Source organism: Saccostrea echinata, unplaced genomic scaffold (genome assembly GCF_033153115.1).
Source record: "Saccostrea echinata isolate AGI-Se365-2 ecotype Australia unplaced genomic scaffold, CSIRO_AGI_Sech_v1 ptg000029l, whole genome shotgun sequence".
NCBI classification, from domain to species: Eukaryota; Metazoa; Mollusca; class Bivalvia; order Ostreida; family Ostreidae; genus Saccostrea; species Saccostrea echinata.
In genome coordinates, this window is record NW_026889778.1 from 2,978,055 (window position 1) to 3,080,257 (window position 102,203).

At 34.1% G+C, this 102,203-nt stretch overlaps 2 protein-coding genes across 3 annotated transcripts; one reads left to right on the forward strand and one right to left on the reverse strand.

Annotated features, from left to right (window-relative positions):
• The first annotated feature begins 23,186 nt into the window (after positions 1-23,186).
• On the forward strand, positions 23,187-79,225 carry LOC133195479 (uncharacterized). 2 transcript variants are annotated; one of them, XM_061331332.1, is made up of 6 exons: positions 23,187-24,064; positions 32,278-32,490; positions 46,470-46,958; positions 65,530-65,627; positions 73,443-74,666; positions 76,682-79,225. In XM_061331332.1, the coding sequence occupies exons 1-6, from the start codon at positions 23,233-23,235 to the stop codon at positions 77,369-77,371; spliced, it is 3,546 nt and encodes a 1,181-aa protein (XP_061187316.1). In that variant the 5' UTR covers positions 23,187-23,232; the 3' UTR covers positions 77,372-79,225. The 2 variants fall into 2 exon arrangements, with proteins under 2 accessions (XP_061187316.1, XP_061187315.1); XM_061331331.1 differs by having other exon boundaries at positions 23,188-24,064; positions 32,257-32,490.
• Positions 79,226-84,703: 5,478 nt separating this feature from the next.
• Positions 84,704-85,681, reverse strand: LOC133194338 (uncharacterized). The gene has a single exon (XM_061330316.1). It carries the CDS (start codon positions 85,679-85,681, stop codon positions 84,704-84,706), a length of 978 nt encoding a protein of 325 aa, XP_061186300.1.
• Positions 85,682-102,203: the final 16,522 nt, after the last annotated feature.

Here is a 102,203-nt window from a genome sequence, read left to right on the forward strand (position 1 = left end):
AATTTCGGGGGTCCGTGTTTTATGTCTGTTCACAGATTAGTAATTTGTTTATAGATTTTTTGAGATCGATCACTGTTCGTTATCTTCTCCTTTTTTGTCTTGTCCAGAGATAAAATCTAAATCTATTCAATAACTTTTTTTCAAACTTTATTGAAAGAATATACTCTTTGTACTTGGCTTCTGTTTGTTTTCAAATTGATTTGTCAAAATAATAAGGAAACTTTCTTTTTTAAAGGTTTCATTGTACAGAACTTCTGTGAGAGTATCGGATTTTTTAGATGGAGAAATATTGAAAGCTTATACTTGTAAGCCAGTTCGATTGTTATTGGGCATATGTTATGACTGTTATTTAGAGTAATTTGGACAAGGACAAGGTCCTGATTAGACCTTTATGACATTAATGTAGAGAAACATTAGAGTATCATACAAAGCTTGTTTGTAATCTGAGGATAGGAGGCAACCTTACAGCATGGTTATTTTAAAAAAGAAATGGTCATTGATTTTGAAGCATGAAATTCTTGTTTATACTTAATTTAAAAATAAAAATAAATTTAGATCATATTTTGCTTGAGGGTTTATTATAGGTTATGTGCTAACCCCCGTGTCACCTCATAATGAATAGATTGTCCTATTTAGCTCCAAACAGTAGAAACAAAACAAAGTTAAGGGGGAAAATGCAAAAAGCATTTGATTTAAGAGTTATGAGTTTTAACAAATCAATACCACTGTCATTGAAATAAAAAAATATTGGCAATTATTATTATTATTAGAAACATTTCTGTAGCGCCTTACTTAAAATATATATTGTAAAGGGATAAACAGGTTTGTTTTTCAGGTTCCGTTTTAAAATAAACTGTAAATGTGGATGCTCCTTGCAGCAGTTACGTCAAACCTTCTCGTACTCTTTGCAATGTGAATGCTGCTAGTCAATTGTCTGAACGTGACAGAAATATAAGTGATCATGAAATGTGAACATAAACAGTAATCATGCTTAAAGGTGCTTGGACACAGATCTGAAGTTAATATTTTCTCAAATTTTCTGTATAATATCATGACTTATATATTTCAATAGCATTTCACACGAAAATATAATTAAAAACTTATTTTATCTGGAAATTATTTGAACTACGAATTCCTGGACGCGTTTGATTAACACATCCTTGCACTTTCACAAATTTTATCTTTATCCTTAATATTTAAGAAAAGAAGCGATTTTATTGTGTACTAATGAAAAACATTACATCTATAATCTAGAAAATTCAGAGTAGAAATGTGCGAAAGCAAACCCCCTCACTAATATCGTCAGCCCGTGCTCAGTGTTGAGTACAGAGTTTAACAAATTGAATACACCCGTGAAACGTAAACTGTTTTTGTAAACAGGGCACGAGCTCTGTTATTGTTAATGTTTTCAATTCACCGGGTGTGTTCAATTGTTAAAGTCTGCATACACCACTGAGCACGGACTGACAATACTGTGAGTGGGTTTTGCTTTCGAACATTTCTACTCTGAATTTTCTGGATTATAGTTTTAATATTTTTCATTAATACACAACAACATTGCCACTTTTCTTAAGTATTAAGAACAAAATTAAAATTTGTTAAAGTGCAAGGATGTGTCAATCAAACGCATCCAGAAATTTGAAGTTTCAATAACTTCGAGATGAAATAAGATTTTTATTATATTTTAGTATGAAATGCTATAGCAACATATAAGTCATGAAATCATACAGAAAATTTGAGAAAATATATTAACTTCAAATCTGTGTCCAAACACCTTTAAAAGTCCAATCAAACAATACAAATTATGAGCAGAGCAAACATGGACATCTGAAAATAGAGGGAAACAAGAGGTAAGAACTAAAATAAGAACTAAAAAAATAATATAAAAATAAGATTGGAAAAAACAAGAAATCAAAACATGGTATTGAAATCCCTCCATAGACACCAAGTTAAAACATCATTGCGACCATGTAATGTGTGTTGTTAACTATGCGAAATTACCTGCACACTAATTAATGTACTTGACTGATCTTTTGTGTGAAATTACCTGCACACCAATTAATGTACTTGACTGATCTTTTGTGTGAAATTACCTGCACACCAATTAATGTACTTGACTGATCTTTTGTAATGTGTTACTTACCATTTATTATATGCCTTTCACCCTATCACAAGGATTGGTGACCATTTAACATAGTAAATTGACCCTGTATTATAATGAACACACCATTTATTATGTACCTTTCACCCTATAACATTTTGAGGAGTGGTGACCATTTAACAGTGAACCGACCCTTTATTATATTGAACACACCACGTATATATTATAAAGTGATAACTTAGTTAACCAAATTTTATATTTTATCTAGATTTATCTCTCTTCTTTCTGATTGTCATTGCAAAATATGGTAGGAAGTTTTAGCAAAATTTCAGGAAATGAATTCAAAAACCAAATACTTGTACATTATGTACCTCAGATTTTATATGGAATGAAAACTCCCCTATCAAATTTCAACTGGCTCAAACCATGTTGATTTCTGGACATGTCTTCCAGAAACAAATATAAACGTGTCATGAAGACTTTGGGAGACAGCAATGATCCATGCGACAAGGTCGCTCGAGAAAAAGCTGTTCACGGACGTCTACTTTGGGTGCCTCACCAGGTAAAACCGTAAACTCGTCACGGAAACGCGAATCGAATGAACAAAAGAATATAGTGTAGCCGGATCAAAAAGGCAACACAGAAGAAAAGTGTCGATCATTAAAGTACAACGGAGATTCGGGCGTTGTAATTGTAGATGATAGAAAAAAATCTAATCAGAACCAAAACAAAGGAGACATATTTCTAGGAATGACATGTACATGTAAGAAAGCCGCACGGTTTTACTCTATCCGGAATTTTCACAAAATATCAACAAGTTTTAGTATTCCAAATTATATTTGACACAGTGGTGCAAAAGTATCTATTTTGTTCTGTTCTAACTTAAATAAAAAGGAAGGTTCCTCACAGCAAAACTTAAATATACCCAAACAATATGCAAAACTTATTGAAGACGTCGACTTCTGACCGTTGGGTGTAAGAGGTAAGCGTGGAAGAGCCAGCGTCAATAGGAAGAAAAATGCGTGTCTTCGTCAGCACCAGGAGTCTGGGAACAGGAAGTCTTCAATGGAGGGGACATATACTGACTCTAACCAAGTAAATAATATAAAAGGCCCATTGGCCTTCATGGTCATATGAGCTGATGAGGATTATACAACCTTCACAGTCATATAAGTATATACAACCCTGCAATGGACCAATGAAATGACAATTTTAGAATAAACAGGGATCAACTAAACAATCAATCTTGTAATCTGCAAACACTCATAAAGTTTGTGTTATTTACTTGTCTATTTATACATTTATCACCATCACCTAGCCAATAACTCATTATAGTTTTTGAGCATAATAAACAATTAAATAACCCTGCAAAAACAATGTGCTTATGGTCTTTTATTCTTTTTGAATAATATTAATGCACAAAATAAAGTATTTTTTTCTCATTTTTATTGTCTATTGTTTACAAGTCTAGCTGACCATTAAGAACTAAATAGGTGCTTTTTATATTATACATTAAATAATTAAGAATCTCGTATGATTTTTTCATTTTATTGACCTATCAAATATATTATTTACAGTGATTAAATATCATAAATGAGTTGAGAATAGGGAAAAACTTCTCTCAAATTCGAATACAGATTTTCATACATGATTAATAGAGACATACTTATGAGGGCCAGAATCCTTGAGATAGTGGTCAAGAATTTCATGAATATTCTAATACCTAGGTGTAGAGAAGAAAATTAATACATTTTCAGGATACATTCGATACAACCCTTTCCTTACACTAGAGCCCCCCGTCCCAGGGTCCTTGAATTTCACAAATTTGGAAGAAGCAAACCTTTTTTTATTATTACATGCACTTAGTTTATCTGGTACATAGCCCAGGACCAGAGAAAATATTCAAGGAATTAATGCATTTTCACAATACAATCATTAGAATACCCTCCCTAACACCGGAACCCCTGACACAAGGGCTTTCACGGTTTTGAAAGAGGCATCCTTGCTGATCAAAACCTTGCACTTAGTTCATCTGCTAAATTCCAATTAACAAAGATGATTATAAGTAATTAATGTATTTTCACTATATAATTAATAGATAGTCGCCATAGCAAGAGAACCCCTGATCCAAGGACTATGAATTATAATTTTGAAAGAAATGCCATTGCTCATCAGGATAATGCACTTAATTTATCTGCTTATAACATAGAAGCAGTCAATATTCACTTTATAATCTATATAGCCCCGCCCTAACACCAGAACCCCCGATCCAGGGGCCACGAAAGTCACGATTTTCAATAGAAGAAGCACTCTTACTCATCATATCCAGGAACATTTAGTTTGTTTGCAAAATATAGTGTGAGAGAAGTGGCTTTTTTAAGGACTTAGGCTCTTTCACTATATGATCAATAGAGCCTCATTCTTACTCCGTAACCCTCACCCTGAGACACGAATTTCACAATTTTGGTACAGCGCTTGCTTGATTTCCAGGAGTAAAGAAGAAGATTGTAAAGGTTTGCATTGATTTTGATGCCCCATCCCTCAGGCCCCAGGGGACAAGGGCCGTTAAATTTACAATTTTTATTCCATCTTTACTCATAGACGCTATATGCCAAAACTGGTTGATGATATTGGTTTAGCGGTTCCAGAGAAGAAGATGAAAATGTCCAAATGTTCAAGGACGACTGACGACGGACGACGCACGACGACGGACAAAACCAGATAGCAAAGGAAGTATTTTCCATTCACCGATAATGAGCGTAAAATCTCTTTTCAGTTGTATATTCCTAACAAACTATGGTATTCTAGCATGGCAGGCCCATAGCAATACTTTCAAAAATGGTGAGGGGCTACCAAAAAAAAAAAAAATAAATAAATAAAATTAATAACTGTCCAAATTCTAGAGATTGCTAGTGCTCGACCTAACCGAAACAAAAAGAAAGTCTGTATGCATGTGTGTGTGGGAGGAGGGGGGGGGGGCTTCTAACATCTAAACCAACGTCTAAGGGAAAATTTACTGTAGCAAAACACTGCTCAGAAAAAGTGGGGGACCAGGAACCCCCACCCCACCCCTGACACCCCTCTCCTGTGTTCTACGGGCCTGCATGGAATGTCAGAGATGCAATCTCATCAACCTTGTTTCTTGCATGTTAGACAATAAAAGCTGTGATTTTTTTGTAGTATCAGAACGTAGGTTTAAGAGTCAGCACTCATATTCAGGCGCGGATCCAGAATTTTTTCCGGGGGGGGGGGTCCACTCCAGTCAAAAAAACTTCCAACCCAGAAATTCCTTGACCAAAAAAAAAAAAAAAACAAAAAACAAAACAAAACAAAAAAAAAAAAAAAAAACGTGAAGAAAACCTATTTCGTGGTGGTGATGATGGGTTCCACGTTTTCTAAGGGGGGGGGGGGGGTCCAAAGTCATTTTTTATTTGCTTCAGTATATCTTTTAATAACTCTGCTAATTCCAGGGGGGTCTGAACCCCCCCCCCCCCTCTAGATCCGCGCATGCATATTCTACTTATTTAAACTCTTTTCATAAGACCTATGTTAGTATTGTCAAAGAAGGTGTCAATGTAGTGTATTCCGAACCTTTAAATATATCTAATCGGTAAAGGAGAATTAACATTACTAATTAACAAATATTTCAAATATACATGAAAAGGATGAAGATAACGAATAGTGATCGATCTAAAAAAAATTCTACAAAGTTAACAATGCAAATCTGTGAACAGAGCATAAAACACGGACCCCGGAAATTCTTCAGGTTGGATCAGGTGCCTTGGAGGAGTGATGAGTTCCATGTTGAGCGGTCACACTCGCCCTGAGTCCTAGGTATGTATCAGGTGATCCATAAAAATTCAAGTCTTCAATGTACATGTAATAAATTAAATTAGATGTTCAAGGATTAAACCAAAAATGTTACCTGTCCTGTAGATGACTGATGTCACTTCAGATTATTTTGCATAAGTATATGGATATTATTTTCACCTTATTTTCACCTTTTGACACAAAATGAGGATGGGACATATACTTTTTTCATTCCGTAATCTATGGGACCTAATATCTTTAAAAAACAACAACAACAACAACAACATTTTACTGCACCCCCTCCCAAGGTGATAAATGTTGCCTGGCCCCTTACGATAAAGGTTTAATTTATGTAAAACAATTCATTTTGAAATTTTATACAGTCTGTATATAAGTAATACTATCGTGCGTATATTTTATACTGCCATTTATAAAAGATATCCCCTGAATAACAATTAATTTTACAAGCTTTGATCAAAGAAGTAATGCTCAATAACTATCATACGTAACATCATGCGGCAGACACGTAGAATTTTGAGGGTTGCAAAGCATACAACACGGATTTGTTATTATTATTATTTTTTAAATCAAGGGAAAGATATTTTAGACTGTGTCAGAATTTGATTAAATTCTATTTTAAAGGCAACTTTGTCTTTTTAATAAAATAATGAAAGTTTATGGTTGAGTTTCCTGGTTATCTAAAGGAGTCTGTCAGGGTTACGATCATCAGTTTATGCTTTATAATAACAAAAAAAAAAAAAAAAAAAAAAAAAACAAAACAAAACAAAACAAAACAAAACAAAACAAATAAACAAACAAACAAAACAAAACAAAACAAAAACAAAAATCTTTAAAGTTGAGAAAAAATTAATTTATTTTTTTTTATATAACATCGTCTGTTTTGCAAAGCATTATATAGACATGTAATTAAGTCATGAATGTTATGTTACATAATTTAAATACATTTTTATCTCTTTCTGTCACGTGAACAGCATTTTAACCACAAATAAAATATCTATTTGTGACTTTATTATCTATTCAGACAGTTTTAATGTCAAAAATTGAAATATGCATGAAGAAATCAATGAAAAAAATTCCTTATGTGCACAAGGGCGAACCAAGTCAAATAAACATCGGGATCGAAATACAAAAAATATTTTCAGAACGACAACTCGGCAAGCACTACGAAGCAGAACCGACTGACGTTGAAGAGAGCGAAACGAGTATTTATAAGCTACAAAGTCATTGTAGAAAGTATTTATAAGCTTACAAAATCCCTGATGAAAGCAATAATTTAGGAGCTACAGGTATGGAGTTGTTAGTAATCAAAATAAGTTATTTTTTCCTCTTTCGTTTTCTATTGTTTACGATAACTTATGAACAAGGAAGTTATTTGATTTTTGTAAGCTTGGCAAGGTCATTTATTTTTTTGGGGGGGGGGGGGGGAGGGGGGATTAATTGAAAAGTGTTATACCTTTCATTAAAAAAAAGAAGTTTAATTTGTTAGACAATAAATGATTTGACCATAATCATGATAATTAATATTTTCACTGATTATATTGTCATGAAACTCTGAATCAAAGTCCTATATTTTATACACCATGCTGGCATACAATTAAGATACCAAACAGCAGAAAAGTAAATAATTGTAATAGCATACATGTTAACTCTACCGCTTTAGGCGGAAGTCTACCACTTTTTTACTTCATTTCCCGCCTACCGCTTTTATTCGTAAATCCATGGGTAGCCATTTTTGAAGCCACTCGTCATAAAATCTCGTTAGATATCGCGTGAATTGAACTGGGAGCATTCAAACGCCTTTTTTATCAGACGTTTACACAGATTTCAAGCACGTGTTCGACAACGACAGGTGCACAAATCTCCGTGATTACATTGGTTACGATAAATTTCGCCGACATCCCCGCCAAGAAAAAAGGGAGATATAGTATTCTGGAAGTGGATGAAAAACTTTTGACATCGTTCAGTAAAGTAAAAAAAGGGAATCAGCATTCATTTGTACTTTCGTTTTTGGTCATCGCGGGAAATCCAATTCTTTTAACGAAAGATAAGAACTAGTTTTAGATCTGAATTAGGCTGAATAATGTCATCATTCGCTGTATTTGACAACTGAATGAACATTCAGAATTATTGCTTCCAGGCTATATCAACAATTAAAGATCACTCTTTACAAGGCTAAATTAAGCAGCCATTCAAAGCCAAAGTAATGAGCATGAAACATATTTATATTTGTATATATAATTTATGTTAAAGGTGTTTTTATCTTCTTCGTTGCCGTTGATATTTGAGTTTTATAATTACTGCAGTGGTCAATTTAGGCAATATTTACATACTAGTATATATCTTTTTAAATCGATGCGTAAAACAACGCGCGCAATGCTACCTCTTTTGAGGTCTGAATCTCCCTCTTTTTCATCACAGTAGGTTAACATGTATGGTAATAGAGAATTCAGTAAAAAGCAGAAGTACAGGTCCAACATACTTCCCATGCTTATTGCACATTCACAGAGAAATATACAGTTTTATTTAATATTCAAATTTCAGTGATGTACCTAAAACAATGTAAACTCTGTAGGGCTGGGATTTATCAATACAATGCATGATTGTAATACATATCTTTCATGAGATTTTTGAAGTGTAAATATTTAATTTTAATGCCAAATTGAATTAATTGGAAAGTCTAAATTGTCTGTTATCATGGTTATTTAGGAATTTTTACCTTAATTTGAAGGGAAAAGATTCAATTAAGAAATAAATAACAAGTTTAAAAACTTCCCTGGGAAATGAAGTGGGTCGGTCACGTGATCAAATTCCTGTAAAGGCCGAAGGCCTTCTCAGAAGATTTGATCATGTACCGACCCACTTTATTTCCCAGTGAAGTTTTTAAACTTGTTATTTATTACTTATATATACATTTGAGATGAACAATCAAATATAAATATTGCACTAACTGTCTGTCGTAGATTTTGACAAAATTACGCAAGGTGTAAATCGGCTTGAAAAGCGGTAACACTGCGAATTCATCTGGCAAAGGATTCTGTTTTGAAGGGAATATTCTGTGAAAGGCTTCTTGTGATTAATTGTAGTGAGCATATTGTTGCCTTGGAATTTTTGTATTGGTGAGAACCGATATTCGATGTTGAAAAGGCACAAGAAACACGTCCGATGTTTGATTATAAAAAGTTGGAGGAATTTCGGTCGGAATGGAGACACTAGTCCGAGCCAGTTAACTTGAAATCAAGCTTAACTTTATAAAACATGACCAAAAACATTATATCTACAATTTCAGTAAGGCATATTTAGTATGATGTAGACACAGAGACACTGGCAACAGCTTACATTGTTAAGACAATGCTCTCGTGATGGATGTGTGCTTACTGAAATGTTTGTGGCATGTATTCATTGATATTTTCCAGCAGATTTGCAAATTTATCGTGAGTGAAGTTTATTGAAGAAAAAAATTATTGTACAGCATTCAGAGTTTATGATGAAGATGAAATTAAAGTACTACAGGAAAAATAAGGATAAACGATGAGACCGTGCAGGCTGACATTAAACCTATAATACGTAGTTTTAAATTCTCTTTGTAAAATTGCCAAAGAACTTGATAAAATACTTGTTAACATTTTAAATAAAACGATTATCATTTTACTTGCTATTTTGTACATTTTTTGTACAGAAAAAGCATGCTATAACTGCTAAGTAGAGCAAGTCATTTTATATTGATATTATTGCGCCATGTGATTAGGTCACGTAATGACCTATGACCTTTAAAAAACTTCATACAGGTATGAAGATATTTGTTCTCTGCATGTTTATATAATAGAGAGATACCACAAATGTATATATTTTCTATTGGGACTGGGCCTTTTAACTAGACCTGGGTGTGTTGGATATGAAGCCCTGAATATACTCCCAGCCCAAGGAACTGCAGTGATAAAACTAACGTTACCTGTCTTTGACATTTTTACTTTACACTGAAAAAAATGTCACATTCTGTATATTATACATGTTGTATCTTAGTAAACATTCAGTTTATTTTATTTTAGATGAAACACATCATAGATGCAGGGCTTGAAACAATTGATGGCCCACTGGTCTGGGGCCAGTGAATTTTGAATCTGGGCTAGTACATTGTAGAGGGTAAGTGCCCTTTTGGTCAGTGTTTTTTTATGCATGGCAAAATCCATTCAAGGTTGGGCAAGTTAACTTGACTGGGTTGTATGTCCAAGTTCTGTCATTTCTTGCTTTGTTAATTTGTACCATTAAATTTCACAATATAAACAAAATATTACTTTTTTAATAATTATGATTTTGGTCCAGTCTTTTAAAAATCTAGTGGCCCAATAGGACAGTGAAAGTGCTGAGTTGACCAGTAAAAATTTAATATGGTGATAGCCCGAGTGACCAGTAAATTTTTTTTATTAGCTCACCTGAGCCGAAGGCCCAAGTGAACTTTTCTGATCACATTTTGTTTGTCTGTCTGTCCGTCTCTAAACTTTTCACATTTTCAATTGCAACTTCTTCTCAAGAACAACTGGGCCAATTTCAACCAAACTTGCCACAAAGTATCACTGGGTAAAGGGAATTCAAGTTTGTTCAAATGAATGGCAATGCCCTCTTCCAATGGGAGATGATTAAAAATGAATGGAATCTCTAAAAAGTCTTAAGAACCACTGAGCCAGGAAATATGAAACTTAAGTGGAAATATCAAAGTAGTGTAGAATCAAGTTTGTTCAAATCATGACCCCTGGGGTAGGATGGGGCCACAATGGACAATCAAAGTTATACAAAGGAATACATAGGAAAACATTTTTTAAAAATCTTCTCAAGAACAGCAAAGCCATTACCGGGGTTATTTGTCATGTTTCTATGGAAGCATCCTCAGGTAGTGTAGATTCAGATTTGTACAAATCATAACCCCCGGGGATAGGGTGGGACCACAATGAAAGTTCAAACTTATAGGGGAAAAAAGCTACAGTTAGTCAAAGAAATATGTAAGCATCTTTAGTTAGTGTAGATTTAAGTTTGTTTAAATCATACCCCCTCCCCTTTAGGGGAAGGTAGGGAACACACTGAACTGCTTTTTTCCTACCCCCACTGAGTGATGTGGTCCTTGGGCCTCTTGTTATTTCTAGCATTGAGATGTTGTCAGGCGTTTGACTTTTAGCAATAAACTGAAGCATAAATAAAAATTGAGTCTAATGCTAGTATTACAAAATAAACAATAAACTGTCCAATATGATTCTGAGAAGCATACAATGTCAGTCTGGCATGATCATGAAATGTACCTAGAACTTTAACAGTGCATTGCATTTATAAGAAAATAGTTGTTTCATTTTTAATTTTTTTTTTTTGTGTTTATTTTGACAGCTTCTACAGGATGTAATGTACAACATGTGAAAGGATTACAAGGATAACTATCATCATACAGGTGTTCATTTTTACCTTTATATTTAACAGGTTTGTCTCTGCAGGTTGCACAACAGTATTAAATTTCGCTATATATTCTTACCAAAAATGCGCAACTTTGAGTAGGTGGTATTAATTGAAAACAAACTTTTGAGAAGTTTCCTTTTCAGATCTTGTAAAACAATTCTTTATAAAGATTTTAGTACCAAAAAATACATAGCCGTCCAGCAAGGCACGCAAGTTTGTTTCGGTCGAAGTCAAGCAGGTGCTTGAAAATCAAGTCCAGGGCCTAATCACTCCCCACTCAAATACAGTATATAGAAAAGTCAGCATGCCCTAAATTATAATGAATCTAGTCAATACAGGAAGTTTACATACTGTTTTTCATCTCATAAAAAAATTCAGCTCCAGTCTCGTGTTAAAATGCTCGAATCAGAAGGGAAGATTCAGGAATTATTTTGCGTCAGCCATGATTTGACGTGAACATCAAGTGAATTACTTTTATGACACCTGCATACATGTGATATAAGTAGAAAAGTAAACTGAGAAATGTATTATAGTTTTGAGAGTACATGTATCAGACTACTTTTATACATATGCATGAATAATCTAAAATATGCCATACAATAACATTATTTGTATCTTTAAGACATTGACGCTATCACTGTATATACATACATAAATATTAACTAATTGTACTGAGTTTATTTTGACAGATCTCCAAGGATGTGCTGTATAACTGTGTAAAGCTGAAGCAGATGAAGAAATCACTATTTTCCAGGTTTAACTTAATTTCCTTTTTGAATATTAAGGGTTTGTATTTTTAAAGAATTGACAAAATTCACGGTTTCAATTAAAGTATGTAAGTGTTTTAAAATTAGACAAAGAGTACGGCAGAGTATTCTAAGAATGAAAAGCTTTAAAGAAAATGCATTTTTTCTAGGTCACCTGAGTCACTCAGGTGACCAATTGCTATCCATTTTCGTCCGTCGTCGTACGTCGTGTTAAAATTTGAACATTTTCAGCTTCTTCTCTGAAACTGCTGAACCAGTTTCAACCAATTTTAGCATATGGCATCTATGGGTAAAGGGGAAAAAAATTACTGAATTTCATGATCCCCGCCCCCTGGGGCCTGAAGGGTGGGGCTAAAACTATTCAAATTGATGCAATCTTAAAAAATCTTCTTTACTCTTGGACACCAAACAGTTAATCTGTTGGCATAATTGTAATAAGCGTGGAGTCCATGACCACAATTGTGAAATTTTTGGCCCCGGGGTCAGGGCTTATGGAGTAAGAGTGGGGCTCTATTGATCATATAGTAAAAATGCATAATTTCTTTAAAAAATCCTCTTCTCTGTCCCAGAGTATTTAACAAGCAAAGTAAGATAAGGGCATGATTATTTGAGCAATGGTACATGTATTTAGGAGATAAACTAAGTGTATGGTTATGATAAGCAAGGATACTCCTTTCAAAATTGATAAATTCATAACCCAAGGGGTCAGGGGTTCTAGTGTTAGGAGAGGGCTGTATTGATTATATAGTAAAAAAGCAATAAATTCTTTAAAAATCTTCTTCTCTGCTCCTGGATATTAAGCAAGCAAAGTAAGTGCATAATGATGAGCAGTGATGCCTCTTCCAAAATCGTGAAAATCATGGCCCCTGGATCAGGGGTTCTGGTGTTAGGATGGGGCTCTATAAGGCCAAAAAAAATAATTAATAGTTTCTCAGGCCAAAAATTTCAAAATTCAATGTGGAAGGCAGTTTTTTTTTTTTTTGAAGCAGGTGTTATACCTTTTTCTTCATGTCAGTAGTTCAGCAATATGATGATATCAACTGATTCTTACTTTTTTGTTCTCTTACATTAATTATAATATGTATTCAACTTTAAATAATGTTATTCCAAACATTTATTTTTAAAAAAGTTAATTCATAAAATACCGTAAATTAACAAGAAATATATTGCTTATCTAATAAAAACATCTTTCTATTTGCATTTATGAAAAGGGGAATAACTTGATTTTCTTTTTCAACTTGGAAACATGGAAAATTGAGTTATTTCCCTTTTTCCCTTTTTCATATGTCAATGAAATTGATCAATGCGGCAGTTTTTGACTTAATGCTTTGGTGCCTGAGAAACTACTGATTAATTTTTTTTCACCTAATAAAGTGAAAATGCATAAATTCTTTGAAAATCTTAATTGTAATGAACAGGGGGGGGGGGTGTTACCATATATGTGAAAATCTTGACCACTGGATCAAGTATTCTGGTGCTGGACAAGGCTCTATTAATTTTGTAGTGAAATATGGATATAAACAGTAATCAAGTTCAAAAGTCCATTAAAAAATTACAAACAATACGAGCAGAGCAAACACGGACCTCTAAAAGCATGAGAGGTGGGATCAGGTGCCATGAGGGAGTAAGCATCTCCTCTCAACTTGTCACACCTGCTGTGTGCTCCTTGTCATGATCGGGCAAATGGAAAAATCTGTAGACAAATCAGTGTGTAAATAATGGTCTAACAATTAGTATAAAAAACATCAGTCAGTATTTGACTTAATGATAGGCTGTCTTTGCTAATAAGGTCATTGTATTGACCATAGAACTTGTGAAATGTTGACCAAACGAGACTGTTGATATCCTTGTTTTGTCAACTTGTTTGTCAATGGCTTGTCTCATTTTAGAAATTGTTCGTACATGGAGCATGCTCTTGCGCATTGAATTAACTGGAGACGTAAACTCTATAATTATGCGTGTACTCTACTGAGAAATAATTCCCCTTTGCTATTTACTTTTGATAATTAATTTCTGTAAATTATGTATTTGAAAGGTCAAATTGAATAAAGAATTAAACAAGAATTTTTAATGTATTATACAAAAAAGTACTTTCATAGTTTTTAAAGGTGCTTAGACACAGATTTGAAGTTAATATTTACTCAAATTTTCTGTATAATTTCATGACTTGTATGTTGCTATAGTGTTTCATATGAAAATTCGATAAAAATCTTATTTTATCTGGAAGTTATTGAAACTTCGATTTTCTGGACGTGTTTGATAGACACATCCTTGCTCTTTCACAAATTTTAACTTTATTACTTTAGAAAAGTAGCAATTTTATTGTTTATTAATGAAAAATATTAAAACTATAATGCAGAAATTTCAGAGAAGAAATGTAGAAATCAAAATCCTCTCAACAGTATTGTCAGTCCGTGCTCAGTGGTGTTTGCAGAGTTTAACAATTGAACACATACGGTGAAACGTAAACATCAACAACAACAGAGCTCGTGCCCTGTTTACAAAAACGGTTAACTTTTCACGGGTGTATTCAGTTTGTTAAACTCTGTACACAACTACACAACACTGAGCACGGGCTGACAATACTTAAGTGAGTAGGTTTTGCTTTCGCACATTTTTACTCTGAATTTTCTGGATTATAGATGTATTATTATTCATTAATACACAACAAAATTGCTACTTTTCTTAAGTATTTGGATAAAGTTAAAAATTGTGAAATTGCAAGGATGTGTTAATCAAATGCCTCCCGAAATTCATAGTTTCAATAATTCCCAGATTAAATAAGTTTTTAATTTCATTTTCGTGTGAAATTCTATAGCAACATATAAGTTTTGATATTATACAGAAAATTTGAGAAAATATAAACTTCAATATAAAAATCTGTGTTTATGCACCTTTAATGGTCATATAAACTTGTAAATAGCTATATAAACATGAGATAAAATTACATTATCTTCATACATTATTAGCTCACCTGAGCCAAAGGCTCAAGTGAGCTTTTCTGATCAAAATTTGTCCGTTGTCTGTCGTCGTTGTCGTTGTTGTTGTTGTTGTTGTTGTAAACTTTTCACATTTTCATCTTCTTCTCAAGAACCACTGGACCAATTTCAACCAAACTTGCCACAAAGTATCCTTGGGTGAAGGGAATTCAAGTTTGATCAAATGAAGGGCCACGCCCTCTTTCAAGGGGAGATAATTAAGAATTAGTGAAAAAATAAATGCATCATTTAAAAATCTTCTTCTCAAGAACCATAGGGCCAGGAAAGATGAAACTCATGTGGAAGCGTCTTTAGGTAGTGTACATTCAAGTTTGTTCAAATCATGACCCCCGGGGGTAGGGGGGGGGCACAATGGAGGATCAAAGTTTTACATAGAAATATATAGGAAAAATAAAAATCTTCTTCTCAAGAACAGCAAAGCCACGATGAGTCATATTTATATGGAAGCATCCTCAGGTAGTATAGATTCTATTTTGTTCAAACCATGACCCCCGGGGGTAGGGCATGGCCACAATGGAGGATCAAAATTTAACATAGAAATATATAGGAAAAATCTTTAAAAATCTTCTTCTCAAGCACAGCAAAGCCATGATGAGTCATATTTATATGGAAGCATCCTCAGGTAGTGTAGATTCAAGTTTGTTCAAACCATGACCCCCGGGGGTAGGGCGGGGCCACAATGGAGAATCAAAGTTTTACATAGAAATATATAGGAAAAATCTTCTTCTCAGGAACAGCAAAGCCCAGATTGTTCATACTTATATGGAAGCATCCTCAGGTAGGGTAGATTTAAATTTATTCAGATCATGACCCCCAGGGTAGGATGGGGCCACAATGGAGGATCAAAGTTTTACATAGAAATGTATAGGAAAAATTTTTAAAAATGTTCTTCTCAGGAACAGCAAAGCCCTGATTGATCATATTTATGTGGAAGCATCCTCAGGTAGTGTAGATTCTATTTTGTTCAAATCATGACCCCCGTGGGTAGGATGGGGCCACAATGGAGGATCAAAATTTTACATAGGAGTATATAGGAAATAAATAGAAATATATAGGAAAATATCTTCTTTTGAAGAACTGCAAACCATGATTAGTCATTTTGATATGGAAGCATCCTCAGGTAGTGTAGATAATTTTTTTTTTCAAATGATGACCCCCAGGGGTTGGGTGGGGCCCATTGGGGGATCAAAAGTTTTACATAAGAACATATAAAAAAAAATATTTCTTCTCAAGAACAGGAAAGCTATGTTTAGTCATATTGATATGGAAGCATCCTTAGGTAGTGTAGATTCAAATTCAAATGATGACTCCTGGGATAGGGAGGAATCACAATGGGGGATCAAATTTTTACAAAGGAATATATGGGAAAATTTTTTCAAAATCTTCTCAAGTACAACAAAGCCATATGTTATATTGACATGGAAGCATCATCAGGTAGTTTAAAATTCAAGCCCCCCCCCTCCCCTCTGGGTAATCTTTTCAATACTGAACTGATTTGTGCTTTTGCCTAGCCAATGTGCTCAGGTGAGCGATGTGGCCCATGGGCCTCTTGTTAATATATTCTCTTTAAAGAGCAAGGGAGACCAGTGTGTAATGGAATGATGTGTAGAGTTTGTTACATGTTCTCGAGCACTATTGAATTGTCTAGTCTACATGATAACAGTGACAGACGGGAGTGCATAAGTACTAGACAGTAAATAACTCTACTTTGTGTTTAATTACTGAGAACTAGACTACATTGTAACTATTTTGTTGAACTCTGATTACCCTATTTCTCTTGCTTTTGGGCAATATATTTATCTCTCAGTTTATTCATTTTCATACTTCAGTGGATTCTTTACAGTGTTGTGTTATACTCAGGTGATCTGTAATGTCCTTTGGCCTCTTGATTAATTTTAAATCACCCAAGTCATTCAAGAGCTGTACTGCCATCAATTTTCTTTCAGTGTTGTTTTATCCTTGGAAGTTTTGTCTTTCTATTATGTACCTTAGAAAATAAACTTCAAAGTTTAACACATGTCTTTGTATACCAGATTGATAAGTACATTAATTAAGTAATGCCTAATTATTTTTAATAGATTCCACATGCTTTAAAGAGAAGAAAACATACTGTAAAGAGAAGAGAATATCAACATTGTGGAGGTTTCTATAATCCCTTTATATGAGTTAAGATTTATTTATACCCCCTGCAAATGGAGTTTGTGGGGGTATCTTGGAATCACCTTGTCTGTCAATCTGTGGTAGCTTGTTAAGGCTATGACTTTGTCATGGAGAAAGACTAAAAGCTCTTACTTGGTACTGAGATTGCTTATGTCACGGTTTGTCTGAATTTGAGCCAAGGTCATTCTGGCTAGTTCAAGGTCACCAACAAAAAGCAATACAATTTTTGTCCAGGCTTTAACTTTGTACTGGGGATTAACTGGAAGCTCAAACTTGGTACAGGAATTTCTTATGACCCAAGGGTCAGTGTTTTTCCTAAGAACTGGCTGTCGTCAAATTGACCACCTCGTTTGATAGAAATGCCGCTTAGAAATCAAAAATTAAAAAAAAATAATTGTTGTTAAGGTCCATAGAGATTTTGTTCATAAACCTCAACCCCTAGCCTGTTACAATTGATCTCAACCTTTGAAATAAAGAGAAAATATGAGGGTGTGTTATGATCTTGATGCAAGGTCATTTTAGCAAGTTTAAGGTCACTGACACAAAAAGTATAAAATTCTTGTCTGCACTTTAATGTGACTTTGTAATGGAGAATCAATGGAAGCTTATACTTGGTACAGAGATTGATTTTGATCTGAAGGTGTGTCATGACCATGAGCCAAGGTCACTCCAGGAAGTTCAAAATAACTGTTTCAAAAAGGGTAAAATGCATAACAGCTCAATAATTTTCAGATAGAGAAACATTGCCTGTCCATAATTCTCTGAAATATTAGTAATGACAAGAGGATGTCATTTTTTTAACCAAGGTCTTAATGGCAAGTTCAAGGTCACATTTAAAAAATTGGAATGATCACTTTAAAAAAATTCAGTGGGGGTATTATTTAGTGAGCTTGCTCACAGTAAATCTAGTTAAGACAAATTTTATGCCATACTGTGAATATGTTATGCACTATTTTTCATAATAGTTTTTTAAACCCCCAGCATACTATGTTTGAGGGCGGGGTACACAGGAATCACCTTGTCCATCTGTCTGACTAGCTGTCTATCTATGCAATCATATCCAGGCTATAATTTGTAAGAGAGATTCATTGGAAGCTTATAATGGTACAAAGATTGTGACCTGAGGGTATGCCATGATCTTGACCAGAGGTCTGGCAAGTTCAAGGTCACTGGCAAAAAAAGTTTAATTTTTTTTATGTTCCAAAACTTTCTATTTGAAGAAATCTTGAAGTTCATTCTTACTTCGTTACTCTGTAATTGATAAGAATTCGAAGTTGAAACTTCAACACAGATTGTTTGTGAGCTGAAGGTCTGTAATAGTTTTGACCAAAGGTCATTGTGTCAAGTTCAAGGTCACTGGCAGAGAAAGTGTAAAATTCATGTCACGTCCATAATTTTCCAACAGAGAAACATTGGATGTCCATATTTGGTTAAGAGCAGAGAATGTATATTATTTTAAAAAGCAAGGTCATTTTGGCAAGTCCCTGATCACATTTAGAAAATTTTATATCGGCAATTTAAAAAATAGAATTTTGCAGAAGTGGGGATGCGGACTCTGTACTTCCTGTAATCTCTTTAAGAACCACACAGCCAATAGAAGATAAAATTTATATGAATACTTCCTGATGTAGTGCAGATTAAATTTTGTTCAAACCATGGCCCCTGGAAGCGGGGTGTTCCCAAAGTAGGAGATCAAAGATTCACATAGGAATATAAAACTCTTGTTTCATATTTCAATACATTTGTATTATTGGGTGAGGCATTCATGTTCTAGAGAAATATTTTCAGTTCAATTCAGAAGTTTATAAGACTACGATCTTGGTGATATTGTTTACATGGGAATATCACATGAACCTTGTGAAAGCATTAAGATACTTGTCTTGTAGATCAAAACATAACCAACAATAGCATTATATGTACACCTATATAGCTACAGTGTTTACAAGTTCAAACACATTATATACTTGTATACAGCTTAATGTTCTGAATTTGTTTTACAGATTTCTCAGAATGTGCTGAGCAGTTGCTAAGAGGACCAAAAATCACCACTCTGCAGGTTTACACATTTTCTTCACATGTAAAAGTTTTTAAGTTCTTAATCTATAAAGTAAATGAATTCAGTACATTTAGTTGTTTTTTTATACCCCCCGCAAACGAAGTTTAGGGGGTATATAGGAATCACCTTGTCCGTCCGTCTGTCCAGCTGTCTGTTTGTCTGTGCAAACGTGTCCGATCCATATCTTTCTTACGGAGGAACATTAGAATATTAATCTACTACTTCACACAAAGAATGTCCATGACCTAAGGGTGTGTCATGACCTTTACCCAAGGTCATTTGGGCAAGTTCAAGGTCACTGAAAGAAAAAGCTCATAATTCGTGTCTGGTCCACATCTCCCATTTTACACAAAGATTGCTTATGACCTGAGAGTGTGTCATGATCTTGACCCAAGGTCATTTGGGCAAGTTCAAGGTCACTGAAAGAAAAAGTTTATAATTTGTGTCCAGTCCATATCTTTCTTATTGTTTCCATTTTACACAAAGATTGCTTATGACCTGAGGGTGTGTCATGACTTTGACCCAAGGTCATTTTGGCAAGTTCAAGGTCACTGACAGAAAAAAGTTCATAATTCATGTCTGGTCTATATCTTTCTTTTGGAGAATAATGTTGGGATGTTGGACGTTTTCACTTCACAGAAAGATTTCTTATGACCTGATGGTGTGTCATGACCTTGACCCAAGGTCATTTGGGCAAGTTCAAGGTCACTGAAAGAAAAAGTTCATAATTTGTGTCCGGCCCATATCTTTCTTATTGATAAACTTGATGAGTTTCCATTTTACACAAAGATTGCTTATGACCTGAGGGTATGTCGTGACTTTGACCCAAGGTCATTTGGGCAAGTTCAAGGTCACTGACAGAAAAAGTTCATAATTCATGTCCGGTCTGTATCTTTCTAATGGAGAATAATGTTGGGATGTTGGGAGTTTCCACTTCACAGAAAGATTGCTTATGATCTGAGGGTGTGTCATAATCTTGACCTATAGTCACTGTAGAAAAAATGGATAAATAATGCATCCATACTTTCCAACAGAGAAATACTTGAAAATTGTTATTTATTTTTTCAATGTAATAAAAAAAAATTATTATAAGTATTGATGTTTTATTAGGCTGTGCCTTAGTTTCATTCATTAAAAAACTTAATGAGCAATTACCAGTAAATTTTCAATCTAAATGTTTGAACAAATTGTGAACACCTCTTAGATCCATCAAATACTACTATTAGTGACTTCTCTGAAAACCTGCGGGGGGGGGGGGGGGGGGGGGGGGGGGGACAGTTCTAGTTTAAGAATGACTAAAATTAATCAAGGTAAAGCAAACAATGGATCAAGATTAAAGCTATAAAGATTTAATAGTGATTCTCTGTAACCACTTAAATTTCTGCCACGCATGGTCACCGATTTTGATGAAACTTTGCCCATTATTACAACTTGACACCAGAAACATATATCAAATAAAATTTCGTTCCTATGTGTCTTGGTTGCCATGGTTACAGCCAGAAAAGTTGAAAAAATTGAGATTTTCAGCTACTTTAAATCTTTATTAAGCCTTAATAAAGACTAAGAAAAACAAACAAACTATTCTCCCAAAAACATGACACCTTGTTGCCACTTATGCTATAAAAAAACTATTTAGAATTTATCTCTAAGTAAGAGGTAACCATGGGTACATTTGGAATACATTTTAGATGCTGAAAAATGCTGAAAAACGCTCTATAGTCACAAATGATAGATGTTACATGATCAAACTCAATCAAAAATGTAAGAAAAACAATGAAAAATATTTGACCTCATGTAATTAGGTATTGGCAATATTATTCTAAAAATAACTTTCATGGTTGCCATGGTAACACAGTGTCACCATGCAAAATCTGTTGCTATGATTTGGTCAATGCTACTATCTAGAGAAAAAACAATAAAATTCTTGACTGGCACTTATGCATCCTTAGGACCTTGCAACACCGACAACATAAGAAAAATTGGGATTAATTGTTACTTTGCAGTGTAACCATGGAAACAACGTACTAGTTGTTTAAAGTGAGATTTTTTTTGCTGCTTTTGGAATTTACTAACTTTTAATCAAGAAAAATATTATTTTAATCACCTTGAATAGTACTTATCTCTTAGAACTAAAGTTGTTAGAACTAAAGTTGAATATCATATATTGATAAAGGTTGTTGAAAAATACAACATTGTTGCTATGGTTACCAAGAAGAGAAAATGTTCGATTTTGTTAATTTTTTGTCAATATTAGACCCTATGTGCCAGCTTTTTGCATCCAGCTAGAGACTGGGTGGTAGCCAAAATTGAAAGTCAGGTTAGTTGTTCACATATATCAATCATTAAAGTTTTGGGAATCTACATACAACGGTACGTATCCAAGGAAACAGAGTATTTTTCAGATTTTTATGCATGTTTTTATCGTCTTATTTCCATAGCAACGCACTGTTTAAAGAATTGATATTGAATTTTTTGAAATGTGAAAATTAGGGTCACACCAAGGCTTTTAAAAATTGATCATCAGTTATATAGAAATATGCTTTTTAAAAATATAGGATAAGATTAAAACACTAAGAAAGTAAATTTAAAATCCCTTCGTGGTATTAAAACCATGGCAACCATTGCCAACCTATAAGAAATATCATATTTTGTCTTTGGTATGTGTTACAAGGATCTCTTCTCTATTATTTGCTTGCATTTTAACCTATAATTGTTTTTATTCTTAAGTGTATGACTTTATAAAATTAAATGAACAAATTTATTACTTTTGAATACTTTGTTTCCATAGTAACGTATGTTATAGATGATTTACCAACCATGTTTATCATGCATTTAAGACACCATGCCTTCAACTTTCAAAAACGGTCATTGCCACTTGTTTGCTTTGCTGCAAACGTTAACTATGGGACTCTGAACATGTTGAAAAATGCCATTTTTCAAACTTTAGGACATGTTGCTATGGTAACCATGACACGTAGCAACCAATTTTTGCCTGATTTGAGTTTAAGGTATCAAAGACTTTTATCATAGAGAGTTTGGAGAAATTCTGAGACGATGCATGCCACAGCTCCTATATAAAAGTTCAAGTCATTACAGAGAATGGCTCTTAAATTGTTATTTCAAAAAATATACACAATTTTGTCATGATTGAATAAAATTAGATAAATCAAGTATAAACTTTTTTATAGACGTGATATATGATAATTTTCTTTGTTTTCTCTACCCAGAACACAGACACAAGATGAAAAATTACCAGATACAAGAAATCAGTGTGGTATACATTTCTCTGTTACTTTATATTAGTTTATATAACTGTGTGAAAACACACTGTAATCATACCTATCTATAGAGTGTTATAGTAGAACATCTCTATCTTACCCTGTTTTAATGTTATAACTTATGAATTAGTATTTGTAAGAAAGCAGTATTAATCATGATTATTCTTTTATGAATTATAAAGTTTACACACTGGATTGTAAATACAATGTTATAGAATTTCAAGTTTTAAATGAATTCATATAATCATCTATAAGAATCTTAAATGTTTTCCAGTAATTAATAATTGATATTATTTTAATTTTTAAATATTAATTTATGAAACAGGTTTGATTGAGAACACTTGAAGGCTGCTATTGATTGAGACAAAGCATTCAGCACCCAGTGTAAATGTATCTATGTTTATCTGTTAATTCTATTCAATTCTATGAATTCTTAAAACCAAAACATTAGTAAATGAGTACATTATGAACAGAGCCCTGTTATTGATGTTGATAATTCTAACACAATGTTGTAATTTACAGAGAAATCTCCCTGACTGAGGAAATCTACACGGGATTCTGTTATAAAACCACAGGATAAAGATGAAATAAATGTCTGCTGTCAATGATGTATAGATTAGTGTTACAGAAATCTGTCAGAGTGCCAGGTGTTAGTGATTGTCATCACATTACCCGTGTAACATCAGACCGGGTCTGGATCAGTGATGTGTACAATCTCATCTTGACAAACACAGCAGGGGATAAACTACATCATCTGACAGATATAAGTAGTTATAGTGGAGTACACACAGTGACTAGAGACGGTGATTTAATTTATATAGACATATACGGTAACATCAACAAACTGTCTACAGATCACACAGTACAGAGTACATTAATAAAGTACAACACAGCACCATGGAGACCACAGTGTGTCTACAGCTGCCCCTCCACTGGAGACCTGCTGGTCGGGATGTATAGATATGATACAAGGACAGCCCAGGTAAACCGTTACAATAACACAGGACAACACATACAGACCATACAGCACGACAACAACACAGGTCAGGGACTGTATAGTGATCCTATCTACATCACAGAGAACCGCAATGGAGATGTTATTGTGTCTGACTTATACCGTGGTGTAGTGGTAACAGATGGTGTAGGTAAACACCGCTTCTCCTACACAGGACACCCATCAGGATCACGACTACGACCACGTGGAATCTGTACTGACGCGCTGTCACACATCCTGGTGTGTGATGATAACACCCACACAGTACAGATGATTGATAAAGACGGACAATTCCTGTCATTGATACTGACAGCTGAACACGGGATATACACACCATTGGGCCTGAGTTATGATGACAACACTAACCTTCTCTGGGTGGGATCATTTAACAACAACACAGTAAACATATACAGACTTATCAATGGAGGGGATAATCTGACTGGTAAGTAATACACAAGTATAATTATATGTTTTGTTGTACAATGTTTAGTGTGTACAATATATTATAGTCATTATTTTATGTGTAATTACAAGACATTAATGAATATTCATAGTGATAGTTTTAATTGTAATTACATGACATGGTTAATTGAATTCTAACTTGTTGCATTAATTCACAAGAAATGATTTTAAGATTAGGATATTAATTTATAAGTTGTAATTTATAACTATATAATTTTCAGATGATATACGTAAGATTTAGTTAGGGTTATTTTAATACATACTTAGTTTAGTTGTTAACATTGTAGTCTTTGACAAACTACTCCTGATTTTGTGCTGAGGAGACTTGACATAGATTCTGTCCTACATCTTGTATAAAGTGTTCAGTTCCCTGACTGTCAAAGATTTGTACAATATCTCTCATTGATTCTGTCTTCTGTTTGGGTTGACATGATTTTATATTCCTCTGTTAATGTCAGGTAATGGATACATTGGGTGGTTTGCAGGTTAACTTAATAGGTCTCTACAAATGTCATGAAATGGAAAAAATGGATGTAAAATGGGTGTGGTGTATATGTGTGTGTGTGTGGGGGGGGGGGTGAAAATTAGGGGGTTGGAGGGGGCAATGGTGCTACTTCTTATCAGTAGTTGATATATGGTTCTTTCAATACTCCATTCAAACAAAATTCCATCACATTGACTACAAACATTTTGTACAATGTTGACAGTTAGATATAGACACCATTGATATTAACACAGCTCTGTCTAGGAATGTTGTGTATTTCTGTAGCAGGTGTTCAGTAAATCTACACTGTGTACTGGGTTGACATTCTACATGTTTATTACATGGAATATTTGCAGATTAAAAATGAAACCAAATTAAGATTTATATATATTTTATACCCCCCTCCCACAAAAAATTTTTTCCCCGGGGGGGGGGGGGGGGGGGGCTCACTTTATCATGCTACTTAATCATTTTCTTTCAGTACTTTTTTAATGTAAAAACCTTTTTGTTCCGTATTTTATTATGTTGAAAAGTAAATAACTTCCTGAAGAACCAAAAGAAAAATAATTTCAATTTTCTTTTAAAATCATGGAATATAAGGTGTACAATTTTGGGTGAGCTCATGTTCAGTGAATAGTTCCATGGTATCGTGCTACTTCGACCATAAAAGTGGGGAAAAAATATGACATAAATCACTGTTTTCTCTCCTCACCTTTATAACTTGCTGTTATAAACATTTTATGTTCTTAGACAATGGTTTATTGTTTTTAAAACTTCTTAAGGTTGGTTAGATGACGTATAGTTAAATTTCTTATTTCATGAGTAGAAAAATAATAACTTTTTTTCTGCTACAAAAATAGTATTTTCTAGGGTACGTCTTTTTACCACAAGGAACCACAAGGTACCACAAGGAACCACAAGGAACCACAAGGATACCACAAGGAACCCCAGGGATACCACAAGGTACCCCAGGGACACCATATACAACCTTAATTATTCTAAATATGGTTTATATGCACTTGTAAACTACAAAAAAAAAATTTGAAGGGCAAATTAACACTTTAATTGTCTTAAATAGGTTCAGTATGGCGCTATTAAACCAACTGAAGGTAATATCTAAATTAAATTCACTAATTTCAGCTAAATTATGCATGCATAGTTCAGAGGGAGAGATTGTATTTTTATGATGTATAAAAAGTTAATGGTTTATTGTTCATTTCAATACACAAACCATCAGTCAATACCCAATAAGAACCCTAATGTCATGTCCCCTGTACCACTAGGATAGACCAATGTACGTACAGAATATCAAAATGACACTTTAATGACACTTAATTAAACTTTTAAAAAATCTAATCATAGTTTAAATGCATTTGCTAATTAACTGTTTATTATTTCTGATCACATATTGTCCAGCGTGCACCTGTCCATCCAGCTGTCCATCTATCTGTAAACTTTTCACACTTTTGATTTCTTCTCAAAAACAACTGGGCCAATTTCAACCAAACTTACCACAAGGTATTCTTGGGTGAAAGGGATTCAAATTTGTTCAAATGAAGTACCACGCCCTCTTCCAAGGGGAGATAAATTAAAAATTAGTGAAAAATTAATGGCATCTCTTAAAAATCTTCTCATGAACCAAAACTGGGTCAGCAAAAAATGAAACTAAAATATGAAAATATCCTCAGGTAGAATAGATTCAAGTTTTTTTTCAAATCAAGATATCCGGGGTAGGGCAGGACCACAATGGACAATCAAAATTCTACATAGGAATGATTGGTCATATTTAAATGGAAGTATCCTCTGGTTGTGTAGATTCAAATTTGATCAAATCATATATGACCCCTGAGGGGTAGGACTGAATCACAATAATAGACGATAAAAGTCTTACATAGGAATTTATAGGGAAAATCTTTAAAAATCTTCTTCTCAAGAACAGCAAAGCTATGATTGGTCATATTTATATGGAAGCATCCTCAGGGAGTGTAGATTCAATTTATTCAAATCCGGTTATATGTTAGGACTTTGGAGCATTTACCAAAGGTGCAGACGAGAGGGTCCGAAAAACTGTTCGACTTTTGCTTGAACTGCTGATCCAATTTTAACCAATTTTGGCATATAGCATCTATGGTTAAAGGGAAACATGAATTTTGAATTTCATGGTGCCTAACCCTTCCCCCTTTCTGGGCTTGAGGGGTGGGACTCCTGGAAATCAAACTGTTGACATGATTGTAATAGGCATTGAGCCCTCTATCATTTGTGATATTCATGGCCCAAGGGTCAGAGTTTTAGGGTAAATATGATGAAAAGCATTATTCTCTACTCTACGATATTTAATTCAGCAAACATATTAAATGCATGGTGTGGTGGCCCCTGGGTCAGCTAGGGGTTCTGGTGTTAGGTTGTGGATCTATTGGTATGTGATACATATTGTTAAGCATTTATTAAAATCTTTGAAAATCTTTCTGCTCCTGGGTATGAAGCAAAATAAAATGCTTATAGTTGTGTTGAGCAACAATGCCTTTTTCAAAATTATTTCTTTCAAAACCATCTTTGCCCCTGGGTATTTAAAAAATAAAATGTTTTCCAATTTTCAAACAATGAACTGCTTTACAAAATTTAAAATGATTGCATTATGAATTTAAGATGATGTTTTTTAATAAACATCAGAAGTCAAGAGTGCAACAAAATAAGGTTAAAGAGGATCCCTTCAAAATCTTGTATTTAAAAAAAAAAATTAGACCATTAATATTAAAGATATTTCTGTTTCCCCTCACCTGACCCTAAAATTTCAAGTTGGGTAGGTAGGTAGGTAAATATTTTTTTCTGTATTTGAAAATTTAATACATTTTCAAATTTAATTGAATAACTTTATGAAAAAAGCAGATTGGAATCAGAAGATCATATAAATTTAATTCAAAGTAATTTATTGGGAATTAATTGTAACACTTTTTTTTAAATTAACGTTCCACATGGGTTTAAGTTATGCTGTGCACATGGTCAAATATATTTTTGGTGGAGGCGTGTTTTATTTTCATAATTTTAAAAATTGTTATTTTTTTAATAAATTCTGTAAATAAAAATTCTGAAACTTTTCTATGGATTTGTGTATTCGTATTGACCCTTAAAAAAAAAATAACTAGAATATTTATACATTATCTGATCTTGTAAATATATATATATGTTAATTAATTTAAAAACAAACTTAATTTTCTCTAAAATTTCAAATTTTAGTCAATATTTTTTAATTCACCCATATCCAATAATGAAGTAAACAACAATAATTTTTGTTAATTTACATTTATATAAACACAAGAACTTTTCTCAACAAAATTATTTTCTTCATGCAGTGTTTTCATAGAGTTAATTCCTTAATAATTTCAAATTTAAAAACAATTATTTAAAAAGGATGTCAAACATTGAGTTTTGTTATGGAAATGAATTCAAACTTATTAAATTTCTCCATAAAGATTGAAACATGTATTATGAAATTAATACTTTAATTGTATGGATGTCTATATAGATAGTACAGAATATATTATTTATTTTCCAGTTAATAGAAAAGTAAATATCCATTTACTAATAAAGAAGTATGAAAAATAGCAAGCATGTATTTCAGTGACATATTGAGAACGAGACTCTTGTGTATATGGTGCCTTGTTTGCATGTATAGATCCACCATTTCAGGTAATCAACAGTGATAATTAATAGGAATAATCAACAGTTTTCAGTGATTAACTTGTGTATACACAAGGTACACAAGACTGGTTACACCATACCTTAGGTATATAAACAAAAGTAAATCTGCATGGTTAGTGAAAAAATATACCTGGTATTTAATAATGTAATGATTATTGATAAACTTATACATGTATAATTTTTCTTGTACCATTTACATACATTAGTGTAAACATTAAATTGTGTCACTGTATTTAGCTGGATACTGTTAATTAAATAAATTAAATATTTTTTACAAAAATACCTGAAGCTGACCCATTTTTTCCCCAAAATTCTACTACACCGGTACTTTCAACATTTCTACAGATCATGCTGCTAAAGATGGGCAATAATTTTGAATGTAACATGTTAAAAAAATCATATATAACCCATTCTTTCCTGCATCAATAAATCATAAATGGCACCTGCCATTGGTAAAATTAATACATAGCATAAATTAAAACATGTTTGAAAAAGTTGGCCAAGGGTTAATTATCACATATTAATATTAAACTCAATTGACTGGAAATTGATTACCTCAAATAAATTCAAAACCCATTTTGAGCTAATTAAAAACATTTAAAAAGAAACACCAAACTTTATGGTTTGTGGAGAACTTAACAGATCTCACTTTATAATGATAATGTTACAGTCTAAATTATTTCTTTTTGTGTTTCTCAGAGTTCAAAAATTGTATGCATTTTTTCAAAAAATAATTTTATTAAAAATCCAGGTTGTGATTTTGCAAAGAAAATTTAAAGTGAATGTGGATCCTCTTCTTTGTGACCTAAAAATTTAATACATGTATATAAAAAGTTTTTAATCTAACCAGTACATAGATTGAGACAAGTACCAGGGTAGCCATATAGCTATTTACTATTCCTATAAGAGAAAATTAATCAGTTGTACTGAATTTGTAAATTGTAATAAACTTGCATGAGAATAGATTTTGATATTTTTTTGAAAAGTATTAATGAATTTATAAAGATCCGAATTAAAACATTACCGGTACATGTACCTGTAATTATGTGCCAAAATATTTATAGTATTAAGATTGATGCAATGAATCAAACAAAACTTATTAAAAATTTTAAGTTAAATATTTATCAAATGCAGCAAAACTGGCATGTACATGTACTTGAGAAACTATCAAAACATAAGTATTAAATCAAAGATATTACGTAGGTCATCTTGATGTACAAGTCAACTAAATGTTATTTATAAGTACAACAAAGTCTAACCTTTATAAATATTGGGGTAGTAATTAGTGCAAGATTTCAACGTTTGGTCCGTGTAGCAGTGGCCGATCCTGGGGGGGGGGAGATACAGGGATTTGCAACCCCCCCCACCCCTTTTGGATTTGCTAATAAGAGACACATAGATAGAGAGAGAGGGAGAGGGGGAGACCCAATTTTTTGTTGTGTTTTTACGATAGAAATTGTTCAGTGAAAGGCTAATGTACCGTAGTAATGTATGAATAAATTTGGTTGTTGAAAGAAAATGCCCCCACTTCCCCCCCTACAAATTAGGATTTTTGGGTTCGGAGTTTTTTTTTCCTTTACTTTTTTTTTTTAACAAAAATTTTCATGAAATCCATATTTTTTCCCTGGCTGCCCTCACCCTTACTTTTGAAAACGCTTCTACATCCGTGTATCCTATTAAGTTGTTAAACTATAACTGTATGTATATGTATGTTATAACAATCCTTTTTCCTCTTCACCCCCCCCCCCCCCTCTTTGAAAAATTTCTAGATCCGCGCCCCTGTAGGATGTTTTAAAAGGTACATACTACATGTAATATATAGGCATGGGCTTGATCCACATCTTTTTTTTTTTGTTAAATCATACTGTTCAATCATACAGAAAAATGTACTAAGATTCAGCAACCAAACCATATAGATCTGCATGTGTACATTCCTTGAGGCATCATTCATGCAAGATTGGTCACCACAGGGGGCTTACAGTTACTTCAGCTAGAATGAAACCTGCACTAAAAAAAAAAAGAAAAAGAAAAAATTCTGGTCTCTCAACCAAAAAAATATAGGTCAGATCCAGCATCTGAAGCAAGTGTGGTAGTATACATCCTTAGATGCATCATCCATGCAAGTTAAGTCACCGAAAGGCTACTTGGGCTGGGTACAATAATACAGATATTCTGGTGTATAGTGGTACTTTGACAGAAATTATCCTATTGTATTAAATTTGTTTATTTAGGTTTTATGACCCCTTCATGTATGAGTTATATTTTTTTTATGCATAAAGTTTTGTAAGTTATAGTCATCATACTGCAAAACTTTTACGACGATTTACTGTTGTATTTTCTTTATTCAGGTTAATAATAACATTTAATAATAACAAATTATATACTTGTTCATTAATATAGCAGGTAACACAGAAAAAATGACAATTTGTCTGAAATCATGAGTGAAAAATTCTAATCAATCAGATTGGCTGAAATTTTGGGGTAGATGACCATAATACACTGTATGATCTTTCACTTGTACACAGTGAATGCAAATAAACCTCAGAAAGACTTAATATCTAACTAACAAATGAATATGACATTTATTAATTTTGAATGAGGTGTCAATGGTGTATGCTTGGGGTACGTCCTTTGAATCCTCTAATTTTGAGTATTGAATTAAGCAATAAACAGATAATGATCAATGTAAAATTTTAAGAAATGCACAAAAACCTTATTTTCATTTATTAAAGCTGAATTGGATGTCACTGAAATAGCTCAAATTTATTGGGATACTTAAGGGTATTATTTGGATACCTAGAGTTTCCTTAATTGGGGTTCTTAGTATCCTTTTGTGTATGAAAATATGTAATAAACAGTTACTAAGTTATTTACAAAAGCATTAAAACCATTTTTAGATTTATAAAGGTCAAACTGGATGTCCTTGGGATATTTTGAGATATTTTTGGGGTTACTCTGGGATGTCCTTGTGGTAACTGAAGGCTATCCTTTTGTTCTTATGTGGGTATCATTTTGTTTTGTGTATTGCACTATATACAAATACAATAATCAGTTACTATGTCATTTACAAATGCAAATATAAACCATATTTACATGTACATTTTTAAAAGTTAAATAGGGTGTCACTGAGATATTCCTAGGGTACCCTTGGGTATTCTTGTGGTACCTTAAGCCTATGGTATTCTTTGGGTTTATGTGAGTTTCCATTGGTTCTGTGTATTGAAATACACCATTCATAGTTACAGGATTATTTTTTTACACCTTATAAAATATTATTAAAGTTCCTCTAAACTATACATGCATAATTGAGCTTAATTGTTTAAGTATACTACTTTTAAATTTTTATCTTGGATAACTGCTCTGTTTAAGGACAATCAAAGTGTTAATTTGCCCTTCAAAACCTTTTTTTGTAGTTTACAAGTGCATATAAACTATATTTAGAATAATTAAGGTTGTATATGGTATCCCTGGGGTACCTTGTGGTATCCCTGGGGTTCCTTGTGGTTCCTTGTGGTATCCTTGTGGTTCCTTGTGGTACCTTGTGGTTCCTTGTGGTAAAAAGACGCACCCGTATTTTCTATGTTTGTCGACATCTAGACACCGGAATTTCTTATTCTTTACAAAAGAAATAAATATATCTGGTGCATCAAAATTGGTACTGTATATGATTTACTTTGAAATACCAAAAATGTACACTGAATGATCTATTTTGTTTGACTCTGCAATATTTCACAATCATGTTAAAATGAAATTGAAATGAATGTTTAATTTCATACTTGTTCTTAGCCCATGAGGTAAATCATAAGACCAAAGCAACAAAGATAACCAGATAATATTTTGGATCTGATTTAAAAAGATAAGATTTGAAAATAACAGAATAGCATTTTTTTCTGAAATGCCTACATAGTGCATTAAAACAAAATTTCAAATTCTGCTTAATGCAAAGCCATGTGTTCTGATGATTATTCTAAGAACATGTTTTTGTTTAGATCCAGGCAGTGATGATTTAGATAAAGTTGATGAGTTGAAGAAGTTTCTGAGGAAGGAGAAGACAACTGTTTCCCATGCCAGAGGAATACTTGTTGGATGTGCTGAGGCTGGAAAAACAACACTGCTGAAGCGATTAAGAGGGCAACGTCAAAATGTTGGTGAAGTTACAGAGTCCACAAGGGGACTGGAAGTCCATCAACATCTCTTCATTGTGAAAAATGGAGTTTTAAAAGGTAAAAATAATTTCTGATACATATTCATAGGACAAATGATAGACGCAGACCACTTTTCCAATAGAAACGCCCACTTAAGTTTTTGGCTCAGGTGAGCTTGACCTCAAATTTGTGTTTGGCTAAAATTCAAAGAAGGTATTCAAGATATTTTTATCAAACTTTATATGTTTATATTGGTGAGAGTTATTCAATGGCATCAACATTTTTGACCTTGGACTGTCAATTTACCTTGACCTCACTTTTCTCAAGATATTTCATCAAACTTCATATGCTGATACATATTATGAAGAACTATTCAAGTGCATCAACATTTTTTGACCTTGACCTTTCCTTTGATCTTGACGTCACTTTTTAGCTCACCTGAGCTGAAAGCTCAATTGAGCTTTTCTGATCAAATTTTGTCCGGCATCCGTCTGTCTGTAGACTTTTAACATTTCCAACTTCTTCTCACGAACAGCTTGGCCAATTTCAACCAAACTTGCCACATAGCATCCTTTGGCAAAGGGGATTCAAGTGTGTTCAAATGAAGGGTCACACCCTCTTTCAAGGGGAGAAAATTAAGAATTGGTGAAAATTTGGTGTCATCTTTTAAAAATCTTGTTCTCAAGAACCATTGGGCCAGAAAAGTTGAAACTTAAGTGAAACCTTCATTACGTAGTGTAGATTCAAATATCTTTAAATAATGACCCCCGGGGGAAGTGTGGGGCCGCAATGGTGGATCAAAGTTTTATATAGGAATATATAGGAAAAAAAACTTTTCAAAATCTTCTTCTCAAGAACAATAAATCCATGATTAGTCATATTGATATGGAAGCATCCTCAGATAGTGTAGATTCAAGTTTGTTCAAATGATAACCCCTGGGGGTAGGGTGGGGCCACAATGAGGGATCAAAGTTTAACATAGGAATAAATAGAAAAAATCTTTAAAAATCTTCTTCTAAAGAACAACAAAGCCACGATTAGTCAAATTGATATGGATTCATCCTCAGATAGTGTAAATTCAAGTTTCTTCAAATGATGACCCCTGGGGTAGGGTTAGGCCACAATCGGGAATCAAAGTTTTACATAGGAATATATAGGAAAAATCTTTAAAAATCTTCTCATATAAATAAGAAAGCCATCATTAGTCCTAATTATGTGGAAGCATCCTCAGGTAGAGTAGATTTAAGTTTGTTCAAATCGTGACCCTCTTGGGTAGGGTGGGGCCACAATGGGGCATTAAATTTTTACATAGGAATATATAGGAAAAGTCTTTAAAAAATCTTCTTTTCAAGAACAAAAAAGCCACAATAAGTCATGTTGATATGGAATCATCCTCACGTAGTGAAGAATCAAGTTTGTTCAAATGATGACCCCTGGGGATAGGGTGGGGCCACAATACGGGATCAAAATTTTACATAGGAATATATAGGAAAAAATTATTAAAAATCTTCTTCTCAAGAACAACAAAGCCACAATTAGTCATATTCATATGGAATCATCCTCAGGTTGTGTAGATTGAAGTTTGTTCAAATCATGACCCCCGGGGTAGGGTGGGGCCACAATGGGGGACAGGGCTAGAAATAATTATTTTTTTTCACTGGTCACTTGGGCTACCACCTTAAATTTTTACCGGTCAACTAAGTACTTTCACTGTCCCACTAGGCCAAAAGAATTTAAAAAGACTCACCCAAAACCATAATGATAATAGTAATATTTTGTTTATACTTTGTTACTTAATAGTACAACTTAACAAAACAAGAAACGACAGAACTTAGATGGACAACTCTGTCAAGTTAACTAGCCGACTGTAAATGAATTTTGTTATGCATAAAAAAAAACACTGGCCCAAAGGGCACATGCCCTCTACAATGTACTAGCCCAGACTAAAAATTCCCTGGTCCCAGACCAGCGGGCCATCAATTATTTTGAGCCCTGGGGGGATCAAAGTTTTACATAGGAATATATGGGAAAAACCTTTAAAAATCATCTTTTCAAGAACAACACATATTGATATAGAGGCATCTTCAGGTAGTGTAGATTCAAGTTTTTTCAAATCATGACCCCTGGGGGTAGGATGGGGCCACAATGAAAGATGGAAGTTTTACATAGGAATATATAGGAAAAAAATATTTTAAAAACTTTTCAAGAACAACAAAGCCATGACTAGTCATATTGATATGGAAGCATCCCCAAGTATTGTAGATTCAAGTTTGAAGTCATCCTCCAGTAAGAGGTTGGGGCCATAATGGGGGATCAAATTTTTACAAATGAACATATAGGAAATATATCCTTAAAAATCTTCTTCTCGAGAACAACACAGCCATGAGTAGTCATATTGATACTGAAGCATCCCCAGGTAGAGTAGATTCAAGCTAAGTTTGTTCAATTCATGAACCCCCCCCCCCACCCCCCGGAAGGGTAGGGTGGCAGAAATCTTTAAAATTCTGTTTTCAAGAACAACAAAGCCATAATTAGTCATATGAATATAGAAGCATCCTCAGATAGTTTAGATTCAGTTTCATTCAAAACATGGCACCTGAGGGAAGGGTGTGGTTAGAACAGGCAATCAAAGCTTTACATATGAATATGTAGGAGAAGAAATCTGCTGATGAAGAACAGCATGGCCATATTGACTCAGGTGAGCATTGTGGCCCATGGACCTCTTGTTTCAAATTTGTGTTTAACTCAGTTTTAAAGAAAATTTTCCAAATATTTTTTAGCTCACCTGAGCTGAAAGCTCAAGTGAGCTTTTCAGATCACCCGTTGTCCGTCCGTCTGTAAACTTTTCACATTTTCAACTTCTTCTCAAGAACCAGTGGGCCAATTTTAATTAAACTTTGTACAAAGCATCCTTGGGTGAAGAGGAGTTTAAATTATAAAAATGAAGGGCCAAGCCCCCTTCCAAGAGGAGATAATCAAGAAAAGACAAAAATAGGGTGGGGTCATTAAAAAATCTTCTTCTCAAGAACGACTGGGCCAGAAAAGCTGAAACATATGTGTAGGCATCCTGGGGTAGTGTAGATTCTAAATTGTTCAAATCATGACCCCCAGGGGTAGGGCGGGGCCACAATAGGGAATCCAAGTTTTACATTGAATTATGTAGAAAAAATCTTTAAAAATCTTCTTTTCAAGATCCACTGGGCCAGAAAAGCTGAAACTTATGTAGAAGCATCCTGGAGTAGTGTAGATTCTAAATTGTACAAATCATGACTCCCGGAGGTAGGGCGGGGCCACAATAGGGAATCCAAGTTTTACAGTGAATTATGTAGAAAAAATCTTTAAAAATCTTCTTCTCAAGATCCACTGGGCCAGAAAAGCTGAAATTTATGTGGAAGCATCCTGGGGTAGTGTAGATTCTAAATTGTTCAAATCATGACCCCCGGGAGTTTGTGAAACACTGATGCCCCCGTATGGCAGCTTATGTCGAAGGTTAAAGTTTCTCAAATGCAAGTGAAAATCCAGGCCAAAAGATAAAAAATGTTGATGCCCAAAGAAAGATCTTGTCTCGAGGAAAACACCTGTGAAATTTGAAAGATCTAGATACAACTGTTCAAAAGTTATGGCGAAGGTAAAAGTTTTTTAAATAAAAGTCAAACGTCAAGGTCAAGGTCAAAGTGGTTGGTATCCAAAGGAAGATCTTGTCACAAGGATTACATATGTGAAGTATGAAAGCCCTAGCACCAACCATTGAAAAGTTATGGCCAAGGTTAAAGTTTTTCAAAAGTAGGTCAATCTCCTAGGTCAAGGTCAAAGGGTCAAAGTGGTTGGTATTCAAAGGAAGGTCTTGTCACAAGGATTACATATGTGAAGTATGAAAGCCCTAGCTCCAACCATTCAAAAGTTATGGCCAAGGTTAAAGTTTTTCAAAAGTTGGTCAAACTCCTAGGTCAAGGTCAAAAGGGTCAAAGTGGTTGATATCCAGAGGAAGGTCTTGTCACAAGGAATACACATGTGAAGTTTGAAACCCTAAGCACCAACTGTTCAAATGTTATGGCCAAGGTTAAAGTCTCATAAAATTTTGCAAAAGTGGGTCAAACTCCAAGGTCAAGGTCAAAAGGTCAAATATGATGGTACCCAAAGAAAGGTCTTGTCACAAGGAATACACATGTGAAATATGAAAGTCATAGCTCCAACCAATCAAAAGGTTAAAGTTGACAATAGACAGACAGACAGACGGACAAACAGACAAACAAACAAACAGATAAACAGACAAACAGACAGACAAGACAAAAACAATACACCCCCGGGATCTTTCAATCCGGGGGCATAAAAATACTTAAAAATCTTCTTCTCAAGAACAACTGGGCCAGAAAAGCTGAAACTCAATTTTTACGTTAAAATATTTAGGAAAAATTCTTAACAGTCTTCTTCTTAGAACATTAGGGAATCCAAGTTTTACATTGAAATATGTAGAAAAAATCTTTAAAAATCTTCTTTTCAAGATCCACAGGGCCAGAAAAGCTGAAACTTATGTGGAAGCATCCTGGGGTAGTGTAGATTCTAAATTGCTCAAATCATGACCCCCTGGAATAGGACAGGGCTACAATAGGGAATCCAATTTTTACGTTTATATATACATGTATAGGAAAAATTCTTAAAAATCTTCTTCTCAAGAACCACTGGGCCAGAAAAGCTGAAACTTATGTTTATCCTGGTGAATCCTGAGTATCGTGGTGTAGTGTAGATTCTAAATTGTTCAAAATCTTCTTTTCAAGATCCATGGGGCCAGAAAAGCTGAAACTTATATGGAAGCATCCTGGGGTAGTGTAGATTCTAAATTGTTCAAATCACGACCCCCGGGGGTAGGGCAGGGCTACAATAGGGAATCCAATTTTTACGTTAAAATATATAGGAAAAATTCTTAAAAATCTTCTTCTCAAGAACCACTGGGGTAGAAAAGCTGAAACTTTTGTGGAAGCACCCTGCATACATGCCAACTTTTGAAAATTCCCATGGGGGATTTTGCGCGTGACGACAATTTTCAAAGCTTTAAATTCGCGACATTTTGTCGTGAAAATAAATGTTTATCCCTTTTTTTTTCAATTTATAATATCAATATCACTTAATTGTTAATACAATTTAAGAATAAATAATACAAACAATTTTTTTCCTTCCAAAATTCAAGTATCTTTTGCTTAAATAGGTACCTCTCTCACTAAAGAAGTGATATCTGTCTAGTTTAACAACATTATGTTTTAAAAAGACACATAATTTGGTGAAAAATGTGAAAATGTACAACTTTCAGTTCAATAAATTTTTTTGCAAAGTTTTAGAAATATGTGAGGTTTTGTTACTGTACAGTTTCTGGGAAACATTTGTAAAATTCTATATTTACATTTTACACAATTATAGAATTTCCTAATTAGACATTAAATTGAAAGAAATATTAAAAAAATGCAGTGCATTGTTTGTGTGAGGGGGTGTGTGAGAGAGAGAGAGAGAGAGAGAGAGAGAGAGATAAGAAAATTTGTTTCTGTTATGTAGTTTAAACAGAAGTGTCATTTTATTCCCTATTAATAACTAGACGTCATGATGATTAATTTTATCACATACATAAATCAATTTGAAGAAATAAATTTACTCTTGAGATCATAAATTATTTAAAACAAGGATACCGGCCCTATCAAAAACAAAAATTAAAATTGTTATAATCATGAAGAACTTTTGCATAATCTTGGCAGTGCCGTGTGGGTATTCCCTTGTCATATTACATTGGGGGGGGGGGGGGGGGAGAAATTCAGTGTACTTGAGGTATAAGACTTTGTTGTTTCATCTAAATTATTTTCATCTTATATTAAACGGTAAACTTTACAATATTTTTAGTACAAGTAGATAAAATCAGCAGCTATGCTTTGTTGTTTTCTACTTTCGTTTTTTAAAAACGATCAACATGGATTAATTCCGATTTTGTTGTTAGTTTATCATATCACATCACTGTATTTATTTTAATTGTTGTTTTTATTAAAATGATATTTAATTAACCCCTAAATCTATGTGTTTCACTATGCATACCCCTCTGACTGAAAAGTTTAATCCCCTAACCGCTCGAGGCTATGTTACCTGTACCTGGACAGCTGTGTGCGTTCAAGCGAGAAGTGATTTCCTGTGGCTAATTAACACCTCTGCATGAGTTAAATAAACAAAGAGACTAATCTGTGTGCATTGAATAAACAAGTCTGATATTCTAATCCCGATTGACAAAATATTTCGGTAGGGAAACACTGAAAATCGGAAATTTTAGGTTGAATTTTTTCAAATCGGGATTTTAGGGCAATTTTGCTTTCCCGATCGGGAGAGCGGGATCAAAGGGTAAAATCGGGAGGATCCCGCCTAAATCGGGAAAGTTGGCATGTATGACCCTGGTGTAGTGTAGATTCTAAATTGTTCAAATCATGACCCCTGGGAGTAGGGCGGGGCCACAATAAGTACTACAAGGGTGGAAATCAGGTGAAAAACAGCAAGGCCAAAGTTACTTTGGTGAGCATTGTAGCCCATGGGCCTCTTGTTTTTATGTAAGCTTATGCAGTGATGCATTATTTGGTGAAAATTTATCAACAGTGTCAAGTTTTTAGCTCACCTGAGCTGAAAGCTCAAGTGAGCTTTTCTGATCACCTGTTGTATGTTGTCCTTCCATCTGTCTCCGTCAGTCCATCTGTAAATTTTTCACATTTTCAACTTCTTCTCGAAAACCACTGGGCCAATTTTAACCAAAGTTGGTAGAAAGCATCCTTGGGTGAAGGGGGGTTTAACTTTTTAAAATGAAATACAAGGGGAGATAATCAAGAAAAGACAAAAATAGGGTGGGGTCCTTAAAAAATTTTCTTCTCAAGAACCACTGGGCCAGAAAAGCTGAAACTTTTATGGGATCATCCTTGGATAGTGTAGATTCTAAATTATTCAAATCATGACCCCCTGGGGTAGGGTGGGGCCACATTAGGGAATCAAAGTTTTACACTGATATATAATGGAAAAATTTTTAAAAATCTTCTTCTCCAGAACCACTGGGCAAGAAAAGCTGATAATTATGTAGAAGCATTCTGGGGTGGAGTAGATTCTAAATTGTTCAAATCATGATCCCTGGGGGTAGGGTGGGGCCACAATAAGTATTAAAGGGGTGAAAATCTGGTGAAGAACAGCTGGGCCAAAGTTACTCAGGTGAGCGTTGTGGCCCATGGGCCTCTTGTTTTTAGCTCACCGGAGCCGAAGGCTCAAGTGAGCTTTTGTGATCGAAATTTGTCTGTCATCGTTGTCGTAAACTTTTCACATTTTCATCTTCTTCTCAAGAACCACTGGACCAATTTCAACCAAATTTTCCACAAAGTATCCTTGGGTAAAGGGGATTCCTGTTTGTTCAAATGAAGGGCCACACCTTCTTCCAAGGGGAGAAAATTATGATTTCATGAAAAATTAATGGCATTATTTAAAAATCTTCTTCTCAAGAACCACTGGGCCAGGAAAGATAAAACTCATGCGGAATCATCCTCAGGTAGTATAGATTCAAGTTTGTTAAAATCATGACCCCGGGCTTAGGGTGGGGCCAGAATGGGGGATCAAAGTTTTTATATAGGAATAAAGAAGAAAAATCTTTAAAAATCTTCTTCTCAAGAACAGCAAAGCCATGATTAGTCATCTTCTTCTCAAGAACCACTGGGCCAGGAAAGATGAAATTCATTTGGAATCATCTCAGGTAGTGTAGATTCAAGTTTGTTCAAACATGACCCCCGGGGGTAGGGTGGGGCCACAATGAACGAAAGTTTTACTTAGAAATATATAGGAAAAATCTTCAAAAATCTTCTTCTTAGGAACAGCAAAGCCATGATTGATCATATTTATATGGAAGTATCCTCAAGTGGTGTAGATTCAAGTTTGTTCAAATCATGACCCCTGGGGGTAGGGTGGGGCCACAATGGAGGATCAAAAATTTACATAGGAGTATATAGGAAAAAAATTTCAAAAATCTTCTTCTCAAGAACAGCAAAGCCATGATTGGTCATATTTATATGGAAGCATCCTCAGGTGGTGTAGATTCAAGTTTGTTCAAATGATGACCCCCGAGGGTAGGGTGGGGCCACAAAGGATGATCAAAGTTTTACATAGGAAAATATAGAAAAAATTGTCTCAAGAACAGCAAAGCCATGATTGGTTTTTAACTATTCAGAAGTATCCTAAGGTAGTGTGTATTCATGTTTGAAAAAAAATCATGACTCCCTGGGGATAGGGTTGGGCCACAATTGATGATTAAAGTTATGCATAGGAATTCATAGGAAATTTTTTTTAAAATCTTCTTCTCAAGAACAGCAAAGCTATTATTGGTCATAATTATATGGAAGCATCCTCAGATAGTGTAGACCCAGATTTGTTCAAACCATGACCCCCGGGGGTAGGATGGGACCATAATGAAAGTTCAAACTTGTAGGGGAAAAAAGTCACAGACAAAGAAATATGTAAGCATCTTTAGTTAGTGTAGATTCAATTTTGTTCAAATCATACCCCCCCTCCGTGTCCCATTTCTTTTTAGCTCACCTGAGCTGAAGGCTCAAGTGAGCTTTTCTGATCGAAATTTGTCCGTTGTCTGTCGTCGTTGTTGTTGTCGTTGGCGTTGTTGTCGTAAACTTGTCACATTTTCATCTTCTTCTCCAGAACTACTGGGCCAATTTCAACCAAACTTGCCACAAAGCATCCATGGGTGAAGGGGATTCAAATTTGTTCAAATGAAGGGCCACGCCCTCTTTCAAGGGGAGATAATAGAGAATTTGTGAAAAATTCATAGCATCTTTTAAAAATCTTCTTCTCAAGAACCACAGGGCCAGGAAAGATGAAACTCATGTGGAAGCATTCTCAGGTAGTGTAGATTCAAGTTTTTTCAAATCATAACCCTCGGGGGTAGGGCGGGGCCACAATGGAGGATCAAAGTTTTACAAAGCAATATATAGGAAAAATCTTTAAAAATCTTCTTCTCAAGAACAGCAAAGCCATGATGAGTCATATTTATATGGAAGCATCCTCAGGTAGTGTAAATTTAAGTTTGTTCAAATCATGACCCCCGGGGGTTGGGTGGGGCCACAATGGAGGATCAAAGTTTTGCATAGAAATATATAGGAAAAATCTGTAAAAATCTTCTTCTCAAGAACAGCAAAGCCATGATGAGTCATATTTATATGGAAGCATCCTCAGGTAGTGTAGATTCAAGTTTCTTCAAATCATGACCCCCGGGGGTAGGGCGGGGCCACATTGAAGGATCAAAGTTTTGCATAGAAATATATAGGAAAAATCTGTAAAAATCTTCTTCTCAAGAACAGCAAAGCCATGATGAGTCATATTTATATGGAAGCATCCTCAGGTAGTGTAGATTCAAGTTTCTTCAAATCATGACCCCCGGGGGTAGGGCGGGGCCACATTGAAGGATCAAAGTTTTGCATAGAAATATATAGGAAAAATCTGTAAAAATCTTCTTCTCAAGAACAGCAAAGCCATGATGAGTTATATTTATATGGAAGCATCCTCAGGTAGTGTAGATTCAAATTTGTTCAAATGATGACCCCTGGGGGGTTGGGTGGGGCCACAATGGAGGATCAAAGTTTTACATAGCAATATATAGGAAAAATCTTTAAAAATGTTCTTCTCAAGAACAGCAAAGCCATGAAAAGTCATATTTATATGGAAGCATCCTCAGGTAGTGTGGATTCAAATTTGTTCAAATCATGACCCCCGGGGGTAAGGTGGGGCCACAATGGAGGATCAAAGTTTTACATAGAAGTATATAGGAAAAACCTTTAAAAATCTTCTTCTCAAGAACAGCAAAGCCCTGATTGATCATATTTATGTGGAAGCATCCTCAGGTAGTGTAGATTCAAATTTGTTCAAATGATGACCCCTGGGGGGTAGGGTGGGGCAACAATGGAGGATCAAAGTCTTAAATAGAAATATATAGGAAAATATCTTCTTCTGAAGAACTACAAAGCCATGATCATAAGTCATTTTGATAAGGAAGCATCCTCAGGTATAGTGTAAATTCAATTTTGTTCAAAAGATGACCCCCGGGGGTAGGGTGGAGCCCAATGGGGGATTGAAAATTTTACATAGGAACATATAGGAAAATATCTTCTTATCAAGAATTGAAAATCATGTTAAGTCATTTTGATATGGAAGCATCCTCAGGTAGTGTAAATTCAATTTTGTTCAAATGATGACCCCCGGGGCAATGGTGTATCCAGGAATTTTAAAAGGGGGGGGGGGCAGTAGAGGCATTGGGTCTGGGGGCTGCATTGAAGCCCCCAGTTGGTCTAGAGCAAGGCCCTGGTGGGGGTCCGGGAAGCTGATGAATTCTTACAAAGAAGAGATGTTTTTTTCTTGATTTTAGGATAATGGACATATAAGTTCTATATTAAAAAAATTAAAACGGGGGGGGGGGGGGGGGGCGCACACCCGGCTTGCCGGCCCTGGATCCGCCTTTGCAGGGGTAGGGTGGAGCCCAATGGGGGATCGAAAGTTTTACATAAGAACATATAGAAAAAATATTTCTTCTCAAGAACAGAAAAACTATGTTTAGTCATATTGATATGGAAGCATCCTCAGGTAGTGTAGATTCAAGTTTGTTCAAATGATGACCCCTGGGATAGGGAGGAGCCAAAATGGGGGATCAAATTTTTACAAAGGAATATATGGGAATTTTTAAAAAAAATCTTTTCAAGTACAACAAAGCCATTTGTTAAATTGACATGGAAGGTTCCGGTTGTTTAAAATTCAAGCTCCACCCCCCCCCCCCACCCCAAGGTAATCTTTTCAATACTGAACTTATTTGTACTTTTGCCTAACCAATGTGCTCAGGTGAGCAATGTGGCCCATGGGCCTCTTGTTAGGGGTAGGTCGGGACCACTTATGCATTAAACCTTTACAATACTGAACTGATTTTTGCATTTTTCCTAGCCACAGTGCTCAGGTGAGTGATGTGGCCCATGGGCCTCTTGTTTTTTTACCTTGACCTTCCGAATGACTTTGATTTTACTTTTTATTTTGTATTAAACTCAATTTTAAAGAAACTATTCAAGATATTTTCATCAAACTTCAAACACTAATATAAATTTTCATGTTGCATTACTATAATGAATCCTGGGTGGGGCATTCATGTCCTATGGACATATTTCTAGTTTCTACAATGTTTGATCTTGAGCAGCCAACCAGAGAGTAAGGAATTATTCAATCATTTAAAAAAGAATTTTATTGTTTATAGGATTGACTATATAAATTATTTTGATCATCGAGAAATGAATCTAAAAAACGAATTGCACACTCCATGAAAGCCGAAGGCTTTCATAAAAAAGTGTGCGATTCGTTTTATAGATTCATTTCTCGAGGAACAAAATAATTGACTATATAAATTATTATGTTTATCGAGAAATGAATCTAAAAAACGAATCGCACACTTCATGAAAGCCGAAGGCTTTCATAAAAAAGTGTGTGATACGTTTTATAGATTCGTTTCTCGAGGAACAAAATAATTTATATAGTCAATGCTTATAATTCAATTTCAGTGAAAAACATGTTACTTTTCATGTACATAGTACTCATTATTTAGCTAACTCAAAAAATTGTGCATTTTGGAAAATTACATGACTTTCGGGAGCGGATAATTTTCTTTTAAAAGTCATAAAAATTAGGAATTCCTCGTTATGTTATTTTGTCTTTATACCGTAAAGTCGCACCCCCCAAAGTTGGGGTGAAAATCCTGAAAAAAACGCAGGTCCTATGTAAAACGCGCATCCAAAAAACGCATAAATTGGATTTGACTTTAATTTTTCTAGTACAGTAACTTAAGATAAAAGTAGGAAAATTTACGAATCTCAAACGAAAGTAGCAAGTCAGCTTTTTTACTTTACATATTATAAGTGTGCATGTGTGAACATTTAAATTTAATCTTTTTAATAATTATCATACCAGAGGTAATAAAAGAAATACCTGATTATTTTCTTTTCAAATTCATTCCAAGCGTGGTATGTAGTTACGCTTACCAGTATAATGCATAGCAAGCGCGTGTCAGTATTTACGTAAACAAAAATCATACCAAAGCGTTATTTGTGTCAAAATTTTGGCTTTGGGTAATTAAACAGTTCGTGGTATCCATCGATAATTATTTCAGTTAGCTAGTGCAATGAACAATCAGTGCTGTGACAATGATGATGTGCTAAATGAACATTTTAATATTTATGTCTTATGAATCTATTCTTGAATGTGCTTTATTGTATTTTACAAATACATTTTTATATGTGCTTCCGACTAAAATATGTTTTAATAAAGTTCTTAAATAAAAAACATGTTGCTTTTATTGCAGGTGTTGAGATGATAATTGTTAAATAAACAATGATCATGTCCTACGTGTACGTGACAACATAGACTGAAGTTATATATAGCAATGACGCGACAATAGAATCCCTAACGATTTGCACCTCTAATTGCATATCTGAAATTTAAAATATCTGAAAATTAAAATAGAATTAAGGATAATTCAGAATGTACATCACAAAGATTATAGTTGTTGACTATATAGGTATTAATTTATCTATGTCTTAAGCGACATGCAGTTCTTGTATATTGATATAAGCGACGGTAGTTCAAAATGGTGGAATACGCAATGGAAATAAAACAAAAACAAAGATCGTTTTTCATTATGATATCATTTTATTTATGAAACGATTATCCTTTTTTTTCAACAGGTAGGGTAGATGTATATGACTACAACAGGTAGGGCTGACGTACATGTATATGACTGTGAAATTAGAGTAATGGTAATAAACTTTGACGTAATTGGTTACAGAGAGTAATCAATTCAAATGGATCGGGAAAATGGTCCTCGGCACTGAGAAAGTGACCTGGAGAAAAGGGGGTTGTATTTTGTTCCGATGTATAAGCGCATCCCTAGTTTTAAACAATTTTCTGAAGAAAAAAAGTGCGGCCAATACAAGCGACTTTAGGGTAATAATTTACTAAGTTATAGATTACGTAAGTTATGAAAATCTGCACGTGCAATTTTAAAAGCGATACAACATAAAGCAGGCAGGAACTTGCTTTGTTGTCAGTAAGCAAACGGTCAAAGGTGACACTCGAGTGGAGTGCAATGAATAGTAAAAAGAGATATCTTCAGGTTAAAAAAATCTAGAAATAAACTTGCTTGTTGATACACCTTAATACACGTACAACTTGATTGACAGTTAACATGGTTAATACCCTGTATAAAGTTTATGTACAGACGTGAGAATGTGAGAATAACACTCACATCAGGAAAACTTATTATTTAATCCTTATAACCTACATAATATTTTTTTTTCTAGTTTGGTTTTCAATTTGTACTAAATTCAATGTAAATTGTTACATGTTACAAATAATAAAAAAAATGCAAAACACGTGCTTCTTTACAGAGTTATATCCCTTGCCATCCCCGGCATTACCCATTGACAACAATTATCTCGGTTAATAATTTATTTGATTCAGAACATTTTTCTTTTCTCTACTCAACAAGAATTTTTATTGTATAATTTAAAAATAGAAACACATGATTAAAATATTTCCTTTAAAGCACACGGAGAAACAAAAGATTTACAGAAGCTGAATTTAAATCATGAAAAGAACAAAATCATTCGTATGAGAGAGTATTAGTTTATAACACAGTTGCCTTGCTATAATTATTGGAAAGAATTACACACAAACAATCAACGTATCAAAACGTACAGTGAAAAGTAGTTCGGTTGCAGAAGTTGACATTACATTCATCAGAAAATGAACAGAAAAATTTCTCCATAGAAATGCATTAGTTCAAAGTGATGAAACTTAGGAAAATTGAATTATTAAATAATGAACACATGTATACAGATACAAGATATAATTCTGTCAGTACTAGAATGTTTGATGTCAATCCCCAATTGTAATAAAAAAAAGAATATAATTACTCTATGATGTGTTTAAAATGAAATTATTTACTAAATAACAAATATCCTCTTTTACAGTGACTGATGATGACTCACCATTGAAGACATTTATCAGGATAAACGCTGCAGATTTGAAACCAGACCCAAGCAATGCAGTTGACATCTCCGATACAAATGTAAAAGAAGACAATTTGGAACTAGGAAATACTGATAAAGACACTAAAGTAATTTATAGCAGAGAAGAAAAGAAAGACGAAAATGTGGAGTTGTCTAGTCCACCAAGTAAACGCAGAAAAGAAGAGAATACAGTAGAGGTCTCTTCAGAAGCTCCAGCTATGGTGAAAGATGAAATTTTTCAGAAAATCTTGTCTGAAAAAGAGAAGTTACCAACAGTAAGCATGCTGGATTTTGCTGGTCAGTTAGCATATTATGCCTGCCACCAAATTTATGTAACACCAAAGGCCTTCTTCATCCTTGTCTTGGACATGACTAAGAGGTTTGAAGATGTTGTCGATAGGGAGAAAGATAATCAAGAAGGATCAGTCTTCTCCACTTGGACGTACAAAGGTAAGAAGCATGTGAGATGTTGTCAGACTTTTTTAGGGCAACTGAGTCACTCAGGTGACCTATTGCTTTCTGTTGTATGTCCTCGTGCGTGTGTGTGGGCGTGCATGTGTGAGTCCTGCATAAACCTTTCACATTTCAACATCTTCTCAAAAACCACTTGACCGATTCCAATCAAATTTGCCACAAAGCATCCTTGGGTGAAGGGGATTCAACTTTGTTCAAATGAAGAGCAGTGTCCCCTTCCAAGGGGAGATAATCAAGAAAAGGCAAAATAGGGTGGGATCATTTAACCCTGGTAGTGCTGAACCCGGAATATTCCGGTAAACAAAGCCATCTGCTGTGAGCTGACCCTGGAATATTCCAGGTGACAACAACGATATTTTTAAATCGCTATTTTAGTCTGCCATTGGAAATTTTGTCTAATAAAAGCTTTTTCCTTATTTGGAATTAGGTCTGAATGAATAAAAAATTCCATTACTTAGATGAAAGGTGATTGTTTGTGTAAATAAATGGCAGCGTATTCAAGAAAACATTTTTCAATATGCTAGTAAACTTGTTTATAAACTAAAACCGCGGTAAAAAAAACTTGATGACTATTTACTAGAAGATGTCTTTGACATTTTCTATGAAGAAGATAATGCTAAACATGTTTTGATTGTGAAATTTGCTAGACGACGATCAATCCATGCCAAGGTTGGATTCACGGGTGTAGACTTCAATATATCCGAGTTAAAACGATCCTAAGTATTATTTTTTCTATAAAATTTAACAGAAAAAAAGACAATCGTATCATGACTAATGAAAACAATAGTTTGAAGAAGCCAGAGTAAGAAAGAAATACGGCAAATGTCGAGATTCCACATCAAGGTAAAAACAACAATGGCGTACACAATTTTTTTACAAAGGTATTTTTTACGATATGACTACACAAATGTTGAAAAGTTGTACCAAAACAATGTCCCTGTATTAAAAATTATCTGTATTACCATCAATAAGCGTATTAGTGAATAAAAGTTTAGTCTCATGAAGAAAAAATTGTGATTTTCGTAATATATTCTTTACCTGTGAATTACCAATTTGTTTATGCAAAGAATGAAAACTGACCATCAAAATATTGAAGTCCTATCTCTACTGAACATTTTGATATATAATATGTCTATGTTTTTTCAATAAATCCTGAATTAAATTGTTTCAACCAATGCACCTCAACGCAGGCAAAAATATTCAGCTCACAGCACTTACACTGTGTATTTTATGTAGCGCTACAAGGGTTAAAAATCTTCTTCTCTAGAATCACTGAGCTAAAAGAGATGAAATTAATATGAAAGCTTCCTAACATAGTGTAGATTCAAGTTTGTTCAATTCATGATCTTGAGGGGTATGATAGTCCAGAAAAGGGGGTCCAGTGTTTATTAGATCACGGATACTAATTGCAGGAAACTTATCATAAAAGAAAATTTAACATGAAAACATGCATTGATTTACCTGAATAATATGTAAGCATCATTATACATTTTTTGACATAGTTAGGGCCCCACTCTGCGGGCGCCCTATAGTGATCAGTCTGTCCGTCCGTCCGTCCTTCCGTCCATCCATCCGTCTGTCCATCTGAGATCTCTTGTCCGGAGCATATCTTCTCTCTCCTTGGCCCAATCTGGCTCATACTTCATTCACAGTGTCTTTGGGTAAAGGGTTTGCAGTGATTTTGAACCATGTTTCTAGGTCGAAGGTTAAGGTCATAGCAGAATTGTATGAAAAATCCTTGTCCGGAGCATATCTTCTCTCCTCTTGGTCCACTGTGGCTCATACTTCACTCACAGAGTGCCACTGGTCAATGGATGTGCAGTGACCTTGAACGAAGTTTCTAGGTCAAGGGTCAAGGTCAAAAATAGCCTCTCTGTTTAAAATCTTTGTTCGGTGCATAATTTCTATCCCTTAAGTCCAGTCAGCCTCAAACTTTACCAATTGACTTAGGGTACGGAACATTTGTGATTTTCCTTCCATATTTTGATAGAGGATATGCAACAATTTTCATAGAGGATATGCAACATTCGTGATTTTTTGTGCCGTTTTTTGATAGAGGGTATGGAGCACTAGTGATTTTCGTGCCATTTCTTATTATAACAAGGATGACTTAGAAGCCCTTTAGACTCAAACAACACATCCCTTAATAGTACACAAATGTTCCTTTTCAAAATAAACCCTTTTCAGCTACCTTACATTTTCATGTTCGTTGCTGAAAGCGGGGCCCTTTGAGATGGCCACCATCTCAGTGATATCTAGTTATATGATTATTCTAGAACAAAGATTTACATTTTACTTGTGATAGGGTTTGACAGAAGCTAGGGTTCGACATTTCTAGTGGTGAGAATGAGGCTCTACCTGGAAGCGTATTTACAAAACTGTACTGTCACTTTGGAGTTTTGTTTCATTGCAATTGTTTTATATAGATTTCATTTCCAACAGTATTGGTCAAGGTAAATGAGATGTAATCTTTGAGGGAGTGTTCGGCCATAGTATAATGATTTAATTGGCACCGTGAAAATTTCAAGAAAATAACCTTATTTAAACAGAAATGTCTCCATCTTGTTCAGCCACTGTCACCATTGAATGTTTGTAAGTTGGCAATAAGACGTCTATGTTATGGATTTCACTGATATTATGTCTTACTTTTTCTGGTAGAATAAATATTCTGATGATTTGTTCTTTTACATTTCTGATATCAACGAAAAAATGGTACTTGTATGGTTGTTGAAAATATGATATGACCACTTGCTATTTAAGGCCATGATAAAAAAAATTCCTAGATTCTCACCCCTGCCTGCCCTGATTTTTTACCCCGCCTGGCTTTTTTTAAAATTTCTGTTTTTCGTCTTTATTCCAATCGGGATCAGTATTCAACTTACCATTCAACTTTTGTTTTATATCCCGCGAATGTCAGCGTGATTTTGACAGCTGACAAGATGGTAATTTCTGTAAATATGTATTAAACAAGGATCATTGGTTGATTAATGAGGATGTGTAATAAGAGATATGTGAACTTAAATGGACCTCTACTATGACTTTATTCCGGAATAATCGATAAATTTGCACCGATTGATCAGGTCAACAGAAAGTCTGTACAATGTAAAAAATTAAATTTATAGAAAAAAATCCACCCGCCCGCCTCGATTTTTAAAAAGATTTGGATGAGAATTAGATTTTTTTTTTGTAGAGCCTGAGCGATGATTTGTAGTAAATAAAATGCCCTCACTTTATTCCTTTCCTTTGACTCATATTTAATACAGAAGCACTGTTGTGAGGTTTATTCGAGGTGAAATGAGTTGACATGCAGTAAAAAATATATTAATTAAAAAACTAAGTGATCAGATAAAAATTGTTTGTGTTTACTTTCTTGAAAAAAAAAGGCCAGGTAAACATGAAAGATCCAATTTTCAATCAGTTAGAGTAATAAGTCAAATGGGGTATTTCACACTGGTGGCTTAAAGCTGACATGAATTCTTAAAAACGCAATATTTTCATCTATGTACGACTTGTTTCATGCCAACTATCCGTATTCTGCCATATTTCTTTCAGATGCCTTGTCTGATTGTAACGATATATACCCCAATGCGCTCGTTACACTTGAGTGAATTTTTGCTTTGGCTATCGACTTGTGCACATCTCCGATTGTACAGTATTTGGGAACACATGAATTGATCAAAACTTGTCAAAGCATAACTGCTGATACAAACAGTCATAATGATATTTATGAATAATTATTGTTTTGAATCATAAATGTATAAAAATGAAAGTTTGGAAGAAAAACAGAGTTACGCGTGTATTTTAAAGTATATGTGCAGAATAAACTTGAAACTTGAAATAATAAGCAGTAAAACTCGTAAAAAACAATTTCAAATTATCTTTCATTAGAATGGAACAAACAACCAGCGTCTTTGTTATGTATGTTCATATGCAATTGATGCATATCGAGAAAACGCGTCGAATGCTGTAAACTGGAAATAAGACACTGGACCGGTTGGAAGATGTGCACATGCCAAGTGATTTACACCTTGTTTACACCTTGTATTCCATTTATTGAAATATGCATCACAAAAAAGTAATAAACTCCTTAAAAACTCAACAGTAAACACATTGTCACTGCTTCGTACAGCCTAACACATAAATACAGTCCGTGCTGATCAGATTTTGGTAAGGGAAAATATCAGAAGTGAAAAGAGAATTACTATTTGTGGACCTGGGAGAAAAAATAAATGACTAAAATATTCTGATTGCTGTTCATGAAGTATAACTGGAAATTGTCTAGTTCTAATAAACATATATACATTCTGTGGGTGTATTACATTGCATGATTTATTTATCAATTTTTAATTCAAGGTTATTTTCCTAATTATCTAAACTGAGTAATTTGGTCTACCAAAATGGGGGGGAGGGGGGGGGAGAAATAATTGAGGGTAGGACTACTCGAAACCCTCCCCGCAAGATTATGGATAATTATTTATTTACTTTTTTGAACAATGAATACTCTCTCTCTCTCTCTCTCGTGTAACCATCCATTAGAGCAATAATGGGTATAAAATCCTATGTTCTGTACATGCACGTTAAAAATCATGGAATCAAAATGCTATTATACTCTTTATAAGGGCAGATCAAGGAATTTTTTTCAGGAGGGAGTGTCGAAACTCGCTCAGAAAATCATCTCATAATTGTTTTGACAGAAAAAAAAACAGAAAAAAAAATAAACAAACAACACACCCAAATGGAACGGGAACTAAACGTGAAAACTACTTCATGGGAATGGGAACATGTGGACCCTTCTCACATTCTTTCCCAGGGGGATCAATGTCAGTTTCATATTAATTTATAGCTATAGAAATCTGAGTAACCCAGAGGGATCCGGACAAGAAATTTTTTAGACAAAGGGGGGGGGGGGGGATTAAATGAAAAGAACTTTTTTTGGAGTGGGAAATGGACTCTTCTTGCGGACACTTTGCTCTCCCTTCCTATATGCTTTGACTGCTAATTATTATATGTCAAGATATAATTCACATTCAATTATATTTTAATCATTCATGTACCACAGAATCAAAATCATTTATTGTGTATAACTTACTTGTATTCAAGTTATATTAGTTTTATATCAAAAACAGTTGAAGCCAGTACATTGTACTTTCTTTGAATATATTTGATTAAGAAAAAATCCGATCTTTTTCCTATGTTTGTTTGAAATAGTTTTAGGAGAGTGTTTTGTATGTTCCATTTGACCCCCCCTCCCTTCTCAGGCCATTCTCTTTAAAAGATGTAAGATTCATAACAATAATGCATATTTACCATTATGTAGTAAATTTGATGTAATTTAGACACATTTATAAATATAAATATGATTTATTACATATGCCGACAACAGTAATTTCGATTTGTAATTTGCGTATTTTCTCCAATCACGCAAATACCAGACCTGGGTGAGATTTCCCCCTTTGAAATTTTCCCTAATCAAAAAAGCTGATTGGCAGAAACCATGTGTGTCCAAGTGCTATACAGTGACAATATCAGGGCTCGACATTAACGCTTGTCCGCTTGCCCGGTACCAGTGAAAAAAAAATGCGGACAAGTGAATATTGCTGGGCACTTGTCCGATTGGACAAGTGTATTTTAATGTAAAGGAGTCTCTAAATAATAATAAGAACGACTGTGAAAGATAATCGGTAGTCTCAAGACGGAAGCTGTACATAAAAACCGGACTTCGATCCCGATAGGGATCGCTACTAATTGAGTTCACATTGATTCGGGATCGAAGTTCACTAATTGCATACTACTGAAAAGGCATGGAACTTACGAACTTAACAAAGTTTGCTTCACTTGTGGACATTTATGTTGTTGTCAGGACAGAAAGCCTAGATAAAATTTCGTTTTATGTGTTTGTTGTAAATATCAATGACATCACGAATCAATCAAGCACATGTCATGTGTAATGGACTTTATTTAAGTTTTCAAGTTAACAGTATTAGATCTTTATTGAAAAATTTTTGGACAAGTGAAGTTGAAGTTCGGACAAGTAAATGTCTTGGTCACTTGTCCGAATGGACAAGTAGGAAAAAAAGTTAATGTCGAGCCCTGAATATGTTTACCATTGAGTTATAGATGAAATTCATTATTTCTTTGATGCATATTTCAGTAAAAGTAAAATAGGATCTAATTCTCTTGACATGTGCACATCCCTATAATGGTAGCAGTATTTCAGGTAAATGTGTTTACCACAGAGTTCGATGCGTTTTCTCGACATGCATGCATGTATATCTAAACAGCTATATTTGTTGTACAATGACTGCATAATATGACTGCATGAGTATGTGCAAATACTGTGTACCATGCATATAGCTCTAATAATACAATGTACATACAGTGTAAATGAAAAAGATGCAACTGGTAGCCATTTCTTGTAGCCATTTTTGATTTTTCTACATAGCATCTAAAGTATTCAAAATTTATTTACTTTTAAGTAGTCTTAGTTTGGGTTGGATTTTTGGATTTTTTTTGGTTTAAAACATGTTTTTGTTCAGTTCATGGTGTGCCTCTATCTATGCTATCAGAGATGTGTACCTTTCGACAGCCAGGCCAGATAATCATTCAAGTGGAACAAATGCATCAGGGTTTATATAGCGGGTAAAATAAGGCAGGTATCTGAAAGAAATATGGCAGAATCAAAGAAATGTGGCAGAAAAAGGGTGCACATGAATGAAATAAGTCGTACAAGGATGAAAAATAATGCATATTTAAGAGTTCATGTCAGCTTTAATAGCATTGATTAAGTTTAAACAGGCCAAAATGAATATTGCGGATCTTGTAGAGTAAGATAGAGCAACTTCATTCAAATGAGAATCCAGGGGTTATGCTGAATGTAATGATAATTTGTTGCAAATTATTACTGTATTTAACGTTATCATGGTTATAAATCCTGAATAATTGTTACAAAGTGAATACTCATTCCAAATGTTACCTGTGAATGGGATCATATATACATGATATTATATGGAATTTTGTGCAATGGATCATGAACACAACCATAATGAGGTTTATGTTCAGCACCTCTAGAGGCAATCAATTTTTATACCCCTAATTAGGGGAGAGAAAAAAAGAATTAAAATTTTGTCCCACATTTGCAGTTATTTTAAATTGTTTACTGGAAGCCAAATTTTTCTTTAATACAGTTTGCCCTCAGGATAAAGTTTTTCTGACAGCTTTCCCAGACAAATGAGATTTAATGTCCCCTCGCATTCGCAAAATCGGGGGATTGAAAAGGGTAAGCCCTGATAGCTTATGTTCAAGAGTGCATGTGTACCCCATCTGTGTGTATGTTTTCAAACTATCAAACAATGTGATGGATTTTGCAAATGAATAATAAATATTGTGTTCCTGACCAAGTGTTGACCACATAATACCTTATTATTGGGTCCCCACTAACCATGAGTGTATTGCGCTCTTTAACTTAAGAGAACATTTAAAACTGGTTGTAATAATCAGATGACCATTAAGGCCCATGGGCCTCTTGTTTATTTTTAAGGTAGGGTAGGAGTTTTATGCATCCATTTGTAATTTTGTTCACTGAAATAAACTTTCAGTTATCACTTCATCTAATAGATATTAGATATTATTATGCTTCCTGTCAGTTTGTCTCTATATAATCAATACCCAACTGTTATCGCATAGTTTTCAAAGGATTTATATAGCATAAGCATACTATGCCGAAATAGTGCACGGCTTCATTTTCTAAGGAAAATCCGACATCACTCGGGGATCGAACTCACAACCCCGAGATTGTCAGTCCGACGTGCTACCGATTTAGCCAAAGACGCCGTTACCTACACCACTGTATTTTAATATATACAGTGATATATAAACTTAGTTTCAAATGTTGACACTTAAAGAAAAAAATTAAACAAAATAATTTTTTCTAAAATAGTTTCTTGCAGCTTTTTTCCCTTAACTCAACTAATATTCTTTGAAACTATCTGTTCAAATACCTAATTGCATGAAACATTCAAAATTAAAAAAAAAAAGATTATGACGTACACGTAGCACAACGTGACGTCATAATAGGGATGTACAAACATGTTTGTAAGAGGTGATGAAGCATTGCAAATGGAGAAAATATTGTCGTTTTTATGGAACAGTCAGCATAATAATAACAATAGTGTTGTTATTTGCATGTACTATGCCTAAATAATAGTCGGGGTTTGACCCTAAGTGTACTCGCCTCCGGCTTGTGCACCATGTGTCAAACTCTGACAACTATTTAGGCATAGTGCATGCAAAGCACAACACTATTATATAAAAAGACACATTATTATGCCCCACCATGAATATGGCCAGGGCATATAGTGTTTGTCATGTCCGTCTTCTGTCCCTTTGTCTTTCTGTGTGTCCTTCCGTCACACTTTGCATTTAGCTCAGTTTCAAAGATTTTTATCAAATTTCATGTTCAACTGTATCAACATTCTTGACCTTTCCTTTGACCTTGACTGCAAATTTATGTTTATCTGAATTTCAAAGAAAGAATTCAAGATATTTTATTAAACTTTATATGCTTATATATATGGATGAGAGCTATTAAATGACCTCAGCATTTTGACCTTGACCTTTTCTTTTACGTTGACTTCATATTTGTGTTTAGCTGAGTTTAAAAGAAAGTATTCAAGATTTTTATGCCCCGCCATATTCAAGATTTTTATGCTCCATCCTTCTGTCCTTCCATCCTTCTGTCCTTCTGTCTGTCCTTCCTTCACACTTTGCGTTTAGCTCTGTTCAAAGCTCAGTTTTAAAGAAACTATCCAAGATATTTTTATCAAACTTCATATGCTGATAGATATTGATGAGAGCTATGCAACTGCATCAACATTTTTTGACCTTGACCTTTCCTTTGACCTTGACCTCACTTTTCTTAAATTAGTGTTTAGCTCACTTTTAAAGATACCATTCAAGATAGTGTTATCAAACTTCATATGTTGATACATACTGATGTAAGCTATTCAACTGCTTCAACATTTTTGGACCTTGACCTTTCTTTTGACCTTGACCTCACTTTTCTTAAATCAGTGTTTAGCTCAGTTTTAATGAAACCATTCAAGATATTTTAAACAAACTTCATATGCTGATACATACTGATGAGAGCTATGCAACTGCATCAATATTTTTTACCTTGACCTTTCCTTTGACCTTGACCTCACTTTTCTTAAATAAGTGTTTAGCTCACTTTTTAAAGATACCATTCAAGATAGTGTTATCAAACTTCATATGCTGATACATACTGATGAGAGCTATTCAACTGCATCAATATTTTTTCACCTTGACCTTTCCTTTGACCTTGACCTCACTTTTCTCAATTTGTGTTTAACTCAGTTTTAAAGAAACCATTCATAATATTTTTATCAAACTTCATATGCTAATACATACTGGTGTAACCTTTTCAACTACATCAACATTTTTTGACCTTGACCTTAACTTCATTTATTTTAAATTAGTGTTTAGCTCAGTTTTAAATAAACCATTCATTTTGATTTTTATCAAACTTAATATGCTGATACGTATTTATGAGAACTATTCAACTGCATCAAAAACGTTTGACCTTGAACTTTTCTGGGACCTTGACCTCATTTTACTTAAATTTGCATTTTGCTTAATTTTAAAGAAACCATTTAAGATATATTTATGTAAGCTTATGCACTTTTGCATAATTTGGTGAAAATTTATCATCTATATCCAACTTTTTAGATTTCAATTTCAATTTTAAATAAACTATTTAAGATATTCTCATCGAATTTCATACACTTATACAATTTACATGTTGCATTACTAATATACCCTCGGCGGGGCATTCATGCCCTATGGACATATTTCTATTTTTTTCAAACTTAATATGCTTATGCATACTGATGGAAGCTATTCAATGGCATCAACATTTTTTAGCTTGGCCTTTACATTTACCTTGACCCCACATTTTTCTCAAATTGTGTTTTGCTTAGTTTCAAAGAAACAAAATAATCAAGATTTTTTTATCAAACTTCTTATGCTGATACAGATGAAGGAGAGCTATTCAAGTTCATCAACATTTTTGATCTTAACCTTTCCTTTGAAATCACTTTTCTCAAATTTGTTTTTAGCTGAAAGAAACTATTCCAGATATTATTTTTATGTAAGCTTATGCACAGATACATTATTTGGTGAGAATTTATCAAGTGTGTCCATTTTTTTTTTACCTTGACCTTCCCAATGACCTTTGACTTTACTATTTATTAGATCACCTGAGTCACTCAGGTGACCTATTGCTATCTGTTTTCGTCCATTGTCATCCATTGTGCTTTGTCCGTCAAGCATTAGCATTTGAATATTTTCAGTTTTTTTCTGGAACCGACGAACCAATTTCAAACAATTTTTGCATAGAACATCTATGAGTTAAAGGAAACAAAAATTGTGAATTCCGTGGTCCCCCCCCCCCCCCCCCCCCAAGGCCTCAGGGGTGGGGCTAAAACCATCAAAATTAGTGCTATCTTTAGAAATCTTCTTCTTTACTCTTGGATATCAAATGGTCAAACTGTTGGCATGATTGTAATAAGCATTGATCCCTCTACCAAAATTGTGAAATTCATGGCCCCCAGTGTCAGGGGTTCTGGAGTTGGATGGGGCTCTAATGATCATATAGAGAAAATGCATAAATTCTTTAAAAATCTTCTTCTGTGCCCCCTATATATAAAGCAGATATAACTTAGGTGCATGGTTATGATGATCAAGGGTGCCTTTTCCAGAATTGTGGCCCCAGGGTAAGGGGCTCTGCAGGAAAGGGGCTCTATTGATTATATAGTGAAAGTACATTATTATTCCTAAGAAAATCTTCTCTGTTTCTGGGTATTAAGGAAAAAACTAAGTGCATGGTTATGATGAGCAGGGATATTTATTTCGAAATTGTGAATTTCATGGCCCCTGGATCAAGGGTTCTGTGGGGGTTCTATTGAATATATATGTACACATGTAGTAAAAATGCACTACTTCTTTGAAAATCTTCTTCTCTGCTCCTGAGTATTTTGCAGATAAACTAAGTGCTTAATTTTGATGAGCAATGGTGCCTTTCCACAATTGTGAATTTCATGGGCTCTGGGTCAGGGGTTTTGGTGTTAGGGATGGGCTCTATTGATTATATAGTGAAAATGCAATAATTCTTTGAAAATCTCATTGGAATGAAACAGATAAACTAATTGCATGGTTATGATGATCAAGGGTGCCTCTTCCAAAATTGTGAATAATTTGTGGCCCCAGGATGAGGGGTTCTCTGGGGGAGAAGGGGCTTTATTGAATGCATAGTGAAAGTGCATTATTTCTTGAAAATCTTCTTCTCTGCTCCTAGGTATTTAGCAGATAAAAAAGTATATAGTTAAGATGAGCAAGAATGCCTCTTCCAAAATTGTTAATTTAATGGCCCCTGGGTCAGGGGTTCTGGTGTTATGATTGGGCTCTATTGATTATATTTTGAAATTGCATTAATTCTTTGAAAATCTTCTTCTCTGCTCCTGAGTATTTAGCAGATAAACTAAGTACATAGTCAGGATGAGCAAGGATGCCTCTTCCAAAATTATGAAATTTGTGGTTCCAGGGTCAGGGGTTCGTGTGTGTGTGTGGTCTATTGAATATATAGTGAAAATGCATAATTATTTTTTAAAAATCTTCCCTGCCCCAGGGTATTTAACTGAAAAAATTAAATGCATGGCTTTGAGGAGCTAGGATGTCTTTTTGAAAAGTTTGAAATTCATAACCCCCAGTTCAGGGTTTTTGGTGTTAGGGTGGGGCTCTTTTGAACAAAATGCATTATTTCATTGAAAATCCTCTTCTCTGCCCATTGTTATTAGGCAAATGTACTAAGTGCATGGTTATGATGAGCAGGGGTGCCATTTCCAAAATTATGAATTTCTTGGCCCCTGAGTCAGGGGCTCTGGTATTAGGGAGGGGCTATGCTGAATCTAGTGAAAGTGGATTATTTCTTTGAAATCTTCTTCTCTGCTCCTGTGCATCTAGGAGGAAAACAGGGTGTATGAAGTTGTAATGTTGTTTTTACCAGATTTTGAAATTCTGTACCACTTGGTCAATTTATAAATTTATTCTATTGAACATGCTGAAAGAAGTTATTCCCCTTTGCTATTCTATGATAGTTAGTTAATCATTTTAAAAAATGTAACTTAAAATGTCAATTGAATAACAGAATTTTACAAGAATTTTTATAGTATTTATTACAAAAAGTACTTTCATAGTTTTAATGCTCAGGTAGACTTTTAAACAATAGATAAATAAAAATGGGACAAAAATACCATTTCTTTGTACATTAAATACTGTGAATCACTTTTTATTCGCGAGAACATTTTTTAGCGTAATTACGCAAGTCAGTCTGCTCACGAATATTATGTTCTCACGTATATTTGTAATGTAAAGGATTATATATCACAATAACCAGAGCTCGCGAAAAATTTGTTTCACTTATATATAACACATAGCTTATATCATATATAACACATGGCTTTCTCGCGTAAATAAGGTGTCGCGAAAATATAGTGATCTACAGTAATCTTCAAAGACTAAGAGAGGCCAATGCGAGGGGAAATGAAATGTGTTAACTAATAGATCTCTAGAACTTTTGTTTTGTTTAGTCCACATGGGGATAGTGACAAATGGGGGAAAGTACAGGCCACATGGGGATAGTGACAAGTGGAGGAAAGTACAGTCAAATAAAGAGATCAAATTTAAGATTTGTTAATGAGTACTAAATTAATATTTTGCTGATCCCTGATTATCCTATTTTTCTTGCTTTTGGACAACATAGCTTCATTTTTCAGCATATTTTGTTTTAATCTATCGATCGTTACATTATACCCAGGTGACCATTAAGGCCCTTGGGCCTCTTGTTGTGCATCCAAATGTAAACACGGCAAGTGTCTCTGTAATTTCAAGTAATGGAAATGTTAATTCGATCTGCCTGTGTTCTGTGCAGACAGGAAGACAGACTGACGGAGAAGCAATTTATGGTCTCCTGGGGATTTGTAATTGACAAGCAAAAAAATAAAATACCATATATAGTGAGAAAAAAAGACAGGAAGTTTACAAGATATGTCATGTACCAAGGACATAATCAAAATTTTAAAAAAATCTGTATTTTGATTTCAGAAAATTTATTTTCTAGATTTCTTTCCACGTTTTTCATCTGAAACAAACAATCATTTGCTATTCTATTAGCTTAAGTGTAATTTATAGATCTAATATATTTAAAAATGCGATATGTATTAGATATTAGACATTAAAGATTGATTATCAAAATTAGTGATTCTTGGAGGCATTAAAAATTTAAATGTCAAAATTCGTATTGGCCACAAATACGAACTTCGATGATAATCACCCTGTAGATATGTATTGGCATTATTATACCCCCCGCTTGAAAAGTGGGAGGGTATATAGTGATCGGGGTGTCCCTCCTTCCGTTTGTCTAGCTGTCTGTCCATCCGTCCGTCCGTCTGTTACGCTTTGGGGTACCTATCTCTTATCCGCAACTCCTCTTATACCACTGAATGAAATTTAATGAGACTTTCACAGAATCATTGTTACATAGTGCCATTGTGCACCTCCTATTTTACTTTTTGATCTGACACTTATTTCGGGTCTCCCAGGGCAAAACATGGACTTTGCCATTATAATCATATGGGAGGCAGGGGGTATCATTTAGTGAGCTCAGTGCTCACAGTACCTCTAGTTTCATTTATGCATGGTTAGTATGAAAGTGTTAATTGGCTGTGGCCACTTCTAACTTTGGGAGAATAACTCAAAAAAATGTCATTTTTGGCATTTTTAAGAAACCATCGCATGTTCCAACTACCACACGAGCTAAATAGTGCAGTGTTAACAAAATGTTTATACATAGGAAAATGTTTGCTGTTGTTCGCTAACATTTAATAAAATGTTCAGTACCACTCTTGATCGAAACTTGAATTTTGTGTAAAACATGAGGCAAAATATGATGGTTAATGGCCTTACTTCTTTGGACAACCCAACATGATGGCACATTACAATAGTGAATTTTATTTTAAATGCATTATAATAAAATGCTCAGGATCTTATAATTTATCTTAGACAAATTGGGACTTACATCAATTAAATTTGGCATGGTCCATCTGATTCTGCAAAGCAACAGTTTACTGGTCTACTGTTAATTCTTTGACTGACTAAGAGCTACAGACTTCTCCTACAGTTATAGTCTGATTTTGATCAGACTTGCAGCAACATATATTAAATTCTGCTGTCTTTTTTCGATACCTGTATTCCTTAGATAATAAATGTTGAGTCGTCCCAACACTCAGATGTCATATGTCGGGTCATAATGTGTGACATTATTTCTCAAACTCTTTTTTATTATAAATCTATGATATTTCAAGTTATTATTTCTGTATTTCAGGATTAAAGTAGTATTATGTAATTATAACATGAAATATCATGTAATTATAACATGAAATATCATGTAATTAGAACATGAAATATCATGTAATTAGAACATGAAATATGTAATTATAACATGAAATATCATGTAATTAGAACATGAAATATCATGTAATTAGAACATGAAATATCATGTAATTAGAACATGAAATATCATGTAATCAGAACATGAAATATCATGAAATTATAACATGAAATATCATGTAATTATAACATGAAATATCATGTAATTATAACATGAAATGTTCATAAGTGAATGTTCATTGTACAATTAAAGTGTGTATTTGGGCTGAGGGTGGGGTGGGTTGGTGGTAATATATCCTTTCTTCTAATTCCATACATTTGTGGCATTAAATGTTATTTGTCATAATGTGGATGTCATTCATTCTTCTCTTTATTTTTGGATCCGTTTCCCCATGAAATTGATATTTACAGACGCGTGTTTAATGCCACAGTGATAAACAACAGCTCTTTCTATGTGGTGTTGCCATTCTATGACTGATGTGTATTCCTTAAGAAAAAAACATGTATTACATAAAAAAAAATCCTTGTGATCTAAAGAATACAGCTTATCTTGACAATCGGTTCATTTTTATAAACAGCCACTAAAATTATCTTTCCTATATTTAAAAGTTAATTCATGATGGTACACAAGTACACCACACAAACTTTTTTTTCTGGAAATCAGTTGTCAAGGAAAGGTGTTGCCATAGATACTGAAGGAAGATGTGTAAAATTCTTTCAAAAATTTAAATACTACTATACTCCAACAGTTCATATTTGATACTCAAATATCTAGTTATATGTTTACAAAATATGAATTCTCATCATTCTGCCAGACTAGTGTAAAACAAAAAAAATATAGATTGAAGTTCAGGTGCAACTTTTTCTTGTAACAATTTAAGTACAAACTAGTAGAGGTACATTCTCATCAGATGCACCTGCCTGTTTTTAGCTCTACTGGTCAGAGACCAGAAGAGCTTATGCGATAGTAAGATGTCTGTCCGTCTGTCTGTCTGTCCGTCCATCAGTAAACAATTTTTCAAAACGCTACTCCTCCTACAGTTTTGGTCATATTTCATTATAACTTGGCACATAAATAGACTACATTAAGATACATAATTCTGTGTATCGGTTTTTGATTTTAATGAACGGTTTTGCTATGTTTACTAAAAATAGAGATTTCTGGGAAATACTTTCAAAACGCTACTCCTCCTACAGTTTTGGTCTGATATCAATATAACTTGGCACTCAAGTAGACTATACTAAGATACATAATTCTGTGTATCGGTTTTTGATTTCAATGAACGGTTTTGCAATGGTTACTAAAAATAGAAATTTCTGTGAAAAACTTTCCAAACGCTACTCCTCCCACAGTTTTGATCTGATTTCAATATAACTTGGCACACAAGTAGACTATAATAAGATACATAATTCTACTCATCGGTTTTTGATTTCAATGAACGGTGTTGCCATGGTTACTAAAAATTAGGGCTGTCATGAGTACCCGAAATAACCGAGAACCGCGGTCCAAGTTGTTCGGTTCGGTTCCATTTTTCCGGATTTCGGTTCGGGTCTGGTTTATATATTTGAGTCTGTTCAATACAAAAAATGGCGTTGAAATCAAAGGAATGATGACGATAACAGTGATAAATAAACATCACAACTGAAATCTACTTCATTCCTTGACAAACACTTGTCACAGAAGTATTAGATAATTATCAAAACGAGCAGGAATGGTCAGGTTGTGGCTAATAGTAGGCCAAGTCACCGATGTCTAGACGTTCGCATGGTTAAGACTTGTTTTCAATGTAAATTTAATGCAACAAAATAAAGATTTTTCAGGTTAAATTCATGAAATTAAGGTTTAAAATAGATGTAAATACCCGACCCGAAAAACCCGAAACCGAACCGAAAATTTACAGAACCGACCCGACCCGAAAAATTTTTGGATCCGTGACAGCCCTACTAAAAATAGAAATTTCTGTGAAATACTTTCAAAACGCTATTCCTCCTACAGTTTTGGTCCAATTTCAATATAACTTGGCACACAAGTAGACTACACTAAGATACATAATTTTGATTATCGGCTTTTGATTTCAATGAACAGTGTTGTCATGGTTACTAAAAATAGATATTTCTTGGAAATACTTTCAAAACACTACTCCTCCTACAGTTTTGATCTTATTTCAATGTAACTTGGCACACAAATAGACTACACTAAGATTACATAATTCTTTTTATCAGTTTTTGATTTCGATGAAGGTGTTGCCATGGTTACAAAAAATAGAAATTTCCTTGAAATACTTTCAAAATGCTACTCCTCCTACAGTTTTGGTCAGATTTCAGTAGAGATACATAATTCTCTGTACCAGTTTTGGGTTTCGATGAACAATGTTGCCATGGTTACTAAAAATAGATTTTTTTAAAAATTACTTTCAAAACGCTACTCCTCCTACACTTTTTGTCTGATTCAGTATAACTTGGCATACAAGTAGACTACACTGAGATACATAATTGTCGTTATTATTTTTTTGATTTTGTTGAATGATGTTGCCATGGTTACTGAAATCGAAATTTCTGTAAATTGTTTTAAAGGGCTACTCCTCCTACAGTTTTAGTCTGATTGCAATAAATCTTGCCACAAAAAGAGACTAAACCAAGGATAATTATTAGGACCCCACAAGCATTTGCGGGTGCCCTATAGTAATCACTCTGTCTGTCTGTCTGTCCATCTGTCTGTCTGTCCGTCTGTCATTCTTCCGTCCACAAATTTTCTGTTTTTTCTAATAACTTTTTTTATAGTTGACCAATTAAGTTCAAATTTGGTATGTTGGTTGAATAGGTAGTAAGACATATTTTGATGCTAAGTTTGGTTCTCTGTGTCATCCAGTTTGGAGCTGGGGGGGGGGGGGGAGGGTAGATTCCTTAACTTTACATTAGAATGAATGCCAGGGCAAAGAGAGATAACTGCTGAGAATGTTCCTATTGTAAACTATGAAAGCTGCAACTTGTCCAATGGGATTAATTAACTTTCCCCTTGAAGAAAATCTAAAGCATTATCTGTTTCTATCAAATTGAGATTAATTAACACCTCTTTCTGCAAATGAAGTTTGTTTTGAAGTTAAGGTTAATTCTGAATGAAGTTTACATTCTCTGAAATGTGGATATAAATAATGTTCATACTTTATTTTGGTAAAATACACAATGAGTTGTGATTTTATTGAATTCTAAAAACAAGATATACATAAAGATATCTTTTTTATTTCTTTATTTTTTTTTTTTTTTATTTATTTATTTATTTAATTTAATTTATTTATTAATTTTTTTTTGCTGCTGTATGTAAATTCAAGAATACTATTAATTTTGAAAGGTAGTCCAATAATGACCTCATTCTATCATTATTGAAAAAGTTCTTATTGTAAACTTAGAAGAAAAGGATGAGAGAAGGTACAATTAATCCCCTGGGATTAATTATCTTGCCTGGTGCAGAAAATTTTCAAGGCTTATCTTTATTTGTCACTTTAAGATAAATTAACACCTTTGTCTGCAACTGATGTTTGTTTTGAAGTTAAGGTCAAGCCTGGGTGATATTTGCATTCACTGAAGGCTGGCATTTTATAAAACACATGCTTTATTCTTGTTTGAATATACATTTAATTGAGTTATTATAGATATGATGTTTTTTACTGCCTTATGTAAATACAGGGATACTTTTAACAGGTTGTTGGATATTTAGGAATTATCTTGAAATTTTATAAATACAGTTGTTGTTGCATATTCTTCTTCATATATTTTTAAATTTTTGTAATCAATTAAAATTCTCATTCTGTAAGCTGCACCCTCATATTTCTACCCCTCAGTGGGGCCCTTGCTGACTGGTCAGTTTTCTAGTTCTATTTATTGCTGTTGCAAAGTTTCAAGACCAAGTGCTACTTTTATCTTCCTTTATAAGTACAACCAGTAGAGCTACAGTCTCATCAGAGACTTCTGGTTTCCTTATTATAATGCTTTATTTGTTCTTTTAGACATCCTTTTTTTTCTCTTTTAGACTACTTGAAGTTTTGGATTACCTCAATCAAGACATTTGGAGGCAAAAAGGCACCACTGTTTCTTGTTGCCACACACACGGAAACAAAATCTACAGATGTAAGTATTCAGGCTTATAGAAATGTGAATTAGAGAGGAATAAGCAGACCTATTTTTGTATTCATATGAAGCAGAATTTATTCAAAATCTTATACATGAGAAAAAGAAATATCTTGCTGTGGCCTTCAGCTCGACATTTAGATATATTGACGACGTAATATACGTCAGACAGAGTCTGATACATCTGTTTCATATCTGGATATTTTACTAGAAAAAGACGTTAATGGTAATCTAACAATAAAGCTTTATGATAAACGTGATGTCTTTAACTTTTCAACCGTCATCTTCTAGGGCTGTCACAGATCCAAAATTTTTCGGGTCGGGTCGGTTCTTTAAATTTTCGGTTCGGTTTCGGGTTTTTCGGGTCGGGTATTTACATCTATTTTAAACCTTAATTTCATGAATTTAACCTGAAAAATCTTTATTTGTTACATTAAATTTACATTGAAAACAAGTCTTAACCATGCGAACGTCTAGACATCGGTGACTTGGCCTACTATTAGCCACAACCTGACCATTCCTGCTCGTTTTGATAATTATCTAATACTTCCGTGACAAGTGTTTGTCAAGGAATGAAGTAGATTTCAGTTATGATGTTTATTTATCACTGTTATCGTCATCATTCCTTTGATTTCAACGCCATTTTTTGTATTGAACAGACTCAAATATATAAACCAGACCCGAACCGAAATCCGGAAAAATGGAACCGGAACCGAACCAAACAACTTGGACCGCGGTTCTCGGTTATTTCGGGTACTCGTGACAGCCCTATCATCTTCCCTTACTTATGCAGGAATATACTCTGATCACCTGAGTATGGGTTGTATATCTCTCAGTTGATTTGATACGCAAGAGCATGCTCTATGTAAGAACAATTTCTAAAACGAGGTAAGTTATTGACAAACAAGTTGATGAAACAAGAACATTAACAGTCTCGTTTAAAGTCATCATTTTGTAAGTTCTATGGTCCATACAATGATCTTGTCAGCAAATACTATCTATCATTAAGTCATATGCTGACTGACGTTTTTCATACTAATTGTTAGGCTATTATTTACACACTGAATTGTCAACGGATTTTCTGTTATTTACTGATCCTGACAAGGAGCACATGGTGGGTGTGACCGGTCGGCAGGGGATGCTCACTCCTCCATGGCACCTGATCCCACCTCTGCTTTTAGAGGTCCGTGTTTGCTCTGCTCCCAATTTGTATTGTTTTAATGGACTTTGAGCTTGAATACTAGTACTGTTCGTTATCTCCATATTTCATCTCCAACATATCTTGGGAATGCACAAATACAGCTATTCTTCAGAATCCGGTTGCACGAACGTTAGTTAAATTTAACTGGCCGTTAACTTTGCGTTAACCCGACGTTTAATTTAACGGCGAGTTAAACTGGTTGCACAAAAGTTAACTACCAGTTAAAGCCTAATTAATTTTCTGATTTAACTAACAGATTTAACTGAGGTTAACTAGGTACATTGAATATTTAATTAAACATTTAAATCAAAATCGCAGATTTGTTATGATTTCAAAACTTGTTTGCAGGGAAGGAAGAACTTGTACAGAGATAATAGAAATGTCTGACTTGAGCAACATGCAAATTCAATCCCGATTTTGATTTAGGCAAGATTGTATTATACATGTATAAATTGCGGATAAATATTGCGACATTGTCTGCAAAGAACAACAAGACGAAATCATTCCATATGAGTGGAGATGTAGGTACTTTTTTCATCCAATTATGCATACAGTAAATGTCATTATATTTTATCAAAACGATGATCGTTTTAAAAAAAAATAACCTCAGACAAGTTACTGAAAAGTAGGTTAATCGTTCAATTCCACAAACTTCAGGCACATAAAACGACGAGGTGGGTGTTCCTCTCCCATTTTTTGAGAGATTTTTAGCTCTACTGGTCAAATACCAGAAGAGCTTATGCGATAGTAAGTTGTCCGTCATCCGTCCGTCCGTCTGTCTTTCTGTCTGTAAACAATTTTTCAAAATGCTACTCCTCCTACAGTTTTGGTCTGATTTCAATATAAATTGGCAAACAATTTATATTACTACACTAAGATACATAATTCTGTTTATCGGTCTTTGATTTCAGTGAACGAAGTTGCCATGGTTACTGAAAATAGAAATTTCTGTGAAATACCTTCAAAATGCTACTCCTCCTACAGTTTTGGTCTGATTTCAATATAACTTATCACACAAGTAGACTACACAAAGATACATATTTCTGTTATTGGTTTTTGATTTAGGTTAATGGTGTTGCCATGGTTACTAAAAATAAAAATTTCTGTGAAATACTTTAAAAATGCTACTTCTACAATTTTGTTCTGATTTCAATATAAATTGACACATAAGTAGACTACACAAAGATACATAATTCTGTATATCGGTTTTCGATTTCGATGAATGGTGTTGCCATGGTTTCTAAAATTAGAAATTTCTGTGAAATACATTCAAAATGCTACTCCTCCTACAGTTTTGGTTTGATTTCAATATTACTTGGCAAACAAGTAGACTACACTAAGATACATAATTCTGTATATCAGTTTTTGATTTCGATGAATTGCCATGGTTACTAAAAATAGAAATATTTGTGAAATACTTTCAAAACTCTTCTCCTCCTACAGTTTTGGTCAGATTTCAATATAACTTGGCACACAAGTAGATTACACTGAGGTACATAATTCTGTATATCCATTTTTTGATTTTGGTCAAGTGTTGCCATGGTTACAAAAAAGCTGAAATTTCTTTGACATACTTTCAAAACATTACTTGTCACCCGCATGGCACAGTGGTAGAATGTTTGCTCTAGAGTCGCAAAGTAAGGAGTTGATCCTTACGTTGCGGGTTCGAATCCCACTGTGGGACATGAAACCGGTCCTTCGGATGAGATTGTTTAAACCAAGGTCCTATGTCGCAGTAGGTGCTCGCACGAAAAAAATCTCTTACTACTCAATGGCCCTGAGTGCCGAGCATAGGTCAAAATTTGCAGCTTTCCACCGGCAAGTGGTGGCATCTCCATATGAGTGAAAAATTCTTGAGAGGGACGTTAAACAACAAACAAAATATTACTTTGCCTACAGTTTGGTCTGATTTTAATATAACATGGCATGCAAGTAGACTACACTGAGATACATAATCGTCTTTATTTTTTTTTTATTTTGATGAATGATGTTGCCATGGTAACTAGAATCAAAATTTCTCAAAAATTCTTTTAAAAGGCTAGTCTTTCTACAGTTTTAGTCTGATTGCAATTCATCTTGCAACAAAAAGAGAGTAATTGCAACAAAAAGAGAGTAAAACAAGGATTATTATTTATTTATTGCTGTTACAAAGTTTCAAGTCCAAATGCTACTTTTCTCTTCCTTTGTTATAAGTACAAACCAGTAGAGCTACAGTCTCGACAGAGACTTCTGGTTTTAAATTATTTTCAATTTCCCCTCCCAAAAATCAATGCCTCGTGCTAGAACTTAATACAGAAAACTCCATGTATATACTTTGTTATTGCATTGTTTATACTATTTGACTATTTTTCAATGTAAAAAGTCATATTTGAAGTAACTATCTTTTATAATATATTTAATATATTTTACCAATATAAGATTAATATTGAAAGTAAATAACCTTAGCAAATTAACATTTATGAATTGACGTCATTTTAATTATGACGTCAGAAATATTTCACCATAGGTAAGGGAAATGCGCATGTAGAACGATTTGAACAGAGAGTTAACTATAAGACATCAATTAAATGTGAGTTAGCTAATTTATTTTTAATAGACATTTGAACAACAAATTTTTAACCGACAGTTACATAACTTGTCGTTAAAAATTTAACAGCTAGTTACGACACTAACTGGAAGTTAAATTTAACTAATGTTTGTGCAATCAAGACATTTGGTGGCAAAGAGACGCCATTGTTTCTTGTTGCCTCACACACAGAAACAAAATCTACAGATGTAAGTATTCAAGCTTATAGAAATGTCAATTAGAAAAGAGTAAACCGATCCCCAACATATCTTGAGAATGCACAAGTACAGCTATACTTCAGGAATACAAAAGAAAAGATTTTTAGCCTGTAAGGGTGCAAGATTGGTTATAGTCTTTACAAAATGAATTGGTTTCTATTTATGTTGATGACTATAGACAAATGCATGTAATAATTCATTTCTCTTATATTGACAGCTCACCTGAGCTGAAAGCTCAAGTGAGCTTTTTAGATCACCCAATGTCCTGCGTCCGTACATCCATCTGTCTGTCTGTCCCTTTGTAAAATTTTCACAGTTTCAACTTCTACTTAAGTACCACTTGGCCAATATTAACCTCATTGGCAAGAGGCATCCTTTGGTAAAGCAATTTTAATTTATTTTTTTTAAAAATGTCCAAGCTTACTTCAAGGGGAGATAATCAAAGTAAAACTAGTGTGGTATCATTGAAATGATTAATTTCTTCACAAAAACCACTGTGCCAGAGAAAATGAAACTTGTTTGAAAGCTTCCTGAGGTAGTGTATAGATTCTAAATTGTTTAAAGTTTGGCCCCTAGGGGGAAAAAGTGGGGTAGGGCCACAATAGGAAAATAAAGCTTTTCATAGGAATATATATAGGAAAACATCAAAAAAAATCTTCTCAAGAACCACTGGACCAGAAAAGATGTTACTTATGTGAAAGATTCCTTGGTTTGTGTAGATTCTAAATTTCTCAAATAATGGCTCCTAGGGGTAGGGTATAGCCACCATAGGAGAACAATGTTTTACATTGAAATATATAGAAAAACTTGTTAAAAATCTTCTTTTCTTAAACCACTGGATCAGAAAAGATGAAACTTACGAGAAATCGTCATGAGGTAGTGTAGATTCTAATTATTTAAAGAATGGTCCCCGTGGTAGGTTGTGGCCACAATAGGCGATCAAAGTTTTACATTGAAATATAAAGGGGAAAATATTTAATAAAATATGGAGATAACGAACAGTATTCAAGCTCAAAGTCCATTTAAACAAACAAATCAGGAGCAGAGCAAACACGGACCTCCAAAAACATCAGAGGTGGGATCAGGTGCCATGGAGGAGTAAACATTACCTGTTGACCGGTCACACCCACTGTGTGTCATTTGTAAATGTCAAAGCCTGAATTTTTTGTTAAACTTTTTTCCACTTGGAGTTTCACAGATGAGAATTTTTACAATAAATGCTGGGGTTAAGTGGGCAAAGTCAAAAGTATCTCTAGCTAGCATGCTGGAGTAGCAATCTGATTAAAATCAGCTGTTCTGATATGCTACCACTGAACAGCTGAATTTAATTAGATTGTATTTATAATAGCAATCCATTGCAGCTCCTTGCATTCCTGTATAGAGTAACACAGAGTAAATGATTCTTGTCTTTACAAAGATATAGTTCCAGTTAATTTTTATTGTAACATAGAGGATTAATGATGAGCATTCCATATGAAGACATAACATGCCTTTAAGATAACTAAATTAAGTAAAATACACGAGCTTTGATAAAAAAAAAAACTAAGATAGTGTTTAAAAAGGCAAGAATTTGAAAATGTAAAACAGTAAATATGTAGTACCAGGTGGATTCAAACCATGACTGTAAAAAGTAACATAATTAATGAGGGTGAGCTGTCTTACCAGGTGAGCTATACTAACTGTGCAAAATGGTGATATAAATAATAATTAGCTAGGTTGTCAAAATAGGTTTTCTTAATTTTTGAGTGCTTTATTATGAATTTTGATTCATTCAAATAAATGTAAAGTTTTTAGCTCACCTGAGCCGAAGGCTCGAGTGAGCTTTTCTGATCAAAGAGTGTTCGGTGTCCGTCTGTCATCTGTAAACTTTTTGCATTTTCGACTTCTTCTCAAGAACCACTGGGCCAATTTCAACCACATTTTGCCACAAAACATCCTTGGGAGAAGGGCATTAAAGTTTGTTCACAGGAAGTGCCATGCCCTCTTTCAAGGGGAAATAATTAAGAATTTGTGAAAATTTGGTGGCTTTTTAAATGATCTTTTTAAAATCATCTTCTCAAGAACCACTGGGCAAGAAAATATGAAACTTATGTGAAAGCTCCATTACATACTCTATATTCAAGTTTATATCATAATTCCTGGGGGTAGGGCGGAGACACAAGAGGGGGTCGAAGTTTTACATAGGAATATATAGGAAATGTCTTTAAAAATCTTCTTCTTGAGAACAGCAAAGCCATGATTACTCATATTATAATAGAAGTATCCTCAGGTAGTGTAGATTCAAGTTTGTTCCAATCATGACCCCTTGGGGTAGGGCAGGGCCACAACAGGGGGTCAAAGTTTACCATAGGAATATATAGGAAATATCTTTAAAACTCTTCTTCTCAAGAATAGCTAAGCTATTAATAGTCATATTTATAATGAAGTATCCTCAGGTAGTGTAGATTCAAGTTTGTACAAATCATGATCCCGGGGGTAGGGCGAGGCCAAACAGTGGGTCAAAGTTTTACATAGGAATATATAGGTGTAATGGTTAATGTGCATTCGAGTAAAATGCATTGAAGACTTCAAATAGTGGAATGACCTGACAACCCTTGGAATGGACTAGCCAAACCAAAGGGTATATAAGGTAAAGCTTTGGGAAAATCAGGCATTCAGAAGCTAGCTGAAGAAGTTGGACGTAGAATCAGCAATAAAGAAGTTATGGGTAAGAGTAAAATAAATGTATAAAAGTTATAAACACCAGTGGCAAGTATCCTAGGGAATTTATGTTATGTTCTGGTTGTAGTAAATCTGAAGGAGATCAAGACACCAAGTTCTTATCTATCAATGGGAATCTAGGGGAGAAACACAGTGCAAGTAGTACCTTACCCAGTCCCGTCTCTAGATAAGAGAAAATTTAAGTACTGTGTGATTTACCCTCAGACAGAGCTGTCTAAATAATCATTCCAATCATGAACTCAGACAGATTAAAAGGAAAACCTATATATCCCTTGTAAGAACCTGATCATACACATTACATAGGAAATATCTTTAAAATCTTCTTCTCAAGACTTAAGCCATTATTAGTCATATTTATACAAAAGCAATCTCAGGTATTGTTGAATCAAGTTTGTTCAATTTATGACCCCCCAGGGGTTGGGAGGCACAACAAAGGGTCAGAGTTTTGCATAAGGCTATATATAGGAATCATCTTGAAAAAAATTTCTGCTGAAGAACAGCAAAGCCATGATTAGTCATATTATTATAGAAGTATCCTCAGGTAGTGTAGATTCAAATTTGTTCAAATTTAGGGTGGGTAGGGTGGGGCCACAATGAGCAATCAGAGTTTTACATAGGAAAAAAATCTTTAAAATTCTTCTGTTTAAGAACAGCAAAGCCATGATTAGTAAATAATATTGATATGGAAGCATCCGGAGGTAGTTTAAATTAAAATTTACTCCCCCCCCCTCCCCCCTTCAATACTGAACTGATTTCTGCTTCTTCCTAACCAATGTGCTCAGGTGAGCAATGTGGCCCATGGGCCTTTTGTTAAAAGATTTCAATATTAGAACACCTTGTCGACACAGAACCTGCAAGAGTTATTAAAAATCTTTCAATTCAGAGATACTACATTTTTACTGCTTTACATCCAATGTGCCACTGTAATTCTACAGTGGATACCAGATCTACAGTTTTAACTGTAATCAATTCAAACTATGTACCAATTTTAATACTGAAATACATGTATCTCCAGATTTTCAAACCTCAACACATAATCTAGCATCACAGTAAATCATAGCACACAATTGTGTATTAATTTTTCTTACCTGCTTTATTTACTTCTTCAGGAAATAGAGAAGTATTTTGGTGAGTTCTGGAATGCTGTACCAGATGAGGACAGAGACTGGTTAAGTGAGTCTCTGAATGATCGGGAATATGCAGTGGGTCTAAAGGAACTTAATGATAATTCCAAGAAAATGCTGGAGTCAATGAAAAAGTCCATAGTCGAACTATTTACACATGAGACCAATACAATAATTGAATTGCCTTCTTCATGGGCCGTTATGGAACAGTTATTGTATGAAGGAGCCTGGAGGATTTTGTCCCTGAGTGAAATTTTGAGGCTCAACTCATCCCTTCCCGATGAATACCAAATTAAAAGTGAGGAGGAAATGTCTAAATTTTTAAAATGTTTCCATGACAATGGCCTTGTTTTGTATTTTAAAGAAGAGAAATTGAGGGAACATGCCATACTAGACATTCAGTGGTTTGCTAATGCTTTTAGCAAGATAATTGCTGATGAAAACCACATCAGTAAAGATTGTAGAAGGAAATTAAGTAAAGAGTGGAAATCCTTCAACAAAACAGGGGAACTTAAAGATAAAGTGATAGATGCTTTGTGGAAAAATGAACCCTCTTACTTGAAACATAAAAGTGAAATTATGTCATACATGGAGAAACTTCAAATGCTGGTTCCTTTGAATGCTTTGGGGGCTGTATCAGAAGGTGGCATGTCGTGGTATGTCCCATGTATGAACAAAAAGCAGTTTAAAGCTGACTTTTTTGAAGATAAATGGGAATGCTCCTCCATTTTGTGCTTCCGATTCACTTCCTTTGCCATGTTTGTGTTCTACAGACTTGTAGCATATTGCATAAGTTTTCTAAGATGGAGTGTTGCAATAGATGAAGACAATGAAGGAAGTCCATGTCTTTATCAAACAGCGGCAGTGTTTGATCATAATGAACACACTGTTGTTGTTGGCATATGTAATGATGATATTCAGTTGCAAGTGTTCAGAATCAAACCCTTGACTGTAGACAAAGAAGTATCAAATGAAATTGGAGACTCCATTGAAAAAGCCATAGAAAAATTGACAGAAACATTTATTGACACAAAAATATTCCACAGAGGATACAAATGTCAAAACATTATTTGTAATGAGAAAGATCTATCTTTCACCCTTGCAAGTGAGCTCTCCAAAATCAAGGCTGATAAAGAAATTCAGTGCAAGTGTCGACTTCGAGAGAAACACATAATAAATGTGCAGATCACTCTGGGATTCTGGGAAAAGGTAACAATTACTAATTTTTATACTCCCTGGCAAACAAAAATTGAAGGGGTATATAGGAATTATGCTGTCCCCCTGTCTGTTGGTCTATCTGTACATTTACAGTCTTTAACGTAGAGAAATAAAAAACTGGAAGATCACACTGGCACAGAATTTTTTTTATGACCTGAGGAACCATAATGACTTTTGACCAAATTAAAGATCAATGAACAAAATAATGATTTAACTGAGAGACATTAGAAGTTTATACTTTACACAAAGATTGCTAACATATTAAAGATCAATGAACAAAATAATGATTTAATTGAGAGACATTAGAAGTTTATACTTTACACAAAGATTGCTAGCATATTAAAGATCAATGAACAAAATAATAATTTAATTGAGAGACATTAGAAGTTTATACTTTACACAAAGATTGCTAACATATTAAAGATCAATGAACAAAATAATGATTTAATTGAGAGACATTAGAAGTTTATGCTTTACACAAAGATTGCTAACATATTAAAGATCAATGAACAAAATAATGATTTAATTGAGAGACATTAGAAGTTTATACTGTACACAAAGATTGCTAACATATTAAAGATCAATGAACAAAATAATGATTGAATTGAGAGACATTAGAAGTTTATACTTTACACAAAGATTGCTAACATATTAAAGATCAATGAACAAAATAATGATTTAATTGAGAGACATTAGAAGTTTATACTGTACACAAAGATTGCTAACATATTAAAGATCAATGAACAAAATAATGATTTAATTGAGAGACATTAGAAGTTTATACTTTACACAAAGATTACTAACATATTAAAGATCAATGAACAAAATAATGATTTAATTGAGAGACATTAGAAGTTTATACTTTACACAAAGATTGCTAACATGTGTGCCTTGATCTTAAGGCAGGGTCATTTGGTCAAGGTTAAGATCATTTTCAGAAAAAAAAATGTTTAATTATAATTACTTGAAATGAAGAACAATTAGAGGTTGACTTTTGACTCAAAGGTTGCTTATGACCTGAGAGTGTGTCATGATATGGAGATGTTTTAGGTCAGTAACATAAAAAGGTAAAATTCATGGCAGTAACTTTTAAATGGAGAAATATAGTACTTCATACTAAGATTGCTTATAATATCAGGATACATAATCGATTTTGATTAAGCCCCCAAGTCTCTTAACAAACCATATTTTAGGTAACAAGTCTCTCAAACCTATTGCTATTTGCCTTTGTACATCACTAAGCATTATCTGTGAACTTTCGAACATTTTCAGCCTCTTTTCAAGAACTGGTGAACCAGTTTTGGTAGATTAAATGTATGGATAGAACGGAACAAAAATTGTGAAATCCAGAGGGTGGATCCAAATCGATAAAATTAATTCAGTTTTCAAAAATTGTGTGTTCTTTTGTACAACTTAGTCATGTTAATAGGAAAACTGTTAGCGTGATTATAATATGTAGTGAAATTTTTACTAAGGTTGTTACATTCATTGCATATTTGTTCAAATAAATATCTTCTTTACTGATGTACACCCGGTAGACGAACTGCTTACATGAATCAAATGAATTTTCAATTTTTTACCAAAATTGTGCAATAAACAGTCCGTTGTCTCATGGTTCAGGTCCCAGGGTTCTACAGAATCTAAGTATAACATGTTTCTTTCCAAATAAATCTTTCATTTCACTTTAATCCTAATGTTCCAAATTAATCATGTTAATGTGATGGTCACTAACTCAGTAATATCTAATGGTAAATTAAAATCTTTTTCATCTTGATTTTCCTTACAACAGGGCCCTTTGAGATGGTCACCATGTAATTTTAAATACTTTTACAAACTCTACTAACTCTAGGTTTAGCTTTGCTAAATACATCTGGAATAATCTTTATACATTTTAATCATCAAATGAACTAGGATTGATTCTGTTTCAAACAAAGTTGGCTATTTCCAGCATTTAGTTTTTAGTTTAAGATGGTTCATCACTATTACTATGGTTTATTTTCTTTCAGAGAGAGGCGAGTGATTCCAGTACTCCTGTGGCCTCTGGACAAAACCTAGGAGGCCGATCTCGATTTGCGAAACTTGGAATGGCTACAAACGATGTCTTAAATAAGGCATACAGAGATATTCTAGAATCAGAAATTCCCCCATCTGATATTGAGAACAAGGTGAATTTATTATCAAACAAAAAGAGGATGAATCTGAAGCTGAACCCAGATCAAGAAGATCTTTTGAAAAAAGCAAAAAATTCTGGATACAAGGAATTTGATATTTCATTAACATACAAGTTGATAAGAAACATTTGTTCAACGATCCCTAAACCAACAAAAGGAAAGTGGGGAGAAGAGCCTGCAGCAGGAGAGGTGACAGTAGGTGATGATGTTGAGAGAATTAGGTCCATCCGAAACAGTTTGACTGCACATGTGAGTTCAGCCTCAACCCTTCAGACAGAATTTAATAACACTTGGTCGACGATGTCGGATATCTGCCAAAGACTGGAAACCTTCACCAGAAAAAAGTACTTGGATAGCCTTAAAGACATTCATAAACTGAGTTTAAAAGAAGAAGGTGAAGATGCAATTAAAGCTATTATAGAAAAGTTTATCAAGGATCAACATGAACAACATGAACTGTTAAAGACAGTCGTGTCAGAAGTTCAAGAATTAAAGTCTCAAATGAGTACATTAAAACAAAATTGAAGACTGGAGGCAATCGTTCAGAAATAATATAATTTTACTCATAGAACGTTTGCAGGACTAGTAAATAATTAATTCTATAACACATGGTTGAAGATATCGGAAATCGGCAAAGCACTCGAAAGTTTCATTGGTGAAAAGTCTTTTGATAAGCTTAATTATATTCATGAACTGGATATGAGGAATTTGATATTTCATTAACATACAAGTTGATAAGAAGCATTTGTTCAAAGATCCCTAAACCAACAAAAGGAAAATTGGGAGGAGAGCCTGCAGCAGGAGAGGTGACAGTGGGTGATGATGTCGAGAGAATTAGGTTAGTACGAAATAGATTGACTGCGCACGTGAATTCAGCCTCGACTCCTCAGACAGAATTCGATGACACCTGGTCAACAATGTCGGATATCTGCCAGAGATTGAATATGTTCACTGGAAAGAAGTATTTGGATAAACTTAATATTAAAAATCTGACATTGAGAAAGGAAGATAAGGATGCTATTATAAAAAAATGTTGTTAAATTGGAAGAAATTCTGGAGACAATCAAATCAAGTTTTAAATAATTACAAGTAGAAACAATGATCGGACCTAACGAAGATGTTACAAATTGAGAGTTCATAGAATGCTGTGTAAGGACCAAAATACTATCATGGAATCTTATTTTATCACTATAATATTAGAGAGTGCCCTATATAAAGACTATTGGTGGGTAAATTTTGGACAGTACCTCCTTAGTTTCCATAGCAATGACTTTGAAATATTTTGTTATGGTAAAACTGACCTGATTGTCATCACCATTTAGAATAATTCCGTGCTTCCTTAATGTAGGAAAGTTATGAACATAACATGGGTTTAATTTTATATTTAAGTAATCAAAGTTTCTGTGTATCTAAATTTTATTCAATTTAACCCAATGTTTTTAATATGATACAGATCAATTTACATGAATTTGTCATAAAAATGAATGCAAAGGTGCCTATTTCTTGATATGCATATAATTTTTGCAGGCAATTGAAACTTAGAAAAAAGATCTTTTTAATAAGATCGAGCTTTGATCTTGTTACAGCAAATTTAACATTATACAAAACATTTTTTCCGGATTTGGTTTGAATGTTAGATTTTTCCGGATTTGGTTCCAATATTGCAATTTTCTCGGGTGCACGAGCTTTTTACAACTTTAGAAATTGTTTACCAGTGTTTACTAGTTACTGTGCTGATTATCATGTTTGTCTTCACTTTTCCCATGAGAGAAAACTTCTAAGTTGGTAAGTTAGACATGAAATCTATTTGTATATCGTTTCATAAGAAATTTTTATGTGCATAATTGTTATCAATTATATGTTTACAAAGGTGTTATGGTGTAATTTTTAGTGACATGTTAGAAAGTTCACATGAAAGATTTATGATTTGATGACTATGTGTAGAAAATTTATGTCATAATAGGTTGATATTTATAATGTGATATTGAAAGTTAAAGATTTGCTGTGATTTTGCGTGAAATTATTTGGTGCATGTGCACTCTACAATAATCATATATTTTGTTTGAGCATTTTCTAGTAACTGTAATTCATTTGAAACTGTGTGGTTTGATAGTAATATGAATTTCATATGTGCAAATTTACAAGGGTACATGTGCAATATTTATTGTAAAAATGTTGTTTACAAAGAACATAGAGTATTTTTTTAATAATCAGAGTGATGTTAATTTGTCAATCGCAGAGTGTGTGGTGTGTGTGGTTTATGTGTAATATCAAATACTTACATATCTGTTTTCTATGTATTTACAGTAAATCACATCACATCACATCACATCATATTGCTGTCACTGGAAGTAAACAATAAAGGATGTGCATTTACAAGGGAGTTAACTTCTCTGTGAAATTAATGATAGTCAGTACAGATCTAAAAGATGCAAAAAGATTTGAGGTGGGGAAATCAGTTAGAAGTCATAATCCAATCCCCTCAAATTATAACTTTTCCTAAGAATTAAGCTACAGTTATTTCCCTTTGTTGATTCTTTTGCACTGAAGACAAAAAAGTTAAACTGGTGTTATTTCCCTTTGTTGACTCTCCTGTATTGAAGTCTAAAGAAGTTTATAACAACATATGGCAAAAACAGACGCCAGAAAAATAAACATGAATCTATAACAGAATTTTTTTTTTTTTTTTAAATTTTAAAATAAAATTCAGGTGTGAATGACAAAGTAAGTCATCAATTGATTAATGAAAATGAAGGAGACACTGCTTTGTCAGCATTCAACTTGATAATGATGTACGGACCTTTATTAGATTTTTTAAGTCAAGTTCATCTTGCGAAATTCTGAAACAAATTTATGAAGTCTGACTTGCACTCCAAACACGTGGGATTCCATGCACTCTAAAACCCATGAGAAAAATGCAATATGCAATTGGAGGAAAACAACAAGCACAAAATACGACAGTTAGTGGGAATGGTTAGATTAACCCTAGGCACAGGTATAAATTTTAATGTTTTCAAATATTTATTTTGTATAAAAAGTACATGTAAGAAGCTTTTTCAAATAAACTGACATATTGTTTAAATTAAATACTGTAAGTCGTTTTAATTCAACGGTCTTAAAATTTCATGATTTCTCGAAAAGTACCAATCGCGATGGTTTTAATTTCACGCTGCGAGAAATTAATTAAAATTTCTTCTAAGGATTTGAACGTTTTTAAAAACTAATGATAGCATTCACGATGGATTTAATTTCGCGGAAAAAAAAAGAATCGCGAACATAGTGATATTAAAACCTTCGTGATTATTTGCTAATCTACAGTATTCTTTTTTTTTTTTTTAAGTAAAATAGAGTATACTTAATTAGTCTATATCCAAAGATCACCATGTAAGCAGGACGTTCCAGATATTTATCTTATTAATATATTTGTATTATAAGAATTTGTGCTTGCCTCAGAAAGCAACTTACTTTGGCAAATCATAACTACAAAGTTTATCAAAAGCAGGATAATTTTATAGAAGATGTAAGTTTGTATGTTATGAAAAATATACACAAGCCATTATTTATATATATATATATATATATATATATATATATATATATATATATATATATATATATATATATATATATATATATATATATATATATATGGTAGCGTTGTACAGTTTAAAATCTGATTTGGCCTAAAAAGGACAAGTTATGGTAACGGCCGAATCCGGCCCGTTATTTGATGTAAAAATCAGAACACGATTAAAATTGTGATAGTTTGTAGTTGGGAACTTAAAATGATGCATATCTTAAAATCAGCACAAGTTTTGACTCAAAGCTTAAACGGAGGCCATAAGAGAGTGCAGAAGTAGGACATTTTCCCGAATTTACTCGATTCTGGTGGAATTTCGTCAAATTTGAGATACTTTTCACTTCGGGAAAAGCAGATCACAAGCTTTCCGATCTGAGATTTTTATATATAAGATGCATTTGATACTAGTGTTTGAAATATACAATTTGGCAGAGAAAGAAGCTTGTGCTCTGTTTTCTGAAACAAAATGTGTTGTAAAATTGATGAAAATTTGCATAAAACTGAGAAAATTCGGATATTGGCATATTTTCTGACATTCCTGTCAACTCTGTGTATTTCATTACTTAGAACCAATACTCATTTTGTGGCAGGGGAGACAACAGGTTTTTATTGATTAACTGTTACAACATTCTAAGAGACACCCCAAACCAGGGGCCAAAAGGCGTCTCACGCTATCTTTTCCTTAGTAGGGGTGCTGGGTAAAAATTAAAGATTGTCGACTTAACGGAAACACATAAAAAAAATTTAAGCCTAAAAAGAATTCATATAATTCAGATTCACTGTAAAATAACAAAACATATCTAATTGCAGCTATAAATACACACTAATAAGATATAAATATAATATACTCGTGTAAATGTATGTATTCATGATTGACAATTAATAAGAATGAATTTCTTTAATTTGAAAAAAAAAAAAATTTAAACATATTTTAGATGTACTGGTGCTTTGAAAAGTAAAAAAGAAGATGAAAAGATACATAGAGAAAATAATTTTCAGTAAAAAGTAGGTGATTTTTTTTGAAATATAAAAATTGTCTGGATATGGGAATGAATAGCATTTTTCATTTTTAATGCCAACTACCGCAATGAATCAATCAAAAAGAAATCTTTCATAAAAGTCATAATTTTGACAAATTCTGGGGATTTAGTAATTATGGAAAGAAATACAAATTGGAGTAGGTGATGGTAAATTGTTTCAGTTACTTTTATCTTGCAATTGGCTACACTGAAAATACTGTATATGTACATACGCGGGTATGTTAAGGCAACACCTAGAGATATCCTACTTGCCTCTACAATATGACGTCATAGTAAGCTGTATGACGTGAAGTTCAGAAATAATGATTCCTTAATATTTATATTTAAAGTTTAATTTCAGGTCCAAGAAATAAATGGAATCATTCAAACACATAATATAAACCAAATCTTGTCGTTTTTGGGTGGTATAAATAGCTAAGTATTTATCACAGGGGTTAAAAACCAAACCCATGACGTCATAACTATTGATCAAATATTTGCCGAGTGAAAATTAAACGTGACGAGAATTCATGTAAACAAATACATAAAATGGGAGTTTTAAAGCAGATACCGTGAATGTTATGTGTGATTCATAAGGAATTAAAGATGTAGAATCAGGTATGCTGATATATTCTTATCATGTTCTCTTATAATGAACATAGGCAGTGCTTTGAAATCCCGATCAGCCTTTCCTCTGTCGTTCTATAACAACAAAGATGCAAAAGTTCAACACTAAGCCGCATATTTTGAGACATAATTTTTAGCTCAGCTCGACGAAGTCGAGATGAGCTTATGCTATACCCCCGGCGTTGGCGTCGGCGTTAGCGTTGGCGTCCCGGTTAAAGTTTTAGGAGCAGGTCCATTACTAAGTAACTATAAGGCCTTCCTGGACCAAACTTTCATGGATGATGCATCTAGGGATGGACACTACTGTACTTGCTCCGGATGCTTGATCTGACCTAGATTTTCCAGTTGAGTGACCAGGTTAATGTTTTAAGGGCAGGTCCATTACAAAGTAACCTTAAGCCCTACCTGGACCAAACTTGCATGGATGATGCATCTAGGGATGGACACTACCGTACTTGCTCCGGATGCTTGATCTGACCTACATTTTCCAGATAAGTGACCAGGTTAAAGTTTTTGGAGCAGGTCCATTACCAAGTAACCATAAGCCCTACCTGGACCAAACTTGCGTGGATGATGCATCTAGGGATGGACACTACCGTACTTGCTCCGGATACTGGATGTGACCTACATTTTCCAGTTGAGTGACCAGGTTAAAAGTTTTAGGAGCAGGTCCATTACCAAGTAACCTTAAGCCCTATCTGGACCAAACTTGCATGGCTGTCCGGATGCTAGATCTGACCTACATTTTCCAGTCGAGTGACCAGGTTATAGTTTTAGGAGCAGGTCCATTACCAAGTAACCATAAGCACTACCTGGACCAACCTTGCATGGATGATGCATCTAGGGATGGACACAACCAGATTAGGTCCGAATGCTGGATGTGATCTAGATTTTCCAGATGAGTGACCAGGTTAAAGTTTTTGGAGCAGGTCCATTACCAAGTAACTGTAAGCCCTACCTGGACCAAACTTGAATGGATGATGCATCTAGGGATGGACACTACCGTACTTGCTCCAGATGCTGGATCTGACCTACATTTTCCAGTTGAGTGACCAGGTTAAAGATTTTGGAGCAGGTCCATTACAAAGTAACCTTAAGCCCTACCTGGACCAAACTTGCATGGCTGTCCGGATGCTAGATCTGACCTACATTTTCCAGTTGAGTGACCAGGTTTAAGTTTTAGGAGCAGGCCCATTACCAAGTAACCATAAGCACTACCTGGACCAAACTTGCATGGATGATGCATCTAGGGATGGACACAACCAGATTTAGTCCGGATGCTGGATCTGACCTAGATTTTCCAGTTGAGTGACCAGTTAAAGTTTTTGGAGCAGGTCCATTACAAAGTAACCTTAAGCCCTACCTGGACCAAACTTGCATGGATGATGCATCTAGGGATGGACACAACCAGATTAGGTTTGGATGCTGGATTTGACCTACATTTTCCAGATGAGTGATCAGGTTAAAGTTTTTGGAGCAGGTCCATTACCAAATAACTATAAGGCCTACTTGGACCAAACTTGCATGGATGATGCATCTAGGGTGGACACTACTGTACTTGCTCCGCATGGTGGATCTGACCTAGATTTTCCAGTTGAGTGACCAGGTTAAAGTTTTTGGAGCAGGTCCATTACAAAGTAACCTTAAGCCCTACCTGGACCAAACTTGCATGGATGATGCATCTAGGGATGGATATTACCGTACTTGCTCCGGATGCTAGATCTGACCTACATTTTTCAGATGAGTGACCAAGTTAAAATTTTTGTAGCAGGTCAGTTGCCAAGTAACTATAAGTTACCTGGACCAAACTTACATGAATGATGCATCTAGGGATGGACACAACCAGATTTGGTCCAGATGCTTGATCTGACCTACATTTTCCAGATGAGTGACCAGGTTTTGGAGCAGGCCAATAACCAATTAACTATTATTCCATATGGTGATCTGGATCCATCTCCAGAGAGAATTTCAAATCTCTGCATGCTGTAGTTTAGAATTTGAAACTTTTCATCAGGATCCCTTGAACAAAGTTTTGATTCAACAAAAGTCATGATGTCAGATTGGTAAAGGGCAACATCCTGAAGAACATCTGCATGATGCTTGTGAAAAGATCTCACATTTTGATAATAAATTTTAATGTTAACTTTTTCCTTTTGAGTCAGTGGAATGCTTGCAAATTCTAGTTTCATGCTGCTTTCCAATCTCTTCATTTCTTGTTCCACAGAATGATCAATATGAATTTTATTTTCGTTCAGTTCTCTTATATATAGATTATTTATACTCTTGACTCTACATAATGGCAGTGTTGAAAACATTCCATTAAAATCAACCACAACTGATTCCATGGTATCTCCTTGACATCTGTGACAAGTTTTAGCTGCAGCTGGACGGAGTGGAAACTGCTCCCTGATGACTTGTACAGATTTGTACCTTCCAACCATAAATGCTCTTTTGACTTTTGTTACAGGTGTCCATTTTTTATGAATTTTTGATGTATAAAATTTTCTTTCATTTTTTTTTTACAGCTTTTTCCTATAACGTCATTGTCAAGTAATACCCACAGGATATCAGATTGCGTTGAATTGATAGAAAAGTTTGTGACGTCCTTAAGAAAATCAGAGGCATCATTTGCTAACCATTTGCTAAACCATTTGCTAACCCATCATCAACATCAATGTTTACAGAGATTTCGCATCTCATATTTTTGCATAAATTTAAGGTTTTCTCTAGCCCCATTGTCTTACTTGTGTCTTCTGGTATACTTTTCTTTACTTTTTCTTTGATATCCTTGTCAACATCTCCTATGATATAGTCTTTAGCTTGAAGAGTAAATTTTTCTTGATGTGAAAGAGCAAATATTCTTGAATTGAAGCTTCTAACATCTTTATTTTGTAGGAAAATGTGTGGAACTAACAGTGGATAATCTTGTTGAGTTTCATCTTTGTTGAGTTTTCTTTCTTTTAAGACAGCAATGTCCTTTTCTGTGTATTTGCATTCACGAATGCGATTTAGAACAGAAGCAAATTCCTCTGATTCGCTCTGACGCATTTTTTGATTTAACTGAGAAACCTTGAAGTTTTCTGTCCACAGGTTGGTTGCTAGTGGTCCATAATCTTCCTTGAGATTCTCAAATATCCAGCTATCAAATACTGGTTTTAGTTGGAATAAATCCCCCACAGCCAAAACAGAAATACCGCCGAATATCTTTGATGATACTGTTATTTCTTGTAAACGCAAATGAATATATTGAAACATTCTGTTTCCAACCATTGAAATTTCATCAATACTGATCATTTTTAACTTTTGGAATTTACATCTTAAAGTGTTCAGACGGTCACTTTTCAGTGGTTTATAAAAGAATCCCTGGTTTGCTGGTATTTGGAACAGATTATGGATGGTGTTGCCATTAATAAGAAAAGCTGCTTTTCCAGTTGGGGCTGCTAACAGAACCTTTGGCTCATCAGGATTACTTCCAGGTTGGTTATTAAAGTGACGGTTAAGAGCCTGGTAAATGGACTTAACAACTACCGTTTTGCCAACTCCAGCCCCACCCGATAGGAAAAAATCTACTGGTTTATTTTCACTTTTCATGTGATGAAGAATTTCCATGAAAAAAGGTACTGTTCTTTGTTTAATGATTGAACCAATGGAAAATATTCATCATCTTTCATATATTTTGATACTATTTCCTGCAGGTCATTTACAGTATTTTCTGGAAATGTAACATTTAAAGAATCATCATAGGAAGGGTATTCTAAAATTTCTCTTGTACCTTCATTGATGTCTTCCTTGTCATAAGCTTCTGAGCACGGAGCAACAATGTTCCACTAATCTTCCAGTATATCTTCACTGACTTTTTTGATGTCCTCCATTGCCTGATCCAATTCTCTCCATGTATGATTATATTCTTGCATTTTTTCTAAGATATCTGAACTATCAAGAAGGTCAACAAATCTCTGATAGAATGTTTCTCTTTGTCCGAGAATTCTTTTCTCTGACCTCCATGGATGATACAAAAACAAGCATTCACGGTAAAAGTTTTCTGGATCATTCTTTTCATTGTATCCCACACACCTTATCACAGCTTGTTGTCGTCTCTTTGTCACAGATGTACATTTGACCCTTTTTGTTTTAGCTTGACTACATTTTTCAGTTTGATCCATATCATTTTCTTCTCTCTCACTATCACTTAAATCTCGAAGTTGGTTTTTAGTTTTTGATTGAACTGTCGATGTCCTATAAAGGGATACATAATCAGCCAAACAAATGTTTTCCATTTCCTTTGGTCTATCCTCGTATCTGGTAATGTTGTTGGTTTCTTCAATGTCAGATGACTCATCTGGTAGGCTTTGAATTTGTTCTGTACTTTTTAACATAATAATTCTTTCATTTTCTGGAGATGTATTGATGAAGATTACTTCTCGTGATGATTTTCATAAGGGCATTTGAAGAATATAGTAAACAGCCTCCTGAGCAGAAACTTCCACATGGCTTAAGAATTTGTTACCAATCATTTTTACTTGCTGTCTGATGTCCAGGTTTCCCTCTCTTGCCTCTTTACAAGCATTATACATTAAGGTGCTCATTCCTCTTTGTGCTTTTGAAATATAACTGACAATATACATAATGCACGGATATGCATCGAGAATGAACTGAATGTCCATGTTAGCTCTCCAGGCTTTCAGAGGAATAGGATTATAATTATTTATTCTTATTTCATCCAACTTTCTTTTCAAAAAGATTGTTGTAGTTTTAATAGATGATCTAATTGCGTTGATATATTGGTCATTAGAAAGTCTCAATTCATTAAGGAATTCATGAAGTGTTAAATCTTGTCCTTTTTTTCATATTGTCTAAGCATTTCTTTATGTTTTCCCAGTTCTTTTTGTGTTGTTCTTTGTCTTTTTCAGGTAAGCTATCATCTAATGGATTCAGGATGCATGTTTCTTTCATAGGAGGTTGAGGAAAATTAAATCTGCAGTCATTTTTGTTTCTTTTCTTACATGTTCTGCCATGAGCGTGGTATTGGTATTGCACTAATTCTTCTATTTCACTATTCTTTGCACAAGAGACATGTGAATTGATAAAATTTACAATATCACTTTCTTCACCTTCCCCATATTTTGGAGCACTTTCTATCCAAAGCACCATGTGAATGTGTGGGGAACCTCGCATTTGAAATTCAACTTTATAAAAATAATCTGTCATTTTTCCAACAGGGCAGATTGAAGACTTCAGTACTTGGTTAATGAAATTTTGAACCTGATGATCAAAATGCCTGGCACAAGTTACTGGGTCTTTTCTAAGCAGTTCTGCCTTTTTAAGGAAGCTGAATGATTTTACATCATCCTCAGAATATGTTTTTTTCTCAACTGTCCATCCTAATATTTGTAATAAATGTGTCCAGTGAGTTTCCGCTGCAGAGAATGATGTAAACCAAGTTGGAATGCCAAGTTGCCTGATGAGTGCAAAAATGTCTTTTTTTGCTTTCTCACAGTATGGAGGAGAACCTCTAAGATCACGAAATATTCGAAATCCTTCATCTAGTCTGCAGAGTTTATCAAGGTTTTCAGGATGTTTCAAGTATCCTGCAGAGATATTTTCAGTTTTCTTTGTTTTTCTAAGGCAGATGTTTGCTTTGTCTAATACAGTTTTAACTTGGAGCTTTTTAAATTTGAAAAATATGTTTTGAATATGTCTAGCAACCCTTCTATCCATATTTCGTAGCTCTGATTTACATATGTCACTGCATGTAACCTTTACTTCCCCCTGGCTGTTTTCCGGTCTGGCATGTCCACAAAATATGGCAGGAAAACTCATCTCTTCGGCATTTTTATCGAAGAAAATATTTAAAGGAGTATTGCCTTCACCTGGGGCAAATGAAATAACTTCTGCTCTCTCAGTTTCAAGATCCTGAGGTTGAAGAAGGGTGTCAAGAGTACCACAAGGTAAATCCTCTTCTGCTACCTCATTCCAGTCATCTTCTTTGTGTTCTTCTTTCTCATTGCAATCTGATTCCAGTTCTTTACACTCCCAAGAGTGGTCCAATGTGATTCCCGCTTCCTTATAAAAATTACTGTTGGACATTAACCATTCTACTGCTCTGATGACTTTTTCAGGTCTTACTGTTTGATAGTGAACATGATGCTTATAAGTTTTCTTTTAAGTTTCATGGGTATTGTAAAATTCTCGTCAAGTACTCGTGGTAATTTTGCTACTGTTTGATTCAAATTTGAAGGAACGTTGACAACATTGTCATGAAGACTTATTTGTTTTCCTCGTGGGAGCTCATGGAGCTGCATGAATGGGATCCTCAGGGATACTAGCTTTTCTTCGACTTCTGTCAAATCTAGCTCATTTGGTTTATCTGTAAAGCACATCCCATTATATTTGGAGCATGGTGGTAGTTTGTCATCAGCAACATATTTGCAACATGTCTGGCATATCCATTCTTTTCCATCAAAACTTTTGAAAGAATTCAGTATTTTAAATTTTAAATTTTCAGATACTTGCAAACTTGCAACTAGTCTTACACTATCTCTATACCACATTTGGAAACAACATGCACAGATGTATGTTGGACCTTCCTTCACTGCATTATGAAAATTAGTAATCAAATTCTCCACAGTGCCCTCTTTCTTATGTTTTTAGCACACTTTTCCTTGATTCTGAAATCCAAATCTTTTCTTTTGTTTCTTCTTTGTAATTTTTCGTTTTCACGATTTGCTAGTGACAAACGTTTCCTTTCATTTTCTTTTTCCTTCAGCTCACCATGCATTCTTAAATGTTTTTTTTTTTAATGTTTTCGTTCTCTCTGTCTGTTTGTGATAGAGGAGCGTTTTGCCGCATTCTCCTTTTCTCTTTTTTTAGTATTAAGATTTGTTTGTTGATTATGTTTACATTCTTTCTGTCTGTTTGTGATAGAGGAGCGTTTTGCCGCATTTTCCTTTTCTCTTTTTTCAGTATTAAGTCTTAAATGTTTTTTATGATTTTGTTCTCTCTGTCTGTTCGTGATAGAGGAGCGTTTTGCCGCATTCTGCTTTTCTCTTTATTCACTTTTCCTGCGTATTATTTGCATATGTAAACATGCATTCTTCTTTATTGTTTTGAGTTGCGCTTTGCCATGTTTTCTTTAATTCGCTGTTCATTGTTTTCCCTCTTTTGTTGTTTATGGAGTTTTTCCTTCAGTCTGTTTATCAAAGATGATTTTTTTCGCTTGTTTTCCCTTTCTCTATACCCGGGATTCATTCTTTGATTTCTTTTCCTTTCTTTTTCTTTTTTTCTGATACTCTGCATTTTGGAATTACTATTTTCAGAATCAATTCTTCTTTGTTGTAATTTTTGGAACTTGAAATAGTCAAATAAAAGTTTTTCATCTTTTGTCTTTTCACAATTTTGGTGATCTGTTCCTTGTTGATTGTTTAGTTCTGAAGTCATGCTTAAAACTACATCATAATGATTTAGATTTTTGTGATAAAGATATATGTTTCCATCATGGGGTTGAAATTCTGGTTCTATAAATTGTCCTGAGAATTTTAGCCATGCCCACCTTTGTCCACTTTTGGTATATGTGTATATGTCAGTCTGAAGAAGATGTGCCATAGCAAAAATTTCAACTTGAGAAGCCCATGTTTTGTTTTTATCCATTTTGGTCTTTCTTATATATTCATTTACAGATATATTTCCTATCAGTGATTCTAATTTTGTTTCAATATTTCTCATGTGGTTACATACATATTGTCTCATATAGAGATGATGGCCTTCAGTTCCTGATATTGAATACGATACTGCCCGAAAAAAGCAGTTTCCATCTGGAATTGTAGAGTATGTTTGACCAGGCTTAACCAGCTGTTGCTCATTGGTTGACTGAAAGAAGGGTGCATTATTTGGTTGTCAATGGAAAAAATTGAACACAGGTGACGTTGCCAGTCAAGAGATATTGGTTTAAAAATCAGAAACTATTACAAACTGTACTTACTTTAGGTTTAGCTTTGCTAGATACATGTGAAATAATTTTTCTAGATTTTGATCTTTGTTATTATGTTTTGGCTAAGTTGGCTACATCAGATTAACTAAGACTGATTTTGTTTCAGACAAAGTTGGCTGTTTCCAGCACTAAGTTTTTAATTTATGATGTGTTCATCACTATTACTATGTTTTTTTTTTGTTTTAAATAAGGCATACAGAGATATTTTAGAATCAGAAATCCCCCCTTCTGATATTGAGAACAAGGTGAATTCATTATCAAACAAAAAATCCGAAGCTGAACTCAGATCAAGAAGATCTTTTGAAAAAAGCAAAAAATTCTGGATATGAGGAATTTGATATTTCATTAACATATAAGTTGATAAGAAACATTTGTTCAAAGATCCCTAAACCAACAAAAGGAAAATGGGGAGAAAAGCCTGCAACAGGAGAGGTGACAGTAGGTGATGATATTGAGAGACTTAGGTTAATACGGAATAAATTGACTGCACACGTGAATTCAGCCTCCACCCCTCAGACAGAATTTGATGATACCTAGTCGACGATGTCAAATATCTGCCAAAAGATTGGAAACCTTCACTGGAAAGAAGTACTTGGATAAACTTAATGAGATTAAAAATCTAACCTTGAGAAAGAAAGATAAGGATGAGATTATAAAAAAAATATTGCTAAAATGCAGGAAATTTTGGACACAATCAAGTCAAGTTTTCAATAATTAGAAACAATGATCAGCCTAACGTTGTTACAAATTGAGAGTTCATAGAATTCTCTGTAGAAGACTTAAGATTTATGTGTAACTTGATATAGAATTCACAAACAATTTAAATGATTTTATTCAAAGGATGTTAATATTCGGATTCAAGATTTGTGAAAAACTTTATTCAAAATTTAGCATAGTGGGTAGTTTGATAAAAAACATGATTTTGAGTCTTCTGATTGCAATGAATTTTAAATGATTAATTATTTTTTTCAAACTGTAGAACTATATATAGCATTTGAAATTCTACATCTTGTACATGTGTATTTTTAGATTAATATGTAAAAACTATTTTTATGCCCCGCCATGAGTATGGCCAGGGCATATAGTGTTTGTCCTGTCTGTCTTCCGTCCTTCCACCGTCCTTCCACCCTTCTTTCTGTCCTTCCGTCGCGCTCTGTGTTTAGCTCAGTTCGAAGCTCAGTTTCAAAGAAACTATTCAAGATATTTTTATCAATCTTCATATGCTGATAGATATTGATGAGAGCTGTTCAACTGCATCAACATTTTTTGACCTTGACCTTTCCTTTGATCTTGACCTCACTTTTCTTAAATTAGTATTTAGCTTAGTTTTAAAGATACCATTCAAGATAGTGTAACCAAACTTCATATGTTGATACATACTGATGTAAGCTAGTCAACTGCATCAACATTTTTAGGTCACCTGAGTCACTCAGGTGACCTATTGCTATCTTTTTCGTCCGTCGTCGTGCGTCGTCCGTCATGCGTTAACTTTTGAACATTTTGACTTCTTCTCCAAAACCGCTAAACCAATTTCAACTAATTTTGGCATATAGCATCTTAGTGGAGGGGAACAAAAATTGTGAATTTCTTGGTCCCTGCCCCCATAGGGCCAAAGGGGAGGGGCTAAATCCACCAAAGTTGATGCAATCTTAAAAAATCTTCTATACTTCTGGACACCAAGCAGTCAAACTGTTGGCATGATTTTAATAGGCATTGGGCCCTCTACCAAAAATGTGAAATTCATGGCCCCAGGGTCAGGGGTTCTGGTGTAAGGGCAGGGCTATATAGATCATATAGTGAAAGTGCATTATTTCTTTGAAAATCATCATCTCTTCTCCAGGGTATTATTTAAACTAACTAAGTGCATGGTTATGATAAGCAATGATACTTTTTCTAAAATTTTGAAACTCATGGCCCAAGGGCCAGGGGTTCTGGTGCTAGGGTGGGGCTATAAAGATCATATAGTGAAAATGCATTAATTCTTTGATCTTATGATGCACAAAGATGCCTTTTACAGGATTGTGAATTTCATGGCCCCTGGTCAGGGGTTCTGGTGTTAGGGTGAGGCTCTATTGATTGTAAAGTGAAAATGCATTAATTCTCTGAAAATCTTCTTCTTTGCTCCTGGTTATTATTTAAAACAAACTAAGTGCATGATTATGATAAGCAATGATACCTTCCTAAAAATTGTGAAATTCATGGCCCCAGGGTGGGGGTGGTTGGGGGGGTTAGAAGATTTTCAGAGAATTGATGCATTTTCACTTTACAATCAAGCCTCTATTGATAATATAGTGAAAAAGCATAATTTCTTTGATAATATAGTGAAAATGCATTATTTCTGTTAAATAATCCTGTCTGTCCCTTAGTGATGAGCATATAAACAAAGTGCATAGTTATGATAACCAACTATTCTTCTTGCAAATTTTTTTAAAAAAACTTGTGGTCCCAGGTTTTGGTGTTTTGCGGTAATAAGCAAGGATATTTTTACTAGATTTTTGAACATCAGAACCAATTGGTCAAGTGTTCTGGACCTGGCCAGCGCTTTATTAATTTATATTCTACTGAGAGAAGTTATTCTCCTTTACCATTCACTTTTGATAATTAATCACTGTTAATAATGTATTTGAAAGTCAAAAGACTAAGAGAATTATGCAAAAAATGATATTGTATAATACAAAAAGTACTTTCATAATTTTAATGATCAGGTAGACTTGTAAATAATAAATAAATCAAAATAAGACAAAAATAACTTATCTCATTAAATATTCTTCAAAGACCAAGAGAGGCCAATGTGAAAGGGATTAAAATGGTACAGAAGAACTAATAGTTTGTTAATTGTCTGCATTGCGATAGTGATAAATGGGGGATAGATTAGAATTTAATTTATAAGCTGTTAAACACTTGCTGTGGCCTTCAACTCGACATTTAGATATATCGACGATGTATTGTCAATAAGCAATGGCTATTTTCATTCTTATGTCGATACGATATATCCTGGTGAGCTTGAGATAAAAGATACCACAGAGTCTGACACATCTGTCTCATATTTGGATATTTTACTTGAAAAAGACGTTAATGGTAATCTAACAACCAAGCTTTATGATAAACGTGATGACTTTAACTTTTCAATCGTCAGCTTCCCTTACTTATGCAGCAATATACCTTCATCACCTGCATACGGGGTATATATCTCTCAGTTGATTCGATACGCAAGAGCATGCTCTACGTATGAACAATTTCTAAAACGAGGTAAATTATTGACAAACAAGTTGATGAAACAAGAATATCAGCTGTCTCGTTTAAAGTCATCATTTCGTAAGTTCTATGGTCGATACAATGACCTTGTCAGCAAATACAATTTATCATTGAGTCAAATGCTGACTGACGTTTTTCATGCTGATTGTTAGGCCATTATTTGCACACTGAATTGTCGACGGATTTTTCCGTTATTTCCCGATCATGACAAGGAGCACACGGCGGGTGTGACCGGTCGGCAGGGGATGCTCACTCCTCCATGGCACCTGATCCCACCTCTGATGTTTAGAGGTCCGTGTTTGCTCTGCTCCTATTTTGTATTGTTTAATGGACTTTTGAGCTTGAATACTGTTCGTTATCTCCATATATTTCTGTTACTGAATGCTAGACTAGACTAATTATATCATTGATCCTGATCATCCTATTTCTCTTGCTTTTGGGCAACAAAGCTTCATCTATCAGTTTATTTTATAGTTTATGGTTCCTCTAAATTGGATCTTGGATCTCTTGTTTGACCTTGAACTTTCCTTTGACATTGACTTCATCTTTCTTAAATTAGTGTTTAGCACAGTGTTAAAGAAACCATTCAAGTAACTGTCATCAAACTTCATATGCTGATACATACTGATGAGAGCTATCGATTGCATAAAAATTTGACCTTGACTTTTCCTTTGACCTTGACCTCACTTTTTAAATAAGTGTTTATCTAATTTTTTTAATATACCATTCATAATATTTTTATCAACTTAATATGCTAATACATACTGATGTAAACTTTTCAACTACATCAACATTTTTTGACCTCCAGCTTTCCTTTGACCTTGACCTCTCTTTTCTTAAATAAGTGATTAGTTTAGTTTTAAATAAACCATTCAAAATTTTTTTTCTCAAACATAATATGCTGATAGGTATAAGTTAGAGCTATTCAACTGCATCAAAAATTTTTCACCTTGCACTTTCCTGTGACCTTGACCTCCCTTCTCTTTAATTTGAATTTTGCTTAGTTTTAAAGAAACCATTTAAAATTATTTTTATGTAAGCATGTGGTGACTTACTTTTTAGATGAAATACTTTGAGAACTTGATATGTATCAACTGACAAGGTTTGATGATCAGAGGCTCAAAGTGTCCAAAATATGCCTTTAAAAAATTGACAATAAACGCGTACAAAATTCGAAAGGTAGGACACTGTTCTCTGATATATATGTTTTGAGACCCAAAAATGCATCAGCTTGAAAGGTTTGATGATTCTAAACCTCTCAGTATCTTAAAAAATATCTTAATTTATTTGAAAATGATTAGTCATGAAATTCACAAAGTAGGTCAGAAGAGCTAACAAGAGGCACATGGGGCATATCGCTCACCTGAGTACATTGGCTAGGAAAAAGCACAAGTCAATTCTGCATTGAAAAGTTTACATGGTGGTCGGGGGTGGCAAAATAATATTTTACACTCTGTGGATGCTTCCATATCAATATAAGAAATGGCTTTGCTGTTCTTGAGCAGAAAATTTTAAAAGTTTCATAAAAGAAGTTTTCTTATATATTAATTTGGATAAAAATGACCCCCCATTGCTGCCCCTCCCTACCCCCTGTGGTTATGATTTAAACAAATTTGAATCTACACTAGCGGAGGATTCTTCCATATTAATCTGACTAGTCATGGCTTTGGTGTTCTTGAGAAGAAGATTTTTTAAAGATTTCTCCTATATATTCCTATGTGAGAAATTTGATCCCCCACTGTGGTCCCTCCCTACCCCCCGATGTTCATGATTTAAACAAAATTGGATCTACTCTACATGAAGATGCTTACATATTGATAAGACTTATCATCTAGATCTAGATCAGCTGTTTTTGAGAAGATTTTTCAAGGTGTTTTCGTATGTTTTCCTTTGTAAAAAAAAATTGATTCCTCCTCTGTAAGTCTTCCCTTCCCCCGGGGATCATGATTTGAACAAATTTCAATCACACTACTGGAGGATGCTTCCATATGAATATGACTATATAATCATTGCTTTTCTCTTCTTGAAAAGAAGATTTTTTCCCTTTAGACAAAGTTGAATATAATCTACCTGGGGATGCTTCCATATCAGTATGACTATTCATGGTTCTTGAGAAGTGTTCTAAAGATTTTTTCGCATACATTCCTATGTAAATTGTATACATGGTAAATATCGTATATATTCCTATATATGTAAAACTTTGATACCTTATTGTGGCCCCATCCTACCCCCAGGGGTCATCATTTGTTCAAACTTGAATCTACACTATGTAAAGAAGGTTTCCTATTAGTTTCAACTTTGTTGGCCCAAGGGTTCTTGATACGAAGATTTCAAAACGATATCATCAAATGTTTACTACTTCTGAATTATCTCCCCTTGAAACAGGCGTGGCCCTTCATTTGAACAAACTTGAATCCCCTTTACCAAAGAATGCTTTGTGACAAGTTTGGTTGAAAATGGCCCAGTGGTTCTTGAGAAGAAGTCGACAATATAAAAAAGTTTACACACGGACTACAGACAAAATGTGACTAGAAAAGCTCACTTGAGCTTTCAGCTCAGGTGAGTTAAAAATTTAAGTCATAGTTTAGTTGTCATTTATCATTATCTTCTTGATCATCCAAATATGAATCAAATATGACAGCTAGACTCGGTGGTGTCTTCTTTTTTTTCAATGGGACATATGAATGAATGTAACTTTTGTTTTTTGAAAAACGCTGTCAATATATTAAAATGAGTTGTCACTGTTAGCCACCGGTAAATTTTCATCAGATCTCCAAGGACTATATCAGTATTGACAATGAGGAACGCCAAATATTTTTTTTCTCATATCAACCTCAAAGTATTTTATAAACAATATTTTAACAGGATATTTTTTCTATTTTTGCCCCGTAACCAAAGATTTGGGGACATAGCTTTAGTCTGTCTGTCTGTCTGTCTATTCGTCTTCAAAAATCTTAATCTTGATAATAATTTCTGAACGGTTTGTGAAAGGGCTTTCATGTATCACAGGCGTACTCCTTTTCACAATTCCTTTCTTTTGGTACCAACATGTTTGACCTCATGACCTTGGTGTAAACCCACTTCGGAAAAACGAGGCCATAACTTCCAAAGAGTATGGTGATATAGGGCTTTTATATTTTTAGGTCACCTGAGTCACTCAGGTGACCTATTGCTATCTGTTTTCGTCTGTCGTCGTACGTCGTTTGTCGTTCGTCGTCAATCGGTCGTAAACTTTTGAACATTTTTAGCTTCTTCTCTGGAACCACTGAACCAATTTCAACCAATTTTGGCATATAGCATCTATGGGTGAAGGGGAGTAAAATTGTGAAATTCATGGCCCCTGCCCCCCCCCCCCCCCGGGGGGCTTGAGGGGTGGGGCTAAAACCATGAAAATTAATGCAATCTTTAAAAATCTTCTTCTTTACTCCTGGACATCAAGCAGTCAAACTATTGGCATGATTGTATTAAGCATTAAGTCCTCTACCAAAATTGTGAAATTCATATCCTAAGGGTCGGGGGTTCTGGCGCTAGGGTGGGGCTCTGATGATTATATAGTGAAAATGCATTAATTCTTTAAAAATCTTCTCCTCTGCTCCTAGGTATTTAGCTGATGAACTAAGTACAATGTTATGATGAGCAGGAGTGCCTCTTCCAAAATTGTGAATTTCATGGCCCCTGGGTCAGGGGTTCTGCTGTTAGGGTGGGGCTCTAATGATTATATAGTGAAAATGCATTAATTCTTTGAAAGTCTTCTCTCTTTGAAAGTTAACCCCCATTGGTAGGTTAACTGTAATTTAAACATTGATTATCCCTAAATTAAATCACTTGATACTTACTCTATCTAATCCATCATTAGAAATTGTAAAAGTATTTGAGGATGAAATTTATTCTTTTCTTTGGGGAAGTAAAGTCCATAAAATAAAAAGAAATACTATCATTCAAGACTATAGAGATGGTGGCCTTAGAATGGTAGATTATTCAGAGTTTATGATAGCATTAAAATCAAGTTGGATAAGAAGATTAATCCATTCAGATTCCAAATGGGTAAAATTACTTCAAGCACAACTACATACAGAGATTAAAAATCTTTGGTTAATGGGTCCATATTTTACTGCTAAATTATGTAAGAAAATAACAAACACTTTCTGGATAGAAGTCTTTAAAAGTTGGCTTAAGATATGTCTTGTAGAACAACAGAAAGATACAAATTTATTCCAAGAACACATATGGTATAATCCAAAAATCATCATGGGCGAGTCTTCTATCTTTCTTAAAAGTTATTTTAATGCTGGTTTTGTTTTCATCAGTGACTTGTTTGACTTTGATAATAATTTTTTAAGCCTCGACACCCTTAAAGATCTCGGTGTAAAAACAAGTTTTGTTGAATATTCTGGCTTGAAACAGGCAGTGTTAGATAGATTTGTGAACAAAAACCAAATGAATATGTTGATGTCTTATGGCCCAAATATACCCAATTCTGTGAAGATGTTTTATATTAATGTGAAAGGATGTAAAGATATGTATAACATTCTTATTAATAGAAAGAAAGAAACAAGTACTTCAATTTTAAAATGGAATGAAGATGGATATTTATTCACTTTGCCTGAATGGAGTAAAATTTTTGAACTCCCATTTAAAGTTACACAAGAATCAAAACTTCAGTGGTTACAATTTCAAATTTTACATAGAATAGTTCCAACAAATTCATATCTTTTTAAACTTAAGATAAAGGAGTCCCCAGCTTGCAGTTTCTGTAAGAATGACATTGAGTCAATTGACCATCTTTTTGTTGAATGTTATTTAGTAAAAGAGCTTTGGAATGATATTGAAGAGTGGTTTCTGTCTAAGTTTAACATATCTGTAGTTTTTGACAGAACAACAATATTATTTGGTAAATATAAAAACAGGGATACACATAAAGTGCAAAATTTAATTACTCTGATAATTAAAAATTACATTTTTTCAAGTAAATATAAAAACCATCCACTGTTAAGTACAATAACTCTAAAAACAATTATTGTGGAAAGAATCTTGATTGAGAAATTTTTACTATTGAAACAATGTAAATATACAGAGTTTGAAAATAACTGGCAGAGAATATGTGAAATGTTATAATTTATATGTATATATGCAAATTCTTTAAGGAATGAATGTTGCTCATTACCACCTTAATGTAAAAAAAATACTATGCCCCCTTCTTTATTATATTTATTTATTTATTTTTTACTTTCTCCCTCCTTTTCCTCTATTTCTTCTTTCTTCTTTTTCTTCTTCCTTATTAAACCAACTTGCACATAAGTGTATGTGTGTAAATGTATATCTAGGTATGTAAATGTACTCTGTATATGGTAATTCTTAATATGCACATGAGTGAAGATATATGCTTATTTGATATAAATGTGAAAGCTGAAATAAATATTAAAAAAAAAAAAATTGTGAAATTCATGGCCCCAGGGTCGGGGGTTCTGGCGCTAGGGTGGGGCTCTGATGATTATATAGTGAAAATGCATTAATTCTTTAAAAATCTTCTCCTCTGCTCCTAGGTATTTAGCTGATGAACTAAGTACAATGTTATGATGAACAGGAGTGCCTCTTCCAAAATTGTGAATTTCATGGCCCCTGGGTCAGGGGTTCTGGTGTTAGGGTGGGGCTCTAATGATTATATAGTGAAAATGCATTAATTCTTTGAAAGTCTTCTCCTCTGCTCCTGGGTATTAAGCCGATGAATTAAGTACATAGTTATGATGAAGAAGAGTGTCTCTTCCAAAATTGTGAAATTTATGGCCCCTGGGTCAGAGGTTCTGGTGTAAAGGCGGGGCTCTTATGATTATATAGTGAAAATGCAATAATTCTTTGAAAATCTTCTCCTCTGCTCCTGGGTATTAAGGAACTTAGTACAATGTTATGATGAGGAAGAGTGTCTCTTTCAAAATTGTGAATTTCATGGCCCCAAGGTCAGAGGTTCTGGTGTTAGGGCGGGGCTCTAATGATGATATAGTGAAAATGCATTAATTCTTTGTAAGTTTTCTCCTCTGCTCCTGGGCATTTAGCTGATGAACTAAGTGCATAGTTATGATGAGCAAGAGTGTCTCTTCCAAAATTGTGAATTTCATGGCCCCTGGATCAGGGGTTCCATGTGGAAGAAGGGGGGGGGGTTATTATATGCTGAAAATAGATTAATGCTTTGAAAATCTTCTCTGCTCCTGGGTATTAAGCTGATGAACTAAGTACATAGTTATGATGAGCAAGAGTGCCTCTTCCAAATTGTGAATTTCATGGCCCCTGAGTCAGGGGTTCCAGGGGGGGGGGGGCTCATTTATTATATACTGAAAATAAATTACTCATACTGCTTTGAAAAACTTCTCCTCTGCCCCTGAGTATTAAGCAAACAAACCAAATGCAATAATATCAATGTAAATGTATTAAATATAATTATAAGTAAATGTGCCTTTTCTTAGCTTCTGGGTATCTAGGAGGCAGAGTACACAATTGTGATGTGAAGCAAATGAGAGTTACTCCCCTTTGCTAAATATTGTTAATCAAGAAATCCTTGTATATAATTTAATTAACAGGTTATTTGATTGAATGAGAATACATGAAAGAATGTTATATATATACATGTAGAAACAAAATAAAAATGAATGTTTGGTTTAAATGAGCATAGTATGCTCAAAGTCAGATTTTTGCCTTGAAAGCAATGTTAAAGATTGACATAAAGATAATTTATATAGTTAGCAAAATTTGTAATTGTACACAGTATGTTTACACTGTGGTGATCTAAATTAGTGTCACTGGTACAGTGGCTGCAACGTTATTGTTGACAAACTAATCGTGTAGAACCGTTCGTGTAACTGCGTGATCGTTCGTGTAACGTGTGAGATCGTGCGTGTATCAGACTCAATCGTTTGCGGTTTTAATCAAGAAACGTGTAAATTTCGTTTTGTAAGTTTTTATCGGAATGTTATTTGTTATACAAGCATTTCTCTTGTCTGTTTGTTTTTTTTTTTCAATCTAAATAAAATAAATAAGCGCGATTTATATAATTGAAAGCAGAACGAACTAATTATCACTTGGAGATAAGCAATATAGTAAGTCGTACAATATTGTGTTCTCGTCAAATAGCGTGATTTTTCTTTTTGATAAACCGTACTTACACATGTAGATGTTAAAGGATTTTTTCTCTAATGTTAATTATGTTTACTGCAAATTATGGTCAAGATATTTTTAAAATAAATAGATCAAAATTAGATATTTTTACAAATAAATAAATAAACAATTCTTAATGCTTACATAAATATTTAGTCGGCGAATGTACATGTACACGGCATGATTGTCGGAGTTTCGTTTATCTGTCAGTGTTTATCTCTGGAGCTTACTTTTAATTATTTTTATAATTTCTGAAAATAAATGATTTGTAAAATAATTGTTGATTTTAGAGATTCACAAATGGAAACATGGGTATAACTTATAATTTGATTTATTTTCAAGCCATTTTTTTCTTCAAACTTATCAATTTCTGCATATTATGAAATCCAATTCAATCAAAACTCACAGTCCACCTACATGTACATCTTCTGATCAGAACGAAAAAAAATCAGTTTTCTTAAGTCGGAGAATTACGTAAATAATTATTTGTAATCTAAAATAATTAATAAGTCTTACATGTATTTAGTTCCAGAAATATCCATTTCTATCTTTTTTTTTCATTTTTCAAAGTCGATGAAATAAATAATATCAATAATTATTTGAAATCTAAAATAAGTATTAAGCCTTATTTCGTTTTGAAAATATCCATTCAAAAGGAATTTGAATTATTTTGCGTGAAGAATCGTGCGTTTGCGTTACCAATCGTGTAAGATCATGTAACGTGTAAAATCGTGTGCGTGAAGGATCGTTCGGGTAACAGATTTTATCGTGCGTTAATCGTGCAGAATCGTTCGTGTAACGTGAACGTTCGTGTAAGTTGTCAACAATAACGTTGCAGCCACTGTAAATGAGTCATGGGTGACAAGAGACTGGATGTTGTTTTATACATTATCAAAGTGAACAAAGAATCACAGAGAGCCAGGGTGACTTATTTTAATTATTGACAAGTGACAAATAACCACGTTGTATACCCAGGTCTGTGTGTACTGAATTGTAGCAAGTGTCCATTGTATTTGTATATTTTGCATTCATTATCATCCCTGTAAGACTTGGGAAAACCAAGTATGATCCCAAGGAGATCACTTGGGTCCAGGACGTTACAATAAGCAAGGGTATTTTTACCAGATTTTTGAAATTCTTGGGCAACATTACTTCGTCTATCAGTTAATTTTCTTTTTATACTTCCATGGATCCTTTACAGTGTTGTATTATACTCAGGTGACCGTTAAGACTCTTGGGCCTCTTGTTTTAAGTGTTTTTCTTGTGACAAGACTTTTCTTTGCATACCAACATATTTGACCTCATGACCTTGGAGTTTAATAACATTTTAAAAACTATAACCGAGAAACCTTAACCCTGGAATTTGACCTACTTTTGAAAGATTTAACCCTGATGATGGACATCAGTATTTCACAAACATTACTTTTTTTTATAAATGATTTTTAAAAAGATAACTTCGTAGATAACAATTTTAAATTCCAATCTCCATTTTAATTGAAGAAACATCATGTTCAAGAATATAAGATAATGTACCTATGGAGCATTTTAATTAATATTTAAGGAATATTTTGAGATTGTAAAATTGGCGGACTGTCCTAGCTGCGAAATATATTAAAACCTAAAAAAAATATCCATTTATGTATAGTATTTTAAAAGCCCTTCTTTAATTAATTTGTCATAAAGAATGGCTGTATAGTGTTGGAAATTCATAGGTTTTGATGCTACAAACTTTGAAACACAGGC

What these genes read in the sequence shown, in the direction of transcription:
- LOC133195479 (XM_061331331.1), top strand. Translation starts at nt 23,233, where the DNA reads ATGATGTATAGATTAGTGTTACAGAAATCTGTCAGAGTGCCAGGTGTT. An exon ending in TGGAGGGGATAATCTGACTG is followed by an intron (nt 24,065 to 32,256) that starts GTAAGTAATACA and finishes GTTTTTGTTTAG; the next exon opens with ATCCAGGCAGTGATGATTTA. An exon ending in CTCTGGGATTCTGGGAAAAG is followed by an intron (nt 74,667 to 76,681) that starts GTAACAATTACT and finishes ATTTTCTTTCAG; the next exon opens with AGAGAGGCGAGTGATTCCAG.
- LOC133194338 (XM_061330316.1), bottom strand. Translation starts at nt 85,681, where the DNA reads ATGGAAATTCTTCATCACATGAAAAGTGAAAATAAACCAGTAGATTTT.